Source organism: Ochotona curzoniae, unplaced genomic scaffold (genome assembly GCF_017591425.1).
Source record: "Ochotona curzoniae isolate NIBS_2020 unplaced genomic scaffold, NIBS_Ocur_1.0 contig_591, whole genome shotgun sequence".
In the NCBI taxonomy this organism is placed as follows: Eukaryota; Metazoa; Chordata; class Mammalia; order Lagomorpha; family Ochotonidae; genus Ochotona; species Ochotona curzoniae.
In genome coordinates, this window is record NW_024466483.1 from 1 (window position 1) to 114,413 (window position 114,413).

The window sequence follows — 114,413 nt, forward strand, 5'->3', positions numbered from 1 at the left end:
CAGGAAGATCTTCCGACTGATGATTTACTCATTAAGTGAGTGCAATGGCCGATGCTATGCCTATCCCAAGCCAGGAGACTCTTCCGGGTCTCCCACGTGGGTGCAGGGTCTCAAAGCTTTGGGCCATCCTGCACTGCTTTCCCAGGCCACAGGCAGGGAGCAGGAAGGGAAGTGGGGCTCCCAGGATAGAACCAGCGCCCATATGGGATCCCGGGCGTGTGAGGCAAGGACCTTAACCACTTGCGCCACCGCACCGGGCCCTAGGTCAGAATTTTTAACTATAGATTTTTCACTTCTCTCTTCTTTTTTTTGGGAGATACGTTCTTTTTAAAGTTTTTGCAAATAATTTTTAGTACATAAATGACTTGTGTGCACCTTAAGTTTGTGATGATAAGCAAAGCAAATCCCTTTTGGAAATCCCCTTATCTGTAAGGGGGGAGAGAGTTGTATTATTGGGTCACATGATGATGGAGGTGAACAAGTCCCAAGATAGTCAGGGTGAGGCAGCCAGCTAGTTAAGTTTGTTTTGGGTGATGCTGAGCCTGAGGACCAGGGCTGCTGATTGTATAGTAGTCTGAAAGACAGCAGGGCAGTCTATCCATGACCAAATGTAGCGAAACAGCTGATGGTATAGTGGAAGGCAGGTGGGCAGGAGGCAGTCTGGTACGCTTCAGAGAAGAGCAGCTTCTCATTGCATTAACATCTTAAACTGGTGAGTCGAGGCCCACCCACACTAGAGAGGACTAACTTTAACCTTGGAATATGTCAACCAAGGAACTTCTGGGGAGACACTCTTACACTCTTATCTTGGATCAGACATCTGGGCATCCTGAGTCGACACAGAATGAACCATCACAGGAGGTGTGCCCAGTTTTGAGGTAAATGATCAAGGATTTCCCTTTTTACCTTATTGATGTTAAAAAGCCTGTGAAAGACAAACTGAAGCGAGGCTGATCTTGCATGTGCTCGTCCACTTCTCAGTGTCCAAAACAGCTGGATCTGGGTTAGAGTGAAGCTGGGAGCAGCTCCATCTGGGTCTCCCACGTGGGGAGCAGGGGCCCACATACACCTGCTGTCTGCCAAAATGGATGTGAGGAGTCTGCTAGATGGGGATGGGACACAGGCCTGTCCAGTGGGCTGGAGACCTCCTGAGCAGTGACTTGACATGTGGGAGAAAAAGCATGTTGTGTGAGTGGACCCTTGCTATGGAACCTGGAACCAAAATTCTGGTTCTGGCACCTCTTAGAATATGGAGAATCCTATTGCTTAGTTTATTTGAAAGAATTGAAGAGAGAGAGAGAGAGAGAGAGAGAGCTATCTGCCTGTTCTCTTCTCAGATGATCAAAATGGCCAGCACTGGACTGGAACCTGGAGCTTCACCCTGGGCTCCCGCATAGCCTTCAGGGCCACAGGCACTTGGGCCATGTGGCCTCTGCAGGTGCATTTCGTAGGAACCTGGGTCTGAAATGGACTGGCTGGCAGGTAGAAATCACAGGTGCCCGAGTAACCCGCTGTATCACAGAGCAAGCCCCAGGTGTCAACTTCAGGGAAGGGAGAAGAAATGCAGATATCCTTGCTGGCTTTGACTTTATTCTACAAATAGGGAACAACTTCTATCCAAATTACACAGCCTTGGTCTGAAAATCCAAATCTGAAATGCTCTCATAATCGAAGGTTCTTGAGCCCTGACACTTCCCTAAGTTCTATGTAAACATTCCAGAACCAGAAAAACGCCCCAACCTCAGTGCTCAATCCAAGTAGTTTGAATAAGGGACACTCAGCCTTTACAACAGTCATTTTACTACCTTTTCCTATCACAATGAACATGTTAAATTGATACCTCTTCATTTTTTTTTTCAAATGCTTGAAAGATGGAGTGACAGAGAGCTTGCATCTACTGGTTCAGTCCCCCGATTAGCTACAGCAGCCATTGCCGAGTTGGACTAATGCCAAGAGCCTGTAACTCCTTGGATGACTCACGTGGGTGACAGGGACCCGAGTACCTGGGCCATCTTCTATTACTATCCCTGGGTCATTAGCAGAACAGCTGGTATGCTGTCCTGAAGCTTTGGTTATGTCATGGGTGAGACTTCCTTAGGGTACCACATTTGTTCATTGTATTTGGCTTGCCAACCTTCTGCTTTCCCCTCCCCTTTGGGATCAGCCAGCCCTGGGGTCGGTCTTGGTTGTGATAGAAAGATGAGGCTTGTATTTGGGGAAGATGGATATGTCAGTATTCAACTTATTCTGGGTGAGTCTAATTTTTGATTGTGAATGTAGGATTAACTGGTTTAGAGAATAACTCGTCCTCCCCGCTTAAAAAAAAAAAACTGCCCCAGTTTTTACACGACTGTTATATTTCACACTGAGCAGGGGAAAAAAACTCTTCACTGTTCCCTTTTGAGAAAAGATGGGCCCAGCAGTGAGGCATGGTGAATGAAGCTGCTGCGTCTGGTGCTGTCACGCCCTGTGGACACCAGCTTGAGACATGGGTGCTTTGCTTGTGATCTAGCTTCCTGCTAATGTGAGTGGTAAAGCAGCAGAGGACAGTCCAAGTCCTTCCACTGCACCCACGTGTGAGACTTGGAAGAAACTTCTGGCTCTGGATTTCAGACTTGGTCCTACTTCGGTCATTACAGCCATTTGGGGAATGAACCAGAGGATGAAAGTCTTGACTTGTGTGTCTCTTGTTAACTCTGCTCTTCAAATTAATTTTTAAGTGAGACATTAAAACAGTGACAGTTCAGTCACCTCCTGCAAATAATGTTTAAAATGATTTATTTGATAGGCAGAAAGAAAGAGGGTGAAATAGCATGTTCTTCCATTCATTGGGTCACTGCTACAACAGGGCTAGGTCAGGTTGAAGCCAAAAGCCAGTGGATTCACCAGGCCTCCACCATCAGTGTAGAGTGCCAAGCATTGCAGCTGCCTGCCACTGCTTTCTTTGGTGCGTTAGCAGGCAACTGGATCAGAAGTAGATTATCTGAGACTTGAACGAGCACCCATATAGAACGCAAGCATTGCATGTGGTGGCTTAAGCTGCCTGCCAAGGTGCTGGTCCCTCAAGTGGTATTTGATTACATGCATCGTTAGCAGTTGAGCCTCACAGTAACAGTGTATGATAGGACTACCCTCCTGCTCTATAGATGAGGAAGTTGAGGCTGAGGGAGGGTGGGATTTCCCCAAAGCTGCATGGACTTGAGACCTGTCACCTGCAGACCTGAGACTTGACCCTGTTACAAAAGCCCCATGTCCACAGCACTAACACAAGGCAAGCCTGTCTGTGACATGGAAGAGTGGCTTGTTTGCCAAGTGCAGAATAGGAATGCGAACAGCAGCTACTTAGATACTGACTCCTCTGAGGTTGTCACGTGTCCTACTGCTTAAGTGATGAAGGTTCAGTTTGGGTGTGCGTCTCTGGTTGGTCAGCAGGATGGATGGATAGGTGCTTTTGTGTTCATTGTAGGAATTTTGCTAAAGGTAAGCTCGGCTTCAATCACTCTGAGGCCTGTGCCCAGGTTCAAGGGTATATGGGTTCCATCTTACCAGACTGTTATCTACAGAAGAGAGAAATGAACTCATAAGGCTTGTGACCTTGCACCACTCTGTCTGTCCTGTGACTGCTGTTAGGAACATGATGTACTCTAAACATGAAAGCAGGGTGAAGGAGCTTGACACTAAGGCAGGGGCCTGGGGTAGCAGGGCCTTTTAGCTTCCAGTATGTTCCAGGCACTCACTTTCAACCCCGGTGCCATCGGATGCCCACCCAAGGCCAGAAGCCTCTTGCTTATGCTTTGCCACCTCATCAGGACTCCCAATTTGTACGGCACATTTCTAAATGCAAGAAACCTGGGAGTGGTAAGCAGCACTGCTCAAAATTATGTTGTCTTTCCTCTCTCACAATCATTTTGCCTTTTTCCCTCCCAAGGCTCAGTAGGAATGGACAGAGTCCTAGATTTTCTCAGACAAATGAGCCCAGAGGCTGAAGAGCATGACCTCGAAGAGCTGAATAAGACCCTTGACCCTGAAGAGAGAGACTCCAGTGTGGACCTGGAGGCATTCCAGACAGTTGTCAAAGAGTGGATGCCTCGCTACCAGAGCACATGGTAATGGGAGGGCCAGCTGGGCTTTCCTGCAGATCTGAGCAGGCCTCACAGTCCTTGCTCCTCACAATCTGCTTGGTAGACAGGTGTGATGTGATCGGGGGTTTTTCCCACACTTCCACAGTTTCAGCATCTCATAAATGATGTTAGACCTGCTCAATGCGCCCCCCTTCCCTGGCCATGATGCTTTGGGTGTAGGGTAATGCCTGACCTTGATCTTCTAATAAGTTCTCAGGAGTGATTGATGTTTCTGCTGATGGGGTAGGCACACTTTGGGAGCTACTGCTCTAATATTCAAATTCTGGTGCCATTCATCTATTGTGATTGGAAGGGTGTGCATATTTTCCCAAAGGATTGAGCTGGCACAGGAGTTGAGTCAAATATTGACTATTCTTTGTATCCATGCATCTAAATCTGGGAAGGAAGCTTCCTGGAAGACCAGGGAACTAGGCAGTGAGAGGGATTGGTATATCTCCCTGAAATACAGGAGCCTAGGGAGGAGGAAGACAGTGAAAAAACAAGGTGAGCCATGATTTTGGGAACCCGGGTGGTGACTGGACTGGGAAGGTGTATTGTCCCTTTCAGGAGGCCACATTTCAATGCTTCCCGGTCAGCCACCAACGTCTGCTGTCAGCCAATGCCCACTAGGGATTTGCTGAGAGAAAAGTTGCAACCCAATGGAGACAACACTTGTTAGAGCTGTGATAGGGTTAACATGGAGAGCTGATATCAGAAAACAGGATTGTAGTGTTTGCCACACACAGGCCAATGAAAATAGCGATGTAAGTATAGAAATATGGGAGCAGGCATTTGGTGTGGTGGTTAAAACCCCAGTTAGCCGCACACCTACTGTAGCACAGCGGCTGGGCTATGAGTCCCGGGTAACTTCCTGATGCCAGCTTCCATCTAATGTGTGTCGGGCAGGCAGCAGGAGAGGGCTCAAGTATGTGGCTCCCTGCCGCCAACGTAGGGGATGCAGGATGAGTGCCTGGCCCAGCCCAGCCCAGCCCTTGCTGGTGAGGGCATGTGAGGGCAACACTGGCAATGAAAAATTTCTCTATCTCCTCTTAGCTTCTCAACCAAAATAAGTAAAAGAATGAGTAATGTTAAAAATATACAATTTTACTAGTAATGAAAAAAATGCAAGTAAAGAAAAAATACCCTTTCTGCCCATCAGTTAGATTATGAATTATCTGATTGTACAAATCTGGAGAGCTGTGTGGTTACATAAGAACAGGAAGCTAAGGATTCAATGTTTAGAAAGCTTGAATAGTAAAACTTCAACCCCAGTATTGACATACTGGTTGGGAGCTTAGTACCTTCATTCAGACCTAGAATTGTCTAGATATGCACGGCAGCTTTTCCAGACCAGGAGCACAACTTTCAGCTTAAGCATCGTGTGTCTGGAACCTCAGGTGATCACTGAGGTCACACATAAGAGTGCTAATTTGTTAAATCCCCTAGAGTCACTGTGTACACTGACTTCCCATGCAGGACCGAATGTTCAGGGTCATAGTAACATTATTAGTACACCTTGCTGTATTTTAGTATAAAGATTTATCATCTCAGTTTTGATTATGTTTGAATATTTAACTCTTTTGCTCTAAGAAGTCAGCTTGCATTTACCTGTCCTGTGATGGGCTTATATCCTGATGCTGTATGCTAATCCTTTCATTCTTACTGTGCTTTCTGATTGATCTAGGTTAGCAATTTTATGCAGCTCAGAAGTTTCATGTGTTTCATTGAGCTTATTGAGTATGTTCCAAATTTCGAGACTTAAAGAATTTAATTTAGACAGATATAAATCTAGTCCATAGTCTTAAATTAATGTTCACTCTGACAAAAGTTGAAACCTAACAATTCTTTTACATCTAAGTTCTGAAGCTCAAATATTCAAACTGCTAATTGAATTCACAACATGCTAGGCTGGGAAGAGTTATAACTATGTTATGTTTTGCTATTTAGACTTCAACACAGAGAAACTTTTCAAGTGCCAGGATGTACATCAAACACCTGATGACTTCTGCCTTCTATCAGGAACCAGAAGATGGACCCCCTACAGCTGCTGTTACCCAATGGCGCCCCCTCTCAGCAGGAAGTAGCTAAGAGCAGATGACGATGCCCCTTCTCCCCAAAAACAGTTGGGGTTCATTTCTGTTTGGAAATGTAGGAGTCAGATGGGATGATAGGCAGTTAGGGTCTCTGGTTCCTGATAAAACTGTTTCGTATATATGTAACATCTTAGCACTATGAGATTCTGGAATGTTAGTATTTTCAACAATACTTGTACATTGTTAAGTATGTCTTCTTGAATTTCACCAGTCAGCTGCTCCCCAATATACCATCATATATGTGTCACCCCAGTATAAGTTCACAATATTTTGGCCAGAGTGATAAATATTAATCAATACCTCTGGGGACAATGGTCTAACGCCTTCTTAAATTTCACCAGTCAATTAGCCACCAGTATAATGAAAGTAAATGAGACCCCAGTTCTACCCATGTCGGGGAAAGGTATTCTAAATGCCATTAAACTGGCAGCTTGCATGTTCAAGAAATGCAGCGAGGTTATGGCCTTAAAAACCTTGATGGTTGCTGCAATGGCTCAGGCTCCCCAAGTGGTTACCCCCCACATCGTGCCCTGCTGCTCCAGTCTTCAAAGAGGCTCATCTAATATAATGAGGCATGGCCTTTCCCGGGTAAGCATTTAGCCATGACAGGCATCTTTCTGATACCCCGCCAACCTAAGACAGGGAGCCCTGGATGACTGGAAGGGCTGCCCAGAGACGGGTAAGAGTTGAGGGTCCCTCAGAATGAACCTAAGACAGGCAATGCTTATCTTGCCTCAAGGACCTTTTTCTTTTCGCCACTTTCATTGATATATAGAAAAGAGGGGGAGATGTCAGGAGCCGTGTACTGTAGCCACACATTTTGAATAAAGAACTATGGGCCAGTGGAAAATCCCCGGCTAGCTAGATGCTTGGGAAAGAAGTTATGAAACTAATCACACACTTAGCTTCAATTGTTTCTAGCAACTCTTTTAGAATGTGATTTATGCTGTACCTGCCAACATCATGTTACTGATTACCTATGCTATTGTTGATATGCTGCTTACTATGGTTGATATGGTGGCTGCTCAAGAACAATGGGTCTGGAGACCATGGCTTGTGACCTAGTTTCTCCTTTCCTCCCTGAGCCTTAGTTACTGAAGAATATAAAAACCCTCAACTAAAATCAATAGACTGACAGCTTGATCAGACATCCTGTCTGGCTGTCCATTCTTTGTGTCTCTTGTCCCCCAATCTCTCCTAGGGGGTTGCGACCCCCGTTGACTGTCCTGCTGGATGGGACAAGAAAATGCTTTTCCACACAGATTACATTGATAAGGTTTTTTCCTCATGCTGATTCTCTGAAGCTCACACGGAAGAATTATCTTCTCCCAGCTGAAACCTTTCTCTTTCCCCTTGTGTTCACTGGAATGCTGACATATGCGGATCTTGTCAAGCTGACTGAGATTTTCCCCACTCTCGACGTTGTTCTCAGGGACATTAGATGATTGCTTTTTCTCAAATGGCATTTCAACAGGTTTCCTGCGGGAAAACGGGGATTTGAAATAATAAACTTTTTTTTTTTTTCTTTTTTTTTTTTTTTTTTTACTTTTTTTTTTTTTATTGTTGCTTACACTGTATTGTGTAGTACAGTTTTATAGGCGCTGGGAATTCCCCCCACCCCTCCCCATACCCCTCCCCCCATGGTGGATTCCTCCACCTTGCTGCATAACCATAGTTCAAGTTCAGTTGAGATTCATTGCTTGCAAACACATGCCTAGCATAAAGTTCAGCGTCTTATTGTCCAGATAAGTTCAGTGGCCTCCTGGGGAGACCTTCTATGGTCTGAAGATAGGTCTAACAGAGTAAAGATCCGGTCAGTTAAAAGCCCCAACAAGGCCTCAGTATCAATATACAACATTATGGAATTAATTGACATAGTATTGGGTAAACAATATGTTAAAAATAATGCAAGTTCCATTCTTCGAAACATCTGGGTTGAGACAGCATCAATGACACGTTCAAAAAATAACAAACAACCAAACAATAAATTACAGGTTAAATCAAGGCAAACATGTGGTATCTAATCTTTTGGGATTCACTCATTTCCCTTAGCATTATAGTTTCCAGTTGTGCCCATTTAGCCACAAAGAACTGCATTTTGTTTTTTTTAATAGCTGAGTAGTATTCCATGGAGTAGATGAACCAAAGCTTTCTTATCCAATCTTCTGCTGATGGGCATTTCGGTTGCTTCCATGTTTTTGCAATTACTGATTGTGCTGCAATGAACATAGGGATGCATGTTGGTTTGTCGTAAAACAGGTGTTTTGGATATATTCCTAGGAGTGCTATTGCTGGGTCATATGGTATGCAGATTTTGAGTTGTTTGAGTGTTCTCCAGACTGATTTCCATAAAGGCTGTACCAATTTGCAGCTCCACCAGCAGTGGAGTAGGGTTCCCTTTTCCCCGCATCCTCGCCAGCAAGCGTCGTTGGTGTTCTTGTTTATGTGGGCCAATCTTACTGGTGTTAGGTGGTACCTCATCGATGTTTTAATTTGGATTTCCCTTATTGCTAGGGAGCTGGAACATTTTTTCATATGTTTGTTTGCCATTTGGACTTGTTCCTTTGTGAAATGTTTGCCCATTTCCCGTGCCCATTTCTTGAGTGGCTTGTTTGTTTTGGTTTTTTGGTTGTTTTGAAGTTCTTTGTATATCCTGGAAATTAGCCCCCTATCGCCTATATCGTGTGCAAAGATCTTCTCCCACTCTGTGGGTTGCTTTTTTACTTTGTTGATTGTTTCCCTTGCTGTACAGAAGCTTCTTAGTTTGATGAGGTCCCATTTGTTTATTCTGTTCTCAACTGCTATTGCTTTTGGTGTCCTTCTTAGAAAGTCGGAACCTACTCCTAGGTCTTGCAGTGTATTTCCTACATTTTCTTGCAAGAGTTTGAAGGTTTCTGGATGTAGGTTTAGGTCTTTTATCCATGTAGATTGGATCTTAGTGTATGGTGATAGATGTGGGTCTATCCTTTTGTTTCTACAGGCTATCAGCCAGTTGTCCCAACAACATTTACTAAAGAGGCCTTCCCACTTGCTTGAGCTATCATTGGTCTTTTTGTCAAAGATTAATTGGCTGTATTTGTGTGGGTTCCCTTTTGGTGCTTCTATTCTATTCCATTGATCTTCCTTTCTGTCTTTGTGCCAGTACCAGGCTGTTTTGATAACCACTGCTCTATAGTATGTCCAGAGGTCCGGGATTGTGATTCCCCCTGCTAACTCTCTTATTTTTCAGGATGGTTCTAGCTATTCGTGGTTTTTTGTGTTTCCAGATGAACTTTTGAATCATTGTATCCAGTTCCGTGAAGAATGTTTTGGGCAATTTGATTGGAATTGCGTTGAAAATGTATATTGCTTGTGGTAGTATAGACATTTTAATGATATTGATTTTGCCTATCCAGGAGCACGGGATGTTATTCCATCTTTTGAGGTCTTGTTCAATTTCCTTTTTAAATAGTTTGTAGTTTTCTTCGAATAGGTCTCCTACGCTTTTGGTTAGATTTATTCCCAAATACTTCATACTTCTCTCTGCTATTTTGAATGGTATCCTGTTGGTTAGATCTTCTTCCATCTTGGTGTTATTTGCGTACACTATGGCTGTTGATTTTCGTTCGTTAATTTTGTACCCCGCCACTCTGCCAAACTCTCGTATAAGTTCTAGCAGTTTCTGTATTGAGTCTCCTGGTTTTTCTATGTATAGGATTATGTCATCTGCATATAGTGAAAGCTTGACTTCTTCGTTTCCTATACGTATGCCTTTGATTTCTTTTTCTTGTCTTATGGCCTCTGCAAGTACCTCTAGGACTATGTTGAATAGCAGTGGTGATAGCGGGCACCCTTGTCTTGTTCCAGATCTCAGTGGGAAGGGTTCTAGCTTTTCTCCATTCAGTATGATACTGGCGTTGGGTTTTTCATAAATTGCTTTAATTATGTTGTGGATTTTCCCATCTATGCCTACTTTGGCTAGAGTTTTTAGCATGAAGAGGTGTTGGATTTTGTCGAAAGCTTTTTCTGCATCTATTGAAACTATTATGTGGTTCTTGTTTTGCAGTTTTTGGATATGGTTTATAACATTTATGGATTTCCGAATGTTGAACCATCCCTGCATTCCAGGGATGAATCCTACTTGATCCGGATGAATGATCTGTCTGATGATTTTTTGAATTCTATTGGCTAGGATTTTGTTGAGAATTTTAGCATCAATGTTCATCAGAGAGATAGGTCTGTAGTTTTCCTTCTCTGATGGTTCTCTGTCCGGTTTTGGGATTAAGGTGATGTTGGCTTCATAGAATGAGTTTGGGAGGGTTGCTTCCTCCTCTATTGTTTTGAAGAGCTTGTAGAGGATTGGGGTTAGTTCTGTTCGGAATGTTTTGTAGAATTCTGTAGTGAAGCCGTCTGGGCCTGGGCTTTTTTTCGTTGGGAGATCCTTGATGACTGTTTCAATCTCTACCTCGGTTATGGGTTTATTTAATTCTGCAGTTGCCTCCGGACTGAGTTTTGGTAAGTGGTGGGAGTCCAGGAACTTTTCTATTTCTTGGTGGTCCTCAAATTTGTGGGAGTACAGTTCTTTGTAGTAATTTCTAATTATTTTCTTAATGATTGCAGTGTCTGTTGTTATGTTGCCTTTTTCATCTTTAATGCTATTGATTCTCACTTTCTCTTGTTTTTTTTTGGTCAATCGGGCCAGTGGAGTGTCTATTTTGTTTATTTTCTCAAAAAACCAACTTTTTGATTTGTTGATTTTATGTATAGTTTTTTTGATTTCTATTTGGTTTATCTCCTCCCTTGTTTTGATGATTTCTTGTTTCCTATTGTGCGTGGGACTCTTCTGCTGCTGTTTTTCCAGATCCTGGAGGTGTGTGGTTAGTTCCTGTATTTGGCGTCTTTCTTGGGCCTTGACATGCGCTCCGATTGCAATGAATCTACCTCGTAGCACTGCTTTGGCGGTGTCCCACAAGTTTTGGAATGTTGTATCAGAGTTTTCATTGGTTTCCATGAATTTTTTGATCTCATCTTTAATTTCTTCTCTGACCCATTGTTCGTTTAATAGCATATTGTTCAATTTCCAAGAGTGCCTATACTTCCTGGGGAGTTTTGAGTTGTTGATTTCCAGTTTCATCCCATGGTGGTCTGAGAGGGTACATGGTATGATACTAATGTTTTGGAAGTTGTTTAGATTCGCTTTATGTCCTATCATGTGATCGATTCTGGAGAAGGTGCCATGCACCGCTGAGAAGAATGTATAGTCTGTGGCCTTAGGATAAAAAGTTCTATATATGTCTACTAAGTCCAGTTGTTCTATTGTTTGTGTGAGCTCTGTTGTTTCTTTGTTGAGTTTTTGTTTCGTGGACCGGTCCATTGTTGTTAGAGGTGTGTTGAGATCGCCTACAAGAATTGTGCGGGTGTCTATGTCTTCCCTTAAGTCTGTAAGTAATTGCTTTACGTAACTAGGTGCATTAAGATTCGGTGCATAAACATTAATGATGGTGATTGCTTCTTGATGGATCATTCCTTTCACCAGTATAAAATGGCCTTCCCTGTCTCTTTTGATATTAGTTAGAATGAAATCTATTTCATCTGAAATTAGGATAGCTACCCCAGCTTTTTTTTCTCGTCTATTGGCGTGAAATATCTTTTTCCATCCCTTCACTTTCAGTTTCTTTGCATCCTTTCTGGTTAGATGCGTTTCTTGTAGGCAACAGATGGTTGGGTCTTGTTTGATGATCCATTCTATTAATCTCTGTCTTTTGATTGGTGAATTTAGACCATTTGTGTTGAGAGTTAAAATTGAGAGTTTGCAATTTTGCCCTGCCATGTGATTGTGTTGTGTGTGTGTTGTTGCCTATGTAGTTGTCTTGTTTGTGCAGCTTTTAGTTTGGAGACCTTCTTATTTGCCAGCTTTGTTTGTGATTTGCCTCCTTTTTGTCCGGGACTAGTGCATTTCTAAGGAGACTTTGCAGAGCTGGTTTTGTGTAGACATATTCTTCTAGTTTTTCTTTGCTATTGAAGTATCTGATTTCGTTCTCATATACAAATGAGATCTTTGCTGGGTAGATTATTTTTGGTTGACAGTTGTTTTGTTTCAGGACTTGGAAGATCTTTGTCCATTCTCTCCTTGCTTGTAGGGTCTCTTCGGAGAAGTCAGCAGTGATTCTGATGGGTTTTCCCCTGTATGTGATCTTTTCTCTACTTCGTGCTTGTCTCAGGATTCCTTCTTTGTCTTCATTGGAGTAGAACCTGAGCACCGTGTGTCTGGGTGAGGATCTCTTTGGATCATGTCTGTTGGGAGTTCTCTGTCCATCCTGTATGCGGGGTGGATTCGTGTTCCAAGTGTTTTGGAAGTTTTCCTGTATAATTTCATCAAGCACTGCTTGCATCCCAGATTCTCTTTCTACTCCCTCAGGGAGGCCGATGATCCGAATATTCAGTTTTCTAAGGTAATCCTTCATCTCTTGCATCATTTTATTAGTTTTGCTGAGGTTTGTCTCCAGCTGTTTAATTCGCTGGGCACTTTCATTTGGTGTGTCTTCTGTTTCAGAGATCCTTTCCTCTGCCGCATTTATTCTGTTGATGAGGCTTTCAATCTTATTCTCTTGGGCATCCAGTTTGGTTTTGATTTGTTGTATTTCGGTGATTATGCGGTTCTGGTAGTCTTCCAGCTTTGTGTCCACGTCTCTGAGAAATTTTAGCATTATTTTCATCAATTCCTTTGCTGGTAACACGTCCATGTCTTCATCTCGCATCGCCGATATTGATAATGGCTTTTGGCCCATGTTTGGTGGGGTGCTGCCTCTTTCATCTGGAGCACAGCTCTTTCTGGTGGTTTTTCCCATTGCGTTGGTGTATTCTGGTGGGGCAAATGAACCCGTGTGTTGAGGGGCTGTCAGGTGCTTTCCTGTAGAGATTGGAGCCTGCAGGCGTGGTGTTGCCGGGCGTGGTAATTTTCAAGGCACCGTTGGTGCGTTCTCAGGGCTCGGGGCTGAAGAGCACCACCTTGGGGGCCCAGTGGATTCCAGGCACACTCTGGGCACCTCTTCAACAGGTGTGACACCCCAGGGCGTGGAGGGATGGAGGCGCTCTCTGGGTGTGCCCCCTGCACGGGAATCCACAGGACTTAGAAGGTTTTATGTGCTTTCTCCCTGCGTTCTCCGTGTCAGGGACTGCAAGGTTTTTCAGAGCCCACCTGGTGCGTCTCCCACACACGGGACTGTGGGTGAGGCACTTTCCAGGCGTGGCTCTTGTGCAGTGAATCCACCACTCATGGTGTGTGGGTGTTCAGAGCCCCTGCTCCTGTGTGGCTCTCTCACACCGGCCCTTAGCGGGGGAGTGGCCCAGGCGCCCTGTTATTATTTCACGGCAGGTTCGCACCGTGTCAGTGTGATGCAGGAGTTTTCAGAGCTCTCCTGGTGGGACGCCTATGCTCAGAACTGCGGGGTGGGAGGCGAGGGGTGAGCAGTTCACCCTATGGGAGTGGTACCTGCGTGTCGGGGACACACAGCGCTACACTTCCCAAGTCTCAAAGCTCCCCTGACATCTGACACCTGCGCTGTGGAGGCGGCTGCTGCAGGCGGGGCCGCCTAGTCTGCTCGGCTGCTGCAGGCGGGGCCGCCTAATCCGCTCGGCTGCTGCAGGCGGGGCCGCCTAATCCGCTCGGCTGCTGCAGGCGGGGCTGCCTAGTCCGCTCGGCGCAGCGACCAGGGTCTTCCCGATGTTATCGCGCTTCCACCAGGCAGGATGTGGAGGACTCCAGATCCTCACCAGCAGCCTCTGCGCACTGAGACGCACTGGCCCTCTCAGTGTAGGAACATCCGAGGCGCCTTCCTGGTGCCCCCTCAGCCACCAACACCACTGTGCGTAGTTCCCAAGGCATAAACCCGACAGCTTCAGTCTTTCTGCCCCGCGTTCTCAGAGGCTGGACCCTCAGTAGGCGGTCAAGGAATGCGGAGGCTACCACGTCAACCCCCCCGGCTCACCAAACGTCCGGCCGCTGCAGTCTGCCTCCGCCTCCCGCCGGCGACGGTCCGCCCGATCTCCCCGCCTCCGGGCTGTCCGCGTCTCCCGTCAGGCCGCTTTCAAAAGTGACTCAGCAGGTCTGGAGTGGGATGTCGGTTTCTCTACCTTTGCCCTGCTCCGTTCTCGCTGTTCTTCCGAGTTGTGTGGATCTTTTTGGCTCCACACTGTCCCAGGGAGCCTCACGGACCTCTCCCTGCGATTCCCTGCTGTTCCACTTTGCTGCTTCTGTAACTTTCTATTCCTCTTTCACTGGACGCTCTCTCACAGCCTTCCTCCTACGTCGGCCATCTTCTCTCCCCCCTCCTGAAATAATAAACTATGGTGTCATTTCCTCTCTCCTTTCAAGACAACAGATCTCTGTGCCCCTCCTGGGAATTGCTTTCCCCCACCCCTCTTCCAAGTTCAACTGATCATTTAACAAGTAAAAGTTTTTTCTACAACTGGTTTCCATTTTCTGTTTCAATACTAAGCTCAGTTAAGGACCACCGAGCTTTCCTGGTAACATTTTGTATAGTGCACAATATGGGACTTGAAAAAGACTGTTGGCTCTTATACAAGAGCTATGTGGCTGGACTTAGCAAAGAGAAGACTCCACAAGGTTTGAACTGAATCTGTGGAAATGACCCTTGGCACCCGATCCCTCTGCAGAAGCAGGAACATGCCCACCCACCACCTAACACCAAGCCACTGCCTAACTCTGATTAAACCTCCAGATGGATTATACTTTTAGGGGGTGATGGGCTGAGATATTAAGTACAAACATCTAAGACTTAAGAGACTCTAATCACCAACTACCTATTTTCACTTTTCCTATCACGTCAATTTTCATTTTCGAAGCAAACAGGAAAACTCATGTTGGAGTAATAACAGTCAATGCAAAAGGCCAATTTTCTGCATGACTTGAAATTCCTTAATTCCTTAGATCCTGAATTCCAACCACCTGGCATTGCTGGGGTCTGTGCAGTAGGTGTGGATGGCACGAAGGTGTGAAGAGAACAGCTCCCCTGCTTGGCAGGCCCGGGGGAGTTTCCAGCTGTTTGGCAGGGCCCAGCGGATTTCTCTCTGACCACCTTGACACTGCTTCACCCCTGTTTGCATGGACACTCAAGCACCCCACTAAGAATTCTGTATTCTTTTGAGGCATTGTTGTTTGCCTCTGTGAGACAGTTTTTGCAGGTTTTTGCAACCGATGTGAGCTTGAGAGTTAATGTCACTGATAATGTCTTGGTGAGTGGGCCTTTGACAACACACAGGAGCACAATTAAGCCCATGTCATTTTTGGACACCTTATTGTGTGCTAACTATTGCCTCAGAACCTGGCCCAGATATACAGCACACCCTCTGGGAAGGGGCTTGATGTATATATGTCTTAAATACTAATGCAAGTGATGGGAGTGAGAGCTGAAACTGCTATGGCAATAAATATAGTCATTGTTATCTCAAAGACTAGCCTGCCTTTGCAATTTTTTGGAGCCTGGAAAATGTAATTGTTTTAGCTGCTTTTATGATTTTTAGCTAGAGGAATTAAGGATGCTTTTATTAAAGAAAAATGATTTTGATTGTTGCTTTATTGTTTCTGAGGTTGTAGGAGTCTATAGTGATAGGGAGATTTAACATTTTAAGTTTCTGTTTTAAATTCTAGGTTTTTCCCTTGTAACCTATTTACCATTAAGTGATGGGAAAATTGTAGAAGCAGAAATGTTGTGGGAAAGTACTACTAAGTAGCAGGTGATCGCATGTGCCTTGGCCTTGGAGTCCTGATTGTTGCTCCATGGCTACTGTTGAAGAATAAACAATAGCTTGCTTGGAAGAATATGAACAAAATATTTTGCAAAATTATCTTTAGGAGCACCTGCTTAGCCTTCAAGTGCAGACAGAGTGACCAAATATCTGTACATGCCCCCTTAACTTTGAAAAGAAAAAAAAAATAGAATAGTTGCTTGTGTAAAAGCTTGAGAAGGGTATTGAGTAAATAAGGACGGCTTTTTCTTGAGCGGTGGTGAGAACGCACTAAGTGTCTGTGTCCGTGTCTTTCTTTAAGGCCAACTCCACGCACCCTTCCCGAGCTCCGAAATCGGCTGGAGCTGGACTCCAGCATGGCATGGGACCAAAGTTCTGGGCTACGTTTCCATGCTTCAGGTTGGCTTATCCTCATTGGAGGAGTAATGAGAGTCCTGGCACCACCAAATATTCACTTTGGATTTAATTTTCCAATTTAGGATTTATTTATATATACGGGAAACTCAGATATATAGAGAGGGGATGAGAGACACAAAGAAATATTTTCTATGTGATGATTCACTTTCCAAAAATCCACTACTGCCAGAGCTGAACTGAGTCAAATCCAGGAGCCAGGAGCTTCTTTGTTTCCCTTGCATGTGTAGGGTCAGAAAGGTGTGAGTTGTCCTCAACAGCTCTTCCATGCCACAAGCAGAGAGCTATATCTTAAGGGGGCTGCCAGCGCACAAACCAGTGTCCATATATGATCCTAGTGCATGCAAGGCAAGGGCCATCAACTAGGCTACCATGCCATGCCCTCTGGTTTAATCTCTAGAAATGACTTATCTGGGCCTTTGGATGGCCCCCTCTAAACTTCATACATGAGTTGAGAAAGGGAAAGTTTCATCAACTTTGTCACTCATGTGGCTTCCTACCTCTGAGTGCTATACAGCCACAAAAGCAGGTGTACATTTGGAGATCTGCAGTAGTAATAGAAGCTATTTCCTTGCTGGTTGAGAGACAACCAATGGGAAGTGTCTTACCCACAGGCTCCTGTCCAGACAAGGAATGCTCAGGGGACATTTAAAAATCTGAGACCCTTCTGAAAAAACTTTGCTGTCTCCATTCAAAACACACACCATCTCCTGGCTCTCTCCCAAGAAAAGCTATTTGATTCCCTCTGCTTTCTACATACACTTGGTCATTTTGCAAATAAAACTTCTGTCTACAAACAAAAAAGGAAAAAAAGTAGAAAGCATAAAATCTTATTTCTCAAGTCTCATTTTTGTACAATTTCCCTTTCATATTGTGTTTCAATTATGCCCAGAGCTAATACTAAGCATCTTTGTGGAAATGCAGCTCTTTTTGGTTACTATAGAATTGTTGTGATTAAAAATTACCTGAAGATTATTTCTTGACCTTTCTGATTAGCTCCAAGTAGCTCATTCTTTCTGTGGGGATCTGAAATGAGGAAAAAGGTAAACATACCTATGAATCACATCTAAATGTTTCTTTTCAAATGCCCAAGTGAAGCCAATGACATTTGTTGCCATTCTAGGTCCAGCACATTTTTGTATTAGTAAAATATGGATATTTATGAGCATTAGTAATAGGTATTACATCTTATCCTATTAATGCCTTAACATAATGTCCATTTTTTTAAAATAAAAAATTTCAATTACATGAGATTGCTATTTAAGTTAAATTACTTGTAACAGAAAACGGTCTAAAAATTCAAAATAAGGTCTGGGGTATCTTACATCCCATCTCAACACTAGTTTGTCTTTTCCTGGCTACTCTGCTACAAATGCAACTTCCTGAAAATGTAGCTTGGGAGGTGGCAGATATGACAAAAGCATTTGGGATCATAAAAAAACGCATATATAGGGCCTGGCGCGGTGGCACAAGTGGTTAAGGTCCTCGCCTTGCATGCCCGGGATCCCATATGGAGGCCGGTTCTAATCCCAGCGGCCCCTCTTCCCATCCAGCTCCCTGCTTGTGGCCTGGGAAAGCAGTCGAGGACGGCCCAAAGCTTTGGAACCCTGCACCCGTGCGTGAGACCCGGAAGAGGCTCCTGGCTCTGGATCGGCATAGCATCAGCCGTTGCGCTCACTTGAGGAGTGAATCATCGGACGGAAGATCTTCCTCTCTGTCTCTCCTCTCTGTATATCCGCTTTTCCAATAAAAATAAAAATAAATTATGAAAAAAACAAACAAACATATATAGTTCCAGATTGATAGTGACAGGCTGGCAAGTTGCTAGAATAAACTTATACATGGAGACTATAGAATGCCTGTGTCTCACCAGCTGTCCTTCTGGAAGAAAGTTAAATTAAAAATCAAATATCATTCCAGTCAACATTTACTGAGCTGTGTATTAAGTTCCCTTCCCATTGTGTGCTGACCTACCTGGAAGTCTCTGCTTGACAGATTTCTCCACTGTCCATGGTGCTGATTCTTGCTCCAACTTGAAGATCACATCAGGCTTTGTCATGGAGTACCCTGTTAATGGAGAATGATGTAGATTTTCTGAAATCACCACTAGTCCTACCAACTACTAAACTTTGTAAACTTCTTCTTTCATTAGCAAACTATGCAGAAGTACTCTGCTTAGGCATGGCAGAACTTCACTCACCCAAGGACAGCAGATTGTTATAGGTCTCAAGCATCACCTCCCTGTTCAGGGTCCGCTGTGTATTGTCCATTGTCTGACATTCTTCCTGGCTAAAGTCCACAGCCACATCTTCAAAGGACACCAACACCTGTCACAACACAAGTCTCATCAGTTCTAGATCACTAAATAGAAACACTGACAGTGCATTCTCTGTATATTTAATTTGCAACTTCTATCTCTGCAATTTAATTTACAATTTATACAGCATTAAGAGTAACAGTTAAATGAAAATATCTTGTGCTGTATTACATTTGCAATTCCAATATTACAACAGAATATTCCTTATTCTCTTGAAGGTTGTGTTTTCTACAGATTCTCATTCTAATGAACTGCTAAAGGCATTGCTAGAGGATCTCTTCAAGTGGAAGACATCACTCACAGTCTGTCCCTGTTATTGCCACTCTGCTTTTCAACTAAATTAACATAAATAATCATGTTCACACTGAGCCAAAATATTAACTCAGGACCTATAACACTAAGCTGCTTTTATTTCTTCTGTGTGTTCAATTTGCATCTTCTAGGAATACAGCTTAATTTGCAATCTATATGGCAGCACGGGGTAAAAACCAAATAAAAATTTTGGCCTGTATTATGTTTGCAATTCTGAAGCTACCATTCCAGCTACTATTCTGTATCAGACTGTTTTCTATGATAACCATAAAATGAGTTAAAATTGTGCAATCCTTAGATACACAGCTAAATTTCATGCTAGATTAGATTAATTAAGATAAATGCTTAATTATCTAAGCATTACACAAGAGAATGAGAAAAGTTGTGAATAGCTTATTAATGATTTCCTCATACATACTGAGAAACTTAAAATATTATAAAACAATAAGATTCAATTTTCTTAGTCCAAAGTGAAGTAATGAAATACTGAAATTATTAAACTGTACTTGCATGAGGAAACATTTTCTATCGCTTATACTAGAATTAAATATATATAATATATGACTATATATCAATAATACACATCATATATGTACATACTCTAAACTAAAAAAATATGGAATACATATAGATGTAAATCCAGTGTATATATATAAACCTATATATATGTATATATATTCTTTTTTTCACTTTCGAGTGTACACATATTAAAATTCTTTCTACCTTGTTTTTGCATTAATTTTTCTGGAATCACATAATTAAATTGAAATTTTAATTGCTGCATAGTAAACTGCAGCTTAGGAGAGACACAAATGATTGTCTCATTCAGAACTATCTTCTTCTGACAATTAGTTGGTATCAGCCAGTCACAGCCTGCCAGCTGAACAGAAAACGCACATATAAGACACATGCCATGCTGTAACAAACCTAGTCCTTTTTTGGAAGTCCCTTAGCATTAACCACTTATTTGGGTTTTCTTTTACCCCAATTATTTATTTACTAATTTTAACCTAAAAACAGAGCTAATGTAACTGATATATATAATTTTAACAGTATGATACTTTTTTAGAATCTTCCCTTTTTCCCCATTACCCTTAAGCATTTGAAATAACATGTATGAAATTCATATGGTACTCAAAATGTCAATTTTTCAGTAAATCATTAAAAGGAAAGTCAAATGACTGATTAAATAGGTAAGCGCTATAAATACACTGAAATGTGAGCCTGGCGGCGTGGCCTAGTGGTTAAAGTCCTCGCCTTGAACGCCCAGGGATGCCATATGGGCGCTGGTTCTAATCCCGGTGGCCTCTCTTCCCATTCAGCTCCCTGCTTGTGGCCTGGGAAAGCAGTCGAGGACCCTGCACCAGTGTGGGAGACCCGGAAGAAGTTCCTGGCTCCTGGCTTCAGATTGGGGAGCGAATTATTGGAGGGAAGATCTTCCTATCTGTCTCTCCTCCTCTCTGCATATCTGACTTTCCAATAAATCTTTAAAAAAAATACATATTGAAATGAAGAGATATATTTCAATGATACAATTTACACAGATCATTGAAACTACAGTAGAATATGATCATTCGATATGTGACAATAATATAAAGCAAAAGTGACAAATCATGTTTGCAGCAATACTGATATATACAATTTCCCCCCCTTTTTATTGTTGCTTCTGATGTTTTTTTGCTACTCCACATTTCAGAATATCATATTTGTATATCTTTATTTAGGATATTTCACTCAGCATCTTTCATTCTACCTAACCTCATTTTGACATAATACACAGAATTTTGTTTCCACAGCTGAATAACAGCCTGTTGTATACATATAGTATATTTTCCTTACTCAATTATCTAATGATGGACACCTCAATTCATTCCATATCTTGTGTATTATGAATAGCGCTGCTATAAAAATGATGGTATCTCTTTTACACAATGTGTTCATAACTTTCAGAAAATACAACTAGTAGAGAGATTGCGCACATTTTAAATTTACTATTTTTACATTTCATTTAAACTTTTTAATTTTATTTAATCTTTTTTAAAAGATTTATTTTATTATTGCAAAGTCAGATATACAGAGACAAAGAGTGACAGAGGATGGTGTTCCATCGGATGATTCACTGCCCAAGTGGTTTCAGCAGCTGGTGCTGTGCCAACCCAGCGACAGGAGTCAGGAGGTCTTAAGGGTCACCCATGCACGTGCAGAGTCCCAAGGTTGTGCTCCATCCTCCACTGCTTTCCCAGGCCACAGCAGATAGCTGGATGGGAAGCACGGATGCTGGGATTAGAACCAGCACCCATATGGGATCTCAGCATGTTCAAGGGGAGGAACTTAGCTGCTAGGCCACTGTGCTGGGCCCAGCAATCTTATTTGTACACATTTAAGAAATGTTATGCGATTTTTCACATGCTGACTTATTTATAACTCCAACTACATTGTATAAAAGCTCCCATTTTTTACTAATAGCCATTCTGACAGGGTTGAGATATGTCATTGTGGTTTTGATTTAGATTTTCCAAATGGCTACATTTGGAGAACTGCCTGCTGAGGTCCTTTCATCCTTTCTTTACTGAACAGAGGATGTTTATGCTGTTAGAGTCACATGCAGCTTGAAAGATAAAAGTTGCCGCTTAGAACTACACATGGAACTTCCTGCATCATGATATTTGAAAAATTATTAAGAGTCATATAGAGGGCCCAGCGCAGTGGCGTAGCAGCTAAAGTCCTGTCTTGAACATGCTGGGATGCCATATGGGCAAGGATTCTAATCCTGGCAGCTCCACTTCCCTTCCAGCTCTTTTCCTGTGGCCTGGGAAAGCAGTCGAGGATGGTCCAAAGGTTTGGGACCCTGCACCCATGTTGGAGACCCAGAGGAAGTTCCTGGCTCCTGCCTTCAGATCAGCAAGCCACCAGCCTTTGCAGTCACTTGGGGAATGAATCATCGGATGGAAGATTTTCTTCACTGTTTCTCCTTCTGTCTCTATATATGATTTTGTAAAAAAAAAAAAAAAAATGAAAATAAATTTTTAAAAAAAGTGATATGGAAACCCTAATAATCAAAAAAGCTCACACTACAAGTACAATCTCTCTGGAAAAAAAAAACTAATATTTTCTCTTGAAACATGGCTTCCATTTAGATTTGGCATGTTTGTTTCCCTATTTTTGAAAGATTTATTAATTTGAAAACCGCAGATGGAGAAATTAGAAAGGGGGCCTGGCACAGAAGGCTGGAGCTGAAAGCCCTCACCTTGCATGCACCAAATGCCATATAGGTGCCAGTGTGTGTTCTGCTAATGTGCTTCCTATCCAGAAGCCACTTTTCTTGCAGGTAAATGAGGGGGCTAATATCTAGTGGTTTTGAAGATAGAACTGAGGAAATTTGTGGGTCAGGCGAATACACACGCCCACATGGGAAATGTGAGCTGGGATGGTTAACATGGAATACCACTATCCACCAGTGCACACTTAAGGTAGGGCTGGGGGCCTGTCTGGCAGGGAAAGATTACACTACTGCCAATGAGTTTCACAGAAGGGGCAGATAATCTGAGGCTGGGCCATGATACCGAGAGGCATGCATAAGAACTAGGTCTTTGGGGCAGATCCTATGGGGACCATGTGGGCTCAACCTGTGGAACTGTAATTTCTGCAGGCTTGCTCAAGAGCTGTGAGTTGTAAAGAGCTGAGCTACACAGGACCATGGAACCCTCTGACACTCATGAATACTGGGATTGGGAACAGAACACACTGGTCCAGGCTGCAACAAAGAGCAGTCTGCTGCTCAAAACAACAAGCAAAGGAATCATGGCGGGGGCAGATTAGTATGCATTATAGGGTATCACTTTGATTGGGATGCAGTTCACCAACTGGTGTACATTTGAGCTGAATGTGGGATGAGCATGTGCTTGATTCCATGTACTGATGGGGAGAACTGGGAAGAAGCTTCAATCTGGTCTTGCTTTAAGCATCGTGGTTACATAAAGAAGGATAAAACAGAAGGAAGATCTCTCTAACTCTCCCTCTTTCTCTATACTTCTGCCTTACATATCAATAAAATAATTTTATAAAGATTTTTCATTTATGGCTTGTTGCAAAGTCAGATATACAGAGAAGAGAAGAGACAGTGAGGAAGATCTTCTGTCAAGAAGATTCATTCCCCAAATGACAGCAATGACCAGAGCCATGCTGATCCAGAGCCAGGAACCAGCAGATTCTTGCAGGTTTCCCATGCAGATGCTGGACCCTCTACTAGCATGAACATACAAGAATCAGGTCCTCATCACATCATATGCAGTTTCTTTGGAGATCGCCCCAACTGAATCACTGGATTCAGAACTCCAACCATGGAGAGAACTGCAGGTTCCATGGACTGACCATGGAGGGCATTTGTCAGAGCCAGGCCTCCTCGGTGTCTTTGATGGAGCAGTGAACAGCATATTCAGGTGCACATGGAGGATATGGCAACACATTGGAGCATGCAGAGGACACTGGTACCATAACAGAGCACAAAGAACAGAACAAACTGATCAACTATCCCAGACAAACACACAGTCTAAGATGAACTATATCAACCAGTGGATTCTGGACAGATTTCATTGTGCTTGGAATGGCGAGATTGGCAGTAATTCAGAACTGTTGAACTATCAAAAGCTCATGAGCAGGACCCTCAGAGCATGCCCCACATCAGGGATTATGGGATGGTTGGGAGGCTGGGTGTGGCTTCTCCCTTTATCTCCTTCCTTCTCCCAGATACAGGAAGGAAAAAAAGACAATGTGGAAATGGTGATCTCACCTTAATTCCTGTAGCCTTGACCTTTATCACCCTAACCAACTATGCAATAATCACTAAAAATAAAAACAATAATTAAAAAAGAAAATAAACAGTTCCCAATCTACACAGTATAGAATAGAGTGGTTTTTTAAAAAATCTTTAGCAAAACGATTTACTAACTTAAAAGTGAGAATTACAGAGCAACAGTCAAAGCCAGCCAGAAAGATCTTCCCGTGACTTGCTTACTCCCCATGTGGCCACAAGAGACAGCAAAGTCCAGGCCAAAACCAGAAGCCTGAACTCCATTCTGATCCTCCACAGGGTGCAGGTGTCCAAGGAACTGGGACATTTTCTGCTATCTCCCAAGCACATTAGCAGGGAAGTAGATCAGAAGGTGAACATCAGGGACTTAACTGGTCCTTACATAGAATTCTGGCACTGCATGCAGCAGTGTAGCATGTTATCTCAAAACATGCCACAAAGACTGTTTAAATAGATCTGGCAATCAAAAGTCAGGTGGCTTTTCCCACTGAACCTTCTACTTATCCCATACCTGATATACAATGATGTTCTCTGGAGACTTTTGAATAATGTAAAAACCACTGCTGGAAAACTAACCTTGAACCTAGAAGGAAAGATACTGCACTGCTTTTACAATGTCACTATTCACTTGACAGGAAGAATGACAGAAAAACAGATGTTTTGTGCAATTTTTTTTTCTGAACATCTTAACTAGCTGTGGCTGTGTCAGACTGACTCCAGGTCTCCCTCTTGTATCTCACACATGGGTGGGACATATGCAAGTACTTATACCACCTCCACATGCTTGTTAGTAGCAGGCTGGATTGAATTTGGTTCAATGTAATTGCATGCATTCATCCTACCATACTGACACACCCTTACACTGTTTTTTTTTTCCCCATTTGAATACTGCTGTCAACTTACTGTTAATATATCTCAGACAGCGTAAAGTGCAGTCGTCTAGCGGCTAAAGACCTCACCTTGAACATACCAGGATTCCATATGCGTGCCAGTTCTTATCCTGGAAGCTCCACTTCCCATCCAGATCCCTGCATATGGCCCAAAGCTTTGGGACCTTGCACCCATGTGGGAGACCCAGAAGAGTATTTGGGCTCCTGGCTTTGGATCGGCACAGCACAAGCCACTGCGGTCATTTGGGGAGTGAGTTAAGCTTTGGATGGAAGATCTTCCTCTCTCTTTCTTCCTCTTTGTATATATGACTTTGCAACAAAATACATAAATGTTTTTTTAAAATATAAATAAATCATTAAATATACATATTAAAGAGAAAACCTGGAGAGGATTCAATCAGCTTTGACATTTCTAATCTTTAGTTATGAAAATTTTACCTTCTTTGTCTCACATTTCTTTTCATTGTAGTTTAAAAACCATCATAATGCTCCTAGGACACAATGTAAAGCAAGCTGAGAAGTAAACAAACAACTTAGTGAAGATGTGTTGGTGTTCTCCAGCCAGGGAAGCATGTAGCAGGCTGCAGGGATACACCTGCAAGAGAAAGTGCAGACAGGGATTTATGCATTGGTCTGGATTGTTCCTAGCCTCTTCAGTGGTTCCTACTGTGCTAAGCAATGTCAACTTGGAGGCAGACACAGTGGCTGAAAAATAAAAGCCATCAGCTTTCCTGGGCAAGAATAGTGCCTTACAAGTGCCAAGAAGGCATCCTTGAAACTGTATCAATAATTCTAATAATTGGCAGTGATTAAACTCAAGTAACCATTAGGTCAATTACTATTTATTTAAAAATAATTTACTGGGACTGGCACTGTAGCCTAGTGACTAAATTGCTAACCTTGCACATACAGGGATCCCATATGGATGCTGGTTTATATCCTGGCTGCTATATTTCCCATCAAGCACGCTGCTTGTGGCCTGTGAAAGCAGTTGAGGACAGAACAATACCTTGTGAGCCTGCACCCATATGGGAAGAAGCTCACAAGAAGCTCCTGGCTGCTGGCTACCACTTTGGCTCAGCTCCGGCCACTGTGGTGACCTGGGGAGTGAGGCAGCAGATTGAAAATCTTTCTATCTCTGCTACTGTAAATCTGACTTTCCAATGAAAAGTTTATGTATTTTTAAGATTTATTTTTACGATTTTTTTTTAATTGGAAAGGCGGATATACAGAGAGGAGAGACAGAGAGGAAGATCTTCCGTCCCATGACTCGCTCCCCAACCCAAGTGAGCGCAACAGCTGATGCTATGCTGATCCAAAGCCAGGAGCTTCTTCCAGGTTTCCCACATGGGTGCAGGGTCCCAAGGCTTTGGGCTGTCCTCGACTGCCTTCCCGGGCCACAGGCAGGGAGCTGGATGGGAAGTGGGGCAAAACACTTATTTTTTCAACAACTATTATTCAAATTACAAAACACCACAGAAAAACCATATTGTCACTAAAATGTATGCTTCAGAAAAGTAACTGGATGATATCAAGCACATCAACATTTCTACGAAGTAGTTTTGTCTATAACTATATGTGAAAATTGAATATAGTGTTTAATCTATAAAGTTTTCTAGTAATTGCTACGAATGAAAGTTCCTCAGTCTTCAATGACGTTTCCTAGTTCCTAAACCCTCTACAACACTTGAATTTGCTATTTCATCTGCCTTAGACCATAGGACATCCACAAATATGAAAGCAATATAGTTTGAAATGTGTTTTTACTTTATCTCATTAAATACATTATGGCAACAGCAAGAGATAATCATCAGGCTTGAGTGAATGTCATGGTATAGGAAGCTGGGCTGCTGTTTGGGATAGATCATATCTGATACCCAAATGCCTTATTTATGCCTAGGGGCTATGTAACACTTCCAACGCAGAATCCTGCTACTGTGCCTGGAACAGAGTGGGTGGATTCCAAGGACCCCCTGGGAATCCTTGATGGATTTCTGTTGCTGGACTAAGCATGGCAGGGCCCTGACATTTTGGGAGTGAATCAACCCACTGATGGAACATCTCTCTGCCAGAGTTCAGCTCCAGCTGAGTTTGTAGGTCGGGAAGGGTGCGTGGAGTTGGCCTTAAAGAAAGACACAGACACAGACACTTGATGCATTCTCTCCACAGCTCCAGAAAAAGCTGTCCTTCTTATTTACTGAAACACCTCACAAGCTTCTACACAAGCAACTAACTGTTCTATTTTTTACTTCAAGACTAGGGGGGCATGTACGGACATTTGGTCACTCCATCTGCACTTCAAGGCTAAGCAGGTGCTCCTAAAGATAATTCTGCAAAATACTGTATTCCTATTCTTCAAAGCAAGCCATTATTTATTCTTCAACAGCAGCCACGGAGCAACAATCAGGACTCCAAGGCCACGGCACATGCAATTACCTGCTAATCAACATTACGTTCTCACCACATTTTTACTTCTACAACTTACCCATTATTTAATGGGAAAATAGGTTACAAGGGAAAAAAACCTAAAATCTAAAACAGAAACTTCAAATGTTAAATCTCCCTGTAACTATAGACTCCTACAACCCCATAAACAATAAAGCAATAATCAAAATCATTTTTCTTTAATAAAAGCATCCTTAATTCCTCTAGCTAAAAATTGTAAAAGCAGCTAAAACAATTACATTTTCTAGGCTCCAAAAAAATTGAAAAGGTAGGCTAGCCTTTGAGATAACTATATCTATTGCCATAGCAGTTTCAGCTCTCACTCCCATCACTTGCATTAGTATTTAAGACATATATATCAAGCCCCTTCCCAGAGGGTGTGCTGTATGTCTGGGCCCGATTTCAGAGCAATGGGTAGGCACACATTAAGGTGTCCAGAAATGGCATGGGCTTCATTGTACTCCTGTGCGCAGTTAAAGGCCCACTCACCAAGACATTATCAATAGCATTAACTCTCAAGCTCACGTTGGTGGTAAAAGCCATCCCACAGGGGCAAACAATGCCTCAATAGATTACAGAATTCTTAGTGGGGTGCTTGAGTGTCCATGCAAACAGGGGGTGAAGCAGTGTCAAGGTGGTCAGAGAAAAATCTGCCAGGCCCTGCCAAACAGCTGGAAACTGCCCCGGGCCTTGCCACACAGGGGAGCTGTTCTCTTCACACCTTCATGCCATCCACACCTACTGCACAGACCCCAGCATCTCTCTTCTCTCTGCAATTTACCTTTAAAACATAGATAGTATTTATGAAAATGATTACAAAGAAACATACTGTATCTAGAACAATATATTTTAAGTTGATTTGTGGATATATCTTGGTGAGTAAAAAAGAATCACATTTCAGATTCAATTGAGAGGACTTCACAATGACACTTCTACAACTGACATTTTCATACATATTTGGGCATTCTACTTCTTTTTCCCCTCTATTTTATTTTTAATTTTATCATACAATTCCCTGGGCTTATGGATTTTCTTTATCTCATGGCACTGCAATATTCTACGCCATATGACCAGCAATGATCTAACAAACTACACCACAACACAAGCACCAAAGGTTAGTCTTCTTGACTCATTACTACTAAAAATGTTCTCATGTATCTTAGGTGTCTGATCATATTTTTTAATATCATCCGCCCAATGATTCACTCCCCAAGTCACCGCAATGGCCAGTATAAACTGATATGAATCCAGGAGCCAGGAACTTCTTCCAGGTCTCACACACAGGCGAAGGGTCCCAAGGCTTTGGGCCGTCCTCGACTGCCTTCCCGGGCCACAGGCAGGGAGCTGGATGGGAAGTGGGGCTGCCGGGATTAGTACTGACTGGTGCATATGGGATTCTGGCCTGTTCAATGTGAGGACTTTAGCCTCTAGGCCAGCATGCCAGGCCCTGATTGTAGCTTTTTAAAGAAAAATAAATAAATAAATAAATTAATTCATTATTTCATTAATTTATAACCCATTCTTCAAAAGACAAGCACATTATTGTTCCCTTTACCCTGAAACTCTGGACCTGAAACAATCACTGTAATTCATGTCACTGATGTGTGACCTTCCCTTATGGTTATATTCATATTCAAATGCAAAATACTCTATGGAGGAAAATCACATTTAATGTGGATTGGAGTTTGAAATAGTTACATACACTTGAAATTTTTAAAATGATTTATTTCACAATTTTACAATGTTAAAAATCACCACATAAGAACTGAACTGAATATTTACAAACTAAACCCATTGTATTTCAACTATGACCATCACCACCATCAACTTTCAGTTATTTTTACCTCCTAACAATGTTGAAGTTGATAATAGTAGTAAAGTTTCTGCTTGGGACCAACACAACCCAAAGTGCCTGGTTTGAATGCAAGCACCATGCCTGATTCCATTACAGCTGCCTGCACAAGTCTACCCCAAGTCTACCCTGGAGCATTACTGAAATGTGAAGTTCAAGTAGACATTTCAGTTATGTTGAATACTTAGATTTCACACATAGCTTCCAACTAGTAACATTTATTTTTTTATTTATTTGAAATGCAAAAAGAGCATGCTACTCACACTTACAAGAGCCAAGCTGAGTTAAGCCAAAATTAGAAAGAAGGGATTTATCTTTTGGTTACAGATTTATTTATTATTATTATTATTATTATTATTATTATTTGGAAGGTGAGGTATACAGATGAGTCAAGACAATCCTAGAAATGAGGAATTCTATCCATGCTCCCATACGGATAGTTAGAAACCCAGTTTGGTGGGATTATTTTTGCTGTCTATCCCGCAAGTTGCTAATTAAAAGTAGCCAAATCCTGAGCTAGCAATCTTGAAGGATAACATGGGTATCCATACCATTGATAAACTTGCTGTGCTGCCATACATGCTTCATTAGTTCCCAGTTTTAACATAATCTCATATGGTACAAGAACCTGTGTACGAAACCAGCTTCTGAGAGTACTCTCTCTCCATGCTCTCTGTCCTGGCTTCTAAAAGCAAAAAAACACAACAAGATGGCACCAGCATCCTGTCGCTAAGCACCCACCATCAGTGCTGTCATCCCATACAGGTGCTGCTTCAGCTTGGGCTGCTCCGCTTACAATCCAGCTCCCTGCTAATGGCTAGGAAAGAAGTCAGGATGGTCCAAGTCCTTGAGCACCTGTGCTTATGTTGGAGGGCTAGGATAAAGCCCCTGCTCTTAACTAGCACCAGCTAACTTCAGCTAGTGAGGACAATTAGGGAGGGATGGAAGATCCCTCTCTGTCTCTGCTTCTTTCTCTGTAATGCTGCCTTTCAAATAAAAATGCATTTTAAAATAATGTTTACTTACAAAAAAAAGAAAGAAAGAAAGAAGGAAAAGAAAAGAAGTCCTCTGTGGACTTCTCCCTAATACCTTTAATACTTCCAATACAAAGGCACTGCAAATGTGCTGCTTCTATAGAGATTCACCCACAGTGGACACTGCATATGGTGAAGATGGGATTTAGGTGTCGTCAGGATCAATAAAGAGCCTCATCACCCTGGCAGGCCCTGGGCCCATTCCGCTCAGCACCACTCAGCCTTAGCATGGTTCTGGCAACAGGCAACTGAGTACAGAAAAAGCAGAGCTGTCATCAGCTGGCAGTCAGCAGGAGGTGGAGGTCTGTGTTCCTGGACTGCCGTCCGTATTTAACCTGGTCATGATTCGGGAGGGAGGGAGGAACCAGTTCTAGGGTCAAAAAATACCGAGTCTCCCTGCCTTGATCAAATCTTAAGTTTTCTTAAAATATGTATTTCTTAAAAGATTTATTTATTTTTATTTCAAAGTCAGATATACAGAGAGGAGGAGAGACAGAGAAGAAGATCCATCCAATGATTCACTCCCTAAGTGAGTGCAATGAATGGTGCTGTGCTGATCTGAAGCCAGGAGCCAGGAACTTCTTCCAGGTCTCCCACATGGGTGCAGGGTCCCAAGACCTTGTTTTGCTCTTGATTAATTTCCCAGTGCACAAGCAGGGAGGTGGATGAGAAGTGGAGCTGCCGGGATTAGAACCAGCACCCATATGGGATCCCAGCATGTTCAATGTGACAACTTTAGCTGCCAGGCCTCAGCGCAGAGCACCAAAAATATTTTTTAAAGGAGGTAATTAGCAGAAACTATATTAACTGAGAATGTTTCAAAATGCCTTAGGTTCCTTTAGAAAAGGATGCACATGGACAGAGGAAACACCACAAGAGGGTACATGATGGAGGCTGTGAGTTGGCCAGGCAGTGATCTCAGCAGAAACCAAATATTTTATCACCCTGTTCTTAAAATTACAATCATTGGAAATAAAAGGGTCTGGTAGTATTAACCTAGCATCTAAATTCATCACCTTGAATGCACCGGGATACGATATGGTCACTGGTTCTAGTCCTGGCAGCTCCACTTCCCATCCAGCTCCCTACTTGTGGCCTGGGAAACAGTCAAAGATGGCCCAAAACCTTGGACCCTGCACCTGTGTGGGAGAACCGGAGAAGTTCCTGGCTCCTGGCTCGGGATCAGCATATAATTGGCCTTTGCAATCACTTGGGGAGTGAATCATCAGAATGGAAGATCACTCTGTCTCTCCTTCTATCTGTATATCTGACTTTCCAATAAAAACAAAATATAAATGAATTAATTTTTAAAATGACTTAAAGAACCCACCATCAGAGCGATATAGAAACCAAAGATTATGACTTTAGATGCCTAACACTTACAATAACAATAGCAACATCAAAAAGTCAAATAAGCAACTTGAGTACTGATCACAAAGTCCCAGAAAAAAAAAAAAAACATTTAGGAGTAGTAAAAGCAAAGTAAAAATAAAGATTGGTGAATAAATGAATAAACTATATCAAGCAATACTGAAGACAATGGAAACATTAATTTTTTTAAAAAAATCAATAAAACTTTAGATTAAGAAAAAGTAGGGCCTTGCATGATAAATTAGCAGCTAAAGTCCTTACCTTGAAAGTACCAAAATACCATATTTGCACTGGTTCTAATCCTGGCAGCCCCACTTTTCATCCATCTCCATGCTTGTTGCTGGGAGAGCAGTAGAGATGGCCCAAAGCTTTGGGACCCTGCACCTGCAAGGGACACCTGGATAAGAGGCACCTGGTTTTGGATCAGTGCTGCTCAGGCTGCTGTTGTCACTAGGGGCGTGAATCAAAGGATGGAAGACCTTCCTCTCTGTCTCTCCTCCTCTTTGTATATCTGACTTTGCAATAAAAATAAATACATCTTTAAAATAAAATATGTCTAAAGAAAAAAAGAAAAAAAAAGTAGAATTTAGGTACATAAAAGTAGAAAAGGAACATCTTAAAACTGTTCTCACTGAAGTATAGTGGAATCTCCCCGTTTACCCCCAATAGAGGGGAAAAAATGTGGAAATAATACTCTTGCCCACTTTTCTGTAGCCTTTGAACTTTTGTGCCCTAATTAGCTATGTAAAGATCTTAAAAAAAAGTATAGTGGATCAGGGCTATCTGGACCAAGTGGATTCTGCCACTGCTTGTGCTGTGACCATCCCCTGTGGATGCCACTCCAAGTCCTGTTGCTTCATTTCTGATCCAGGTCCCTGCTAATGCATGTTGGAATTCAGAGGATGTCCCAAGGGCTTGAGTCCCTGTGCTGATGTGGGGAAACTGAAGAATCCACTGACTCCTGGTTTCAACCTGGTCCTGCTTTAGCCATTGTGGTCACTTGGAGAGGGATAAAGCAGATGGAGATCTTACATTGTAACTCTCCCTCTTTCTCTATAACTCTGTCTTTCATACTGACAAAATTGATCTTTACTGGAAAAAAAACAAGAGAAAAAAAGAAATACAATGGATCAATAGCAATTACCAAGAGTAATCATAAACAAATAAGTTGTTCATCATTTTTGGATATTTAGTATTTGCCTACCAAAGTACATCAGAAAGACACTGAAAAACCTGACAAAACAGCAAGTAACAATGAATCAGAAATACAATCTCTTCAAACCAAAGGTTAACAGCAGGTGTTTCCATTACCGAATTATACTAAATTAACACCAAGTTATCAAAAATTATTGTAAAACATTGAAAGGGAAAAAACAGTTCCAAACTTATCCTGGGCCTAATACTATTTAAACTCCAAAACTAGACTGAATCAACAGTGGGTGAGTTAACTTACATCTCACTGTGTTTTAAACTGAGAAACACAATGTATTTGCTCAGTCAAAATGCAATCTCCAACGTAGCATGATTAGACTTCGGTGTATTTATTTATTTATTTATTTATTTATTTTTTTAGGTTTTATTTTTATTATTTTTTCATTGGAAAGGCGGATATACAGAGAGGAGAGACAGAGAGGAAGATCTTCCATCCGATGATTCACTCCCCAAGTGAGCGCAACGGGCCGATACTATGCCAGTCCGAAGCCAGGAGCCTCTTCTGGGTCTCCCACGCGGGTGCAGGTTCCCAAAGCTTTGGGCCGTCCTCGACTGCTTTCCCAGGCCACAGGCAGGGAGCTGGAAGGGAAGCGGGGCTGCCGGGATTAGAACCGGCGCCCATATGGGATCCCGGGCGTGCAAGGCGAGGACCTTAACCACTTGCGCCACCGCGCCGGGCCCGGTGTATTTATTTTTTAATGCTTCTTCTGAAATAACTTCATACACCAGAAATCTAGTTTAAAAAATCATAAACCTGGGCCCGGCAGCGTGGCCTAACGCTAAAGTCCTCGCCTTGAACGCCCTGGGATCCCTTATGGGCACTGGTTCTAATCCTGGCAGCTCCACTTCCCATCCAGCTCCCTGCTTGTGGCCTGGGAAAGCAGTCAAGGATGGCCCAAAGCTTTGGAACCCTGCACCCATGTGGGAGACCTGGAAGAAGCTCCTGGATCCTGGCTTCAGATCAGCATAGCATCGGCTGTTGCACTCACTTGGGGAGTGAATCATTGGATGGAAAATCTTCCTTTCTGTTTCTCCTCCTCTCTGTATATCTGACTTTCCAATAAATAAATAAATCTTTAAAAAATAATTAAAAAATAAACAATAAATAAAAAGTAAAAAAATCATAAACCACTATGCTTGATAAAAATAAAGGTAAAATTCCTAACATAATACACATAAAGTGAATTTAACAACACCAATAAATGCATACATGATAATCAAAACACATCTAGCCCGAGGATGTAGAAAATGGGGCAACAAATGCAAATCAACACACCAAATACTTCACACAAGTAGGGTGAAGCATTATTAAAACCATGTTATGGAAAACATGCAGTAAAATGCTGCATTTAGTTTATAATACTATACATGTATTAGTTGAGACAAATATTCAAATATACCTCAACTGGGTCATACTGATATGTTTCCTTCAAGATATGCAATCAAATAAAAATGCCAATGTTTCACTGTTTCTTAATATTTTCCCAAAGAAAATAAACAAGGGAAGGAAATAAAAGACACCAAAATAGGAATCAAGAGACAACATTGTTTGCTTTTGAATTCTTTTCCCCTGATTTTGTTAATAATGAAACCCAACGGACAGCAAGACTGTATTCAGCCGTTAAAAATAAAATATTGTTATCTGCTGCAAAAGAGATGAAACTTCATATGATAAAATCAGGAAAATGTACACCTAGATCTAACATGTTGTATACATATAAGTCAAAAACTCACAGCTGCACTTTGAGTGGTGATTATTACAGTCTGAGAAGAGTGAGGCCTGGGGAAAGGAAGGAGGCAGAACAGGTAGCAAAGAAAGGGAGACAGAAGAAACAAGATCCAATGTCCCATCCCAGTGTGTGGTGACTAGAGCACACGATACAATCAGCTTATGCAGGAAACTAGAACAGAGTACACATATGCTGTAAAAGCAAAGATACATGGACAGCCTGGGCACCTGGTTTACTCAGCTTAGACTGTATATGTACACAAATACTGCACTATACCTTGTATCAGTATTCAAGTATGTGCTGATCAAAACTGTGTAGAAGTTTTAGAAATCAGAATCATCCCTTCACAGTAACAATATATGAAATATTTAAACTGTCCCGATCTACACAGTATAAAATATATTTAGTATTTTTTAAATGCTTTATGGAATTTTTGTTTTGTAAAATATTTATTCATTTTCACTGGAAATTCAGATTGATAGAGAGGAGAACACAGAGAAAGATCGCCTATCCACTGGTTCACTGCCCATGTGGCCACAATAGCCGAAGTTGAGCTGATCTGAAGCCAGAAGCCAAGAGCTCCTTCTGGGTCTCTCATGCACATGCAGAGTCTCAAGACTTTGGGCTGTCCTCTACTTTTGCCCAGGTCACAAGCAGAGCTGGATAGTAATTGGAGCAGCTGGGACCACAATGTGTGTGCCCTTATGCTATCCTGACACATGCAAGATTAGGACTGTAACAACTAGGCTATCATGCTAGGGGCTTTATTTCCAAGAAAATGTAATTTTAATTTTATTTTTTTAACCTTTTATTATAATTTTATGATAAATTTCCATAGGTCTTGGGATTTTTCCTTGCCCCTCCTTTTTAATTACTTAAAAACCACTTATTTATTTGCTTAAATGTAAAAATTACACAGCAAGAGTCCAAGACAGACTGAGGTCTTCCCTCCACTTGTTTACTCCCCATGTGGCCACAAGAGGCAGCAAGGTCCAGGACAAAAACAGGAGTCTAAACTCCATTCTGATGCTCCACAGGTTGCAGGCATACAACTGGGACATTTTATTCTATCCCCCAAGCACATTACCAGGGAACTACATCAGAAAGTGAACATCACAGTGTATTTAATATCACTCACATTCTTTTAAACAAATAATAGGGAAAACAATCCAAAAGTACAATGTGATTTTGGATGTTGGGTCATTCAAAGAAAGCTGACACCAAATGATGGTACAAACATTGACTTTCTCCATTCTGATGCCTTTTAACATACAAATCTTTATTCAAAATGATACTACCAAAAATGAACAAACTTGTTCCTCTTGATACTAAGTCAAAAGAATGACAAAAATTACATACAACATAGGAGAAAACATTTGGGACTATACCTGAACTTCTCAAGAAATTGGGACTATACCTGAACTTCTAAAGAAATGAGACAGTGTTATTTACAATTGGGTTTAGATTATTTGCAAATATACTTTACAGACTCTAGGGAAACTACTGCAAGAAAAAACTTAAATATCCTAATACAGGACAGAATTTGCAACCATCTACCATATTCAGTTAAAATGAGATGTGGACATCTAGCAGAGTGGATGAGAAACTGCTTAGGAGACGCTCACCCTACACTGGACTGTCTGTGTTTGTGTTATCGCTCCAAAACAAATCCCATCTTGCTGCTAAGACACTCTCTGGATGGAAGTAAGACATTTCTCAAGTATACAAGTCTTTAAACCTGCTGAAATGGATACAGATTTAGTTCCTGGCTCCTGTTTTTGCTTGACCATGTCACAATGTTGCACAAATTTAAAGAGTTAATTAGCAGATGGTCGATCACTCTCTCTCCATGACTTTTAATAATTTCAAAATGAAAATTGGCATGGATGTTTGGTGCAGCTTTTCACACACGATTTTGAGGACCACATGCTTCTTCCCAGTGATTCTAAATAGAGCAGCACATTATGTGAAGGAAAATCTCATAAAAAGACAAAGGAAAGTACACAGCAACTGACAGTAATGAGTACGAGTTAATACAACGGTATAGCTCCTGAGCCATTGGTAACTGCTACTTAGCAATGTGATCAGATATTTCAACACTACATGAAGAAAATAAAGTGAAGCCAAATTCTAGAGAAACACAAAATAGGTGTACATGGAGGAAATGCTAAAATTGTAATCCTTTTACTCTGACCATACTTCATACACCATCAGAATTTATCCACAGGCTCTAACATCATATTGTCCCTTATGCAAAACACTTGCAATGAATTAGCATATGAGAAATAAAAGCAAGAAAAACACTGTCATCACGTCAAAAACTAAAGCAAAGGCCAGCATTGGGGTATAATATGTATACAACACAATATGTATGCAACACCAGCATCCCATATGGAATCAGCTGTTCCACTTTAGCCCAGCTCTCTGTGAATCTCCAGGGAAAAGCTGTGGAAGCTGATCTAAGTGCCTGGGCCCTGATCACCCACATGCAAGACCTGGAAGAAGCTGCAATCACCTGGACTCAGCTTGGTTCAACAATGCTTATTTTACCCACCTGCATAGTGAGTCAGTGAGTAGAATATCTCTGTTTCTTATTTTTTTTTTAAAGAATCATTTATTTTTATTTTATTTATTTTTATTCCAAAGTCAGATGGATATATATAGAGGAGGAGAGACAGAAACATCTGCTGTCCGCTGATTCACTCCACAAGTGACTGCAACTGTGGGCGCTGTACCAATCCAAAGTTAAGAGCCATGAGCTCTTCTGGATATCCCACACAGGTGCAGGGTCCCAAGGCTTTGGGCCGTACCCAACTTGTTCCCAGCATACAAGCAGGGACCTGGATGGGAAGCAGGACCATGGTAATTAGAAACACATGCATATGGGATCACGGTGGGCTCATGTCGAAGACTTCAGCCACTAGGCCAAGGCGCCTGGCCCTGTCTATTACTTGAACTCTTTTAAACATACACAAATAAAACATACAAAAAAAAAAGAGAAAGGAAATAGATATTTTCAAGATCTATTTACCATACCACATCACTTAAAACATTTCAGTTTAAGAAATCACAATCATCAATTATCAGAGAGTAGTAGGATTCAGTCACCTCTGGGAATAGAAGATCAAAGAGACCAAGACTTAAACTGATAAAGGATTTTTTTTTCAAAATGGCTTGTCTACAAGGTCGCTGTGCCACCCCAGGCCTCTGCCAAGTACAACCCCAGCACCACGTGCTGCCCCTCAACCTTGCAGCAAAACTCTGAGCAAAACAAGGCTGTTTGTTCCAACTGCTGCAGTCTGTGCTGCTCTGGTGTCAGCAACAAGAAAACTGCCCCAGACCCTTAGGAGGAGCTTCACTGAGTACTCAGCTGGGGGCTGGAGACGCTGATGCTCAAATCAAGACATACCTTTACAGAAAGAAAAAGGAAATCCTGCCCAACATGAAGGTCGCACTGTCCCTGGGCACTCCCCCTCCTCACTGCACAATGGGTTCAACTGTGAGTCCTGGTGTTCAAGGTCAGTGCTGCAGAGTGAGGACCCAAAGGCCCCCCTCCTGGCCCCTGCCCACCCTGGGGCCTCAGCAGATGCTCTCACATACTCACCCTTCCCAGCTTCTGACCAGTCGGGGGTCCTGCAGAGGCTCCTGCAGGGAGGGAGCTCACAGGGCAGCACTGGCTCAGCCACCCCAGGCCTCTCCACCAGCACAACCAGCAGCGCAGCTATGGAGGCACCCACAACAACCTCCCACCTGCTGCCACAGGGCTTTCTGGGTGCTCCTGATTGGACCACTCTCACACACCTTGACTACGCATGATGTCACAATGCTCAACCAATAACAATCACAAAGGGTAGAAGGCAGTGAGGCAGGATTCTGGAGGGAGGGGGAGTGAGGGGCGGGGCTTCACCTCAGGCCAGAAGTGTCCTCCTCTCTTGCAGTTGGAACCTTCCAACAGCAGGGGCCGCTGTCGCCTCTCACATCAGTCCACCTCTTGGCCTCTCCTTCCCTCTCTGCTTCATGTTCAACTCTGGAATCCCAGAGATGTAGGACAGGAGTCTCAGATGCACTGCACTGAATGTTCAATAGAGTTTGGGACTTTTCTTCTTTATCGTGGCTTTTTTTCCCATTAGTTCATTTGACTTTTTAAAATGCAGAACTGGGACCAGCACGTTGTCCTTGGGACTAAAGCCCTTGCCTTGAACACACCATGTCACTTATGGGTGCTGGTTCTAATTCCAGCAATCCTACTACCCATCCACCTCCCTCTTGTGTCCTGGGAAAGCAGTTGAGGACAGCCCAAGCACCCCCCCCCTCCTCGGGTGGCTATCCAGTTATTTCATGTGCAGGTTTGCTGAGCTGCTTCATGCCTGACCTCTAGACTCCCCCCCCCCCCCGTGTGCCACTACAGGATCATGAGGTACTGCCGGTGTCCCCAAAGACCCTAACTCTCATACCCGCCCATCCAGGGCCAACCTGGCTGTCCTGGCCCACAGTGAGTCTCTAGGATGTCTCTTCCCACAAGCCGTCTGTATTAGGGCGAGGTGGTCTCAGCCAGCACCCCATGTGCTCACAGCTGCCCTTGCCTGCTCAAAGACAGCTCTGCCAGCATCCCCTGTGTCACTTCTCAGCCCATCCTGTCACACTGCAAGCTGCTCTAGGGTCTGGTCGCTTGACCATAGCAACCTGCCCCTAGCAGCTATGCCACACCAACCTGCCTGGCACTCCAGAGCCAGGCTGCTTAGGCTGCGCCCATCCCCTGTCCCCCGGCTGCCCATGCCCAATGAGCCTGTAGCACGCATATCAGGTCTGGAACTCTAGTGCTCCCCAACCAACTTCTTCACTCATACAGCTCTTGCCCACCAAGCCACTCCCAGGTCGTGTACACTGGGCTGGCCTCTGCCTCTTCTGCAACCCCTCCCAACCTGACAGTATGATGCTTCTCCAGGTTGCAGCCAGGCTGTCTGAGCCAGCATATATGAGACCCAGCCATCATGCATCACCCACACTCTGCCTGCTTCCAACACCAGATCAGCCCACCCAGCACTTACACTGCCTCTAATATTCCAGCCTTTTCCCCTTCTGTGGGAAAGAAATGCTTCTGTGAGAGACCCTTTAAATCTAGTCCACCTGACCCTCTATGCCACAGGTGTCTCAAGGGTGGTAGAATCAGCCAGCGCTTGCCGTGTACCCTGTACCTCTAATACTGCACAGGATGGCCACTCAAGGGCCAGGTCACCTTGGATGCCACCCAAGTTCGCCTAGCCCACCTGCTACAGGCTCCAGAGTCACAAGTGCTAGGACAACAAGCTCACCCTACTCCCATTCCTTAGGCATCCCTCTGCGCCAGGGCCAGGCACACTCTGCCCAAGAACCCAGCACACTTGCCCCACTAGTCCACTTGCTGCTGCAGAACAAAGTTGGCTTTGCCTACCACCTGGTGTCCCCAAAAGCCCTTGTTTTGTGTGGGTGCTCAACATGCTTGATTGCATCATCCTGGGCTCCATGGACATTGGACGAGAAGTGACCAAACAGGCTTTCCTTCTAGATCTGCTCCAAAATCTGATGGTATGTGAATTCGTTTTGGCACTGGAAGACCTGTGCTGCCCCTTTTGAATGTTGCCATTCACCAACACAATCAGTTCCCCAGGAATCACATACACTTTCAGGCATATGTGCTGCCAGAGCCGTCGTTCTCCATGGTAGCTGAAAATGGCTTGGGCGCTGAACTTGTCTCTGGATGTGGAGTTGTTAGCGCCTGCACTGAGGATCTGCATCCTTGTTTTGTGTGGGTGCTCAACATGCTTGAGTTCATCATCCTGGGCTCCATGGACATTGGGTGCTACCAGCTCCTCACTTCCCGTTCTTTAGCTAAGGCAGAATCTGTTGTGATGAACTATAGTTCCCTTCACTCTTTCTATAAACCTCAGAAACTCTTGTCATTTTTGCAGAGAGGAATGGGGCAGTGCCGTGTCTGCCATGGGTTCATCACTTGGACAAGAGAAGAACTTGCTATTTCCCATGCCAGTCTCTGGTCTTGGTGATCATGGACTAGTCAGTGCACGAGGAAGCCACGGGCGCTATGCCCAAAGGGCCGTAGATGGTGCCTCTCACATTGTACTCAGGTTATCCCAACGTACGCCCAGACCTCCTGCTTCAGACCCAGCTCCGTCACTACCTCCTCCCTCCAACATCCTCTCTTTGGTGGACTTCACAGTGTCTCGATGTAACATCAGACTGATGCCTGACCACAGTGATCCATTGCTTGTACTCTAGGAGCTCTGAAAAGTTACCCAAGGTGTTGAAGTGAATGGAAGGGAAGTTTGGCTTCTGTAAAGTGGGAGACAGGCAATAGTGGGAAGGTTGGGGCAAGGGGAGAGCAGAGGTTTAGCAAGATGGGCCAACCCCAGGCAGTTTCTAGCATTGGAGGCTTGGGAAAGTACTTAAATACAGGTTTGCCAAAGGATAAAATTACAAGTTTCACGATCTTAACTGGGGCAGAGAGCAAGCCACACATAAACACCTATATGAAATCAATTGTGATAGACACAAAAGAACCAAAAGTAGACTTGAAATGTGGTTTTTTGTTCAGGCTGTGTGTTGTGGATCCAGGGAAACCACTTACTAAACTAAATTGTTCTTATCTATTTATATGTTATTTGCTCCCTTACTTGCAGACATTTCTGGATACACAGTGACAAGTAACTGGGCCTTTCTCTGATTTCATTAGAATTTCATTGTAAGTTCTAACCACGCTATCAGATAAATGATTATCTTGTTGCTGAACCTGGAGCAAGTCCTTTACTATCTGTAATTTTCCTTTGAACACCTCTTGAGCCTTGAATACCTTTTGAGCCTCAGCTCTGGCCCCTACAGAACCAAGAAGGAAATCTGTATGCAGCTAAGCAGATTTTCAAACTACTGAATAGAACACTTCAGTTGTTCTAACATAAGATCAAGATGCAGGGGGGATAACATCATGGCGCCACAAATTAAGCAAATTAGGCAACCACTGGCATCCCGGATCCATGTTATAACTCACTCCTAGAGGCTGCGGTGAACAGGGTTGAGCCAGGCCAAACCAGGAGCTTAAAACTTCATCTAGGTCTCCCAGATGAAATAAAATTGGGCCAACACAATGGCCCAATTGGCTGAGTTCTCACCTTGCAAGCACTTAGGATCCCAAATCGGTGGTGGTTCAAGTCCTAGCTGCTCCACTTCCCTTCCGGCTCCCTGCTTGTAGCCTGGGAAAGCAGTAAAGGATGGGCCAAAGCCTTGGGACCCTGCACCCATGTGGCAGTCCAGGAAGAGGCTCCTGTATCTTGGCTCTAGATTGGCTCAGCTCCAGCCATGTGGCCACGTGGGGAGTGAACCAGCAAATGGAAGATCTTTTTTCCTGTATCTCTCTCTCTGTATATCTGCCTTTCCAATGAAAATAATAATAATAATAATAAAATAAATATTAAAAAATGAAGAAGAACTAAGGGTCTGGCCACCCCTTTGGGAGTCCTGTATTGAGTTCTGGGCTCTTGGCTTCAATCAAAACCCTTGGCCCAGTGCTAGCTCTTGTGAGCCTTTGGGAGGGAAGGAGGCTGAACCAGTGGAATGAATGTATCTATTTCTCTAGATTTGTCTTTAAATAAACTTTTAAAGTTGTTCATCATAACATTCTCATAAGAAATACACTGTTTTCTACCAGTTTAGGTGCCACAGAAAAAATGGTGCTATAAGTTTTTTGTTTGTTGTTGTTATTTATTTTGATTAGAACAGCAGATTTACCAAGAGAAGCCTTCGGGCCATCCTTCGCTGTGTTCCCAGGCCCCAAGGCCACAAGCAAGGAGCTGGATGAGAAGTGGAGCAGCTGGGACACAAACCACATTATGCCCATATTGGACCCCAGCTTGTACAAGGAGAGGCTTTTGCCACTGAGCCATTCAATTAGGCCCAGAGAAGGGTGTTTTTTGTTTTTGTTTTTGTTTTTTTTTTTTGAGGGGGACTGTTTTTTGTTTTAAGTTTCCACTTATTTCTTTGCTTAAAGACAGAATGACAGACAAGAGAGGCAGATCTTTCACCTGCTGCTTCACTCCCCAGATGTCTGTAACAGCTGGGAGAGGATATGCCAAAGCCAGGAGCCAGGGACTCCTCCCAAGTCCCCACATGGGTGTGCAAGGGAGCACGTATTGGGCCATGCTCCACTTGCTCCACTAGAAAGAAACTGGGTTTGAAATGGAAGCGCCAGGAGCCAAGCAGCCCTTCTGATGTGGAATGTAGACAACCCAGGCAGCAGCTTAACCCACTGTGACACAGTTCCTCCCAAATGGATAGTTTTAGAAGTAGGAACAGCTCAGTGAAATAAGTCAATCCCAAAAGGACAAATACTGAAAGTTCTCTCTGATATAAGGCAGCCTTCGTGCAAATTGTAAGATCAATAACCCTTTCCATACTATTTTTGTTGCATCCCATGGGTTTTGACGTTTTTGTTTTTATTGTCATTTCCTCCAAATAGTTTCTTTTCTCTTGTCCAATTTAGCACTGGCTCATGGATCGCAGTGGCATCATTTTACCTCAGAGGCTTTTCTGTTTTCTTTTTCATTACTTCACCCATGTGTTGGTTATTCGACTCCACGATGCTGTCAATTTTTTTGTTGTTGTTTTAATTTCATACCTGTTGTTGACGTTGTTTTGTGGCTTTTCATTTAAGGGAATGTATAGTGATAGAGTAATAGAGACTACTATATCCAGATATGCAGATATAATGCAGTATGCTTCTCTACTTACAAATCAAAGATAGACTCCAAATGAAACTGTTGGATATATCTCAACAATGCTAGACTGTCTGGCATTGTCTGCACTAGCAATGTCAAGACACACTTAAATAACAGACTGATGGACTATGACTGCTTATGAAGGACTATACTATTGTAATAATATGGGGAAAGTTAGGTGGGGGTGGATATCTGAGGAAGGGGTAGGGAAATCCAAGGCCCTATGGAATTATACCATAAAATTCATATTTTTAAAGATTTATTTATTTATTGGAAAGTCAGATATATACAGAGAGGAGGAGAGACAGAGAGAAGCTCTTCCGTACAACGATTCACTCCCCAAGTGAGCACAACAGCCGGTGCTATGCCGATCTGAAGCCAGGATCCAGGAACTTCTTCTGGGTCTCCCACACGGGTGCAGGATCCCAAAGCTTTGGGCTGTCCTCAACTGCTTTTACAGTCCACAAGCAGGGAGCTGGATGGGAAGTGGAGCTGCTGGGATTAGAACTGGTGTCCATATGGGATCCCTGCGCGTTCAAGGCGAGGACTTTAGCTGCTAGGCCACGCCGCTGGGCCTCATAAAATTCAAAATTTAAAAAGAAAAAGGAAATAAAGGACAATTTCATGGGGGGAAAAAAGTAGGAACAGTGTGTGTGTATGTGTGTGTGTTTCTCCCTGAACGTGTCATGTTTTCATGTCAACTACTTCACTACCGAAGAAATGCTCTACTTGGTCATTCATTAGATCTGATCCAAGCATCCTGTGCTAGGTCTAAGTTTCAATTCATCATTATTGGACAACTCTGAGGATGAGGGGGCAGTAGAGACTATGCCATGTTTAGATGTAAACAGTTGTAGGGAACAGAAGATGAAGGAAATGATTGAGAAGTAATCATAGACAGTAGAGAGGTAGAGCATCATTCAGGAGCTGCCATGCCTACAGCTTACTTTATGGGCAATGGAAAACCTTTTGGTGGCACAGGATTGCAGAAGCCGTATGATGTGTCACTGTCCCACAACTTGCAACATGGATCAGAGCAGGAAGAGGGACAAGAAGAGAGCTCTTGGAGCATCTGCAGCCTAGCCCAGAAAGGGGAAGCAGAGAGTGAATGGCTGAAATGCTCCATCTCCTGAGCTGAGCCCAGAGCAGTAGGTGGCAGCTGGGGAGAGAGACCCATTTTCATTCTCAAATCCCCATGCAGTCCCTCCCTCCTCCCTGCTACCACCACATTTTAAATATGTAAACATCGAGGGACCACTAATGGCTGGTTCCCTAGGATGGGTGACTGAATAAGCATCTGTTTGTTCTCAGCCCATGCTGCCCTTGAGCTCTGCCCTTGTCCAGTATGATTGATAGTTCTCTTGAAAGCCAGCTCTCCTGCAGGGTGATGCCTGTGGCGGGGAGGCATGCTATGTGCCAGCCAGCATGCACTGTCTGGATCATAAGGAATACCCCATACTGTGCAAGATCTAACTATTGAGTGAGACATTCAGCAGCATTCTCTCCACTTGAGTGAGGGAGGCCAAAGGATGAAATTTGAAAGCAAAGTAACTGCAGAGGGAGATTAGGTTGGAGTGGTATCTTAGACACTTTTTTTTTTTCTGATAGAATATGTTCAATTGGTTTACTGATGTGTGGAGCCACAGCAAAGGAAAGTATACAACAGGCAAAAATAAATCACCCTCTTAATTTATTTGTTCACTAGACAAACATGGGCAAATGTTTCCATATTGGGCTGTTTGTGTTCTAGTTTCAGCTCTGTTCTGATTGAAGCTTCCTGCTAACACATATCCTGGTAGGCAGCAGGTGGTGGCTCAAGTACATGGGACCCTGGCACTCCTGTGGGATACCCTGATGGAGTTCTGGGCCTTTGGCTTCATCCTGGCCCAGTCCTGGCCTTTGCAGCTGTTTTGAGAATGAACTGGTGGATGGGTGATCTTCCTCTGTGTGTGTCTCTGTCACTTTGTCCTTCAAATAAAATGAAATCATGTTTTTAAAAAATTTTGGATCTGGTGCCTGGCATGGTAGCCTAGTGGCTCAAGTCCTCATTTGCACATATGGGCGCTGGTTTGTGTCTTGGCAGCCCCACTTCCCAGCCGGCTCACTGCCTGTGGCCTGGGAAAGCAGTTGAGGATGGCCAAAGGCCTTGACACCCTGCACCCATGTGGGAGACATGGAAGAGGCTCCGGGCTCCTGGCTTTGAATCAGCTCAGCTCTGATTGTTGTAGCTATTTGGGGAATGAATCAGCAGATGAAAGTTCTTCCTCTGTCTCTCCTCCTCACTATATCTGACTTTCCAGTAAAAACAAATAAATCTTTAAGATTTTTTTTTTTTTTTTTGTATTTCAAACCATGGGCATTTGCTTCTAGTTAAATTTCATCACTTTGGTGGCAATGAAATAACCAAAAGTCTAGTGAGTAGAGTATTCAAGATTTATGGAGACAGCCTAAATGGCAGTGTCGTTATTTATCTTTTAAAAACCTACCAAGGAGGATGAGGGTTAGCATTGTGGCACAGTGAGTAAAGCTGCCTTGTGCAATGACAGTATTCCATATGGGCACTGATTCACGTACTGGTTGCTCCACTTCCTATCCAGCTCTCTGCTAATACACCTGGGAAAGCAGAGGAGGAAGGCCCACATATTGGGCCCTGCTACTCATGTAGGAGACCTGGAAGATGCTCCTGGCTCCAACCTGGCCTCCTGGAGAGTGAACCAGTGGATGGATAAGATTTGTCTTTCCCTCTCTATCTCTTTTAAGAAAAAAAATAAATCTTAAAAAAAAAAAGATCTGCCAGTGATACCAAGTAAGCCATGCCTTTTTCCATCTCTCTTTAAGCTTAATTCTAGTGTAATGAATGGGAGCCAAGACAGTAACTGCAAACTTCATTAGCATGCTTTGGAAGGTTGAAAGCTGACATGAAAAAGTAACTTATTCCTTAGAAATGGAACTGATTTTGCCCAAAGAAAATACTGATGAGAAGCCAAATTTCCTTAGAGAATCCCAGAAAAATCTCAGAACAAGGGTACTGGGCACTGTATTTTCAAAATTTGGAGTGTAAATAGCCATTTTTGATCAAAATCTGCAAAGCTGCTCATCAAATGGCACTAACTTTGGGAAGAACAGGAAGAGCTATATTGTTGTGTCAGCACTCCCCTTTAAACCCATTTTGAAAACTCTGCCCTATCTGCACACGAGTGAATGGATCCCATTGTGCTTGCCGTCCCTTTTAAGGACAGACACACATGTTGCTTAGGAAAGGCGTGTGCTGAGAAATGCAACCCATCATTACTCAGCTTTATGGTCACGCTGACTTCCAAGTGTCCTTCTGGATAACAATGATGAGGCAGGTCACTGTCTCCATGAGATACGCAAGGCCACTACCAACATCACGTGCAGGCTGCCTCAGTCAACTTAAAAAAGAGATAGGTAGAGTCAAAAAAAAAACAAAAACAAAAACAAAAAAAAGCCAGACAAAGAACTCTGATTCACTGGTTCACTCCCCAAATGCCCAAGAAGGCTAGTCTGGGCAGACTGAAATCCAAGCCTGGAAATTCATTCCAGATCTCCTACAGGAGCAGCAGGGACCCAGCCACATGAGCCATCACCTGCTGCCCTCCAAGGGTGTGCATTAACAGAACGCTGGAATCAGGAACATAGTGTTACTCAGACTCAGGCACTCTGATATGGGATGTACGCATGTTCCCTGGCAAACACCCTGCCAGGCACACAGCCACCTGTTGTGGTTTTTCTGTAAGTAAGAATAACAATGAAAAATACAACATAGGTGTGGGCATGGTGGTACAACAGGCTAAACTGCTATTAGAACATTGACGCTGGGCCCTCATATCATTGTTATTTCTAATCCAGATTGTTCCACTTCCAATCTATCTTCCTGCTAATACACTGAGAAGGCAAAAGAAAAGGCCCAAGTGTTGGGGCCCTTGCCATATGTGCGGGAAGCCAGAACGGAACTCCTGATGTAGTTCCCATTGGTGGAATGAATCAGAGAATACAAAATATCTCTCCTCTTTCTCTCCCTCTCTGACTTGGACTCTCTATTGCCCTGGCTTTCAAATAAAACAAACAGATAGACAAAGAGTAAAATATAAGTATGATACAAAGGTGGACATTTGGCCTTATTGGCATCCCACATTGGAGCATTGAGGTCTGATTCCTGCCTTCGGCTACTGACTCCAGCCTCAAAGTGGCTGGGTTACCCATGTAGAAGACCTGGAATAAATTCCTGCTTCCTGGCCCAGCTCCAACTATTGCAGCAAATTTGGGGAGTCAATTAGCAAAATAAATCCTTTCTCTCAGGTAAATAATGTTTTTAAAGTACAGGAAATACATATACCAATAACATAGTTGACGGATACTTATCAAAACCATGTACTTAAACATAAATATATCTTCATGTGCTGATATTACAGTGGGTGTGTCACATCAGCATCACCAGATTCTTTTTAGATCTGTTCATTTGTATTTTTATTTGAAAGGCAGATTTTACAGGAAGAGAGAGAGAGAGGTTTTCCATCCTCTGGTTCACTTCCCCAAACAGCTGTAATGGCCAGAGCTGAGTCAATCCAAAGCCAGGAGCCAAGAGCCTCTTTCCAAGTCTCCCACATGATGTAGAGCCTAAATATTTGGGCCATCTTCCACTGCCCTCCCAGGTCAGTGGAGCAGCCAAGACACAGACTGATACCCATATGGGATGCCAGCCTTGCGAGTGAAGGACCTGCTTTGCCCACTGCACCAGCCCATCCCTCGCTTCCTTAGTAGGTACATTTTAGTGAATTTTTTAAAATGCAAAATTTGGAAATAATATACAGGAATAACGAATAAATTCTTGATTTTTTTTTTTTTGAAAATACTCATTTATTTGAAAGGCATTTAGAGAGAGAGAGAGAGAGAGGGTACTTTCTTGCGCTGATTCCTTCTGCTAATAATATCAATTGCCAGAGTTGGGCCAGGCCAAAACCAGGAGAACAGTACTCAGTCAGCACCTCCATTGTTTGTGGTCAAGCCCCAAATCCTTGAGCCAACACACCTGCAGATTCTTAGGGTCTACATTAGCAGGAATGGGAGTTGGGAGCAGAGCTGGGACTCGAACCTCGGCACTCACATATCAAATGTGAGTCTTCCAAGCTATGTGAACTTGCTGTGCCAAATTCCCATGGTTATGCACACATATATTTCTAAATATGTATGAAAACGCTTGGCAAACAATTGGCCTAGGGAAGCATAATGGTTTATGTTATAAACAAAATAAAGAAGAAATAAGTGAATTTTGAGGAGTCTTTTCAAATGTGCATCGGATTTTTTTAAACCTATCACTTTTGCCCTCATTGCCTCCTGTAGCCCCCTTTTCAAGTATCATCTTACCCCCCTGCCCCACCCCCCCACCCAAGTTTCCTCAGTACCTGGAAAGAAATAGGAATCTTTTGATTTGCACAAGCACCATTCTTCTTGGAGGTCACCCTGTGGGCCAGCTTATCTCCACTAACTTGCTGCTCCCCTGTCCCCATCCCAGGCCAGCCCCCAGGTCAGCCTCCTGGACAGCTGGGCAGTGGGGGAGGGGGCTCCTGGCTGACCCCAGCTCTCTCCTTGTTGGTCTGGCAGCCTTTTCTGTTTGGAAACCACAACTGAAGCTTTGCAGTGAAGCCATCGCTGACTCCTCCAACAGAGAGCCCTTGTGTCAGCCCAGAATTTTCTGTGAGCTTCATTAAAATCACTTTTCTCCATTCTGTCTTCATTATTTCCAAGTGCCCGACGATCCTCCCTGGAGGATGAGGTTTTTGGGGGCAGTTTTTGGTCCTTCCTTATCTCCCGGAACCCAGTGACCTCTTTGGAAGCAGCAAATGTGTGAGTGCTTCACAACCATTGGCTCAGCCTGAGTGAGGGCTTGAATTATCCCTTTGATGAATGTACTGGGCTATTTCCAGATGACAGGCACTGTGCGAGAGGCTATGGAAGAGTGTAGTGACCTGCAAAAGAAGAATTCTTATCCAAATGGTGCCTGTGTTCTAGTAGTGTAAGAAAGAATAACCTTAAAAATTAAGACTCAAAAGGCCCATCCATTGATGAATGAATGAATAAATAAAGCATATCCTTCCTACAGTGGGATAGTGCTCAGCAATAGGAAGAAACAGACCGCTTATGGTGTAGCAGGGCTGAAACTGAAAAAGGTGATGTAGACAGGTGTTTGCTGTAGCAGCACTGATGCTAGTTAGGCTGTTCACACAGTGGAATGCCTGGCTTCCAGTTCTGGCTCCAACCTGGTCCCGGCTTCTTGCTGACAGAAGCCCCATCACCAGCAGCAGCAGTGATGGCTCAAGCAGTGGGCCTCTGCCACCCACCAAAGAGCCGTGGTCTAAACTCCCAACTCCTGGCTCCTACCTGGCAGACTCAGCTGTTGTGGGCATCTGGGGAGTGAATCAGCAGATATGAGAGCTAGCTCCATTTTTCCCACTCTCTCAGGCCATTCCTTTTTTCCCTTTTTTTTTTTTTTTTTTTTTTAAGACAAGGTCATTTCTACCACAAAGAAGGGAAAACACACCTGGCAAGGCCCTCACCCCATGTCAGTGGGAATGTTCAAGTCCCATCTGCTCTGCTTCTGATTCAACTTCCTGCTAATTCACCTGAGAAGGTGGCCTAAGGACTTGGGCCCCTGCTGCCTATGTGGGAGACCAGAATGGACTTGCTGGCTCCTGGCATGGACCAAATGCACCTGGGGAATAAACCAGTGAACAGAGTATCCCCTCTACCCCGCATACACTTACCTTTCAAATAAGTCATTGAATAAATTGAAAAACAAAATAAGAGAGTGAAAGGAACAGGAAACACTGAACAGAGTGAAATAAGCTAGCCACAGTCATCCGCTGTTGTTGATTCCATTTATTTGGAATGTCCAGAATTGGAAGATCCTCTGAGACAGGAAATCCATGATGGCTGCTAGTCTGGGGAATGGATGAAGCAGGGCCCCAGCAGATCAGATCATCTGCTGCTTTCTCAGGTGCATTAGCAGGACGCTGGGTTGGAAATGCAGCAGCCAGGACTCAGAACTGGTGCTGCCATATGGTGTTCTATGTCATACGGTGTCATAGATGGCAGCTTAGACTTGCTGCACCGCAATACTGGCCCAAGAATCCTCCAGGAAATGTCTGGACTCCTTCTTTTGAACTGTTTAAAAATCAGTTTAGTTCCCTTATGTCTTGAAAGGATGCTGTAAATCTTTGTCATCTCTGCCTGAGAGGTCTGAGTGTTCACTTGCACCCACAAAGCCAGCCTCCTTGTGCCTGAGACGTGTCTCTTCCACGGTGCGGCCCTGTGTCTTCCCAGGACTCTAGCAGGTTTATGCTAGGTTTATGCCCCCTCTTTATGCTCACATGGAAGCCGTCCTTCCTGCACATAACCTCAGCTCTCCAGTGTGTCACAACAGATCTCGATTCTGCTCATTTCTGATATTAGGCCAGATATCTTGTTTGTCGTCATTATTTCAGGTTCAAGTAGTACAAATGCAAGCATATGATCTTCCCCCTTAAACCTCCTGATTCTGTTTTCCTCTTTCCCTCCCCACTGACCTCCTCTAAGAGATCTAGGTCCTAATATTTCAATAGTTCTTGTCTTCATGGGTAGCATTTAAAACAGGAGGGAATGATGTCCGAGTCCCATATGCAGTTGTGACTAAACCATCCCAATTATGTTTCCACAAGACTTTGCATTTGTATCCCTCCCACTGTTCCCACTCTTACTGCCCCAGTTTAGCCATTTATTAGACCTTCCCCTGGATTACTGTGGTCCTTTGTTTAGTCTCTCTTTCTCCAATCCATCCAACACACAGATGGCAAGTAATCATCTTAGATCCCTGTTCCGCTTAGATGTTTTGCACTGCTCAAAACCATGTGCTTATACTCACATGGACCAGATGGCAGCACATGGCGTATGTTTTGGGCTCCTGAAATCTTCTCCCATGGTTTCCATAACACGTTACTTGGAATTTCTTGATCACCAACTTTGCTTGTCTAAATGACTTCCAAAATTCAAGATCCGTTTAAACAACTATCACCCTCTTGTTTCCTGCCCTGTAAAGCCTTAACAGTGTTTAGTGTCTGTAGACATTTTTTAATGATAACACCAAAGGGAAAAGGGGAGACTTACTACAGGAATTTGGTGGGTAATAGTGACGGAGATTCTACCAGGCATCCTTTGAGGCACAGAAAATAATAATTTGGTACCAAGTGACAGTAGTGCCAAAGTTGAGAAACCCTGCTGTAATTTTCCTACCATTGCTAAAATTATGGGTGCATGAGCGAGCTTCACAACTGTATTCTATAAAACATTTATGGAGGTACTAGCTCCAATACCCTTCAGAGTTTTTCAAAATATTGGGTAGCTTGGAATTCTGCCAAATTCTTTGAGATCAGCATCTCTCTGATACCAAAAGCCGACACTCTGAAAAGAATCCTAGAGATCTGTATCTTTGGGGAGCATAATATTAGCAAACCAAATCCAAAATCACATAAAAAAAGATGCATCACAGTTTTGTGGGATTTATCTCAATTAAACAGCTGGAGACAAACCTCAGCAAAACTAATAAAATGATGCAAGAGATGAAGGATTACCTTAGAAAATTGAATATTTGGATCATCGGCCTCCCCGAGGGAGTAGAAAGAGAATCTGGGATGCAAGCAGTGCTTGATGAAATTATACAGGAAAACTTCCAAAACACTTGGAACACGAATCCACCCCGCATACAGGATGGACAGAGAACTCCCAACAGACATGATCCAAAGAGATCTTCACCCAGACACACGGTGCTCAAGTTCTACTCCAATGAAGACAAAGAAGGAATCCTGAGACAAGTACGAAGTAGAGAAAAGATCACATACAGGGGAAAACCCATCAGAATCACTGCTGACTTCTCCGAAGAGACCCTACAAGCAAGGAGAGAATGGACAAAGATCTTCCAAGTCCTGAAACAAAACAACTGTCAACCAAAAATAATCTACCCAGCAAAGATCTCATTTGTATATGAGAACGAAATCAGATACTTCAATAGCAAAGAAAAACTAGAAGAATATGTCTACACAAAACCAGCTCTGCAAAGTCTCCTTAGAAATGCGCTAGTCCCGGACAAAAAGGAGGCAAATCACAAACAAAGTTGGCAAATAAGAAGGTCTTCAAACTAAAGGCCGCACAAACAAGACAATTACATAGGCAACAACACACACACAACACAATCACATGGCAGGGCAAAATTGCAACCTCTCAATTTTAACTCTCAACACAAATGGTCTAAATTCACCAATCAAAAGACAGAGATTAATAGAATGGATCATCAAACAAGACCCAACCATCTGTTGCCTACAAGAAACGCATCTAACCAGAAAGGATGCAAAGAAACTGAAAGTGAAGGGATGGAAAAAGATATTTCACGCCAATAGACGAGAAAAAAAGCTGGGGTAGCTATCCTAATTTCAGACGAGATAGATTTCATTCTAACTAACATCAAAAGAGACAGAGAAGGCCATTTTATACTGGTAAAAGGAATGATCCATCAAGAAGCAATCACCATCATTAATGTTTATGCACCGAATCTTAATGCACCTAGTTACGTAAAGCAATTACTTACAGACTTACGGGAAGACATAGACACCCGCACAATTCTTGTAGGCGATCTCAACACACCTCTAACATCAATGGACCGGTCTACGAAACAAAAACTCAACAAAGAAACAACAGAGCTCACACAAACAATAGAACAACTGGACTTAGTAGACATATATAGAACTTTTTATCCTAAGGCCACAGACTATACATTCTTCTCAGCGGTGCATGGCACCTTCTCCAGAATCGACCACATGATAGGACATAAAGCGAATCTAAACAACTTCCAAAACATTAGTATCATACCATGTACCCTCTCAGACCACCATGGGATGAAACTGGAAATCAACAACTCAAAACTCCCCAGGAAGTATAGGCACTCTTGGAAATTGAACAATATGCTATTAAACGAACAATGGGTCAGAGAAGAAATTAAAGATGAGATCAAAAAATTTATGGAAACCAATGAAAACTCTGATACAACATTCCAAAACTTGTGGGACACCGCCAAAGCAGTGCTACGAGGTAGATTCATCGCAATCGGAGCGCATGTCAAGGCCCAAGAAAGACGCCAAATACAGGAACTAACCTCACACCTCCAGGATCTGGAAAAACAGCAGCAGAAGAGTCCCACGCACAATAGGAAACAAGAAATCATCAAAACAAGGGAGGAGATAAACCAAATAGAAATCAAAAAAACTATACATAAAATCAACAAATCAAAAAGTTGGTTTTTTGAGAAAATAAACAAAATAGACACTCCACTGGCCCGATTGACCAAAAAAAAAAAAAACAAGAGAAAGTGAGAATCAATAGCATTAAAGATGAAAAAGGCAACATAACAACAGACACTGCAATCATTAAGAAAATAATTAGAAATTACTACAAAGAACTGTACTCCCACAAATTTGAGGACCACCAAGAAATAGAAAAGTTCTTGGACTTTCACCACTTACCAAAACTCAGTCTGAAGGCAACTGAAGAATTAAATAAACCCATAACCGAGGTAGAGATTGAAACAGTCATCAAGGATCTCCCAACGAAAAAAAGCCCAGGCCCAGACGGCTTCACTACAGAATTCTACAAAACATTCCGAACAGAACTAACCCCAATCCTCTACAAGCTCTTCAAAACAATAGAGGAGGAAGCAACCCTCCCAAACTCATTCTATGAAGCCAACATCACCTTAATCCCAAAACCGGACAGAGAACCATCAGAGAAGGAAACTACAGACCTATTTCTCTGATGAACATTGATGCTAAAATTCTCAACAAAATCCTAGCCAATAGAATTCAAAAAATCATCAGACAGATCATTCATCCGGATCAAGTAGGATTCATTCCTGGAATGCAGGGATGGTTCAACATTCGGAAATCCATAAATGTTATAAACCATATCCAAAAACTGCAAAACAAGAACCACATAATAGTTTCAATAGATGCAGAAAAAGCTTTCGACAAAATCCAACACCTCTTCATGCTAAAAACTCTAGCCAAAGTAGGCATAGATGGGAAAATCCACAACATAATCAAAGCAATTTAGGAAAAACCCAACGCCAGTATCATACTGAATGGAGAAAAGCTAGAACCCTTCCCACTGCAGATCTGGAACAAGACAAGGGTGCCCGCTATCACCACTGCTATTCACCATAGTCCTAGAGGTACTTGCAGAGGCCATAAGACAAGAAAAAGAAATCAAAGGCATACGTATAGGAAACGAAGAAGTCAAGCTTTCACTATATGCAGATGACATAATCCTATACATAGAAAAACCAGGAGACTCAATACAGAAACTGCTAGAACTTATACGAGTGTTTGGCAGAGTGGCGGGGTACAAAATTAACGAACGAAAATCAACAGCCATAGTGTACGCAAATAACACCAAGATGGAAGAAGATCTAACCAACAGGATACCATTCAAAATAGCAGAGAGAAGTATGAAGTATTTGGGAATAAATCTAACCAAAAGCGTAGGAGACCTATTCGAAGAAAACTACAAACTATTTAAAAAGGAAATTGAACAAGACCTCAAAAGATGGAATAACATCCCGTGCTCCTGGATAGGCAAAATCAATATCATTAAAATGTCTATACTACCACAAGCAATATACATTTTCAACGCAATTCCAATCAAATTGCCCAAAACATTCTTCACGGAACTGGATACAATGATTCAAAAGTTCATCTGGAAACACAAAAAACCACGAATAGCTAGAACCATCCTGAAAAATAAGAGATTAGCAGGGGGAATCACAATCCCGGACCTCTGGACATACTATAGAGCAGTGGTTATCAAAACAGCCTGGTACTGGCACAAAGACAGAAAGGAAGATCAATGGAATAGAATAGAAGCACCAAAAGGGAACCCACACAAATACAGCCAATTAATCTTTGACAAAAAGACCAATGACAACTCAAGCAAGTGGGAAGGCCTCTTTAGTAAATGTTGTTGGGACAACTGACTGATAGCCTGTAGAAACAAAAAGATAGACCCTCATCTATCACCATACACCAAGATCCAATCTACATGGATAAAAGACCTAAACCTACATCCAGAAACCTTCAAACTCTTGCAAGAAATTGTAGGAAATACCCTGCAAGACCTAGGAGTAGGTCCCGACTTTCTAAGAAGGACACCAAAAGCAATAGCAGTTGAGAACAGAATAAACAAGTTGTACCTCATCAAACTAAGAAGCTTCTGTACAGCAAGGGAAACAATCAACAAAGTAAAAAAGCAACCCACAGAGTGGGAGAAGATCTTTGCACACGATATAGGCGATAGGGGGCTAATTTCCAGGATATACAAAGAACTTCAAAACAACCAAAAAACCAAAACAAACAAGCCACTCAAGAAATGGGCACGGGAAATGGGCAAACATTTCACAAAGGAACAAGTCCAAATGGCAAACAAACATATGAAAAAATGTTCCAGCTCCCTGGCAATAAGGGAAATCCAAATTAAAACATCGATGAGGTACCACCTAACACCAGTAAGATTGGCCCACATAAACAAGAACACCAACGACGCTTGCTGGCGAGGATGCGGGGAAAAGGGAACCCTACTCCACTGCTGGTGGAGCTGCAAATTGGTACAGCCTTTATGGAAATCAGTCTGGAGAACACTCAAACAACTCAAAATCTGCATACCATATGACCCAGCAATAGCACTCCTAGAAACATATCCAAAACACCTGTTTTATGACAAACCAACATGCATCCCTATGTTCATTGCAGCACAATCAGTAATTGCAAAAACATGGAAGCAACCGAAATGCCCATCAGCAGAAGATTGGATAAGAAAGCTTTGGTTCATCTACTCCATGGAATACTACTCAGCTATTAAAAAAAAAACAAAATGCAGTTCTTTGTGGCTAAATGGGCACAACTGGAAACTATAATGCTAAGGGAAATGAGTGAATCCCAAAAGATTAGATACCACATGTTTGCCTTGATTTAACCTGTAATTTTTGTTTGGTTGTTTATTTTTTGAACCTCTCATTGATACTGTCTCAACCCAGATGTTTCGAAGAATGGAACTTGCATTATTTTTAACATATTGTTTACCCAATACTATGTCAATTAATTCCATAATGTTGTATATTGATACTGAGGCCTTGTTGGGGCTTTTAACTGACCGGATCTTTACTCTGTTAGACCTATCTTCAGACCATAGAAGGTCTCCCCAAGAGGCCACTGAACTTATCTGGACAATAAGACACTGAACTTTATGCTAGGCATGTGTTTGCAAGCAATGAATCTCAACTGAACTTGAACTATGGTTATGCAACAAGGTGGAGGAATCCACCATGGGGGGAGGGGTATGGGAGGGGTGGGGGGAATCCCCAGCGCCTATAAAACTGTACTACATAATACAATGTAAGCAACAATAAATAAAAAAAAAAAGACACACACACACAAAAAAGAAAAGTCATGAGCCAAATGTTAATTTGTCGCGCAAATATAACTTAACCAGATGCTTCCACAGGAGTTGATATGTGACAGTGGAACTTTCAGAAAGGGCTCAGGAAGGTGGCTTTGCTGGATCTATTCAAAAGGACAATACTGTCAAACACTGGAATAACTGACAAGCGAGGAGGAGTTAAAGTATTCCAAAAATCAGGGATAAATGACATGATTTCTACACTCTCTGTGTGTCCAGGTTGGGGCACAGGGAGCTTTTCCTAGATGGCTCATGGAGGTGCACCAACAGAGGTGTCCAAAAGCCATTCTAAAATTCTGCAGAGCTCTGCTGAGCTCCGCTCTGCAGCTCCATGGCCACAGTTGAGGTACCCCAGAATGTCACCTGATTCTGTCTATTGTTGCTCAATTGCATTGCTGTGTGGCTGCACTGAATTCCATGGTCTGATCCTCTTCTGTGTGACTGCTCCTCTGCTTAGGTGGCTGTGGAAGAACTCCCAATATGTGCTGGTCTTTTACTTTGCCATCCAGGAGATCAATAGGGATGAACACTTGCTCCCAAACAAGTCCTTGGGTTTCCAGTTGTACAATGCCTTGGCCAGTCACAGCTTCATACTGTTGAATGCCCTGCACTGGCTGACAGGGGACCATAGCTTGACTCCCAACTACATTTGCCAGACACGGAGTAAGTCAGTTGTTGTCCTTGCTGGAACAAGCTCAGTGTTTTCTGCTGAAATGGGGACCATTTTGGAGCTCTACAAAATCCCACAGGTGAGTGGAATGTGAATTCTGTTGAGCAAACTCTCAATCTCCTCCCAAGTCACTCTGACATATGTCATGAAGTGATAATGTAGAAGCATCTGGCTTCTATTTGGAACTCTCCTAGGACCACGACAGTTTCAAAGGACCCCACAGTTCCACTTAAATCAGATGTCCCTCATGCCCTCTGCCTAAGTCTTCCCTGCTCATATACACCTAATCAGATATCAACTATAGATTCATAGATAATTTTACAGGCTTCATTCAAAGTGAACCGTGTGTTTGTGCCTCTGTGTGTGTGTGTATGCATATGTGTTGTGTATATCTTTGAAAGCAGAGAAATGAAAACAAACATTGCAAGCAATGGATTCCTTTTCAGTTTTTGAGTCATGAAAATTTACAATGGTGCCAGTGTTTTCTGGCTGTAGTGAAATCCAGGACCCTGCCATTCATTCAAGTATTTCAAATAGGTGACTGGAAGTCCATTTCACAGGCCATTGGTGCTGCCTCTCAGACTCTAAGCTTTTCAGAGATTCTAGAAGGGGCCCCATGCAGAAACATGGAACTTTGGAATCCATAAAGCACAGAGGAAAATAGCCAATGATGAGTCTAGGCTGAAAAGCCCTTTGACCAACACTCAGAGAGCATAGTCGATGGTATCCTTCAAGGAGAGTCAGGTGAAGATGGGAAAGCAGGTGAAATGGGAAGGATTAAAGATCGACATTCTGTAGCTGTTGAGCTTCTGCATGTATTGATTGTGTCACACCTGGGAACTGGATCAATTCCCAAGAGGCTCGTGTTTCTGCATTCATGTGACCTCAGCACTGGTTCTTGTATCCAAAGCTCAAGCCCCATCTGTTCTTACCCTGGACATGATGAACTCACACATTTCCTCCAATGACACAAATGAGAGTTCCCATGTGAAACATGCCCTTTTCTGTGCCCACAGAATGCACCTTGGCCATCTCAATTGCAGATTTTCCTTACCCAATAATATTATGTTCTATTTGTGAGACATACTTTTTCATGTTTCTCATGACAGCTAATGCTGATTTTCTTTCAGCTCACTTATGGTCCTTTTGATCCCATGCTGAATGATAAGAAGCAGTTCCCCTCACTCTATCAGATGGCCACCAGTGACAGCTCTCTGGCCCGTGCCATGATCTCCCTGCTGCTGCATTTTGGCTGGACATGGGTGGGACTCTTGGTGTCTGATGACATGAAAGGAGAGCAGTTCCATCAGGACATCCAAGCTGAGATGGTCAAGAGAGGAGTCTGCTTGGCCTTTGCCTTCAAGCTCCCTGAGACAAAGACAATGTATGAAACCACTGGCAGATCTTACCTATATTGGATTAGCATTTCCTCTGCAAATGTGCATATACTGTACAGTAACATCAGGAGCCTCTTTACCATGGAACACCTTGGTGTATACTGTCTAACCGTGGGGAAGGTGTGGCTCATGATAGCTAAGTGGGACATTGTTGTGGATGAGACACATCACATGTTGCACTCTTTCCATGGGGGCTTTTCCTTCTCACCCCATAATGGCAAAATCCCAGGACTCAAAACTTTTTTCAAGACAGTGAACCCCTCCCACTACCTAGAAGATGTCTACTTCAGGGAGCTGTGGTTTCATTTTTTTCACTGCCTACCTGCTGGGTCAGCTTGTGGACACATAGGAGTCTGCCGTCCCAGTGTTTCCCTTGAAAATATCCCAGGACACATCGACATGCTGTCCGTGTCTGACTCCAGCTATTTTGTGTACAATGCTGTGTATGCAGTGGCCCACGCCCTGCATCGTGTGTTTCTGGAGAAAGAAGAAATGGTTTTCCCAGAAGACACAGCTCAAGCTCTGATTCTTCCCTGGCAGGTAAGCCTCCTCCACAACAGGACATGCTCTCAGCATCAGATGGCAGATATATGTCTTTTGGATATTTCATTTTGACATCAGCATGATAAGTCATGAAAGAAATTGTAATCTTTCTCATTCTGCTGTATTTCCTGGGAAGATTCCAGGAAACAATGTTTATAACTTCATTGTAAATCATCTGACAGCGACAGAGCTTTTATTCTCTATTACAAACATGATAAAGTATGACTGTTTTCCTTGGTGAGTCTGGTTCATTCCACAAAGTTTCCTAATCTTCACTTCATTGCATTTTGTTTCAAAGGTGATGATTTTATTCAGTGTGGTGACTGAGTAATATTCCACCATGATAATACAACACCTTTTGTTTAGCCACTCATGTCTGGTTGAGTCCATATTTCAATATTGATGTGACTGCTCTAGACATGTGCCCATGACCAGGGTTTACCATATTTAAAAAAAAAAATTTTTTTTTGCTAGGCTTGCAAATATGGTGAAGCAAAACCTCACTGTGCTGATGTATTTCTGGTCATGTCAGTTTCATCCATGAAAAATGCCTATTCATATCCATAAGCCTCATATTGCTGGGATCATCTTCTTGTTATGATTGAGTTTCTCTAGCCTAGTATATTTGGGATATCATATGTGGTGGAACACATATAAAGAAGTCTAGCTTTCTATTCATTCAATTGTCGCTACACTCTGTTGAGTACTGTCGCACAAATTACTTAGCTTGATGAAACTCAAGTGGCTAGCTGTCTTTATTGCTTCTGTGTCTGAGGTATTACCAAAGGGTTCTTGGCTGAGGTCAATCCTTATGCATTTCAAAGAATTTTCTCTAGTAATTGGATCACTTCAGGTTAAGTATTTAGTTTTTCCACAAATCTTGATATGATATCTAGCTGTGGTCTGAAATAGAAATCTAAATTCTGACATCTGCATGTGGAAATGTACTTTTCACAGCTCACTTTTGAATCAAGCTTGGTTTATTAAGAGACCATTTGCTCAATATGAGCTCTCTGAGCATTTGTAAACACAATGCACCTCTCCAGATATATACATGAAGTCCTCTGGATTTTAACCCTGCCTTATTACAACCTATTACCATGCGAGAGAATTAAATTGATACTATCTTCATGCATGTACAGTAAACTGAACTAATCAAATTAGTTGAGTCAATCACACAAATGGATTGTCTCGCAAAGGCATGCTCACATTTGTGTCATTAGGTTTCTATGTAATTTGAAATCAAGAAAAATTGCTTCACTGTATAAACTCTAGGCCTACTTGCAATAAGAGCTCACACACAAGTTGGGACATGCTGGCCTCACATTTAAAGGAGTAACTTAAAGGATTATGAAGGTGATCAGAGAAAAGCTAATGGAACATTTATGAGTTTAGTTCACATCAGTGGAGACACAGTGACAGCGAATTATCCTGAATTGAACTCATGCCAGAATGACTGCTTAGACCAATGAGCATCCAGCCATTATCATCTCAGGGCATAAAATGAAGAAGAAAGAATTTCCTAGGACATAGGTGCCTCCCATCTCTAATTGGATTGCTTTCCTATCTCTAACTCTGCTTCCCATCCAGCTACATCCACTTCTGAGGACAACACAGTTCACCAACAATGCTGGGGATCATGTGTCCCTCCACAAAGCAACACCTCATCAGGAACACTACGATATTCAGAACATTGTCAACTTTCCTGCAGGCCTCCAAGTGATGGATAACATTGGAAGGTTTGGATATGACCAAGGCCTAGTCATCAGGGAAGACATGATAGAATGGCCTGTTGCATTGAAGGAGGTATGGTTCTGGGGAGAAGTCTGGACATGCTCAAAGGACTCTGGGTGAGTGAGGATCTCCTTGAATCTCACAACTTCACAGGGAGAGCACTGATATATTAAAAAGTCACAGGGAACTAAATCCCATGATTCCAAGGAAATGTTTACTGCCAGCTTTCCTTAGATCCATTCTACCTGGATCTCTTAACAACCATTGAGAACAGGCAATCCTGGGATGATAGGGCTACAGGGACATCTGTCTTCTAGGCAGTTTACACAGTGACACAGAGTTATGGTTTACACCATGCGTAGTTATGAACAACAAGTCACTGCTTCTAAAGTGCTACCTAAGTCTCATGTACTTTCCTTCCTTGTCTCGATGATAAGCTACAGACGCTTGAAAAGGACAAAAGAAAGCACAGTGGGAGTGTGCCGATAGTACTCTGGCAGAGCCTGTAACATAGGCACTGTTCCAAGGGGCAACGCATGTACCTGCCATTAGGGGCTTGTCTCAAGGACTCCCAAAGGCCTTAGGCACTCCTGCCAAGGTTCAAGGAACAGTGACCAGTTCTCAGCCCACACTCCTTCAGTATGCTCATGGCTACACACTGACCTGTAAGATTTCAGTTCAGGGAGTTCAAAAGAAAGATAAAATTGCTAAACTCATATATCTGGAGATGAATGAAATGAATGTGATTAGATGTCCTGACACTATCTGGGAATGAGTTGAATATCTTGAGTGAACATCAAGAAACACTAAATTCTAGGGTTATGTGCTGTTAACAGGACCAAGACTGAGAAAGGCATGGTGATGCAGGCCAGTCCTGTTGTGGTGATGAGGGATATAGTGGCATCTTCTCCAAGTGTGTCGTGATGTGCCAAGCCCTGACCAATGCTTCTTGATGCTCCCGCAGACTCCAACATCTGTGTGTAGCCAGAGATGTGTGCCAGGATTCAGGAAAATGCCAGAGGAAGGATTGGCTGTCTGCTGCTACACTTGTGTTTTCTGTGCAGAGGGTGAAATTTCCAATCAGACAGGTATAAAACACATAACTTACTTATGAGAACTCCATTGTCTTGGGCATAGTTGTAGTGGCATCGCAGTGTACTGTTGTTCTATAGGCACACGTTCACTCACTCTTTCAAGATAGGTGATTTAGTGTTACTAACGGCACCTCATTCTATATGACCTACTACCTAACAGTGCTCAGCTGACACATTGATACTGTTAGGGAGCCTCCATTACTATCCACTGCTGCATGACACAGTCTCAACCAAGTCCTTCGAGTAAACACACTGAGGTCTAAACAAGAAGCAGGAAGTATTTATTTGTCAGGACTGTGTGTATTCCTAGAAGGCATGAAATGAACACTTTTTTCATACACTGCTGACAAGCATGGAGCTAATGCACATACACTGTTAGGGAGCTATTGTATTACTTCCTGGTTACATCCTGAACATTGTGAACATAAAAAGTACTCAAAACCTACACCCAACATTGTCATTTGGAGGTAGAAAACAGAACAAGAGAATGACAAAACACAGTGAAAAATGAACGTGAAACATGCCAATACATGTGCATTTGTTCTTGCTAAGATTTGGCACAAGCTCAAGTATAGGGAATTAGCTATCTGAAGCAAATACACTGAGCACTTGAAAGTACACTCAGACTCACTAAGAAGAACCTTTATGGCTTAAATATCACACATAAACGTATCAACAGAAAAATCTTCAGATTTCATCCAGTGTCCCAATGCCAATCATCTCAACAGTCACAATATTTCAAACAGGAAGAAGACCACAAAGTAATGTGACCCAAGTAACAACTCTCTCAACGTCTCATTGATATTTCATTGAAGCAGAGACACACACACACCTACTAACCTGGCCCTGGTGGTGTCTTTCATGTTATAGAAGCCTCGCTGATCTGATCAAGACATAATATGATGTCCCACACCCTCGGTGTTCCTCATACATGATCTGAACTGAAAAGCTGAATAACCCATGCCTTCATGTGAACATGAAAGAAAGATTTAACAATTATAAAATGCAATAATGGTGATGAAAATATTCTAACCAAGACAATCTCATGTTAACAATAGGGCTAATACGCAAATTGTTTTAACAGTATCATCCCAACCACTGAATAAAAGAATTTATAGGATGAATCCATGATTGAATTTAGAATCCTGTTTAGATAGTGGATAACATAGAGGTGAGAGATCATTTGATTCTCCATCTAAGCTAAAGGTTTAAACCCATGAACAAGGAAATGTTTGCTTGAATGCAATTTTTCTTCACAGCAGATGAGAATTCTCCAGGGATCAGAAATGCAAACACTTGAGCTTGTATGACATAATAGAACACCCTAGCAATATGTACACAAAAGGGCATTGTAGAGTGACAATTTTCACAACGAGGAAAGATTCTGAGTTAATGCAAGGGAAATCATGAGTCTCTTTCTGTCCTACAGATGCAGAGCAATGCATCCAGTGCCCAGAGCAGGAATACTCAAACAGGAAGAGAACTCACTGCCTCCAGAAGCTGGTGACATTCCTGGCCTTTGAGGATTCAATGGGGATGGCTCTGGCATGCATGGTTCTGGCACTCTCTGTCCTCACTGCTGCCGTCATGGCAATCTTTGTGAAGCACCGAGACACACATATCATCAAGGCCAATAACTGCAACCTCAGCTACATCCTGCTCATAGCCCTCCTCCTCTGCTTCCTCTGCTCCTTCCTATTCATTGACCGTCCCAACACAGCCACCTGCCTCCTAAGACAAATCACATTTGCTCTAGTGTTCACAGTGGCTGTTTCTGCTGTGCTGGCTAAAACCATCACTGTGGTTCTGGCCTTCAAGGCCATGAAGCCTGGAAGGACCATGAGGCGATTGCTGGTGTCAGGAGCCCCAAATGCTGTCATTCCCATCTGCTTCCTCATCCAACTGACTCTCTGTGCCATCTGGCTGGCAACATCTCCTCCTTTGTGGGCACAGAGATGCACACACTGAGCATGGACACATCATCCTCTTGTGCAACGAGGGCTCCATCACTGCCTTCTACTGTGTGCTGGGCTTCCTGGGCTCATTGGCCCTGGGCACCTTCACTGTGGTTTTCCTTGTCAGGAAGCTGCCTGACATGTTCAATAAGCCAAGTTCCTGATGTTCAGTATGCTGGTGTTCTGCAGTGTGTGGGTGACCTTCCTGCCTGTGTACCAGAGCACCAAGGGGAAGGTGATGGTGGCTGTGGAGGTCTTCTCCATCTTGGCCTCTGATGCTGGGTCTGTTGTGCTGCATCTTTGTTCCCAATGCTATACAATGCTATATTATTCTCATAAAGCCTGGAAAGAATTCTTTGAAAAGCTTAAGGAAATAATCAGGTTTTAAGCATGTCTAAATATTTTTTGAAATGTTTTCACTATCACATTTGAAGAGATTGCAACCCAAATTGTACTTAGCTGCATTCAGGTGTAATATTATGTCCTTCTTCCTGTTTACTATTTGTGTGTAGTTAAGATAGCCTAGTAGGGTACATGGGATCCATGTTTGGTCCTGGCTCAGACCTGTACTTATGACCACCTCTGGGACATCCTGATTCCAGCCACCCAGCCTGGTCTGACTCCTCTTGTTGGCTTTAGACACAGCCCTGACACAGGCATTGGAATGGAGAGAGGCGATGCATAAAATGGAATGCATCTCTGTTTTATTACTTACCTTCTGTGTCTCACTCCTCCAGAGTTAATGTACAGGCTGAGAAAAGCTAAACTGAGAGTTATCCAAACCTCAGATCAGCATGAAGATACAATAGCCATGTCCCTTTATTTGAGCATGGCTCTTCTGGCAATGACAGAGTCTAAATCTTCCTCTTTTCATGTATCCTAGGCAAATAATGTTAGTGTCTATATAATGCTAAGACATCTTTGTCATACAGACTTTAGGTTCCAACATCCCTTCCCCTGTAGGGTGTTTTTCATTTCTTAGCTGACACAATCATTTAAGTGAGATTTCTCTCCCAGCTTGAGTTCCTGGGTCACTTGGTCATGCAATGTCCTTCTGTGCTCCTTTTCAAGTTCTTCCAGAACATTCTCTTTGTCATAGTGAATGCGTTGTCCATGTCTACACTTCACTGGTTGCAATATCTCATGTTCTTCAACGATCTACATGGTTTTACGTTTGCTTGAAGGTTTCTTTATTGAATTGCACATGGTGACACTGGGCTGTATTGATTCATGTAAAAATATCACAGCCTCGAAGAGCTGCTTTCAGCTGGAATAGTGAGTGGAAGGAAACTGCCACCACATCCACAGTGCACTTCCTGATTTGGCACAGTTTGCTCATATGCCTGAACAAATATTTCCTCTCTGGATAGCACATAGTTCCATCACCCCATAAGTTACTTCTGTATTATATCCAATCACCACGACCTTAGAACATGCAAGTAAACCTGTTCTTCCCTTTCTAAGTCATACTTCAAGCACATAGTTAGCTTCTTCATAAAAGCAAAAGCAAGAGCTAAGTTAGTTGAGGAAATCATATCAAGTTTAGACAACAGAAACCAGGTATCTGTTAGAAGACCTCATCATCTAATATCTATTTTTACTTAGAAAACAATCCTTGGTAGATAATTTATTCTTGCTTATATACAATCCTTAGGAAAGCAACTGGGTATGCAAAGGTTTCAGAAATGTAATCATGTAATCTGGAAAAGCTGTGTCTTTAAGTACCTGAGGACTTACATTACTGTACTTACAACAATAAAATGTAATTATGTCCTGAGTAATGCACAAGTGACCAAAAGACAAGCTTTAGAACAGCTTATTAATCAGTTTTAAAAAGGACCTGAGCGATAGTTGATTGGTTAAAGTCCTCATTGTGTACGCACTGGGATCCCGTATATGGTCACCGGTTCTAATCCCGGTGGCCCTGCTTCCTATCCAGCTCCCTGTTTGTGGCCTGGGAAAGCAATCGAGAACAGCTCAAAGACCTGGGACCCTGCACCCCTGTGGGAGACCTGGAAGAGCTCCTGACTCCTGGCTCAAGATTGGCTCAGCTCTAGCCATTGCATTCATTTGGGGAGTGAACCATTGGACCGAAGATCTTCCTCTCTGTCTCTCCTCCTCTGTGTCTTTCTGACTTGATAATAAAAATAAATAAACCTCTAAGAGGGTTTGGGGAGTGGTTGGCAGAATCCCAATGCCTATAACACTGTGCCACATAATGCATTTAATAATAATAATAATAATATAAAAGAGAAATAACTTTTAAAGTTAAATTTGAAATTTTGTTTTTGCCCCAAACATGGTCCTTATTGTAAGGAAAAAAGAACATAACATTCTCATACAAGAATCCTAGTATAGAGACAGAAAACAAACTAATGTTGTGTCTTTTGAACTTTCCCTGGCGCTATCAATCACATGTCACTGTACAACTATGTATATATAATGTTTTTCTTGCTGGGCCTACCAGATATTATGTGATCTTTTACCAGGATGCATGAAACGTGAACAATGAGTTGCATGCATTCGCAAGGTTTGACCCAATAAAACGGGACTTTCATTTCATTTTTTCAGATCCTGAAATGTATCCCTGTGGCTATACACTTGTGAGACCCAGAAAGAGCAAAGTGGCAGGTGCATAACTGCTGGACTGAAATGGCTGAAGTGCTAGGATTGTCCTCCATCAGGTGGCAACCAGGCCTCTGTGGCAAAGCTTGCCCAAGGCTCCAACATGAAAAGCCCTTTTGCAGATAGTTCCTACTCAGTCACTGATGGAGTTTACATCACTCCTCATTGAATGCAAAGATGCCACCATCATTTTCAATAGGTGATCTTCTTGATAAAGTGTCACTTGAATTAATGAACATGATTGTGTGTGTGTGTGTGTTAATCCAACACTAACTCTAAAACTTCCAAGATTCTCAAAATGAACATAACATGTTAGTATCCTGGGTAAAAACTTCTGAGTTGATACTCCAGTGTGCAGTAGAGGAGTTAGGAGAGTCCAAAGCAGGTTGTTTGTTCAGAGGTGTTTTGCTCGTCATGGACATTGGCAGGTGCACAGCCTCAGGACACAGTGATCCCCTGAGTTCTGAACACAAGGACCAGAGGCCAAGGCCTCACTGATGGGATGAACTGTGAAGCATCTCCCTTTGGACTTGTGTCTCCGTGTGGCTCCACAGACTTGCATACACTATCTACATGTGGAAGGCATACAGCAGGATTTGAGGTGGAAATGGGGGTGCCCTGCATCCTGCTTTAGCCTCCACAGAAACAGCTCAGAATGCGAACAAAAACCAGTTCCAATTCTCCTACTATCCGAAGGTGCTTGGGGCTTGAACCCTGTAATGGGTTGCTATACCATGCATTGCCTGTGGTGTTTCTGTGCCTAATCCTGAATGTTTGGGGCAGTTCCCAGGACAGACATCCCCAGTACTGCTATAAGCCATTGGGCTCCAGGATCGATGCTGATGGAGACCTGCTGCTGAGTGCCTTTTTCCCCCTTTACTACATGAAACCAGATTCAGCCAGGATCTCAGTTAATGCAAGGGAAAATCATGAGTCTCTTTCTGTCCTACAGATGCAGAGCAGTGCATCCAGTGCCCAGAGCTGGAGTACACAAACAAGGAGAGAACTCACTGCCTCCCCAAGCTGGTGACTTTCCTGGCCTTTGAGGATTCCCTGGGGATGGCTCTGGCCTGCATGGCTCTGACCCTCACTCTCCTCACTGTTATGGTGTTGGGGGTCTTTGTGAAGCACCAAGACACACCCATCGTCAAGGCCAATAACCGCAACCTCAGCTACATCCTGCTCATCTCACTCCTCCTCTGCTTCCTCTGCTCCTTCCTCTTCATTGGCCGTCCCAACACAGCCACCTGCCTCCTAAGACAAATCACATTTGCCCTGGTGTTCACAGTGGCTGTTTCTGCCGTGCTGGCCAAAACCATCACTGTGGTTCTGGCCTTCAAGGCCATGAAGCCTGGAAGGACCATGAGGCGATTGCTGGTGTCAGGAGCCCCAAACGCTGTCATTCCCATCTGCTTCCTCATCCAACTGACTCTCTGTGCCATCTGGCTGGCAACATCTCCTCCCTTTGTGGACACAGATGCATACTCTGAGCATGGACACATCATCCTCTTGTGCAACGAGGGCTCCATCACTGCCTTCTACTGTGTGCTGGGCTTCCTGGGCTCATTGGCCCTGGGCACCTTCACTGTGGCTTTCCTTGCCAGGAAGCTGCCTGACACGTTCAATGAAGCCAAGTTCCTGACGTTCAGCATGCTGGTGTTCTGCAGTGTGTGGGTGACCTTCCTGCCTGTGTACCAGAGCACCAAGGGGAAGGTGATGGTGGCCGTGGAGGTCTTCTCCATCTTGGCCTCTGGTGCTGGGCTCCTGGGCTGCATCTTTGCCCCCAAATGCTACATTATTCTCATAAAGCCCGAGAGGAATTTGTCGAAAAGCTTCAAGAAAACAACAGGTTCCAAGGGAGTTTGTCAGTTTTCTTAGGAGTTTTTGACTGAATTACATTCAGATGCGAAAAATAACAGGGGTGACTTTATCTCTTAATACTACTTGTGCAAAGTACAATTAGCCTAGCTGCTGCATAGAATGAACGTCCACCTCTGGCTCTGACCTGCTCTCTGATCTCTGTTTGGGTATCCTGGTTCCAAACCCATGAATTGGTTTGACTCCTATTGTTGGTTCTTGTCAGAACTCTGAAATAAATATTGCAATGGAGATATGTGATATAGAGTGGGAAGGGTCTCATTTTATCACGATCATCTGTGTCAGTCTCTCTCAAAATTAGTAATGGGATTTAGAAAAAATTTCTTGTTTGAGAAAAAAAACATTCATGATGTAAATCAAATCTGAAGTCATGTACCAGATACAATAGCCTGTCGCTTAATGTTACATGTTTTTTTCTGCGATGCCAGAGATTGAATTATTTTGGATTATTTACTAATGTGGGGTCAATATTGTATATTTGGTAAGTCAATTAATACTCACTGGTTTTATGGTCTGCACCCCTGGCTTGCTGAGTGTCAGTTTTTGGCCTACGGGCATTTTAAGGGATTTTCTTTTCCAGGATATAAATTTTGCTTAGTGATGCGAACACTGTATGAGCACCGTATGAACACTGGATTGGCCCAAAGCATCTTGATCAGTGCTGCCTTAACACTGTTCTAGAACATTCTCCTTATCACTTTGAATGGATTGTTCATGTCTACATCTTACTGATACCATAATTGTATGTTCTTTGCCCATACAGCCTTTTTGGCAATACCTCTGCTTTATAAGTTTTCTCTTCAATCGCACATGTGCACACCATGTTGTTTTGAATCATATTAAATGTCACATCCAGAATGAACAGGTTTAGGTTGACGCACGTGTGGCAGGCAACTATCGCCACACTCCTGGGGCATATCCCGATTTGGTACAGTTTGCTCATATGTTTGCATAAGAATCTCCTCTCTGTGGCCTGGATGTGGTTTCATTACTCCGTTAACAAACAACATACACTCTCCAATGCCCTCGGCCTCCGTGTATGCAACCAACCCTCTCCTTCACTTTCTAATTCATCACACTGCCCATTATTTGGCTTCTTCAAGGAACTAAGGACAAGAGCATATATTAATTAGATTAATGGGAGATATCAAATGAACTCTAGACAACAAGAAGTAGGTACAGCTTTCATTGTTACTATCTGGTTTTTTTTTACCCACAAAAAAATATTTGGTAGTTCTTACATTCCCAAGTACAATCAACCATTAGAAATACAATTGCAGTAGGCAGAGAGTTGCAATGATGTAACTATGAATTTTGCAAATGCCAAGTCTTCAAGCTTCTGAAGACTTACAGAACAGTTGTCTAAACAATGGAATATCACTTATGTCCTGTAGGATGCACATGTGAAGCAGAAGACAAGGTCTTCATCATATTCTATTAATTACCCTTAATCAGAAAGTTGAAATTTTGCAGTTGCTCACACTGATCCTCACAATCTCAAATGAAAATTATATTGTCATGTAAGCATTCAGGATGAAACAGAGAGTGAACCTGTGTGATTTTCTTTTTAACTTTACTTGAGTTATTAATAGCATGTAGATGTAGAACTGTGTGATTCCATATGTACAATCAGAATGGGCTTAGCACATAGTAGAAGGTATCTTTAGTCAAGACAGGTGAATTTTGAGCAGTTTATTGCATAGATTTATAAATATTGACCCAATAAAACTGAACTTTCATTTCACTTTTTAAACTCTGAAAACTACCCCTTTGGATAGGCGACCCACAGAAAAATCCAAGTGGCAAATCCATGCCTGTTGGACTGAATGGCTAGGATTCTCCTCCATCAAGTGTCAACAGGCTTGTGTGGAAAAGCTTGCTCAGAGCTCCTGCCACACTAACCTCTGCAGTTACTTCACACCCAGTCAGTGAGGGAGTTTACATCACCCCCCATTGATTGGATGGGTGACCCTACCATGACCGACACTTGATATTCTTGACAAAGCATCATATGAAATAATGAAACCGAGTGTGTGTGTGTGTGTATTAAACTTCCTAAGCTAACTCTTTCTAAAAGTTCTAAGCCTTTCAAATATACATATTTTCATCTGGACCCAGTGTACAAATGTTGACAGAGCTACTGTCCCTGCTTGCAGTGCGAGAAGAAGGAGAACCCAAACAAAGCAGGTGTTTTTAGAGGGGTTTTGCTCCTCATGATCAGTGGCAGGTTCAGAGTCTCAGCTCACAGCAATCCCCTGAGTTGCTGAAGGAAACACGAAGCAATGTAAAGTTGTAGAAGCCACAGCTGATCTGTTCACAAGGACATCAGGGCAAGGTGTCAGTGCTAGGGGTTCCACTGAAGGGTCTACCACTGGATTTGTGTCCCTGTGGGCTCAGTAAAATTGCATACACTATCTACCATTTCAACTTATTCAGCAATACTCCAAACAGTGGTGATCTACAGTCAGGTGGACTCTTGGAAGAAAATGCTCCAAGGTTCACAAGGAACCCAAGACCACAGGAGAATTCGCCCCACCCTGGGAATCTTACTGAGCCTTCTGCTTTCTTCTTTCACCTGACATACTTGCTCTCCAGTGCTGCTTGTATCTCAGTTTCCTTGGAAGTGGATGAAGGTAGAAGGCATATATGCAAATGAGAACATCCAACTGACAAGAAGAGGGTTGAATGCACTAAACAAGCTGCTGTAGCATCCTATCAGTGATTGTCATGTGCTCAAGTAGGAGGCATTCTGATCCTGTGCATAGAAACAATGAGGGACTGTTGAATCCATTGGGAATCCTCTATAATGTAGCTTAGAAGATGTCCTGAAGGGCCAGGTGTGGTAGCCTAGAGGATAAAGTCCTCGCCTTGTACAAGCTGGGATCCCATATGAATGCTGGTTCTAATCCCAACAGCCATACTTGCCATCCAGCTCCCTGCCTGTGGCCTGGGAAAGCAGTCAAGGACAGCCAAAAGCCTTGGAATCCTGCACCCATGTGTGAGAACTGAAAGAAGTTCCTGGTTCCTGGCTTCAGCTCAGCTCCAGCTGTTGTGGTCACTTGGGGAGTAAATCAGTAGACAGAAAATCTTCCTGTCTATCTCTTCTCCTCTCTGTATCTGACATTTCAACTAAAAATATATTTTACAAAATGTTTAAAAAGAATATGTCCCGAAGCATAGGCTGTAATGCTGAAAACCATCCTCCCTACAATAGGATAAAAATCAGTTTTGTCCACAAATAGAATTTTTTTCTAGATAACTTGCAAGCTGAATGGCCAAACTATATCCATTGGAAATGTGCACTGTGAATGAGCCTGAACTAACCCAGCTTGGAATGGTTCATTATGGCTAGAGTATTCAACATCCATTAAGACACAATTGCATCCCCAAATAAGTGGGAAGAAGAAATTTAAAGCAAAATCAGAAGATAAAGCTATGCATTGGCTCATGGACATACAAGTGTAGAATCAGTGTCATGTATGATTGAAGATCCGCTATACATGAATAAAGACATTCCAACATAGATTAATAATAAATATTTATTAAGATGCATTTAGTCAATCCAGTGTCTGCAACAGAGTAACATTATATCACAAACAGACTAGTGTCACTGGCAAAGGAATCACACATAACTTGTAGTAAACAAGCTGGGCTTACAAAACATAAAATCTGTGTGACTTGGTCATCATAGAAAATATGAACAATTACATTATTTGCACATGACAACTGAACAGATTGCAATTCAGTCTTTATATTTCATCTTCAATGGGGATATAAATGACATGAGTGTTGTAGCATTGATGGGCAATGCAATGTCACTGCATGACTTATTTTACTGAATATAAATGCTTTTTCAAATCTTCCTCACTTACTCTGAGATGGAGGCAAAGGAAAGCTATTGACAGAGACAGAGATGTCTTCCATTGTACACCACACATCTATGCATCGCAATGCCTCATCAGGGCTGTGACCACAACCAACAAGGAGCAAAATTTGTATCCTCACCTAGGCAACTGAGAACCAGGAAACATTAGCCTTTACCACTTCCTTCCAGGGACTCCAGGGGTCAGAATCTCAGACAAGGAGCAAGAGAACAAATGATGTCATTAACTCAGATTACTCAGCTAAATGCCATACACAAAAATTCTCTTAAGCAAATGATTCTACTTATTGATATTGATGGCGTGCATGTAAATTCAATAATGATTGTAGGGTCCTACCTCTCACAATATGACAGCAGGACAAGAAAAAAATATGTATTAGAATCTCCTAGAGCATGTTCTTTTCTTGAAACCTTCCAAACAATTCCTCTCAGGTCTTAGGAGATGATGTAGCACATGGCAAATGTGATTTGTCTTAGGAGGCAGGTGGCTGTGTTGGGACGGCCAATGAAGAGGAAGGAACAGAGGAAGTAGAGGAGGAGGGCTATGAACAGGATGTAGCTGAGGGTGCGGTTATTGGCCTTGACAATGGGTGTGTCTCGGTGCTTCACAAAGACCCTCAACACCATAACAGTGAGAAGAGTGAGGGCCAGAGCCATGCAGGCCAGAGTAGTACCCAGAGAATCCTCAAAGTCCAGGAATGTCAGGAGCTTGGGGGGTTCTCTCCCTGTTTGGGTACTCCTGCTCTGGGCACTGGACACACTGTTCTGCATCTGTAGGAAGAGATAGTTTCAGAGTGTCCATTTTGGAAATTCAGAATCATTCCCTGTTGTGAAATGGGTCAGCTCTGCAGTGTGCCTAAAATACGGATCAGTTGTGTTGTGTTCTAGGGCACAATAGAGCCTGTTTCTACTTTCTGACCTGGGCAGAGTGCTCATCTGCTGATGGGAAGAAACACATTCAAAAGACTTTAACAGACATGTGCTAAGGTAGGCTCATTCTGTGACCTGATGAGGAACCCTTGGACATGGGTGCTTCCAGCCTTCACCTCATCCATCCCTTTCAGTCTCCTTCATGTCAAGTCCTGTGTCACCATTGTGTATTGCCTAGGGACATCAACTTTGTAGGCTTCTCTCCCAGATGTAAGCAGAACCAAACACCTATGGCTACCTTACTAAAAACAATGCTCTCAATTTTCATATGGTAAATGACAGAACATGTGCATCCTCATTTAGCATCTTGATTCTCTTGAAAAACTTTTGTTCATTTTTCTATGTGATGCTGTGTTTTAGTTTATTGAATAAGTAAATGTTGGATTTGAACTTAGATATTTTAGTGGTGGGAGATCTGGGTCTTTTGTGATTTTCATCAAGTTACTGATGGAGAGATTCTATTTTTAAAGTTAAACAATATCGTTACTTTAACAGAATTCATTATACTCAACGTGCCCTTAGGTGTGTGATAATTCTTAAAATGTTATTCTCAATCCTCATGTAAATGTGATATTCACACAAGCAGAAACTATTCCAAATGTTTCTGACATGGAATGTAAAACGTGTTGTAATCCACTTCAACATACTCATGAGAAACTGGTGATTTTGTCACTTACATATCTTAGTTAGAGTGCATTGTATCTTCCTGCATCATTCAGATAAGGGCACTTCCGGCGGGAACTGATACCATAATGAATGAGTGCTGAGGCTGACATTACTCTAAGAAATGCCAGATAAATACAGAGGCAGCTACAATGAATCTAAATATATAGATTGCATGAACAAACGCATCTGTGCATTGAAAGCAATGGTGCAGTTGTTACACTCCCTGCAAACCTCTTCTAATTTCATTTATAAATAAAGCATTAGGAGAATAAAGCAATCAATTGGAAATTCTACATACTTTACCTGTCTGGTTGGACACTTCTCTCTCTGGACAGAACACACAGGTGTAGCAGCAGATGGGTTTTCCTTCTTGTGGCAAGATCCTGAATCCTGTACCACAGCTCTGGCTGCACACAAACTGAGGAGTCTGAAGGGGAAAGAGAAACCGTGGGCATGATTTGCTGCATTATCAGCCACTCCAAAGCATGACAATGTATTCACTGTCACAACATACATTTCATTTTCACATGAACATCACAACTGAATCCTCTCCCCCTGTATTGGAGGTGTTAACTATATATTCATTGCAGCATTGCATCATGGCCATTGCTGCTTCCATAAGCCTCTCTCAACTACAGCAACAGAACCTAGTAATATTCACCTCATAATTTTTTCAAACACCTCCATCCAGATCCAAAAAGAACCATACCTCCTTGAAGGCAGTAGGCCATTCTATCAGGTCTTCAAGGATGAGCAGCCCCTGCTCATGTGAAGTGGTATAGGAAAACACTCCAATTTTTTACTAGCAAGCTCAATCAAGCAGGAAAATTCAGAACATCCTGGATATCATAATGTGCAACGCCACGTCTTGGTTCACGCATGGCTACTTCATCTCCAGCACTGTTTCTGGAGTTTCCTCAGAACTGGGTGGAGCTGGAGGACAGGCAGAATTGGAGACAAGGAGAGTATCCAAGTTAGTTGTGGTAGAGCACAGGTGCTGAACAAGGCTTCTCTGTTGTGTTCACTATTCAGACTATCTTATGTGATACGGCATGCCTTTTCTCTGAATGCTCAAACATTTCCTGAGTTCAAATGAATTGAACTCCTGTGCCTCATTTGTAAGAAATGCCCTCTGTACTTTTGCAGGGAAGTGGGTCTAATAGGTCATAGTCCGTATCTTATTTCAAGAAACTCTATGCAATTCATTTCTATTCTCTCAAAAGTGTTTAATTACAACATTGACTACAGATAAACTTGGTGCTGTCGTATTGGGTCAATATTTGCAACAAAATGTAATGAATTGGAGAGCTCTGGACTGGTGGAAATACCCGAGTGAAACAGCAAATAGTTTCCCTGATTTTTAGAAACTGTACTGCAGTGAATATATACTATGAGGATAAAACTTAGGTAATGTATTGACCCATTATGTATGCCATGTAAATGACATTACCCTACTTCCCCTTAATAAGAACATTATCTGCAATCCCACACTTTGTGATATCAATATACAAGATTCCAGAAAAATTCACACATATATAGATATGGAATATCTATATATGATGAATCAGTCACACATATCAGAATTTTGAATTTTACACAGAAAAATTTTAAGGAAAATGAAAAATGGTTCGTCAACATCTCTGCGTATGTTGACTTTCCATAAAAGCAATACATTACTTTTTTACCTTTTAAACTTTATCCCATGTTGCATTGGACCTTTGGTAGCACTGAACTTACACTGGAACATTTTAAAAATAATACCAAATAACAAAAGAAATATTCAAAATCTGTACTGACTGATTTCTATAGCAAAGGCAGACAATTATTGGTGGAAATACAACTGATAAAATGAACCCTTCTTCCTTATACCTGATCCTGCTGACCTTAAAGTATAAGAAGTGTCATGGTGTTGTATTCCAAAGAAACACCAGCTGAGTACATCAAGTGGTCAGTGCCTGAGCTGATCTGAGGGAGGGTTACCTGCCAGAGAAGAATCATTGGTTGGGCTGCTTCTCCCAGAGATCCCAGCTCCATTTTCTCCATAAGAATAGCATGGAGTACATGGGCCACTGCATACACAGCATTGTAGACTAAATAGCTGGAGTCAGAGAGGGTCATCAGGTCAATGTATGGTGGAAGAAACTCCAAGGATGCATTTGGTGAGCAGTTTCCAATGCGTCCATAAAATGACCCTGCTGGTGAGCAGTCCAGATGCAAGAGCCATAATTTATTGAAGTAAAAGTCCTCTGGGAAGAGAGAAGGCTCCACTGTCTTGAGAAAATCTTTGAGGCCAGGGATCTCCTCCCTGTGGGGGGAAAATGAGAAGCCTCCATGCAAAGAGTGCAGCATGTGGTTTGTCTCATACACAACGATGTCCCACTTGGATGCCATCACCCACACTTTCCCCATGGTTAGAAAGAATTCCACTGAAATGTCCACAGTAATGAGGGCTCTTACATCACCATAGAGCATGTGCACATTTGCAGTTGAAGCTTGAATCCTGCTCATGAAAATCAAATCACTCTCTTGATACAGCCTCTTGGTGACAGGGAGTTTCACTGTCAGGGCCACACAGACTCCTCTCTTCAGCATCTCTGCTTGGATGTCCTGCAGGAACTGCTCTCCTTTCATGTCATCAGACACAAAGAGCGCCACCCATGTCCAGCCAAAATGCAGCAGCAGTGACAGCATTGCAATGCCCAGAGAGCTGTCACTGCTGGCCATCTGATAGAGGGATGGGAACTGATCCTGATCATTTAACATGGGATCAAAAGGGCCATAAGTCAGCTGAAAGCACAGAAAATCAAGATCAACTTCTATCTGAATTGGGTAAACAATCCGGATTTCACTGAAAACAATTATCCCAGGGTAGACCTGAGCCATTCAATACATAATGTAGAGGAAGAGTACAGTGGAAATGAAACAACCTACAGTTCTGGTCACAGAGAAGAGTATGGCTGGATGCTCATTTCTTCAGGTCAAGAAATACAATTTCCATTCATAGCTTTTATAGATACATCCATTTCTGCTTCCTCTTTGTGACCTGTGCTGAGACCAAGATCATGGTCTTTCCCTTGTCCTAGTGGATTGTCGTTGGTGGTGCAGAGTAGAAACTGATGGAATTGACTCTGAAACAGACAGGAAACTCTACTGTGTAATTCCCTGTATTTGGAGCTCACTGTTTGCTGCTGGAAATTAATGTTTCCATTTAAATATTTTCATTAAACCCTGTTTGGTCAGGGACAAAGCAATTTTCCAATGCAAATTTGCTTCTAATAACAAGGTAGGCTATGTCTGACAGACACATGTCTTAATTCTGGCTCATGTTGGGGTCCTTGGCGACATCTTTCTGAGATGCTAGATAGTTCACTGGAGGCAATAATGTTGACTTAATTAATTGGGTCATAGTGTTAACTGGCATGTGTTTCTGGATCTACACATTGGTCATGCTTGTGTGTATTTCAGAAGATGGGTGCTCCTTGTTTGCCTCTCTCCTTCTAAAACAAAGATGTGAGGATTGTGCATCTGAAACATGGATGGTATATGGTATGTTCTCTGAAATTGCTGAGAAAATCTGCCATTGTACTCAAGAATACTATTGCTCCAATATAATCTCAATACTTCCATGGGCTTGTGGGTTAATCTGTTGTTTTCCATGTCAGAGCACCCATTCCAATCCAGGCTAATCAGCTTCTGACCAGTTTCCTGCTAATATGTCCATCAAAGTAGTCATGTATGACTGAAGAACTAGACCTGTCCTGCTACGTTGGACAACTCAAGGGACACATGCCTCATGGCTGTGCCTGGATCAGAACTACCCGCTGTGGGACTGTGGGCATTAAACCAGTAGATCAAAGAACTCTCTGTGCATTTTCTTATCATCTCTCCATTTGGAGTTCCAACTAGACACATAAATGTATCTTTTAAAATATGACTTCACACCTTCAGAATCAATCTTTTCCAAAAAACAACCAGAAGTGGAAGTCTGTTTCCCCAGCACTAATAATTTGTGGTAGCACCTAAGACAATGTTCTCCTTCCACAGGATACATCAGCATGTCAGGCACATCATTTAGAAACTATCAGGTGTCAACATGAAACAGAAGTGGTAACCAGCACATGGAAGTAGCATAATTGGACACTAGGCAGGAATCTAGGCACACTCATTATTCACTGCTCTTTCCCCTATCCCATTCTGCTTGCACTAGGAATAATTATATCCCCCAAAATGCTTGAATCCTTCCCACATCACAGTCAGATGTGTGCACTGGGCCATCTTCATTCCAAAAGTGTTAGAAAGATTCAAACATGTCTCCTCCAGATTCAAAACTCACTGACCTGTGGGGTTTTGTGAGCTCCAAAAGGGTTCCAAACTCAATGGACAATGCTGAAGTGGCTCCAACAATGCTGGCCACCTGCACACCTTGTGTCTGGCAGGTGTAGTTAGGTAAAGTACCAGTGTTCCCAGTCAACCAGTGCAGGAGGCACCAGAAGGTGAACTGTTCACTGGGAAAGGCATTGTACCACTGGAATCCCAGGGTCAGGTTGGGGAGCAGGTAGGGATCCTTGTTGATCTCCTGGATGGCAAAGTAAAAGGCCAACACATATTGGTAGTTCTTCCACAGCCACCCAAACATGAGCCAACAACAGAGAGAAAGATCAGACCATGGAATTCAGAGCAATAGCATAGACTAGCCCTGAAGCAGCAACAGAAAGATGCAGGTGCCATTTTGTGCTGTAATAGCCCTGGCACAGGGAGTGGCTGAGAGGAAGGTTGCCAGAGCTGCAGCGCATGTCAGAGTGGCCTTTGGACCCCTCTGAAGGAAGTGGTTCCAGCATTCATGACCCTTCACTAATTCTCCAGGGAAAGCTCAAGGTGCTCAAACAGGAGACAAAGGCAAGAGCAAGCTTTCTGTTGTCAGTGATCTTTGGGGTCACTTCAAAACCACCTGACTCATTGGCACTCTAAAATCACAGGACACATGCCTCTGTAAACAGCTGCACCTGGGCTGTTTCCCACTGGTCTTGCTGCAATCCCCCACCTTAAAGCTTCACTTGATCAGACCAGTTGTACTACTTCTCATTCACTTTGAGACAGCAGCATTTGATTGACAAACTCTTGGTTACATCATGCAGGGTGTTCACTTAGTTTGATTTATTCACTTTTCTGTACTGAATTCTCAACTAGCATGTCATCATTTACTCTTGCATCGTTCTTCCTTTTCCTGCATGTCTTATAATATTGATTAATGTAAAAAACCATTATCACATTCTCACAGATATCATTCTAAGATTATGAACAAATTCTTTCCTACCCTCAATCTGCCCCATTGTTTGTTCCTTTTAATGTTTGATATACCATGGTTTCAATTGAATTTACAATCGTACCATGTGTTTTAATTGAAAATATGACTTCCTGGAATGTAAGAATGGCTCTCACACTTGATATGCCTAAGAGAACGGACGGTCTGATATTTCATTATGGATTCTTGGCTATAGTTTCCTGAAACATCTCCTGGATTTGTCTAATTTACTAAATATGCTCCATCATCTGAAAGATAATACATGTATTTATGTTAAGCAATGATACGAATATAATATATTCATATAACCAGTCCTTAAGTTGCACTGAAATTTACATTTTAGTTCCACCAAAAATTATGGTGCTTTTTGGTTGGTTTCTTCAATAAGATTTTTTCTGTCTTTTTGTCCAGACTTATAGATGATAGGATCTCTAATGACAGTGCTTTGCTTTTAGTGATGCAGCATTTCATGATCCTGTCACACAATATCTTACATTTATATATTTGCAATTTGAAATGCTATCGTATGCTTTCAGTAAATGGTAGTATTCGATAAACACTTAAACACATTCGTTTTTCAGATTCTGTACAGGATTCTCTGAAGAAAAAATCAATCTGGCCTGGAGATTCAGCCCACCCATCAGCTTCAACTTGATTAATAGAATTATAAATCTGAGTTATTGAGATACTATTTCCTTTTCCATCATGTGGTCCTACTAATTTACATTATTTGTTTGAATTGCACGTTTCTTGTTCCCGGGGTTCTTTTTAGCTCTTGCTACCAGCTGGAGGCTCACCACCTTCACTCCTTTTTCCTAAAGGCTAAGTTGGAAGAGGTTAACCTGTACTTCTGCATAGTCATTCTTGGAGTCAATCACCATTTCCTACACAGAAGCACACATAGATAGGAAGATATTTGAGAAAAACACACCAAATGTTGCTGCAAACTGAACATAGAGAAAGCATGTAAGCTCTCACTTTGGGTCACTTCATGCCAAGTGTCCATCACAGGCAAGAACACAGAGCCATAGGCACATTGGTTGTCCCATGGCAATGGAAGACAGTGAGACACTGAGAAAGACTGTGGGGGTTTGGGGAAGGATGAGAAAAATCTACAGGTTATCAGCAATGATTTGGTAGTTATTCAAGAATCTTGATTAAAGACTATCTCATTACTCACTACTTCATCCCTAATACCTCAATCTGAGAGCTTTGTGAAACTTATCAAACTAAATTCATCACCAGGCTGCTGTGGTCACACTAAGTAAATATCATATCTAGTGCCCAACATGGATTCAATGAGTGTGGCTTATAGCTGAGCTCCAGAACTTGGAGGGAGGTACACTCACTGCACTGGAGTCAAACTCCAGGACAATTTATCAATCAGGATCCATATGGCGTAGATGAGTTTGAAGCACGTGCCATTCTGGAGTGTTACAGCACGTGAAGGCTATTAGATCTGCACAAGATAACATAGCCAGACACTTTTGTGACTGAGGTATGAAAGCAGAGAGCAAAGTCTTGTCTCTGTGTGGCACGGCCTGAAGAATCTCACACAGAGAACATGAGCAAGGCAGGTCCTCACTGATTCCCATATGGCACAGCTAAGAGGAGAGATTCCTTCACCCTCACAAGAGAGGAAGACTCAAGCAGACAGTGAGAAAGAACAAGGAGAGTGTGAAGCCACAGGCTGGGAGAGATTACAGGCTACACAGTGAAAGTCAGCTTCACAGATAACCAACTCCTCCCTCAGTTGACTCATCCCCAGCCACACAATGTATAGCAATCTTTTGAGATGAAATGCAGAGAATCCTAAGACTGGCAAGGGCAGGCACATGCCAACTGAACAAACAGTTCATGGCCTCACTGCCTTCTGAGCATCCTGCACTGTGGCCACCAACAAGGATGCAGGCACAGACTTGCTCATCCCAATGCCCTCGTTAGGCATTGATGTAGAATCTCAGTTCCAGAAACACAGGCTGCACAGATGTGCTAACCCAGGAGTAATGCAGCTTCTGTGTCATTTTTAGAAAAGTATCTTCAGGGTCTTATTAAACCCTCAGGAATGATGAACCCCTTTTTGGTATTGCATCCAGCATTTGAAAACTTCATCATGTAGGTTTTCAGTATTTACATAGGGTGGAATCCAGTCTGGGTTGCTGGTAGAATCAAGGAACACACAACCTTACCAGCAGCCACACAACAGCGTTCCTATCAGCACTGACACCCATCCTGACTCCTTAATTCTATGCCCATTCCATGCATGCTGACAGCATAGGTTGTGTGGTCCCAACACTCTAACGCTAACATTTCAACGTTGCATCTTGGAGATCTAACCACAGAAATGGTCTAACACAGAAATTGTGGTGTCACTCCATTGTCCCCCTACAGCACAGAGAGGCAAATGCAAAATAAGTAGCAAAGGCGTGGAAGGAACAAGTATGGATAGAACCTGGTCCTTCCTTAGTCAACATTACTGCAACAGTTGTACATTGTTTCAGCACTCTCAGAAAGGATTAAACACCAAGATTGTCATGTACATTCACAATCACAACCACAATTACTAAAAATAAGATCTTACCAAGACCGAGAAGAGTAAGATAGTGTGAGCTGGGTGCTGCTGCTGTTTCTTCCCGGGTAGAAAAGGGGGAAAAAGCCACCCAACATCAGGTCCCCATGTCTGTTCACACTCCGCTTATTGAAGGTAAAGCACTCATCAAATATTATGCCCTGTGATACATGCAGCATGGGCAACGGCACGAAGAGGATGCTCACAGACCACATCTTGTCAGGATTCCCCTGTGGTGGAGAAGCAGATACTGAGTGTGTCAACAGGAATGAGGAATTGAGGGCTGGCTGGAGTGGACACTGCTCTTGGGGCAGCGCCTAGCTGATCTGCGCTGTTACAATGTCACCTCTTTGGCCCTGTATTTAGCATGCACTTGCAGCCCTGAACTTCTCACATGGGACACTCCAGGGATTGTCCTGCCTTGAAGCTATGCACCTGTCATCATCTGTTCTGGGATTCACACTTGAGAAAAACATGTTGTGGACTCTCCTTACCTCCTGCTCTCTTTGATTGCACCATGGCCCAATAGGGCCCTGGAGACCACCTGAGCTTTGGACTGTAGCTCTCAGAACTTGTGTGCACAGTGCCTAGGGGAAGTGTGGGCAGTGGACTGCTGAGTGGGTTTGGCAATTGTGAAAGAGTTGATGCTGGGATGGACAGAGCAGCCAAATGCATCATTGCATATGGATGAGGGGTTGATGGCGATTATTGTTTCCTCTCTGTGTGCACCCAGCCTGTCCTCGTGACTTTGACTGACATCTTTCACTTGTCTGCAGTGCCGGCTGAGAAAATGGTTTTTAGAGTCATAGATTATGAGGCATGTGCAGAGAAGTTGACATTTCATGCTTCTTCAATATAGAAGTTGAAGGAGACAGATGGTAGCATTTACCTGTAGTCTCATGGACACACCAGGGTCTGCTTCATGGGTGAGGGGCAGGCTATGAGGTGGTGCAATAGTTATGCATGTACATAGCAGTGACACTAAGAACACCCATCGTCAAGGCCAATAACCGCAACCTCAGCTACATCCTGCTCATCTCACTCCTTCTCTGCTTCCTCTGCTCCTTCCTCTTCATTGGCCGTCCCAACACAGCCACCTGCCTCCTAAGACAAATCACATTTGCCCTGGTGTTCACAATGGCTGTTTCTGCCGTGCTGGCCAAAACCATCACTGTGATTCTGGCCTTCAGGGCCATGAAGCCTGGAAGGACCATGAGGCGATTGCTGGTGTCAGGAGCCCCAAACGCTGTCATTCCCATCTGCTTCCTCATCCAACTGACTCTCTGTGCCATCTGGCTGGCAACATCTCCTCCCTTTGTGGACACAGATGCACATTCTGAGCATGGACACATCATCCTCTTGTGCAACGAGGGCTCCATCACTGCCTTCTACTGTGTGCTGGGCTTCCTGGGCTCATTGGCCCTGGGCACCTTCACTGTGGCTTTTCTTGCCAGGAAGCTGCCTGACACGTTCAATGAAGCCAAGTTCCTGACGTTCAGCATGCTGGTGTTCTGCAGTGTGTGGGTGACCTTCCTGCCTGTATACCAGGGCACCAAGGGGAAGGTGATGGTGGCCGTGGAGGTCTTCTCCATCTTGGCCGCTGGTACTGGTCTCCTGGGCTGCATCTATGCTCCCAAATGCTACATTATTTTCATAAAGGCTGAGAGGACTTGTTCGAAATGATTCAGGAAAACAACTGGTTCCCACGGAACATGACAATTTTCCTAGGAGTTTTTTTGTTTGTTTGTTTGTTTGGTTGGTTGTTTTTTTTTTTTTTTACTGAATTGCATTCAGATGCGAAAAATAACAGGGGTGACTTTCTTCGGAATGCTGCTTGTGCAAAGTAAAATTAGCCTAGCTGCTACATAGAATGAACGTCCACCTCTGGGTCTGACCTGTTCTCTGATCTCTGTTTGGGATCCTGGTTCCAGACCAATGAATGGATTGACTCCTATTGTTGGTTCTCATCACAACCCTGAAATAAATATTGCAATGGAAAGATGTGTGATATAGGGTGGGAAGGGTCTCATTTTGTCATGATTCTCTGTGTCTGCCCCTGTCAAAATCAGTGATAGGTTTTAGAAAAATTTCTACATTGAATAAAAACATTCATGATGTGAATCAAATCTAAGGTCATGTACCAAATACAAAAGCCTGTCACGTTATGTTACATGTTTTTTTTCTGTGATGCCAGAGATTGAATTAATTTGGATTATTTACTAATGTGGAGTCAATATTTTACATTTGTTAAGTCATCTGATACTCATTCTCTTGCTGAGTGTCAGTTTTTGACCTACATGCATTTTAAGGGAGATTTCTTTCCAGGATACAAAATTTGCTTAGTCATGCAGTGCCACTCTGTAGGAACACTGGATCAGACCAAATCATCTTGATCAATGCTGTCTGGAACACTGTTCTAGAACATTCTCTTTACCACTTTCAATGGGTTGTCCACGTCTACATGGTACTGATACCATAATTGCATGTTCTTCATTCCGTACAGCTTTTTGGTAATACCTCTGCTTTATAAGCAGATTCCCTCACTCACAGCCAATATCTGAAAGGGAAATTTAGGGCTGACCTGGAGAAGCCACACCTGATCCTACTCAGAACTCCTTTTAGATCCCCCTTGTGCAGAGAAATGAATCATGCCTCTTTAAATGAAAGCAACAAGTCACTCCTGACTTCATTCAAGGGCAAATCTCAGCCAGATGGACTCTTGGAAGAAAATGCTCCAAGATTCACAAGGAACCCAAGACCACAGGAGAATTCGCCCCACCCTGGGAATCTTACTGAGCCTTCTGCTTTCTTCTTTCACCTGACATAATTGCTCTTCAGTGCTGCTTGTATCTCAGTTTCCTTGGAAGTGGATGAAGGTGGAAGGCATATATGCAAATGAGAAGATCCAACTGGCAAGAAGAGGGTTGAGTGCACTAAGCAAGATGCTGTAGCATTCTATCAGTGATTGCCATGTGCTCAAGTGGGAGGCATTCTGATCCTGTGCATGGAAACAATGAGGGACTGTTGGATTTAGTTGGGATACTCTATAATGTAGCTTAGAAGATGTCCTCAAGGGCCAGGTGTGGCAGACTAGTGGCTAAATCCTCGCCTTGTATACGCTGATTTACCATGTGGATGCTGGTTCTAATCCCAACAGCCCCAGTTGCCATCCAGCTCCTTGCTGGAAATCAGTCGAGGACAGCCCAAAGCCTTGTGTACCTGCACCCTTGCATGAGAACGAAAGAAGCTCCTGGCTCCTGGCTCCTGCCTTCAGCTCATCTCCAGCTCTTGTGGTCACTTCTGGAGTGAATCAGCAGACAGAACACATTCCTGTCTATCTCTTCTCCTCTCTGTATCTGACTTTTCAATAAAAAATATATTTTAAAAAAAGAGGATGTCCCGGAACATGGACACTAAACTTAAAATCATTTGTAGAGAGTTTATCAGGGTATAAAAATCAGTTTTGTCCATATATAGAAGTGTTTTTCTAGATAAGTTGCAAGCTGTATGGCCAAAGTATATGCATTGGAAATGTGCACTGTGAATGAGCCAGTTTGGAATGGTTCTTCATGGCTAGATATTTGATATCCATCAAGACACAGTTGTATCCCCAAGTAAGTGGGAAGCAGAAATTTAAAGCAAAATCAGAAGATAAAGCAATGCATTGACTCATGGACATACAAGTGTAGAATCAGTGTCCTATATTATTGAAGATAACCTATACATGAATAAATACATTCCAACAAAGATTGATAATAAATATTTATTAAAATCTTTTAGCCAGCCCAGTGTCCCAAGGAGTAACACTACATCACAAACAGACTAGTGTCACTGGGAAAGAAATCACACATAACTTGCAGTGCACAAGCTAGAGGTACAAAATATAAAATCTGTGTGACTTGGTCGTCATAGAAAATATGAACAATTAGATTATTTGCACATGACAACAGAACAGAATGCAATTCAGTCTTTATATTTCATCTTTTTTTTTATTGTTGCTTACATTGTATTATGTAGTACAGTTTTATAGGCGCTGGGGTTTCCCCCGACCCCTCCCATACCCCTCCCCCCATGGTGAATTCCTCCACCTTGTTGCATAACCATAGTTCAAGTTCAGCTGAGATTCATTGCTTGCAAACACATGCCTAGCATAAACTTCAGCGTCTTATTGTCCAGATAAGTTCAGTGGCCTCTTGGGGAGACCTTCTATGGTCTGAAGATAGGTCTAACAGAGTAAAGATCCGGTCAGTTAAAAGCCCCAACAAGGCCTCAGTATCAATATACAACATTATGGAATTAATTGACATAGTATTGGGTAAACAATATGTTAAAAATAATGCAAGTTCCATTCTTCGAAATATCTGGGTTGAGACAGTATCAATGACAGGTTCAAAAAATAACCAACAACCTTCAATGGGGATATAAATGACATGACTGTTGTAGCCTTGATGAGCACATGGCAATATCACTTACCGCATCTCTAATGTTTACTGAGTATAATTGCTTTTCCAATCTTCATCACTTCTTCTGAGATGGAGGTAACAGAAAGCTACTGACAGAGACAGAGATGTCTTCTACTCTACACCTCACATCTATGCATCCCAATGCCTCATCAGGGTTGTGACCAAAACCAATAAGGAGCAAAACTTTGTAACCTCACCTGGGCAAAAAAGAACCAGGAAACATGAGTCTTCAGCACTTGCTTCCAGGGACCCAAGGCATCAGAAGTACAGACAAGGAGCCAGAGACCAAAGATGAAGTCATTAACTCAGATTGCTGCGCTAAATGCTGTATATACAATCTCTTAAGCAAATGATTTTACTTATTAATATCTATGGTGTGCATGTAAATATAATAATGATTGCAGGGTCCTACCTCTCACAATATGACAGCAGAACAAGAAAAAAATTATGTATTAGAATCTCCTAGAGCATGTTCTTTTCTTAAAACCTTCCAAACAATTCCTCTCAGGCTGCAGGAGAATGATGTAGCACTTGGGGACAAAGATGCAGCCCAGGAGACCTGCACCAGAGGCCAAGATGGAGAAGACCTCCACTGCCACCATCACCTTCCCCTTGGTGCTCTGGTACACAGGCAGGAAGGTCACCCACACACTGCAGAACACCAGCATGCTGAACGTCAGGAACTTGGCTTCATTGAACGTGTCAGGCAGCTTTCTGGCAAGGAAAGCCACAGTGAAGGTGCCCAGGGCCAATGAGCCCAGGAAGCCCAGCACACAGTAGAAGGCAGTGATGGAGCCCTCGTTGCACAAGAGGATGATGTGTCCATGCTCAGAATGTGCATCTGTGTCCACAAAGGGAGGAGATGTTGCCAGCCAGATGGCACAGAGAGTCAGTTGGATGAGGAAGCAGATGGGAATGACAGCGTTTGGGGCTCCTGACACCAGCAATCGCCTCATGGTCCTTCCAGGCTTCATGGCCTTGAAGGCCAGAACCACAGTGATGGTTTTGGCCAGCACGGCAGAAACAGCCACTGTGAACACCAGGGCAAATGTGATTTGTCTTAGGAGGCAGGTGGCTGTGTTGGGACGGCCAATGAAGAGGAAGGAGCAGAGGAAGCAGAGAAGGAGTGAGATGAGCAGGATGTAGCTGAGGTTGCGGTTATTGGCCTTGACAATGGGTGTGTCTCGGTGCTTCACAAAAACCCCCAACACCATAACAGTGAGGAGAGTGAGTGTCAGAGCCATGAATGCCAGAGCCATCCCCAGAGAATCCTCAAAAGTCAGGAATATCAGGAGCTTGGGGAGGCAGTGAGTCCTGTTCAAGTTTGGGTACTCCTGCTCTGGGCACTGAACACACTGTTCTGCATCTATAGGAAGAGGTAGAGTCAGGGTATCCATTTTGGAAATTCAGAATCATTCCCTGTTTTGAATATGGGTCAGCTCTGCAGTGTGCCTAAAATACGGATCAGTTGTGTTGTGTTCTAGGGCACAATAGAGCCTGTTTCTACCTTTCTGACAGCCAGAGTGCTCATCTGCTGATGGGAAGAAACATATTCAAAGAGATCTTCACAGACATGTGCTAAGGTAGGCTCATTCTGTGACCTGATGAGGATCCCTTGGACATGGTTCTTCCAGCCTTCACCACATCCATCCCTTCAGGCTCCTTCATGTCAAGTCCTGTGTCACCATTGTGCCTTGCCTAGGGACATCAACTTTAGAACCTTCTCTCCCAGATGTAAGCAGACCCAAACGCTTAAGGCCAACTTGTTAATTCAATGCTCTCAGTTCTCATATGGTAAATTGCAAAACATGTGCATCCTCATTTAGCATCTTCATTCCTTTGGAAAAATTTTGATCATTTTTCTATGTGATGCTGTGGTTTAGTTTACTGAATAAACAAAACTGGGATTTGAATATAGATGTTGTAATGGTAGGAAATCTGGGTGTGTTGTGATATTCATCAAGTTATTGATGGAGAAATAATTCTATTTTTCAAGTAAAGGCATATCAGTTCTTTAAAAGATTTTACTAGATGCTCAATGTGCCATTAGGTGTGTGGGAATTAATTAAAACAGTTCTGATCCATCCTCATGTAAATGTGATGTTCACACAAGCTGAACCTATTCCACATGTTCCTGAACTGGGATGTAAAACATGCTGTAATCAAGTTTCCATATGCTCATGGAAAACTGGTGATTATGACACTGACATGTTTTAGTTAGAATGCAATTTATCTACCTGCATCATTCAGATGAGGACTCTTTTCTGGCAGGAACTGATACCATTCTGAATGATTGTTGAGGAGGGCATTACTCTAAGGAATGCCAGATAAATACACAAGTGGCTACAATGAATCTAAACACATAGGTTGCATGAACAAATGCATCTGTGCAATGAAAGCTATGGTGCACTTGACACCCACACAGCCTGTAAAACACTTTTGTATTCCTTTCATGGAGAAAGGATTAGGAAAGTAAAGCTATATGCATTGGAATTTCTACATACTTTACCTGTCTGGTTGGACATTTCTCTCTCTGGACAGAACACACAGGTGTAGCAGCAGATGGGTCTTCCTTCCTGTGGCAAGATCCTGAATCCTGGACCACAGCTCTGGCTGCACACAGACTGAGGAGTCTGCAGGGGAAAGAGAAACCGTGGGCATTATTTGCTGCATTATTAGCCACTCCAAAAAATGTTAGTGTATTCACTCTCACAACATACATTTCATTTTAACGTGAAGATCACAACTGAATCCTCTTCATCTATTTGGAGATGTTTTCTATGCATCCATTGTAAGCGTCACATCATGGCCATTGCTGCTTCTTTAAGCCTCTCTCAATTACAACAACAGAACCTAGTAATATTCACCTCACAATTTTTTTTCAAACAGCTCCATTCAGATCTCCCAGGAGGTATCATACATCCAAAAAGAACCATACCTCCTTGAAGGCAGTAGGCCATTCTATCAGGTCTTCATGGATGAGCAGCCCCTGCTCATGTGAACTGGTATAGGTAAACTCTCCAATTTTCTCCAGCAAGCTCAATCCAGCAGGAAAATTCACAACATTCTGGATATCATAATGTGCAACACCACGTCTTGGTTCACACATGGATACATCATCTCCAGCACTGTTTCTGAACTGGAGTTTCCTCAGAACTGGGTGGAGCTGGAGGACAGGCAGAATTGGAGACAAGGAGAGTATCCAAGTCAGTTGTGGTAGGGCACAAGTGCTGAACAAGGCTTCTTTCCAGATTCTCTTACTTGATAGGGCTTGACTTTCCTCTGGATGCTCAAACATTTCCTGAGTTCAGATGAATTGAACTCCTGTTCCTCATTTGTAGGAAATGCCCTGTGTGCTTTTGCAGGGAAGTGGGTCTAATAGCTCAAATCCATATTCTATCATTCAAAGAAACTGTAGGCAATTCATTTCTATGCTCACAAATGTATCTCATTTCATCATGGTCTATTACTTCTGTCATATTGGGTCAACATTTGCAACAAAATGTAATGAGCTGGGGATCTCTAGACTGGTAGAAATACACCAGCCAACCAGATAAATATCATTTCCCTGATTTTTAGAAATTGGTTTGCACTGTGTATAATCTATGAGGATGACACTCAGGTAATGTATTGAGCCACTGTGCCTGCCTTATAAATGACATTACCCTACTTCCCCTTAGTAAGAACATTATCTGCAATCCAATGCTTTATAATATGAAAGTACAAGTTTCCTGGAACATTCATATTTGTGAATGTATAGAATACCTGCATATGATTAATCAGTGACAAATATTAGAATTTTCAATGTGATACCGAAAAATTTTAAGGAAAGAAAAAATGTTTGGCCAACATCTCTCTATATTTTAACTTTGATAAAGCAATGCTTGGCTTTGGTGTGACAATTTTTTTCTTTTAAACTTCACCCCAGATTTCACTGAATCTTTGGTGGCACTGCATCCTACACTAGAACGTTTTAAATAATTTTCTAATTACAAAGTTAATACACAAGATATGCAATGAATGGGGTCTCCAGCCATAGCAGACAACAGCAGATGGAAATGCAACTCATGGAATGATCCCATCTTCCTTATACCTGATCCTGCTGACTTTGAAGTATAAGAAGTGTCATGGTGTTGTATTCCAAAGAAACACCAGCTGAGTACATCAAGTGGTCAGTGCCTGAGCTGATCTGAGGGAGGGTTACCTGCCAGGGAAGAATCATTGGCTGGGCTGCTTCTCCCAGAGATCCCAGCTCCATTTTCTCCATAAGCATTGTGTGAATGACATGGGCCACTGCATACACAGCATTGTAGACTAAATAGCTGGAGTCAGAGAGGGTCATCAGGTCAATGTATGGTGGAAGAAACTCCAAGGATGCATTTGGTGAGCACTTTCCAATGCGTCCATAAAATGACCTTGCTGGTGAGCAGTCCAGATGCAAGAGCCATAATTTATTGAAGTAAAAGTCCTCTGGGAAGAGAGAAGGCTCCACTGTCTTGACAAAATCATTGAAGCCAGGGATCTCCTCCCTGTGGGGGGAAAATGAGAAGCCTCCATGCAAAGAGTGCAGCATGTGGTCTGTCTCATACACAACGATGTCCCACTTGGATGCCATCACCCACACCTTCCCCATGGTTAGAAAGAATTCCACTGAAATGTCCACAGTAATGAGGGCTCTTACATCACCATAGAGGATGTGCACATTTGCAGTTGAAGCTTGGATCCTGCTCATGAAAGTCAGATCACTCTCTTGATACAGCCTCTTGGTGACAGGGAGCTTCACTGTCAGGGCCACACAGACTCCTCTCTTCAGCATCTCTGCTTGGATGTCCTGCAGGAACTGCTCTCCTTTCATGTCATCAGACACAAAGAGCGCCACCCATGTCCAGCCAAAATGCAGCAGCAGTGACAGCATTGCAATGCCCAGAGAGCTGTCACTGCTGGCCATCTGATAGAGGGATGGGAACTGCTTCTTATCATTTAGCATGGGATCAAAAGGGCCATAGGTCAACTGAAAGAAGAAAAAAATCAAAATCAACCCATGTGATTCTTGAGTATGCGAAATAGACTGGAATGAAAACAATTATCCCAGGGTGGACTTGAGTCATTCACTTTTTTTTATTGAAGAGGAAGTGTGCAGTAGAGATGAAACTTCCTACTCTCCTGGTCACAGACAAGACCATGGTTCAGGTGATCATTGCTTCAAGACAATACATAGAAGTTACATTCATAGCTTTAAAGAAAGTACATCTATTCTTCTTTCTTCTCTGTGAGCTGTGCTGGGACCATGATCCTTCTGCTTCCCATCTGCTAGTGGATTGTCATTGATAGAACAGAGCAGCCACTCTTGGAATCGACTATAGTTCAGACAGAAATCTCTACTGTATTAACTCCTGTTATTTGGAGATAACTGATCAGTGATAGAAATTATTGTATCTGTTCAAATATACTGATTAAACCCAATTTGATTGGGGACAGAGAAATTTTCCCATGCAAATTTCCTTGTGATGACAAGGCACCCTATGTCTGAAAGGCACACATCTTGATTCTAACTCAGGTTGGGGGTCCATGGTGACTTCTTTCTGAGATGCTAGGTAAGTCTGGGAAGGCAGTAATGGTGACTTCAGTAAGTGAGTCATGGTGTTCACTGGAATGAGTTCCTGGCTCTACACATCTCTCATGTTTGTGTGTAAACCAGAAGATGTGTGCTCTTTGTTTGCCTCTCTCCTCAAATAAACATGGACGGAAATATGTCTGAATGCATGGGTATGGTCATTGAAAAGGCTGAGGAAATCTGCCATTGCACTCACGGATACAAATTGCTCCAATATAATCTCAACACTGCCATGGGCTTGTGAGTTAATGTGATGATTTCCCTACTAGTATTCCATGTCAGAGCACCCATTCCAATCCAGGCTAATCAGCTTCTGACCCATTTTCCTGCTAATATGTCCATTAAGATAGTCAAGTATGACTGAAGAACTAGGATTTTGCTGCCATATTGGACAAGTCAAGTGATACATGCCTCATGGCTCTGCCTGGATCAGACCTACCAGCTATGGGACTGTGGGTGTTGAAACAGTGGATCAAAGAGCCTTGATTGCTCTTATACATGCCTAGTCCCTGCTCTCACTTTTCCCTTGTTTGGGGTTTCAAGTAGACACATAAATGTATCTTTTTTTTAACAGATACATATTTTTATTATATTTGACAATCATTACATATTTTATTAGGGTAAAAAAGCTTCAAGGGCTAAAGGGAAGTGGTCAAGATCATCACTTTCATACAACTTCATTCATGTATCTTAGGTAAAGGGGGATGTAGAGGAAGAAGCCCCATCCAGTTTCCCACCCAACCTAAGACCCGTGTGTTGGTTGGGCGCTGTGGCAGCATCCGGCTCATGCTACCTCACCTTGGCATTCCAAATTGTGTATTGCTTTTGTCACAACTGGACCTGGTTCGACCCATACTCTGTTTTGGCGTTCGGATTTACCAGTGGATGACGTGAACACATTCAGCCTGGTCTGCCCCCGAACCATGTAAAATGCATGCCAGTGGGACACTTTCCATGACCTCTTGGCTGTTAGCTTCCATGTTTCTTGCGCTGACCTGCAGGGTCTGTTTCCTGCCAGAGGAGTTGCACGAGCTCTTCCATCAGAACCCCTCCAAGTGCCAGGTATCGTGCATACCAGTGGGTCCAAGTGCCAGTTCGCCTCCTGTCCTAGCAGGAACAGTGGCCTTTCCTAACTGGCCATCATCCCATTCTGGTTCTTGCTGTAGGATGTTTCAGCCCAGCCATGGCTCATCCACACCCCATATAGCTCGTATATGTTTCAGTTGAGGTTGAGACCTAGCCTAATCTGTCCCACATCTACCCTGGTCCTGCAAAGCACCAGAAGGTGTTGTGGTCTGGCCTGGCCCAGTATGTCCTGTTCCAGTCCACACTTGTGCCAAGGGAGATGACAAGTGTATCCAGACCCGACAGCAGCCCCTTCCACCTGTCGCAACGCCTGCCTTAGACACCATGGCTCAACTTTGTGGTTAATGTGGACCAGTTGGAGCCAAAACCTAGCTGGGCATGTCCTGAGCTCCACCCAGTGTTCCATCATGCTTGTGGGCTAAAGTTTGCTTAGTCCAAACCTTCAGGTCTCAGTCCCACACTTGCATTAAGGTTTCATGTCCGTGTTCCTAGGAATCACCAGAAATTCGTGCCTCACCTACACTAATGCTGGTCTTATTTATGGGTGTCCCGTAGCAGTTTTTTCATATCATAAGAACCCCAGAGCTTGCCGCTGGGCAGATAGAAGACAGAGACTTGCGCGACTTGGTGCACTGGCCACCCAAGGCCAAGGCCTCTGCCTTGCTGCGGGGAATATGGCCGAGACACCGACGGGGTTCTGTCCGGCAGGAGTGCCCCTGACAGGTGCCACCTTGAGGGTGGGTTGAGCCTGCCACTTGTCCTAAGACTCGGATCCACCCGACCTGTCCTGCCACCAGCATTTGGCTGGCGGGGGCCAGGGCAGAACTAGGAATATACCCCAGCTCCCAGCAATCTCTTACGGGTACTCACCCATGAGGGGATTTAGGTGCTCCTGGGCCAGGAGAAGGCCGAGGCCTCTGCCCCAACATAGCGGTGGGGACTGTGGCCCATAAATATATCTTTTAAAACAAGCCTTTACACCTTCACAACCAATCTTTTCCAAAATGGAACAAGAATATGAGGACTACATATCCCCAGCTCTACAAGTTTTAGTTGGAATCTTATGACAATGTTCTCCTTCCACAGGATACTTCAGCATGTCAGGCACATCATTGAGAAACTATCAGGTGTCAACATGAAAGAGAAGTGGTAACCAGCATACGGAAGTAGCATAATTGGACACTTGGCAGGAATCTAGGCACACTCATTATTCACCGCTCTTTCACTTTTCCCATTCTGCTTGCACTAGGAATAATTGCATATACCTGTAAATGTGTGAATTCTTCCCACAACACAGTCAGATGTGTGCACTGGGCCACCTTCATTCCAAATGTGTTAGAAAGATTCAAACATTTCTCTTCAGATTCAAAACTCACTGACCTGTGGGGTTTTGTAGAGCTCCAAAAGGGTTCCAAATTCAGTGGACAATGCTGAAGTGGTTCCAACAATGGTGGCCACCTGCACACCTTGTGTCTGGCAGGTGTAGTTAGGTAAAGTACCAGTGTTCCCAGTCAACCAGTGCAGGAGGCTCCATAAGGTGAACTGTTCACTGGGAAAGGCATTGTACCACTGGAATCCCAGGGTCAGGTTGGGGAGCAGGTAGGGATCCTTGTTGATCTCCTGGATGGCAAAGTAAAAGGCCAACACATATTGGTAGTTCTTCCACAGCCACCTAAACATGAGCCAATATCAGAGAGAAAGATCAGACCATGGAATTCAGAGCAATACCACAGTCTGGCCCTGAAGCAGCAACAGAAAGATGCAGGTGCCATTTTGTGCTGTAATAGCCCTGGCACAGGGAGTGGCTGAGAGGAAGGTTCTCAGAGCTCCAGCGCATGTCAGAGTGGCCTTTGGACCCCTCTGAAGGAAGTGGTTCATTCATGACCCTTCACTAATTCTCCAGATAAGTCTCAATGTCTTCAAACCTGGGCAAAAAGGCAAGAGCAAGCTTTCTGTTGTCACCAATCTCTGGGGTCACTTGAAACCACCTGACTCATTGGCACTCTAAAATCACAGGACAAGTTCCTCTGTAAACAGCTGCACCTGGGCTGTTTCCCACTGGTCTTGCTGCAATCCCCCACCTTAAAGCTTCACTTGATCAGACCAGTTGTACTACTTCTCATTCACTTTGAGACAGCAGCATTTGATTGACAAACTCTTGGTTACATCATGCAGGGTGTTCACTTGGTTTGATTTATTCACTTTTCTGTACTGAATTCTCAACTAGCAAGTCATCATTTACTCTTGCATGGCTCTTCCTTTTCCTGCATGTGTTAAAACATTGATTAATGTAAAAAACCAATAACACATTTTCATAGATAGCATTCTAAGAAGATGAACATATTCCTTCCTACCCTCGATCTGCCCCATTGTTTGCTCCTTTTTATGTTTGATATACCATGGTTTAAATTTACTTTACAAGCACACCATGTGTTTTAATTGAAAATATGACTTCCTGGAATGTAAGAATGGCTCTCACACTTGATGGGACTAAGAGAACAGACGGTCTGTTTTCTCACTATGGGTTGTTGGCTCTAGTTTCCTGAAACATACAGCATCATTTGAATGTTAATAGAAGTCTTTATGTTAATGTATGATAGGAATGTAATATATTAATATAACAAGTCCTTTAGTTGCACTGAAAATGTTTTGGTTTCACCTAAAATTATGGGGCTTTTTGTTTGCTTTGCTTGAATAAGGTATTTTCTTTTCTTGTCCCTACTTAGAGATGATAGAATCTGTAATTGACAGCGTTTTGCTTTTACTGAAGCACCATTTCATGATCATTTCACACAATATCTTACGTTTATATATTTGTAATTTGAAATGACATCATAGGCTTTTGGTAAATGGTAGTGTTCTATATACACTTAACCACATTAGTTTTTGAGATTCTGTAAAAGATTCCCTGAAGAAAAAATCAATCTGGCCTGGAGATTCAGCCCACCCATCAGCTTCAACTTGATTAATAGAATTATAAATCTGAGTTATTAAGATACTATTTCCTTTTCCATCATGTGGTCCTACTAATTTACATTATTTGTTTGAATTGCACATTCCTTGTTCCTGGGAATCTTTTAACCTCTTCCTACCAGCTGGAGGCTCACCAACTTAACTCTTTTTTCCTAAAGGCTAAGTTGACCTAGTTTAACTTGTACACCTGCAGAATGATTCTTGGAGTCAATCACCATTTCTTACACAGAAGCACACATAGATAGGAAGATATTTGAGAAAAACACACCAAATGTTGCTGCAAACTGAACATAGAGAAAGCATGTAAGCTCTAACTCTGGGTCACTTCACGCCAAGTGTCCATCACAGGCAAGAACACAGAGCCATAGGCACATTGGTTGTCCCATGGCAAGGGGAGACAGTGAGACACTGAGAAAGAGTGTGGGTATTTGGGGAAGGATGAGGAAAATCTACAGGTTACTCAGCAATGATTTGGTAGGTATTCAAGAATCTTGATTAAAGACTATCTCATTACTCACTACTTCACCCCAGTTACCTCAATCTGAGAGCTTTGTGAAACTTATGAAATTAACTTCATCACCAGGCTGCTGTGGTCACACTAAGTAAATATCATATCTAGTGCCCAACATGGATTCAATGAGTGTGGCTTATAGCCGAGCTCCAGAACTTGGAGGGAGGTACACTCACTGCACTGGAGTTCAAATTCCGGAGAATTTACCAATCAGGATCCATATGGCGTAGATGAAATTGAAGCACCTGCCATTTTGGAGTGTTACAGCACATGAAGGCTATTAGACCTGCACAAGCAAGGGCAGCTAAACACGTTTGTACTTGAGATATAAAAGTAGAGAGCAAAGTCTTGTCTCTGTGTGGCATGGCCTGAAGAATCTCACACAGAGAACATGAGCAAGGCAGGTCCTCACTGATTCCCATATGGCACAGCTAAGAGGAGAGATTCCTTCACCCTCACAAGAGAGGAAGACTCAAGCAGACAGTGAGAAAGAACAAGGAGAGTGTGAAGCCACAGGCTGGGAGAGATTGCAGACTACACAGTGAAAGTCAGCTTCACAGATAACCAACTCCTCCCTCAGTTGACTCATCCCCAGCCACACAATCTATACCAATCTTTTGAGATGAAATGCAGAGAATCCTAAGACTGGCAAGGGCAGGCACATGCCAACTGAACAAACAGTTCATGGCCTCACTGCCTTCTGAGCATCCTGCACTGTGGCCACCAACAAGGATGCAGGCACAGACTTGCTCATCCCAATGCCCTCGTTAGGCATTGATGCAAAATCTCAGTTCTAGAAACACAGGCTGCACAGATGAGCTAACTCCAGGACTAATGCAGCTTCTGTGTCATTTTTAGTAAAGAATCTTCAGGGTCTTAGTAAACCCTCAGGAAGGATGAACCGCTTTTTGGTATTGCGTCCAGCATTTGAAACCTTCATCATGTAGTTTTTCAGTATTTTACATAGGGTGGAACCCAGTCTGGGTTGCTGGTAGAATCAAGGAACACACAACCTTACCAGCAGCCACACAACAGCGTCCCTATCAGCACTGACACCCATCCTGACTCCTTAATTCTATGCCCATGCCATGCATGCTGACAGCATAGGATGTGTGGTCCCAACACTCTAACTCTGAGATTCCCAGCATTGCATTTGGGAGATCTAACCAATGCAGCAGACACAGAAATGGTGATGTCACTCCATTGTCCCCGCACAGCACAGAGAGGCAAATGCAAAATAAGTAGCCAAGGCATGGAAGGAACAAATGTAGATAGAATCTGGGCCTTCCTTAGTAAACATTACTGTGACAGTTGCACATTGTTTCAGCACTCTCAGAAAGGATTAAACACCAAGATGCCACACACACTCACAATCACAACCACAATTACAAAAAACATGAACTTACCAAGACAGAGAAGAGTAAGAAAATGTGAGCTGGGTGCTGCTGCTGTTTCTTCCCGGGTAGAAAAGGGGGAAAAAGCCACCCAACATCAGGTCCCCATGTCTGTTCACACTCCGCTTATTGAAGGTAAAGCACTCATCAAATATTATGCCCTGTGATACATGCAGCATGGGCAACGGCAGGAAGAGGATGCTCACAGACCACATCTTGACAGGATTCCCCTGTGGTGGAGACACAGATACTGAGTGTGTGCACAGGCATGAGGAATAGAGGGCTGGCTAGAGTGGACACTGCTCTTGGGGCAGAGCCTAGCTGATCTGCGCGGTTACAATGTCACCTCTTTGGCCCTGTATTTAGCATGCACTTGCAGCCCTGAATTTCTCACATGGGACACTCCAGGGATTGTCCTGCCTTGAAGCTATGCACCTGTCATCATCTGTTCTGGGATTCACACTTGAGAAAAACATGTTGTGGACTCTCCTTGCCTCCTGCTCTCTTTGATTGCACCATGGCCCAATAGGGCCCTGGAGACCACCTCAGGCTTGGGCAGCAGCTCTGTGAACTTGTGTGCACAGGGACCAGGGGAGGTGTGGGCAGTGGACTGCTGAGTGGGTTTGGCAATTGTGAAAGTGTTGATGCTGGGATGAACAGAGCAGCCAAATGCATCATTGCATACGGAGTGAGGGGTTGATGGCAACCATTGTTTCCTCTCTGTGTGCCCCAGCCTGTCCTCGTGACTTTGACTGACATTTTTCACTTGTCTGCAGTGCCTGCTGGGGAAATGTTCTTTAGAGTCAGAGATTATGAGGCATGTGCAGAGAAGTTGAAATTTCATACTTCTTCATCTATACAAGTTGAAGGAGACAGATGGTAGCATTTACCTGTGGTCTCATGGACACACCAGGGTCTGCTTCCTGGCTGAGGGGCAGGCTATGGGGTGTGCAATAGTTGTGGATGTACATAGCAGTGATATGTGCTCAAATGCATAAATATCCAATTGTGTGAATGTACAAAATGAATTCTGGAACTCCTCGGTGAATTGCTTAGAAATAGAATGCTGAGTGTTACAAGCATGACTTTGGAGTTCTTATAATGTATTTCTCTCTAAAGGAAAGGAAATCATTAAGCTGGTTATAATAGGCCAATATTCTGATCTGAAAATGCCTCAGAGGACTAGGCTTCAATGTCCATTTCCATGTGTGAGAACTGAGTGGGATGTGGGACAGACTGGACCAGTCTGCTACACATACTGGCAAGCATGGGAACTGGGGCAGGTGGGCATTGTTGCGGTCACTCTGACTAGTTACAGTTCCCGCTGGTTTGAGTGAGGTCCAAGTGTATGGTGGGCAGAATCAAGCTAGACTGCAATGCCCATGGGTTCACACGAAAGATAAGTTTGGAAATAGAACTGTCCCAGCAGTTACAATCACCAGCATGTGCATAAGCTGATGGGGTGACAGATGGTGCCAGACCCTCTACTGGCATGCACACACCAGAATTGGGTCTGAGATCACCTCAGATGAAGTTTCCTTGGGATCCATCCAACTCACTTGCTGATATCAGAACCCCAACCATGAAGAGAAGTGCAGGTTCCATGGTCTGACCATGGAGTGCAGGTGTCAAAAGCTGAGCCTCCCCAGAAGCTCAGACAGAGCAGTAGACAGCATATCCAGGTGCCCATGGAGGATAGGGCAGTCCATTTGAACCTGCAGAGGGCACCTGGTGCCACAACTGAGGATGGAGGACATGCCATGTGTTGGCAGTAAAATTGGCAAATGGAGACTCTAAGGTGGATTCTGGAAATATTTCATTGTGCTTGGAATGGCCGGGGTGGCATCAATCAGAACTGTTGAACTATCAGAATCTCTTTAATAATGCCCTCAGAGCACGCCCCATGTCAGTGATCTGGGATGGATCGCAGGGTGAGTGGGGCTCCTGCCCAGATTCCTATCTAAGGACAGCCTATCCATCACACCTACAGGCAATGTTGACTGCTGACTATTCACATCTCTTCATTTTCAAGAAGCATCCTGTGGTGATGAAACTGAAGCTAATAACACAGCAACCAACTCTTTAGTAGCAGTTTAACAGAGAGTACTAAGCTTATGACATTGACCTTGTTCTATAGAATTTTCTGAATTTCAGTTACTCTGTGAAAAATGAGAAGATAAATACATGAAATCTATGGAAAACATATTGACATGAGTTCACATTAATGGAACATCATGGTTATGGAATGAAACTAACATAGCATACATATGATATGATTTTATACTCTTGTTCCTATCATTATGGAATTAACTGTACTATGTATATATCAATGGATGACTGGACAATATGAATGTGGTCACCAATACACAGTAGTTTGTTCTTCAGTCTAAAGGGAGAACAAAAAATCTCATTTCAATCCCAAAGAAAAGTATAGGTTGTCATTTGCTATAAAACAAAAGAACAGGGAGGAACTTCTACTATGAAGACAAAAACACTTTCATGTTTTCAAATTGAAGTGTTGTGTTACAAGGAAAGCCTAGATTGTGCAAATGGTACAATTACAAGGCTATGTTCTAGAAGGAAGATGGCTCAGAATGTTGGACCCCAAGAAACTTCTGCCCCTTAGAGTTAAGGAAACAGAGCTCAGACATGGAAGCAGATTCCCCTCACCCACAGCCAATATCTGAAAGGGGAATTCTGGGCTGACCTGGAGAAGCCACACCTGATCTCTATTCAGGACTGCACTCAGAACCCTCTTGTGCAGAAAATGAAGCATGCCTCTTTAAATGAAAGGAACAAGTCCTCACCTTGTACAAGCTGGGATCCCATATGAATGCTGGTTCTAATCCCAACAGCCCCAGTAGCCATCCAGCTCCCTGCCTGTGGCCTGGGAAAGCAGTCAAGGACAGCCAAAAGCCTTGGAATTCTGCACCCATGCGTGAGAACTGAAAGAAGCTTCTGGCTCCTGGCCTCAGCTCAGCTCCAGCTGTTGTGGTCACTTGGGGAGTGAATCAGCAGACAGAACACATTCCTGTCTATCTCTTCTCCTTTCTGTATCCGACTTTTCAATAAAAAATATATTTTAAAAGAAGAAGATATCCGGAAGCATAGGCTGTAATGCTGAAATCTATTTTAGGGAGTTTATCACAGGATAAAAATCAGTTTTGTCCATACACAGAAGTGTTTTTCTAGATACCTTGCTAGCTGAATGACAAATCTAAACCCATTGAAATGTGCACTGTGAATGAGCCTGAACCAACCCAGCTTGGAATGGTTCTTCATGGCTAGAGTATTCAACACCCATCAAGACACAGTTATGTCCCCAAGTAAGTGGGAAGAAGAAAATTTAAAACAAAATCAGAAGATAAAGCAATGTATTGGCTCATGGACATACAAGTGTAGAAACAGTGTCATGTATGATTTCAAGATCCCTTATATGAGAATAAAGACATTCAAACAAGATTGATAATGAGTATTTATTAAGATGCTTATAGCTAGTCCAGTATACCCACAGAGTAACACTACATCACAAAAAGACAAGTGTCACTGGCAAAGAAATCACACATAACTTGCAGTGCACAAGCCAGGGGTACAAAATATAAAGTCTCTGTGACTTGGATGTCATAGAAAATATGAACAATTACATTATTTGCATGTGAAAATTGAACAGAATGAAATTTTTATATTTCATCTTCATTGCAGTTATAAATGACATGAGTGTTGTAGCCTTGATGGGCAAATGTAATGTCACTTACCACATGTCTTATTTTACTGAATATAAATGCTTTTTCAAATCTTCATCACTTCTTCTGAGACGTAGGCAATGGAAAGCTACTGACAGAGACAGAGATGTCTTCTATTGTACATCACACATCTGTGCATCCCAATGCCTCATCAGGGTTGTGACCACAACCAACAAGGAGCAAAATTTGTATCCTCACCTGGGCAACTGAGAACCAGGACACATGAGCCTTCACCACTTCCTTCCAAGGACCCAAGCGGACAGAACTACAGACCAGGAGCAAGACACCAAAGATGAAGTCATTAACTCAGATTACTCCGCTAAATGCTGTATATACAATCTCTTAAGCAAATGATTTTACTTATTAATATTTATGGTGTGCATATAAGTTCAATAATGCTTGTAGGGTCCTACCTCTCACAATATGACAGCAGAACAAGATAAAAATATGTATTAGAATCTCCTAGAGCATGTTCTTTTCTTAAAACCTTCCAAACAATTCCTCTCAGGCTGCAGGAGAATGATGTAGCACTTGGGGACAAAGATGCAGCCCAGGAGACCAGCACCAGAGGCCAAGATGGAGAAGACCTCCACGGCCACCATCACCTTCCCCTTGGTGCTCTGGTACACAGGCAGGAAGGTCACCCACACACTGCAGAACACCAGCATGCTGAACGTCAGGAACTTGGGCTTCATTGAACGTGTCAGGCAGCTTCCAGGCAAGGAAAGCCACAGTGAAGGTGCCCAGGGCCAATGAGCCCAGGAAGCCCAGCACACAGTAGAAGGCAGTGATGGAGCCCTCGTTGCACAAGAGGATGATGTGTCCCTGCTCAGAGTGTGCATCTGTGTCCACAAATGGAGGAGATGTTGCCAGCCAGATAGCACAGAGAGTCAGTTGGATGAGGAAGCAGATGGGAATGACAGCGTTTGGGGCTCCTGACACCAGCAATCGCCTCATGGTCCTTCCAGGCTTCATGGCCTTGAAGACCAGAACCACAGTGATGAATAATTGCTGGCAGTAGGTTATAATTGTTGTGTTAAAAATAACATTGGAATATGGGACTTGGTGCCAGTTGAATGGCTTTTTTTTGTTTTGTGGTGTTTTGATTTGAAACCTGGAAGTGGAGTAAAATTTGACTATTTTAAGTGAGGATGCCCCCCCTCAAAAAAATCAGGGTTTAAATTTGTGCTTGTACTGAAATTAATCACAACTGCTACTAATTCTCAGCCATCTTTCATGTTTTAAAAAAAAATGTACAGCATATTGTAAAAATAGTAGCACACTTTTGTGCCTGTATGAAAAAAAGTCCTATTTATGGATCTTATTGGTGTTGCTTGGTACCTAGAGGTGGGGAAAATCAGTGCCCAGTCCTGAGTTCTTGATAAATTTGAAAGATAAGACAATGAGAAGTTGTGACTGTGCTGAGTATGAAATGCTGATTCTAGGAAAAGGGTTTCCTCCCTTGAAGACATTGTCTACCAACAATGGTTTGAAAGAAGTGACTGTGATAACAGAAAACCCTGGCTTGAGAACCTTCTGACAAAACCTCAAACATCACTTTACTTGAAATTAGCAAAAGGTTAGCTTCGTTATGCAGCTTCTGTAAATCTGGTTGATCTGTTTTACCTCAATTGGAACAAGTTGGCGAGGTTTGCATGCTGGCCATGCTTCCTGAGAGAGGAGTAGCCCATAAGAAACATCTGGATTGTGGAGTCCTGGGCCTCCCAGTCACACTGGAATTCAGAAGCCTTCCAGAATCATGTTCTCTTCTAGGGCTGGCCTTGTTAAAGGACCTGTTGTGAGTAGGCCCCCTACCTGCTGGCTGTTCAGTTGGGATAAGTGGATCAAGTGTTGCCCTTTGGTCATGATTTTAAAACAGCAGTAGGAAACAGACTCAGAACATTGAATGTAAAATGGTTACGATTCTGCTAGAAACATGGCAATTAAAATGGTGCATTTATATATAAAGTAATTTAGAAACCCCATGTTCTAATTTTCCTGTTCTAAGGTAAAATAATGCATTTAATAATATGGGAGTTGAGTTGGGGTGGGTGGAGTATTTTTAGTTGAAGTTATTCAGCATGTTTCCCTCATTTTATTTCCAATGGCCTTTAAGCTCTTGAGACTCACTGTCATTTAAATTTTCAGTAATGTAATTCTTTCATCTTTAAATTGGAATTGCCAATGCCTTGACCTTTCAGAAACAATGTCTTAGAAATAGGTTCTACATTTAAACCTTCTCTTAAATGTGGTATTGGGTGTGAAATTTATATAGTTCTGAGCACTGTTATTGTCTGGAAAATGGTTTTGAAAGATCAATGGAAAGCTAGGCATTCTAAGTGGAACATAAATATACTTTTTGATGTAAAAAAAATGATTTTGGGCCCGGTGCGGTGGCGCAAGTGGTTAAGATCCTCACCTTGCATGCCCAGGATCCCATATGGGCACCGGTTCTATCCCGGCAGCCCCACTTCCCTTCCAGCTCCCTGCCTGTGGCCTGGGAAAACAGTCAAGGACGGCCCAAAGCTTTGGGAACCTGCACCCGCGTGGGAGACCCGGAAGAGGCTCCTGGCTTCGGATCGGCATATCATCGGCCATTGCGCTCACTTGGGGAGTGAATCATTGGACGGAAGATCTTCCTCTCTGTCTCTCCTCTCTGTATATCCGCCTTTCCAATAAAAAAAAATAATAAAAATTTAAAAAAATGATTTTTCAAAGTAAAAAAAAAATATATATGTGTGTGTGTGTTTGTGTAGTTGTATCTAGATGGTATGGTTATGGGTCCTAATATTTTGACTTCTTTATTATGTATATTTCTAAGATACATAAAATGACTATGTACCACTTAAAAATTGATTTCGTTATTTGAAAGGCAGTTACAGAAAGAGACTAAGATTTTGAAAGACCTAATTGCCATCTCTGTGTTCTGATCCAAATGGTCACGGTGAGCAGAATTTGTCATGGTTGAAGCCAAGAGTCAAGCATCTTTCTGAGCTCTCTCTTGTCTGTGACAGAGCCTTTAGGAACTGGGTCATTTTCTGCTGTCATCTTAGGTACCTTAGTAGGGACTTAGACTGGAATTGGAACAGGTAGTTCATGAACCTGTACTCAGATAGTATGACTGATTCTTATTGGTGCCTAAGTTTACTAAACTACAACATATACCTACAATGTGAACTATTTTCATATCAGAAATTATTCAATTCAAGATATAATAATTGCGGTCTGGGAGCCAGATGGTTGTTGAATAAGATGTTCCACTGATTATTTTCTGAGAGAAGCATCACTTTGAGCAGCTTGCCATGTATCTTTTACCCCTACAAGTGCTAAGGAAACAGGGTAGCATCTACGGAAACCAGTTATGATATGAAAGAATCATTGCCTCCCTGAACTCAAAATGATACAACATACAGATTTCTTCTGAATTGGATGGGAAAGACACATGTATAGATATCTAAGCCTTGAAATCCAAGATCAGATAGCTGCCTTAAGAAACAAGCGTAGGACAAGGTACCACATCCACCTCCTCGAAGCTCCACACTGAAAATTGCGTTTATGCATTCTGATTAGCCAGACATCCAAGGGACTGCTTCTATTGCACTTCTCTCAATCCTGTTTAGACACTGTGAAGCTGCTGGAGAGGCAGGAAAGTGATCATAGGAATATGTCTGAGAACCTAACACTGGGCAAATCTTAATGGTCTCTTTTTCTAACTGGATGTGTGTAGTCAGGGCCTTTTCCTGCTCTGGTACTAGGTGAATCATGTCCCCAAATGATCAAACTTATGTCTAGGTCAGCATCAAGGGTAGATAGATATTGTGGATACTGGACTCTGACTATATCCACCCAGTATTGACCATGTTCTTACTTCTATTTACAGTAGTCTTGGCTGGTTTTGGTATCTAAGTGTAATTAGTAATTTGTGGCCTAGGTCTTCCCACCCATACTTAATCCAATACAGGTGACACACATGGATGGAGTTCTGTCTGCTTGGGAGATGACGAGACAGCTTTTGTCAAGTCAAGGCCTATGAACCTTGGGTAGGTGTCTCTACAGGATGGACCTGAACAGGGAAGGATCCCGCTGTTTCTGATTACAGGGCAGTGACAGTTGATAATGTATAGTGGAGGCAAGTATACGGTGAAGTGCAGATACATAGTAGCATGCAGTTCTGCTTTTGAGTAAAAGATGGACTCCTAATAGAACTGTTAAATGTATCTTGACAATAAAATGCTGGACTTTCTACCATTGTCCATACTTACAGTGTCAGGATACACTTAAACAGAATGATGGACTTGTGATCTTTTTGAAGGATTACACTGTCCTTGTAATGTAAGGGAAAAGACTTGGGAGAGTGTATTGCTCAAGCTTTTTTATTTTAATTTTTTTTTTCCTTTATTAGAAACTCAAATTTACAAAGAGCAGGAAAGACAGAGAGGGAAAAATATTTAGGGGCACTCTCTCACTTCCCAGATGAATGCATGTACTGGAGCTAAGTCTATCTGAAGCCAAGGGACTAGAGCTTCTTCTCTTCTCTCTTTAGCAAACAGCATCCCGAGGACTGGAGTTATTCTAGATTGCTTTCACAGACTATAACAAGGGATCTTCTTGGGAAGAGAGCTCTGGGACATGAACTAGCCCCTATATGGGATGCTGGTTCCTTAATAGTGGAGGATTAGCAATGGAACCATCCTGGGATGATCAATTTTTATGGATATTTCAGGAGCAAGGTATAGAATAGAGATTGTAAGTTAGAGTGGAAACATTATCTGTTTGTATTTTTGGGAATGGCTATGGAAAGCCACTTTTCAAGCTCTCCTGATGTTCTCAGATTTTCTTAAATAAAGTAACCCGAAGGAGCCATAGTTAATTTTAGAATACCCTGGAGTCCCTTCAGAGTTCCTGCTCCATTTCAGGCTCTCAGTTTTAAACAGAATCTGGTTTTGAGGGCCCTTTTATCATCCACCTCTTGTCCCCTTCTCTTCTTCCTACTTTTATTAAAATAAACTTGGCTAAGTAATAGATGACTGACAGAAATCAGCTTACCTCAACATTGATTATCAATTTAGAAGAGAATGTAAGTGAACTGTACAAATACTCCATACACATCCTAAATAATGAGGCATTACAGAGAGAAATATAATGCTAAAGAAATTCAATCAAGATGGTTTATATGTTAAGAGGAATTTTATGCTCTGAAGATGAGGGATATGTTTTAACTGGGGCTGACTTTTAGTATTATCATTCCAAAAGAGTTGTGGAGTAGACATGAAGTGCTGGCACAATGGTTCAACTGGCTTATTCTCTACTACGCAAATTCAACATTACATAATGTCACCAGTTCTTATCCTGACTAACCCTTTCAGATCAAGCTCCCTGGAAAGCAGAGGAGGATGGCCTGAAGTCTTGGAACCCAGTTTCCATGTGCATGACCCACAAAGTTTCTGATCCCTGGCTTCGGACATCGAAGTTCCAGATGCTATGGCCATTTGGGGAATGAAAAAAAAATAGTTGGAGGACCTTTCTCTCTTTCTTCCTCTTTGTTTAAATCTTACTTTCATTTTTTAAAAAGATTTATCTACTTATTTATTTTCATGAAAAGTCAGATTTACAGAGAGGAAAAGATACAGAAAAAAAATCTTCCACCCACATTTCACTCCTAAAGGGTCCACAATGTCTGATGCTGAGCTTATCCAAAGTCAAGAGCCAGGAGATTTTTTGGGCTCTCCCACATGAGTGCACAATCCCAAGGCATTGGGCAATATTCTGTTGCTTTCTCAGGGCAAAAGCAGTGAACTGGGAGGGAAATGAAACAGGCAGAGTATAAGCTGCTTCCCATAAAGGATCCTGGTGCACATAACGTGCAAGATGAGGACTTTATCAACTAGGCTGCCATGCTGGACCAATAAATAATATGTATTTATGTACTTATATATTTATATAATAAAGATAGATGTGAAGTGAACAACTGGAGAACAGACAATGAATTTATTGCCATAATGTGGCTATAAAAGCATCACCCCTTGTAGCCATAATGCTGTTAGGCTTAAGGAACATTAATGAAAGTAGATTGTCAGTTTTGTAAAATGAGAAAATATAAAATTATAAAATTTGATGTAGATAAAGGGTTAGGAAAAGTTGTGGCAATCTAGACCAAACTCAGATGATACCCAACATAAGGTACTGAAATTGAAGTGTAGAAACAGTGAACCAGTGAAAAATCAATGTTTCAACAAGTAGGGAATAGTCAGCTGTACTAAATGCTACTGCAGCAACTACAAATGCAGTGACACATTTTCTTAATAGGATAACTAGTAGAATAAAATATGAGAAGAAGGAAACAAAATTCATATTTATGAGTTAATTTCAGCTATTGAGTCATTCAAAAATGTGTAAGTAGCTATTACATTGTGTTAAAGAGGTATTTATTTTTCTTGGAATCGCAGATTCACAGAATAAAGAAGAGACAGAGAAACGAATCTTCCATCTGTGGATTCATTTCCATCTCTTGATCTGACCATTTTGAGAGTGAACCAACAAATAGAATATCCTTCTTTTTGAATCTCCTAAGGAGCAACCCAGAGACACTAGTGATGGCACTCTGTCTAATGAAGCAAGCTTGAAACTGCGAGAAGATCTAAATCACAAAAAATTAATAAACTTGTAAAATAAACATTATTAAATGGGTAAACAAAACCATAAGTTAATGATTGAGAAAGTATTGAGTATTTGAATCTCCTAGTTTTAGATACATTATCAATGGAATCCTATAAACATACAGTAAAATAGATCACTACGATATAGAAAGAGGAGAAGGCTGCTGTACAAATGGGACATGTAGAACAAAGAAATCATTCTGTGTTTAGTTGGTGTGGATAAGAAGGTGGACATTTCTATCCTCAAATGTGAGGAGAAGTATCACAGGAGTGAAGAGCTGGGAGAGGATATGTCAGATTCTATGGATGGTATCGAGGGGAAGGTGATTCAGGCCACATCTACCCAATTTGCAATGAATGGTTGACACTTGGGCATGTTTTAATCCAAAAGTAGAGGTTCAGTAGAGAGCAGGGTAACTGTTGAGAGGAAACTTGGCAGAATTGGAGAGAGCTATGCATTACAAGATTCAAAGAACTTATCCTTTTTTAAAAAAATTTCTTTATGTTATAATACAGTTGCATATGCTCTAAATTACCTCTCCCTCCACTCCCCAATTCAAATCTGACCCAGGTTTACCTGACAATATTACAATGATGCAGTCCTTTAAAATTAGTCATGAGCCCATTGTTCTGATATCTAAGTGTATCACATCATTGTAGGTATAGAAAATACTAGATAGTCACTTTTCTTAAGAAAAGACATGTATATAGTCAGTAAGTAGTCAGGCTTCTAAACACTACTTAGAACCTTAACATAGTACTCTGACAGCCCTCCTTTATATTTCTCTCTCTCTCTTTCTTTCTTTTTTCTTTCTCTTTCTCACTCTCTCTTGCTTCTCTTTTATCCTTTTCATTAACTCTGTCCTTCAACCATTCTCCCTCCTTTTTCTCCCCATCTCCTTCCTCCTTGTCCACCTTCTTCTTCATTTCACTTCCTCTTTCTGCCTCTTCTTCCTCATATCTCTGTTTCTCTTTTTTCTATTAGTAATCATAGCCATATTTGTATTATCACGTTATATTGTATGATGTTTGAAATACAGATAGCAAATCACTGAACTGACACATTGGGGGATTACCAGGGACTGAGGAGAAGAATGGGAGCAAGATACTTGAGAATAATGTCTAGGCAGCACAAGAAGAAAGATAAGCATATAGGATGAGGCAATTAGATCTGCAAAGTAGAGTCAAGATGTCAAAATTATGTGATCAATATGCAAAGATATATATAAAAATATTAGAGCAACAAAGTACAAAATCTATTATTGTAGAACTTAGCAATAGAATAATGAAAATGGATGCAGTGGAATAGTTCCACAGAATCACAAGCCACAGGTTGAGGATGGAAGAGTTTAATGTTGAAACATTAATGCAGGTGATTTTGGCTGTCATCACAGGACTCTGGGATCTTAGTATCAGATAGGAAACCTACACAGACTATGAATTCATAAGACTTAGTAGGCAAGGATTGGTAAAAATGCAATCTCTTTAAAAATTGAATCTTTTCCCTTTTACAGTTAGAGCAAGCATTTCAAAGAAGATAAGCCTCAAAACCAGGGTTGGAGATAGACCAGGCTGGACAAGGTCAGCATATGTAAGGTGTTGGTCTGGGTAGTGAATCAGGCTGAGGTAAGCCTCAGTACCCATGGGTATGCATGGGAGCCAGATGGGATGTGGGCTGAATCATGCAGCAGAGTCTCGCTCACACAAAAATTGGCACTGGTGGCTTATTGAAGAACGCATGAATTATGCCATGTAACCACTATCATGCTAAAACCCTGGGACTGTGGAAGGTTGGCTGGGCTGAGCCATAGCACCCATCAGTTTGAATGTGATATTGGGCTGAGGTGGAACTGCCCAGGCAGCTGCATCTACTAGCATGTGTTTGGTGTAGATGACAAAACAAAAGAGAGCCTGCACTGATTGGTGCACACAGAAGTCTAATACGAAGTCAGTTTCGGTGAAGTTTCTTGAGTGCCTCTCTGACTAGACTGCTGGACACAGACCCTGGCCATATGAGACTCACCGAATGTGTAGTGCAACCTTGCAGTGTATGTATTAGGACTGGGCCTCCTCATTTTCTTATGGTAGAAGAATGGGCAGCATGTTAATTTGCATATGGAGGATATGAGGTCCAGGCCATCAAGGGATGATGACTGCCTTATCAGAAAAGAGAGGGAAGAACAGGTTGGACAGTTCTCAAATTTGCAGCCTGTTCCTGGGTCTGTGGATGCACTAAGGTGCATCAAACAGGACTTTATCAACCAGCAGACCTTGGAAAGATTTTCTTATCACTGGAGTTACAAAACCCACAACTTCTCAGGGTTATCACAACCACTCAAGTAACACCCTTACAAATTCTTCCACTTATTGGAATTTCTAAACATCACCAAAAACCCATCTCCCATTCCCTGTTGCTGATTTAGTTTGACAGCAATGAGTGGCCCTCACTCTCTGCCCTCTACCCTGAAAACACAGAAGGAAAAAATAAATATGAAGAGACATGTGTCCCACCCACCTCTTCCAATCCTGACCCTCTATATCCCAATAAGTTGCCAACATAGGAATGCAACTCTCTCAACTATGGAAGCCTAATTAAATATAAATAAAAATGAAAATGCATGCAAGAAAAAAAGATGTCTACAAAATCACATGATCATTGTCATGAGACTCAGGTTTAGATCCCACGTCTCCTAACAACGCTAAGCAATTTCATTTGTTATGTGTGGCCTTCTAGGCAGCATCACTCAGGAAGAGCCATGGCTCCTGAAAGAGGAGACAATTCCTTTGTAGCTAATACCTGACCTGTCAGCACCTGTTCTGCTCTGTTGTAGAACTGTACACCAGAGGAGTAAACTTGTTTTCTTCCTTATGGAAGGAAGCTAAAACCTTTCAGTAATCTGCATAAACCACATGACCATTCAATGCACATAACAGGATGATACTAATGTCAGCAATGCAAGTCAATGAGAAACATTTGTGAAATCATAGCCTTCCCCTTTCTTAGGGTTCTACATATAAAGAATTCTGGTGAAATGACAGTGTTCAAATACTGTTAGTCAGTTAGTGGGGCAGGTGCAAAGGCTCAACAGGTTAATCCTCAAGTGCTGATATCCCATGTGGGTACTGGTTGGTTTGTGTCTTGATGTTCTACTTCCAAGCCAACTCCTTGCCTGTTGTCTGGGAAATCAAGGCCATGGGTGATAGCTCAATCATTGGAACCCTGTGCCCACATGACTGGGAATATGCTCCTGGCTTCTCATTCCGGATTGATCATCCCTGGCTATTTTAGCCAATTGGGGAGTGAATCAGCACATGGAAGATCTTTCCCTGTGTATCTCTCTTCCTTTCTCTAAGACTGACTTAAAAAAATCAATCAAGGGCCTGGCACAGTGTTCTAGAGGTTAAATTGCTTGCATTGAACGTGTTGGTATCTAATATGGTGCTGATTTTAATCCTGGCAGCCCAGCTTCCCTTCCAGCTCTCTGCTTGTGGTCTGGGAAAGCAGCCTAGGACCACCCAAAGCCTTAGGACCTTGCAACTATGTGGGAGATCTGGTGGAGCTCCTGGCTTCTGGTTTCAGATTGGAGCAGCTCCAACCACTGTGGTCACTTGGGGAATGAATCATCAGACAGAGGATCTTCCTCTCTGTCTCTCCTCCTCTTTATATAGCTGATGTTGCAATAATAAATAAATAAATATCTAAAAAATGAATATTTTAAATTAATCCAACAAATGGCACTTTTTAATACTTCCCCATTTAATACAGGAATTACCAATTGATTTTGTTCATCTATCTAAATGTTATCATCAATTTTTTAAATATAAATTATAGTAAGTGTTTGCTAATTGCTTAATAACCTATTATTTCTAGGATAAACCTCAGTTGTTCACATGCAGACATCCTGTTTTTGTTACTGAGTTTGTACTTTAAATTCTGTTAGGTTATTCCATCTGTGCTTATTAGAGATGTTCATTTGTCATTTTTTTTTACAATTTTTACATTTGGCATTTTGTATCAGGATGATGCTGGTCTCAGTAAAGGGATGAAAAAAATTCACTTTCTTATTTTCTGGAAGAATTGATATAAAGTAGGTTCTATTCATCACTGAGGTATTTGCTAGTGTTCTCCAGTCAGACCGTCAGGGTATTCCTGGGATTTCATTTACTGATAGCTTGAACTCGATTATTTTATTTATTTCATTTTAATTTATTGATTGATTGATTTGATTTTGTTTTATATTATTTTTACTTATAAACTGCCATTTAACTGCATGTTAGTTGGAGTCTGGTTAAATGTTATATTTTTTTTCCTTGAAAGCTAGGACAAATCTTATGCAGTTCATTTTTTCTTAAGATTTATGAATTTTGATTGGAAAGGCAAATATACAGACAGGAGGAGAGACAGAGACAAAAATATTCCACTAGCTTTTCACTTTCTAAGTACTTGGAGTTGAGCCAATCTGAAGCCAGGATCCAGGAACTTCAGTGTGGGTCTCCAGTGTGGGTGAAGGGTCCCAATGCTTTGGGTGGAACCTAGACTGTTTTAGCAGGCAACAAGCAGGGAACCGGATGGGAAGCAGAGCTGCCAGGATTAGAACCGGCACTCATATGGAATCCTGGCACATTCAAGGCAACTGTACCCAGCCCTAACATTTCAATGTTTTGATGTGTTAGGTCTACTCAGGTTGTCAGTCCTTAAGAAACGTTTGAATGTTTTTCTCTTTCAAGCAGCTTATGCCTTTCATCTGAATCTCATTGTTGATGTCATATATGTGTAGAGTGTATATGTGCAGTCTGTCCCATTCCTGACTCATAATCTCTCACTTTCTCTCTGTAGAAATGGACAGATGAGAAAAATAAAAAAAGGGGGGGGGAGGATACAAAGGAATAATACCCACATCCAGTTTTCCAATTGCACAAAATAGTTTTTGGGGGGCCCGGCGTGGTGGCGCAAGTGGTTAAGGTCCTCGCCTTGCACACCCGGGATTCCATATGGGTGCTGGTTCTATCTCAGCAGCCCTGCTTCCTTTTCAGCTCCCTGCCTGTGGCCCGGGAAAGCAGTCAAGGACGGCCCAAAGCTTTGGGACCCTGCACCCGTGTGGGAGACCCGGAAGAGGCTCCTGGCTTCGGACGGGCATAGCATTGGCCGTTGTGCTCACTTGGGGAGTAAATCATTGGATGGAAGATCTTCCTCTCTGTCTCTCCTCTCTGTATATCTGCCTTTCCAATAAAAAAAAAAAAATAAATCTTTAAAAAAAAAACTCACCTTTCCCTTTTTTGCAATCGGCTTCATACCACTTTGAAAGTTACTACAGTGAAAATCAATAAATCTTCATTCAAAACAACAACTGAAAAAGAAAAAGAGGCATGATTCATTTTCTGCACACTGGGGTTCTAGGAGAAGGTTTTTTTTTTTAAGATTTATTTATTTTATTGGAAAGGCTGATGTACAGAGAGGAGGAAGATCTTCCCTCCGATGATTCACCCCCCAAGTGGCCGCAACACCTGATGCTATGCCGATCCGAAGCCAGGAGCCAACAACTTCTTTCCGGATCTCTCACGTGGGTGCAGGGTCCCAAGGCCTTGGGCTGTCCTCCACTGCTTTCCCAGGCCACAAGCAGGGAGCTGGGTGGGAAGTGGAGCTGCTGGGATTAGAACAGGCGCCCATATGGGATCCTGGCACTTTTAAGATGAGGACTTGAGGCACCAAGCCAAGCCACTGGGCACCATGCATTCTGTTTTTGCCATTTTGTATTCTTTTCCTGGAACTTCTCTGCATCTTTCCCTCTTGCTTGGAAAAAAGGATGGGATTTAATAATAGTGCTCGAGTGCTATATGTCTGAGTGGAAGCTTTGTTCTCTCAAACTTGGTACCTTTGCTATTACTCCTAAGAGTGTAATGAATATGCCCCAAAATACAGCTTTCAGCTCAGGTGCTAGCTTTGTGGCCCCATGAATCTCGACCTACCTGCCGGTTGCCCTAAGCACAGCTTCCAGGCCTGCATGGGCAATGTGACCTGGGACTGGAGAGCCCAGAGAGATAGGCATGCCTATTTGTCAGTTACAGTGT

At 42.7% G+C, this 114,413-nt stretch overlaps 1 protein-coding gene and 1 pseudogene across 1 annotated transcript; one reads left to right on the top strand and one right to left on the bottom strand.

Annotated features, from left to right (window-relative positions):
* Positions 1-3,928: 3,928 nt before the first annotated feature.
* Positions 3,929-68,554, top strand: LOC121162905 (vomeronasal type-2 receptor 26-like; the record flags this gene model as incomplete). The annotated part of the gene is made up of 7 exons (XM_040990135.1): positions 3,929-4,106; positions 57,116-57,407; positions 58,459-58,712; positions 59,091-59,265; positions 60,859-61,074; positions 61,967-62,090; positions 67,629-68,554. Coding segments are annotated over 7 exons (2,165 nt in total), but the record flags the coding sequence as incomplete, so codon positions are not given.
* Positions 68,555-86,812: 18,258 nt separating this feature from the next.
* Positions 86,813-94,739, bottom strand: LOC121162904 (annotated as a pseudogene).
* Between the last annotated feature and the right edge of the window lie 19,674 nt (positions 94,740-114,413).